This window comes from Podarcis liolepis, assembly GCF_965112155.1.
Source record: "Podarcis liolepis genome assembly, chromosome: 4".
Lineage (NCBI taxonomy): Eukaryota > Metazoa > Chordata > Lepidosauria > Squamata > Lacertidae > Podarcis > Podarcis liolepis.
Window position 1 is genome coordinate 11,765,016 of NC_139558.1, and position 132,250 is coordinate 11,897,265.

Below are 132,250 nucleotides of genomic sequence, written 5' to 3' on the forward strand. Positions count from 1 at the left end.
TTGCGATGTGGGTTTGTCATCATCTTATGGCTAAGGGAAGGGGGGCGGAATCTCTTAATTCCTCCTATCATGTTCTGCATATAGGCTGACTATTTTAGAGGGGAATACAGAAATTCCAGAGACCTGCAGCAAAAGAGTTGGCTGATTAGTTTAAATTAATGTATGAAAGCCAACCCACCTTCACTGCTGCTTCTCACTTCTTGACCTCTTAAGCGTTGCCAGGTAACAGAGCTGCAGTGACTGGAAGCCAGAGTTAGCAGGCAAGTGCAGCAGCCATGCCAGGGTCTGGACAAATTCTGTATCGAGCCATCCTAGTTTCATGGTTCATACTGTGCCCCTCCTGATGCTTCATTTATAGCACCATAGTTCTGTATGTTCCAGGGTGGTCACACTTTTTCTGTCTACACCAGTGACGGGATGCATTCAGCTTGCATTGTTTCCTTCCACCAACCAGTAAATGATCATGTTATGAGCATGCACACAGGTCACCAATCACCCTTTTGTGTGTGTTTGGTATGTAACTCCTGGTATTCCAAAATTAGGTGGCAGGAACTACTTGAGTTCACGGCGTCGGTGAGCTGTCCACACAGACTGCAGTGACAGTCTTCTGTCAAGAGACACATAGAAATGCCATGAAACCGAAGTCACTTAACATTCCCCACCCCCACCACACACAAAAGTGGGAAAGTGTGCAAAACTTTGCACACCATGAAAATATTGCAGAACCATATTTCAGAAATGTTGGGATTTGTGTGATAGATGAAAAAGAGATTTGAAGGCAATATTGCAGAATAGCAATGGAATTATAATAGCTTGTATTGCTAGAAGATGCAGATGATCAACATTGGATTCTCCTACAATAGTACAGGTATATTTCATGTGAGGCAACTAGATATTACAGGTAATACAGGTCACTTGCCTCATACAGAACAATAGTGCAATGTTCTTAAAACTAAATAAAAGACAAAGAGATTTAGCAACTCAACCCATTTCACAGTGTTTTTCTGACACCACAGTAATTTTTAAATAAGTAGCCCTCACCGTAATTAAAATGCCTCTTGCTACAGCTTTCATGGTTGGCACAAGTTTAGATTTAGTCAAATGGATGATTAGAGCTGGGACATTTGATTCATTTTAATGAATTTTTCTACATGAGCTGTTAGTTCTGGAGGGCGAAATATTTATTCATTGAGTACCATCCACAGGCGCGCGCGCGCACACACACACACACACACACGAGACAGGGAAGTGTGCAGTACTTTCCATTGCTTATACTTAAACTTACACCATCGTATCAAAAGTTATCCCCACAGAGTTAAATGGGGCTTACTATTCAATAAGTGGCAGCCTTAGACTAGGGCACTGGGGCTGGGATTGTGCAAGCAGAATATGGGAAAATAAATTTTGAGGAGATATCTGAAATGAGGGATACTTAATACTTAAAGGTATTCTGCAAGACAGCTCCAGCAGTATATGACATAAGGAAAGGATGGAATTGTTTGGATGGCTGTGTGGAACTGGAAGGTCACAGGCAAGCATGTGCTAGGATAGAAGATCAGGGGCCCACCTGGTCCAGTATAACCTGCTGTCAGTGCCCAATTAAGATTCCTACTGGAAGCACACAAGAAGGACATGAGCACTATAGCGCTGCTTCTGTTAATGGAGGAAATATTACTGGTGCACTCCCCCCCCCATCTGTTATGGAACTCCCATAAAACATGTGGTTCTCCACTTTGTCCACATTTAAGCATAAAAAGTAGAAACCTTCCTATCTGCCCAGGCCTTTGGGATGCAAGCACCTTTTTTTATGCTATAATTTTTGCTCTCTGCTACTGTTGCCTTGTACATTTTACTGTGCGGTGCTGCTTACCTGCAATATTGTATTGTTAGCAGCTCCACACTTCCATTCCGAGGAAGAATGGGGTAAAACTGCAAGGAAAGAAATATTTCCTGGAAGACCACACAGGTTTACCACCTTTAGGCTGAAGTTGTTAGGAATGGCTGTAGATCTGCAGCCTAGTAACGCAGCAGAGACCTTGTACAGTGGACACTTGGGTTGTGAACGTGATCTGTGCGGGAGGCACGTTCGCAAGCCACAGTGCCACATCTGCACACACGCGGGTCATGATTTGGCACTTCCGCGCATGTTCCAAAACCCGGAAGTAACCCATTCTGGTACTTCCGGGTTCGACGCTGTGCGCAACCTGAAGCGTCTGTAACCCAAGGTATGACCGTAGGTGTTTGTTTTTAAGGTGCGAGAGAGGGCCTCAAGATGGTCTAATATCAAATTAAAAGCACCCTAAATTCCAGCATTTCTTCATATATTTATTGCCTATAGCTTTTCTAAACGCAAGGCTCATTGATCCACTTTCCTTTGTTGCAATCATTTTCTCAGTATGTCACAACAATGAAATAACACTGAAGTACCAGAATCATTTTAAAATGCTTCTTTTTATTTCCATGGTTGCACATTGGGTAATTAAATAATATTTCAACCAACTCATAAATGAGTATTTAAATCAGGCTCCTAAATAATTACAGTACATGGCATAAGAGAAGGGGTTTATTTAACTGTTAGCAAAGGATGCAGTGTAAATCTCACCATTGATCATTTTGTATGGGCAAATTAAGGTATTTTGGTGAAGTGCTCTTATAGAAAATACAGAGACGTCCCAAGACACTTGAAATTATGTCTCGGCTTCAGTACTTGCTGACTATATTGGCCCATTTCATGGTTGCTTCAAAGGAGTATTAAAAACAACAACAACAACAAACCAATGTAAGGTCGATTTACCATCGTTAGACATTCTTTTCCAAAATATAAATGAAGTTTTGGCAAATAATATTTATACAGAAAAATAGGTTTAGATCTTTCCAGATTCAATGTATTCTACAAAACTACTCTAAAATAAATAAAAAATTATGTTCTTGTATACTTTTTTTTTTTAACGCTAGTTCTTTCTTTACTATGAGTACAGATTAAAAGCAGGAGGCACTGAGACTAAACAAAGTGCAGTTGAGAATGGGCAGAAGGAAACCAGGCTTGGGTATCACGTCACATTAAATCTCAGCTTAAAACAAGCTGTGGTTTAATGTGAGATAGTGGGAGCTCCTCTTCCACTCCTACCCCGTTGTGGATCAAACAATGAGTCGGCCTTGTTGTGTTGTCTGAACCTGGGCTCATTGTCATTGCTCTCCAAACCAGCCAAAATCTGTTTTTAGCTTACCACTAGTGGTTTGTTGGGGGAGAAATGAACCACAAACCTGGGTTTGAATGACGAGACAAGGCAGATTTTGGCCTACTTTGTCCACAGGGTGGCAGCAGTGGAAAAGCAGCACTGAAAACCTTAGCAGCATGTGCTAGCAAACACCCCATAATTTGCTTTAAACTATGGTTTAATGCATGGGTAGGCAAACTAAGGCCCGGGGCTGGATCTGGCCCAATCGCCTTCTAAATCTGGCTCGCAGACGGTACGGGAATCAGCGTGTTTTTACATGAGTAGAATGTGTCCTTTTATTTAAAATGCATCTCTGGGTTATTTGTGGGGCATAGGAATTCGTTCACCCCCCCATATAGTCTGGCCCCCCACAAGGTCTGAGGGACAGTGGACCGGCCCCCTGCTGAAAAAGTTTGCTGACTCCTGGTTTAATGTGATGTACACACTGGGCCAGTGATTTTGCTGTCCTAGAGACAGGCATCTCTGAATGCATTTGCGTGACTTCTGCTCTCCTAGGTAGCCCTTGCTGAAAAGGACAGGGTTAAACTTCCTTTGCGGGTGAAAATGAGAAGTTCTTGTTGCTAGTTCTGCTGATGGGACGCGTTCTGGTAGAAATGGAAAACAGGATTAGGCTTGTGTTGCGGGCTGAAGATGGAAGCCAAAACAGTAAAATGAGGCAAGCAACAAACAGTGGGACAAAGTCCTGTGTTTAGATGCCAAATGGCTGAAAGCAAGCATTAAAATGCGTATCGCTTTAAGGGTTAGAACATCAGGTTGAGGCTGGAATGAACACTATATGAAGACCAGCTGGGTGGCTGGAGCAGAGATAAAGGAGGAATCGGTTCTGGAGTGCAGGGCTGACATGAGGGCCGGCCCAAGACGTTTTGGCAGCTGAGGCCAGCCAGAAAATGGCGCCCTGCCCGCCCATCAGGGAAGAAGGGGTGCGTGAAGTTCTACATTGGGAGCAAGGAGAGGAATAGCTCAGGAGAGCATGAGACTCTTAATCACGGTTGTGTGTTCAAGCCCCACGTTGGGCAAAAGATTCCTCAATTGCTCTGAGTTGGACCAGATGACCCACATGATCCCTTCCAACTCTACAATTCTACATTGGGAGTAAGGGGTGAGGGAGTGAATATCTATATTGGGAATGGGGGCGGGGGGCGGGGAAGGGGCATGCTGGGAATCACACGGGGTTGGTTCAGAGCCCAAACACCCCAGAAGGCAGCCCCTGCCATTTCATCCTTAGGGATGGGAGACTAGCAGAGCCTTCAACTCGATGAGATGACTTCTACAGTAGCACTGGAGGCGGGAGCAGCTCAGGAGGGGTAGATCCTGCCCCCAAAGCATATGTAGCAGCAGAGGTTGGCGACAAATTCCGTGGAGGCTGGATCTTGCCTTGCCTCGCCTCAGGGTTGGGCCAGCCCTGGCTGGCACAGTAGTAGGGAGCAGGATTTTTAAAAGTTGCAAGTGAGAACGTGCCAGGGGCGAGTGGATTATGTTCTTACTATAATAAAATTATAAATTACTTCAGAGCCAGAGGCTGTTGAAGCTGTGTAGACCAAAGCAAAATGGGGTGATGCAACAGACTCGGAAAACGATGCAGGTAAGATGAAAGCTTAGTCAGGGCTCCTGGAGGACATTTGGGGAGTGGTTTGTGTGGGCCTCATTCTAGCTGCCGCTGGTTTCTCTGCCTGTGCAACCTCTGTGACTCATGCTCTTAAAGCTGTGATTCTCAAACCACTTAGTCCAGCCTAGCCCCATTGAGACAACACAGCTATTTTGGAGCCAGTGGATCGTGGTTTGACATAAATATTTTTAGAAATGTAGAAACAGAACAAACTTATATGTCAATACAGTGGAACTCTCTTTTTTAAAAAATAGGATCTCTCTTTTTCTCTTGGTTCAGGAGGAAATAAAGATAATGACGTTTGATCATTAATGAATAGAACAGAACATTGCAGTGATTCTAAGAAAATAATTGTTTAAACATAATGTCCGATAAAACGTTCTTTCTACAGTTTAAATATTTAAACAACATACATAAATTGCCATTTAGTATTGTCCAATAAACTATCAAATGTTTAAATGCTTTTTTTTTTAAAAAAGAACCCAAACTACAGATGTAGGTAAACGGCCATATTCTCAACCTAGGTTAAACATCTGAGAAAATTTACAAGTAAAGATAAAAGAAATACATATTCCTCACAAATTAAAACTAATGCAAGATTACAAACACTATGTTTACCATCAGATTTTGGGTTCTTTGTCCCCTCCCCCCTTCTTTTAGGTGATCGAAACTATCGTTTGAATATAAACAGATATTAGACATTTGAAAAGCAAGATTAACACTGAAAAATAATTTCATTAACAAAAAAATCAATTAGTGCTTCTGGTCTTTCTGAGTAGGCAGTGCCGCCAGAGCTAAGTAGCTTAGAATCAATCTGAAAAGTCTAAGTTAAAATACTGCAATCATTTATAATGTTCACATGGAAAAAAACCAGATGTTTCAAACAATTATACATATTTCCATAGAACAGCTGCTTTTTTGTTTTATAAACAATAATTTAAAAACTATGTACTTGTCTGATATATGTGCAACATATAAAATGTGAAATGTGACATATTTGGTACAACAGTATAGGAAACAAATCTTAAAAACAAACCTCCTACATTAATCAAATGTATATAATTACCTTGTAAATCAACACAGTTTTTAAAAAAGTAAACATTAAAATCTGTTTTGTCCATATATATGTATGTGTATATATAATATGTATATAGCTGTATTAAAGATATCTTCATAGTTCTGTGACATAAAATAAGCTTTTAAAGAAAAAAAGGTTAAAAGAACTAGTTTCTTTCTCTGTGCTGTAATCCGGTTACAACTTCTTAAACCTGATTTTAAAAATACGGCAACAGTAACAATGGATTAAACTGAAGCTCTCTCTACATTTTGTTCAGTATTCTCCTAGTCATCTAGATTAAAGTCACTTATTAGTTTTTTCAATGACTCAGTTTCAATGATTCCGTTTTGAGTTAAATTAGAATATCTTGCTATCTTTTCACCTATAGACTCATTTCTTTAATTGGGAAGAAGTTATTTCATAACAAGTTCTTATTTTTGGTAACCTGATTGCAAATCTGAAAGCTTAATCACTTTGTGTAAATTCAATTATAGACATCAGTGTCACATAGTTTCAAGTCTGATGTGGCAAAATTTAGGCACTTTTGCAAAGGCTTTATTTTAAAAAATATCCTCTCTCTTTGTAAAATAACATAGTCAAGACTTTGTTTGGGGTATGGAAACCATACTGTGCAAAGGTTTAATTTAGTTCTAGAATGCCACGATTCCAGTACAGCTTCTCCGCACCTGCCCAAAATCAGCTCGTGTGCATCTCCGCAATTTGTGCTTTGCTTTGGAGCTTTTGACGGGTGATGTTCAGGGATACAGGGTTCGGCTTTCACATCACCTCCTTTGCCTTGGCATCAACTGCCTAGTAGAGAAGTGAGCTTTTTAAGAGAGTACAAAGTGGTCAAAGGGTTAAAAGTTAAGTCTGCAGTTGGTGAAGATTGGCCAAGATCCAAAGGGTGACTGGGGTGGGCACCCGAGGGCTTGCACGTGCTTTGATCCCCCCCCCGCTTCCTCTGAGCAGGAGAACCCCCTTTGCCGTCTCACCTACAGCTTTGGGAACTCTCCACAAATTCCGAAGCAGTTTGCCCTGCGAAGTGGCCGGGGCCCTCGCCCACGTGGAGCTAGTTAGGTGGTTCTCTGGACCTTGGGCTTAGTGGCCAATGTAAATCATTTATTGCTAACATTGAAAGATTCATAAAGTTGTGAACCCTACAATAATATATGAATAGGACTACTTACATTAGCTATAATCATGGCGGTAAGACGATATTTCTAAGAAGTAAACGGTGCTGTATAAAACCTTTAAAAGTAAAATGTTACCCTTTTTTTAAGTCTTGAACCATCACAGCTGGCATCAGATAGTTAACTAGATTAGTTTGGAATATACTAAGCATACCATATTTAATATTCATTTTATGATATAGCAGCACTAGCTCTTTAGTGTTTTTGTGATTTGTCCAGACGAACAAACTCTTTACTCAGCATGCAGTTTGTGGCAATTCTATTGAAGAGACAGGGTAGTATGTACAGTAACAATGCTTTGCTGTCCTCATCGAGGCCTCTTGACATTCCATCCCATTCCTGTTGACTATTTCAGGATTATCTGTTAGAAGAAAAGAAAAAACAGCAACAACATGGTTGGGTGTGCTATTCAATTCTGATGAAGCGACTATTCCCCCCCCCCCTTTTGCTTTTATGTTTCCTCAGAATGAAGCACACAGGTGATGCGCCTAATGTTCTTATGGACTAAACTTGCATAGTATGCGAGCCTTTTAAGAATAACGGTGCTCATTCGTTACAATGGTGTGTGTTCCCAATAATTTCCTGGACATGCAATACAGTCGTACCTCGGATCCCAAACGCCTTGCGAGTCAAACATTTTGGCTCCTGAACGCTGCAAAAATGAGTGTTCCGGTTTGTGAACCTTCTTTGGAACCTGAACATCGAACACAACTTTCCGTTGGCAACAGGAGCTTCCTGAAGCGAATTGGAAGCCGCGCTTTTGTTTCCGAACATTTTGGAAGTCGAACAGACTTCCAGAACGGATTCCGTTCGACTTCCGAGGTAGCACTGTATTCGGAAACTCACCACTGTGCCCCCAGCTGTGCCCTGTGCCTTTGCCCTCTGTCTTGACAGATGTTGCTGAGAGCTGGGAATACTCTGGCTGCCATCTCTGAATGGCGCCACCCCAGCACCATGCTCAGCTGGGTTTCTCCTGTGCCACATCATTATTTCTTCCACAGGCACCTTCCCCTATGCCGGGGAAAAGTAGTCTCCAATTAGGGAATGTACTTCAAGCTTGCCTTTAGAACCAGAGACTAACCTGGAAAGGGAGATGTATCCATGAATATTTGCCCAATATGTCACCTAGGACGCAGCTATACAGCTGCAAATAAAACATTGTAAGAGTGTTTTAAGTGCAATATACAATGTGACACTAGATGGTGATGGTGAGCCTTATGGAAAATTCAATGTACAGTGGAACCTCGGTTGTCCAACGTAATCCGTTCCGGAAGACCGTTCGGCTTTGAAAACGTTCGACAACCGAGGCGCACTGGGCGATCATCAAAGTGAATGGAGAAAGTTGAGAAACGCACCTCGGAAGCCGTTCGACTTACGAGGCGTGTTCAAAAATGGAAGCATTCACTTCTGGGTTTACGGCGTTCAGGTTCTGAAATGTTCGGCTTCTGAGATGCTCAAAAACCGAGGTTCCACTGTATTTTTTTTAAAAGCTAAAAAAGACCCCATTTTTAAAAAATGTGTGTGCAGATTCCACCCTAACCTGCTTAGTAGTAGTAAGAAACCAGAAATCCACAAATACTGAAAAGTAGTCTCCAATTGGGAAATGTACTTCAACCTTGCAAACAGACACTCTCAGACTGAATAAAAGGGAAAACGCCTCCAGGTAACTGGGCAAGGAAGAATTGGCGGCTTTTTTCTTTCAGGGTCGCAAATTATTAATTTAAGCACCGTAAGACTAATGAAATGGGCTAGTAATTTTTGTGGACTTATTTACAAGGCTGATTTATTATTAAACTCAACTGCTTGAAGCAGGTGCTGCTTGCCTGGTGGGGTGGAGCTGCAGCAATAGCCTTCAGGCAACAGTGTTGATGCCATTCAGCAACCGCTGAACGGGCATCTCAGCAGGAACGCTGCATTGGCTCTGCCAGGGCACCCACGCAGCCGCAACCATGCAGCTGCCCTTCTTGGAAAGAAGCAAAGATGCTGCTGCCAGGAGGCTCTTGCCGCAGCTCTGACCCACCAGGTGAGCTGCTTGAAAGTAAATTTCTCTTGGTAGATCTTTGAGGCCTCAACTCCCAAATTCTAGCACAGGCTCCCTCTTATGCAGAAGTTACATTCTGGGCCTCCGCACGTGTCTGTGAAATGCACATTAAGTGGGGAACACCCTGAAGAGTCCTAGCGGCTTGCAAGGAGACACTACCTGGAACCTGAAGAGGATATCCTCTTTGAGCTCCGGGGAGGGCCTTCTTGCAAGCCGGAGGGGGAGCGGGGCTTTGTTGAGGCTGCTCAGCCTCCCTGCCTAGCAGCTGACATGTGGGGTAGCGCAGCAGCCGCTTCCCCGCACATCAGATGAGCATCTCAACAAAGCCCCACTGTCCCTCCAACTTATGAGGAGAGCCTCCCAGGGGACCAAAGAGGACGTCTTCTCTCTGGGGAGGGTTTTCATGTGAACCAAGAGGATTCTCCAGGGTGCTCCCCACGTCCCGGCACCAGATGTGTGCACAGTCGCGTGCAAGTGGGGAGCTGCCTGTACACAGTTTTCCAGTTAAAGTAGAAGGTGTAAAATTTATATGCATGTGCACACCACAATTTAGCATGAGATGAACAAGTTGCAGCAAGCTTCAGGTTTGTGCACTGATTTCCCGGCATGGCCAGATATTCAAAAGATTCCGCTTTTGATTAACCACAGCTTGCCATGTAGTTTGGACCCACAATTATAGTAAGCATTAACTATGGTTTGTTTGAACAAGCCAGCGTCGGTTAACTATGGTTTGAAGTTATAGTTAATATTAAACCAGTTTGTCAGTCAGAATGCCACAATTAGAATTCAGAAAAAGTGACAACTGCCAAATTACTTCTCCCTGATTCAACAGCATCTGGGGACCCAATGTTGAAGAAAACTGCTATGGGAAATGCAGCCACTATGAAGATCTAATTGGGGACACTTTAGGATGTTCCTGGTTGATTTTTAAAGTTCAATGTACAGTCATACCTTGGAAGTCGAACGGAATCCATTCCGGATGTCCATTCGACTTCCAAAACGTCCAAAAACCAAAGTGCGGCTTCTGATTGGCTGCAGGAAGCTCCTGCAGCCAATCGGAAGCCCCGTTGGACGTTCGGCTTCCAAAAGAACGTTCAAAAACTGGAACACTCGCTTCCAGGGTTCGATCGTTCAAGAGCCAAAACGTTCGAGAACTAGGCTGTTCAAAAACCAAGGTACGACTGTATAAGGTTTGAGTCCTATATCATCACCTGAGCACCACGAGACACTACACCAGCATGGAGCCTACAGTTCCAAAATATGCAGCTGCTACATTTTTCTACATAACTTTCAGAACATATTTCTGATAAAAGGTGGCAGTCTTCATCAGAATGGTGGGTGTATTTCATGTTCTCAGGGCAAATGGATATATTCTGTATGATATACATGAACTATTAACTACAGTGAAATATTACCTCTGCCCTACAGTCTAAAACTAAAATGCTATAATACATTACTAAAAAGTAATACAAAAAGCTAAAATACATTAGCCATTAGGAGGCTTATTTCAGCCACATAAAGAATCAACACCTTTATCAATAAATAGTTGCTGGAGCCAGATATGAGAATATAAAAGACTAGTGAGAGACCAAGCTTAAACCACAGGATGGACGATTCATAAAATAAGCAAATAATAATTTCAAGTTATTTTATCCAGCTTCCTGCAGATAGCTCTACAGAGTTTCATTTATTTATGGGAAACATATTTTTCAATCACAACACTATTCTAATAATATTAGAGTGAGAGTACAAGAATCTGAGGCCTTACACTAATCCACAGATGTTCCCTGCCATAGCTTCCTCCTTGCTGTAGCTGCTTCTATCATTTATTTATTCAAATATTATTTATTTTTAATTCTGTTTTTAAGACCAAGAAAAAGGCTCCCAGAGCAGCTCACAAATCACTAAAAATGGACAGTCCCTGTCAGCAGCCTTACAATCTAAGCAGACATGATGCAAAAGGGAAATGGATTGGGGAGAGGAATAAATGAACTTAGGTTAAAGTTCATGGTTAAAAGTTGCTCTAATGACTAGCTGGGAATGGAGCAGGGCAACTCCCCACAACTCTTCCTTTCCTCTGCTGCAACTAGGGGGGCAATTTAATCACAGGAAGCTGGTATGAAGCCAGATCCAAACCCCATTCAGCAGTGGGGCTGCTGCTGGAAGAGGGAAAACAGGCCTTAAAAATAATGTTCTCTGCTGAGTTGCCCAGTCCTGTGGCCAAGAGGAACAGGCATAGGATCTGGCCTAAGTGCCGCCGCCATGCCCCTGGAACACCCATTTTGGGGAATTTGTAGCAGCCTCGGCTCAGCCCTAAAAGAGCCAGGATGACCATATTACACCGGCTGAGCTGGGGTTGGGGACTTAGCTCTGACTGTGTGGGGCGTCAACCAGCCAAGCCAGAGATCCACTGCATCCTAAGCTGCTCACCCCAGCAGATCCTGCCATGGGATTGCATCCTTCCACTGCTGTTATGTTATGCCCCATACCTTTATTTAGAACAAATACCTTTGGGATTTGGCCGTGGTAGAGCAAGGGTGAGGTGACGCTGTACTCTTCTGTATACTGCAGCACAAGCTAATGTTCACAACCGAATGCAAGAAACATGATGACCTGCTTATCTCATTTAAATCAAAGGGCCAAAATAAAAAATAAAAATGGTGCATTCGGGGTCATTCCAGGACAGAGATGCCCTTTACAAAGCTATATCTGGCCCAGTGAGATCTTTTTTGGGACTGCAAGCCATATTCTATAATTCTTGGTCTAGCTGAATGAACGGGACTCTCCAAATACATATGTTTACATATTTTAAAAATATTATCAATGAAAAACTGGCACATCCTTAGGGAATGACAATCTAGGCACCTCTTTCACAATCAACACTTCACCTTTACCTGAGGTTACCTGCCCAAGGATCAAAGTGCATTACCTTAAGGCTTCTTTTGCAAGAGATCTTGAAATTTCAAACAAACAGCGTCACAAACTACTGTATTTTTCGCTCTATAACACGCACCTCACCTTAACACGCACATCGTTTTTAGAGGAGGAAAACAAGGGCGGGGGGGGGGGATTCTGAATGAAACGGTGGTTGTATCATTTTTGTGCTTCATGCTGTGGCCACAGACATGTGATCTGATGGTGAATTTGGGGTGACCCAATGCAAAAATCCTGAGAATCCCTGTGGATTCATGCTTTGTAACCACATTTTTGCACCATTGCAGCCCCAGGCAACAGTGGGTGCGTGATTTTTTTGGTGCAGGCTGTAGCCATGGACATGCTATGTGATCTGATGGTGAATTTGGGGTGACCCAATACAGAGATCCTAAGGATCCATGTGGATCCATGCTTTGTAACTACATTTTAAGTGGGGAGGGAAGGAAAAACACAGAAGGGACAAGGAGCATGAGAGGGGTGTGCAGAGAAGCACCTGGCTAAGAATGCAGGAGAGGGATTTAACGGGAGGGAGGAAAGGCAGGCAAAAGTTCCCCCTCCACCCAAGCCAGCCCTCTCTCTCCCTCTCTCTCTCCCTCTCTCCCACCTGCATGTTTTCTGGCTGCCTGCGAGGAGCAGGGAGAGGAATTAGAAGGAAGGACGCTCTGCTTTCCCCTCTGCTTGCCTGGAGGGGAGGGGATTTGCCTGCTCTTTGTTCCGTTTGAGCAAACACAGCAACGAAACACAAGCGGGTGGGCAGTAAGACCCTGAGGCAGAATGCAGGAAAGAAGCAACTTCCTCTTTTCAGGTTTCCCTTCTCCGACACGCGATTTGATTTTTGCCTGATTTTTGTTCCTGCGCTCGCCCTAGTCGGCTCCAGGGACCACACATTCACTCAATAACACGCACAGACATTTCCCCTTCCTTTTTAGGAGAAAAAAAATCTGCGTGTTATAGAGAGAAAAATACGGTACTTTTCAGTGCCAGAGAATTTTTGCCTCTGGGAGAAGTACCTGAATGCTATACCACTGTACAAGCATGCAAAACCCTTTTGGCTGCACAGGTCAGATCCTTAACAAGCCAAATTTGAAAGGGTTTAAATCCTGCTCGGGAAGGGGTTTGCATTGGAACTGCAGCTAAAAGGAAGGGGGAAACCCAAAGTTATAGCAAGGGGTTTCGTCCAGCTTAGCACTGGGTTTGGCCTCACAGCTTGCAAACGCAGGCAAGCATCAAAACAAGTTGGTCGGATCACTCAGACTCTGCTTCTATTTTACTAGAACCCCAAGTCCCACCAGTCAGAATTTGGTGCAACACAGCGACTTGTCCATGCGCATGTGAAATACATAGGGTGGCAATCAATGCTAGTCCTGCTCACAGCTGAATTTAGTGGGCATGGCTAGCATAGGTTTATTAATTGCAGTGGGTTTACTCTCAGCTGGACTTCGTTGAATACAACCCATACACGTTCTCTTGAGGCAAAGAGTTCCCCTGAGCATGTGTTTAGCCAAGAAATTTGTTTTCAGGACTGGAACTGAGCTCATAGTCATAGTTAACTCCTGGTTTCCCCAACATTTTATTCATTTTAGCAGTGTACTTAAGGAAAGAAATAAAGGGCACTTCTGTTGCTATTGTTAAACAATCAGAACACTTTATTGATCTACTGCAAATCTTGCAAAGATCCACCACTAGAGATCCTGATCTGTAACAAATGTGTCTGTTCCTCCTGCTCATTGTGTGGGTTTCCATGATTAAAAACACACACAACTGAAATATGGTGGCTGGCCGTGACTGGCGCAGTGGCCGCCTCAATCAGCTGAATACAATGAACAAGGCAGCTGCTCTACTAATTTAAATCGACTGGAGGAACAAGATGGTATAACTTAAATCAACTTAAGAAAAGGTATAGTTTGAAATGGTAGCAAATTCTGGTTTGGAAGCATATGCTGACTTATTCATCTGGCTATTATTTTTGATTGAACTGATAGAAAATAGAAGTGACATCTCCCCATTATCATACCGCATAGCCAACTTCAATTTGTGTTTGCAAATGTCGATCTCATGATAAGGAAGCTGGCACTGTTTTTTATTTTTTATTTTGCTAGGTTGCAGAGTAGAGGAAGAGCAGGAGGTCCATTGCTCTGGCTCTCCCAATCCACTTTAGATTCCACCTCTCGTCCAACTGTTTCCATCCCAAAAAGGTCTTATAAGAACTCTGAGACTTTAAGAGGAGGTTCCTGAGTCTGCTTGGGTCCCCTTTTCCCCTCAGTTTCTTCTTCCATTGGTGCCATGCCTCTTAGATTAAGGCACAGACTGTCCTCCTTTTATTATTGATCTGTAAGCTGCTCTGGGAACATTTTTGGCAGAATAGCAGGGCAAAATACATTGCATTAAAAAGTAATAAATATGTATTTATGCATTTACTGCAGTTCTCAAGCCCGGCAACCAAATTTCCTTCTCCCTTTCATAATTAGTACAAAAGGAGTGGGAATAGAGAACATTTTCGGGAGGAGCCATAACTCATAACAGTACTCTCATTCCTTATCCCAAGCAACTGATGTTCAGTGCCAATACTGAAGGTAGGGCGTAGTCATAATGACTAGAAGCCATTGATAGCCTTATCTTCTATGAATCTGTCCAGTTGGTGTCCCTCACTGCCTCTTGTTAGAACAAATCCCATAGTTCCAGCTATGCGTTGTATGAAGAAGTACTGCCTAAACTGAAAAGCCCCAAATGCTATAAGCTTTCCTTACAGGGGAGCTGCTCCAGCCCACTGACCCCATTGCTTGCCCCTTTCTGAACATTCCCCAGCTGAACAGAGTCTTCCAAGTACAAAATATATCTGTATACTGGCAGTTTTACATGCCAAAGGTCCCAGGTTCCATCCTTAGCAGAGTCTTTGCCCATGGAGGATGCTGTGTTGGCAAAGGAGAGCTGCTGGTGGTCACAACGGACAGACCTGAGCTAAATGAGTCAGTGGCCTGAAAAAGGCAGGTTCATCTGCTGATATTTCTCTTGCCACCAATGTAGGTGTTTTTAAGAAGTCTTGTGATGACAGTCCTGGTACAGCTCAGAAATCCCTCCATAAATTAGTTTCATTTCCACCATTAGTTTCATTTCCAACATTAACCAGGAGAAAACGTCCAGATTTTGAAAGCAACAAATTGCTCCTCAAACGTTTTCTGGAATGTAAAATATGGTTTTTATTAAAGGTACTAAAACAGCTTTCTGTTGAATTGAGAGGATACTGTATTCCAAAAAGTTAATGGTTTGAGGATAGAATTATTTTGACTTCCTGATATACCCATCCGTCCCCATGTCCAACCAGAGTAATTCCTTCCCACCCTACATTTTGGAGCCATCAACTTTTGGCTTCCTTCTGGCGTAGTGCAATAAATGAACAAATATCACCTGCGCAGAAGTGGTGTGAATGGAAGGAAAGGAGTAGCGCAAGGTACAGCGGTTGGCAAGAAGCTGCTCAGCTCATTGTTGCTACAGGTGGAATTGCCAAGTGGGACTGAGCAGCTGACATGCTCAGATTTCAGGACACTGACTTGAAGACTGCATAGGATACAAATAGCACGATTGTGTGTGTGGCTAGCTCTTCTACCTTCTGCTTCAGATAATTCATGGCACTGACTACTAGCCTTACATTGCATCAAGGCTATTGGTCCATTGGGTCAGTAGGGTCATTGGCAGCAGCTCTCCACTCGAGGGTTTTGGGCGAGAGTCTTCCAGGAGAAGCTGGAGATGCCAGGGACTGAACTTGGGACCTTCTGCTAAACATGTGCTACATTGCGGAGTTATTGCTGTTTCCCTAATATTTAACATTTGGCATAGCAACCAAAGAGTTCAGAGTCTTCACCTGCATTACCACACTATAATCCTTATCACAACCCTGTAAAGTAGGTCAGCAGTATTATCCCCCCAACTGCTGATTGGGGATTGATGGTCCTGATGAAAGTGCATGGTATTTATTGAGAGGTACCAATCATTGCATGATCTTGCATCAACAAATAACAGAAATAAGAACAAATTTTGGCCACTTGTGAAAGGTTTTTGATTAGTCCTGAGATTTACAACTCACTACAGTGGTGCCTCGCAAGACGAAAAGAATCCGTTCTGTGATTCTCTTCGTCTAGCGTTTTTTTTTTCGTCTTGCAAAGCAAGCCCATTGACGGATTAGCGGATTAGCACTATTAGCGGCTTTTAGCTGCTTTTAGTGTCTTATCTGCTGATCGGATCGGCTGATAAGCGGCTTAGAAAAAGGGAGGGGGGAAGGGGGGGAAAAACCAGCAGGAACTCGCAAGACATTGTCATCTTGCGAAGCAAGCCCATAGGAGATTCGTTTTGCGAAGCACCTCCAAAACGGAAAACTATTTTGTCTAGCGAGTTTTCCGTCTTGCGAGGCATTCGTCTTGCGGGGCACCACTGTATTTACTGATTTTCTAGACATTTATTGTAAGTGTGTGTGTGTGTTTTACTGTTATGGACTGTTGAGGGGACAGCCTTTGGGTAACAAGGTGTTTTATGGAGGATTTATAGTCTTTAGTTTTAATGTACAGCAATTCACATACTTGCCCGAGTGGCATACACTGTGAGCATATACAGACAACAATTCTGCCACACATATTACCACATTGGCTGCTGATGTGTGGCAGTGTTGAGACAGATTGAAAGATACCATGGGCTGCTCTCCATAGACTCAGTGATGTTTAGATGCGCGCATCCTGCTTTGCAGAGGGTGGCACTAGATTACCCTCAGGATCCCTTCTAACTCTACAATTCTATATATAATTGTGATCTATTAAGTCTCTCTTGAGTTTTGGAATTTATTTATTTTTTTACTTTTTTTCTTAAGAGACTATGAAGATGCCTTTTCAGAGTTCATATATTAAATGCTGAATAGGTCGCAGTCTACAAGTTGCAGAAAACTGAAATGGAAATTACGTTTAGTGGCTGAAAGTGCTGTGAAGAGGATGCTAAACACTGGTATTTGCAGGAAACAGAGCTTTCTTTTAATGAAATGGCTTTTTAAAGCAACCCTTTGCACGTGAGTGGCATAGCAGGTAAATATGATGATAAAGTACATTCTAGAATCTAGATATCTTACAGAAACTCACAAGATTGCACTTACTGGAAACAATGTTATTTTCCCCCTACAAGTTACATAAAAAATTGAACTGAACAATTATTACGTGTATGTGTTGCATTCTGGACAGTTTGCTCATCAAAGCCATCACTGTGTTCTTCAGAAGGCATTTCCATGCTCTAAGTTATCATCTTAACCCTTAACTCTCCACTACTGCTTGCTGAATTTATTTTTACATTTGCAAACTAAAAAAAGGATCCAAAGCAAACTCTGGAGTGAGACATTCCATCCCAAATTAGTGGAATTAAAAATCAGCCATGCTAGCACTCCCTTATTAGGATAGTTACACAAATTTTCCTATAACTTAAAACATGACCTGTACCTGAGAAAACTTTAATCAAAATACTGCTTCACTAACTTATTCCCAAACCTGAAACTGAAGAATACAAATGAAGTCTCTGGCATTTCACGAAAGTTCACTTTCAGATAGGCAATGGTATTTCGCACTTCTTAAAGTAGTGCTATCACGTATTGGAAGGCAAATGTTAACTTTGAATTTGTGGCTGTAGCTGATGCAAAGCACCTTTACCGAAAAACAACCTTCTTTGCAAAGTTCTGTTTGGAGACAAGTTTTAAGTGCTGGAAAGCAATGTGGCATGTGGAAAATTAAGAATAAAAAGGGCATGTGAAATATGTATTAATGAGTTTACTGACTGTGTGCTGCAAAACTATTGGACAGCCATGTAAAATGGCATCTTTAATAAGAAGGAAACAAAGAAGTCCTAAATCATTCTAGTAATGATGTATGGAAGTGAGAGCTGGACCACAAAGAAGGCTGATGGCTGAAGAATTGATGCTTTTGAATTATGGTGCTGGAAGAGACTCTTGAGAGTCCCATGGACTGCAAGAAGATCAAACCTATCCATTCTGAAGGAAATCAGCCCTGAGTGCTCACTGGAAGGACAGATCCTGAAGCTCCAATACTTTGGCCACCTCATGAGAAGAGAAGACTCCCTGGAAAAGACCCTGATGCTGGGAAAGATGGAGTTCACAAGGAGAAGGGGATGACAGAGGACGAGGTGGTTGGACAGTGTTCTCGAAGCTACCAGCATGAGTTTGACCAAACTGTGGGAGGCAGTGGAGGACAGGAGTGCCTGGCGTGCTCTGGTCCATGGGGTCACGAAGAGTCGGACATGACTAAATGACTAAACAACAACAACAACAACAATTGTTCTAGGCAGCCAAGTAGGTGGATGCTTTTTCTATTGCTGACAAAATCAACATCCTACAGAGAACAAAGCTTTTTACCTTTGGCAGTAGGCTATGTATTGTGGACAATCTGTAGGGTGGGTTCTTCAAACACAGGTTTATGTTGCATCTGATCAGGAGGAGGTGGGGGATACAGAGCTAGGACATGGTGTCTGGTTTAGTCTGGCCTGCCTGTTGTGCTGCCTGCTTCCTGGCTCTGAATGCTAGAGTCCTCACCCCCGCCTCCAAAAACACTTCACAGCAGAGCGCATTAGAGTGGCACAGTCTTCTGTAGCTTGGACTTGACTTGCGGCGCGCTGACCACAGTGCATGGCTACTGTTGCTCTGTACGAGATTGTTTTGATTTTAATAATGGTCTGCCAGCTTTTGCGACATGCTCCGGTCGGCTGCCGTAGTGCTAAGTGCTTTCCCATTAAGACATTTGTGGCTATGCATGTACTATTTATTTTAAACTGTGTTTAATGCTGCATTTTAAATGGTTGAATCCTGGCCTGAGTCCTTATAGTGAAGGGCTTGCAATAATAATAATAATAATAATAATAATAATAATAATAATAATAGCACGTTTCCAAGCAGTGTGCTCATAATGTGCCATACTATAACCTCGATGCCATTATGTTCCCAAGTATAGTCTAGGTCATCAAGGCTTGTGGCAGATATATGAACCAACCCCAGGCCCAGGTATGCAGAAGCAAGCATAAGCTGTGCTCAAGATAGGAAAGTGTGTCAGAGGCAGCTTAGATATCAGGGCTAGGGCTTAAAGAAAGAGATAAATAGCTGTGCCTTTGAGATTGGTGCTAGTGGACTGGAGTAGTCTCTGAGTAAAAGGGCTAGTAAATAATACTAAATAATACTGTGTGTATGTGTATTATCTACCAGCATTTTAGATTGCTTTTACTCGTTTTTATATTTGGTTTACTGTTCGTTTTGTAAGTCACTTCGAGTTACTTTGTAAAAACAAAGCAACTAATGCAATCCAAATCAGGGTGTTCACTGCAGAAACGTGCCTTAAAAAACAAAGAGCTCCAGGTGATATGAACAAATAAACTAAGCTCCAAGGAAAAGATGAGAGAGATCCCTTTGAGAGTACCACTATCTGGTGGTATATTTCTTAATTCTCTCAAATATGGTGATCAGTCAGATTCTGAGTGTAAGCAAAAAAAGGCTGATTCATAATCCATATCCATGCATTAATGCATGTGTGAAATGGCTATCACAAATCAAACACTGCAACATAACTTTCCTGTCAATGCACACGGATTTCAGGGGCGAAAATATGCTTTTAAAAGAGAAGCACTGTTCATAGTCAGTTGGTCAAATCAGCTGTGCATGTCTTTGCTTTGCTAAACAAACAAGCAAGCAAACAAACAAACAAACAAACAAACAAACAAACCATGATTGCTCGTTTTGCTATAGGGGGTGGTGAAGTCTACTTTTTCCACTAAATGAAGTGTCTCCAAACACAAAAGAGAGAGAAGCACTAAATACAAAAGAGCAAAAAGAGAGGCAAGCTCTGGATAGTACAGAAAAATAGTGGGACGTTTAATAAAAGAGTAAGTTGCCCAAGATAGATTGGGAGTTTCTTATGTGTCTAAGGAATTTTTGTTCCTGTTTTGAAAACATTTAGGGAAGTGAATATACCTTATACACATAGGTGAGCTCCACACCTCTGTGCTGTATGGAGTCAGTCTTAAACTGTTGCTTTCATCTATTCTCCTACTGCTTCCGCTTTCCCCCTCTGCTCTATACACTACGCAGATTTGAAGGACCGTGTACGAAGATAGCAATAATATGCGGCACACAGTACAGAACTTTCCAAACTCTGTCGCGACACATAGGTGTGTCGCTCCTTCTGGGGGCTGGAAAACTGGTTTGCTAGTAAAACTGTATTACTGTATTGCAAAAGGATACATGTCTAAAAAGTGTGCCAACAACATGAGAAGTTTGGAAAGCTCTGGCATAGTGCCCAAAGGCTTGAGCAGACTTGCTCATTTAAGATCTTGGTTGAAATCTGGCCATTTTACCAAAAGCAAAAAAATAAAATAAAAATATTATGAGGCTTCCTAACATCTGCCACATCTGTTTTGGCTTAGACAAATTGTGCTTACACAGTTCTGAAGTTCACTATTAGCACTTAACTGATGCACACATTTTGCCCGTGCATGTGAATATACAAGCATGCATACAGATAAATTAGAGAAGCACGATTAGAACAGTAGAATGGTACCTCGGTTTAAGAACAGCCCCGTTTACGAGCGATTCGGTTTACAAACTCTGCAAAACCGGAAGTAGTGTCCCAGTTTGCGAACTTTACCTTGGTCTAAGAACAGAATCTGAACGGTGGAAGGGCACCGGCGGTGGGAGGCCTCATTAGGGGAAGTATGCCTCGGTTTAAGAACCGTTTCGGTTTAAGAACGGACTTCCGGAACGGACTTAAGTTCGTAAACCGAGATACCACTGTAGATGTAAAATTCCTGGGGGGAAAGCGAGGCAGCACTCCCTGAGTAAGGTGGCAAGCCAGTTGCAGGTGTGCATGCAGGAAGCAGAGTATATCGTCCTATTTTGGCCAGCCTTCACGCCTGGTCTTAGCACTGAAACAACCTTAGTTGCCCTGACCGATGAGAGAGACTGCAGTGTGACCCTGTTGGCTCTCTTAGCGTCTTTCGACACCACTAACCATGCTGTCCTTCTGGAATAACTCAAGAGTGGAAGTGGAGAGCACTGCCTTCTACTTGCAAGGCTGCAACCAGAAAGCAGCACTACGTGACTGTGGCTTCTGAGCCGGGGGGGGGGGGGTCCTGCAAAGGTCTATTCTGTCTCCTTTGCTATCTGACACGCAGCTGTTGAAAGTTGTCATCAGGATTCGGAGCACAGTGTCACCAATATCCTGATGACACAAAGCACTCTCTCTCCCCATTCCATCCAAATCAGAAAGTTCTATGTTGAACCATTGCCCAGAAGCAGTGATGTGCTAGATTAAGGGCCAATAACCTGAGGCAGAAACCCGATAAGATGGAAGTGCAGTGCGTGGCTAGGTGCTTTTTCTAGGAACCTGCTCTAGAAGGAGCTTCTCGACCCTTGAAGGAGCAGGTTCATAGCCTGGGGGTACTCCTGGATTCCTGTCAATGGAGCCCCCGATTGATAGGAGAGCTTATGCCCAGCTTGGGCTTGTTTGGCAGCAGTGGCTGTTCTTGGACTTGGGATAGCCTGGCCTCAGTAGCCATCTCCAGCTTGGGCCACTGCAATGTACTTTACAGCAGGTTGCCCTTGAAGGAGGCATGGGAGCTTCAACTAGTGCAGAAAGTGGCTTTCAGGTTGGTGGAAGTACTGCACCGACTCTCTGTGAATTACAGGGGCCAATTCAAGGTGATGTACTGATGCGCACAGCTCTAAATGGCTTGGGATCCAAGGGTCTACACGATATCCCCCACAACACACACAAATCAACCATCTTGGGCTTTATGGTGGACAAAGGAGGCCCTGTTACTGGTGCTGCTACTGTTGTCTGGCTGCTGCTGACTTGACACACGGCCTTCTTGGTAGTTGTTCTCCGATGATGGAATACCCTTTCAGACATATGTCCCCTCCCTTATTAACATTTAGGCAGAACTTAAAAACATTTCTCTATACCCAGCAATTGATGGATACTTGATTCTATTTTTTAAAAATGAATTCCTTTTTCTGTTTTGTTGTTTGGTACCCAGGTGACTTTAGGAGGAAGGGCAGGAAAATAAATATAAATAGATAGATGATATATAAATCCTCCAGCTGTTATTGCAGCTGACTTTGTCCTTTTGGAGTTTGTTTCAGCCTTAAAAAGAAGACTAGTTATTTATACTTACTGTGTGGAGAAAAGGTAGTTAGCATTTGAAAAATGATTTAACACATTACCCCACCCCACCCCCGCAATTCCAAAAGTTAATTGGATCATTCCAATAGATCACCGCTAAAATGAATGTATATGAGTTGGGTTAATTACACAGTGTTAGAAACAAAAAACGAACAGTGCAACATTAGACATAGCTATACCATTATTTGCAATAAATGTTAACTCTAAATAAGTGCAACCTGTCCACAAATACTTGCTAAAGGACTACTTCAAAATAAAGTTTGATGGGTAAAAACATGAAGAAAAAAATTCTCCAGGAGAATTTTTTTTTTAATAAGTACCAGCACTCATTTAGAGTTTGGGATTTGTGAAAGAAAGCTTTAAAAGGAGCAAACCTGATTGGCTGTGGCTGTTGCGGCGAAGGGGACACTTGTTGCAGGAGTTGTTGCTGCAGAGACAGTGGCGGACGTAGCGCTGTGCATCATGGGTACTTTCAGGAGGGGAGCCATGGAAGCAATGAACAGGAGTGTGTAGCATTATGGCAATGGCAGTGGAATTTTGGCATGGTGAATATCAGAGCAGCAGCAGCAGCAAGCCATCATGGGTTAAACCAGCAGATGGCATGCAATCACAATGCAAAGCAAGAAAGCGTGGCAGAGAAATAAAACAAAAGGGAAAATAGCTTATTACAGGTACAATTTAAAGGAAGAATGTCACAGTTATCAACGATTCCCAGAAAAGAATTATTAATTTGTGGTTTTGGTATTTTTTATTTAATAATGCTTTCATGAAAATGGCCAGTTTGTTTATGGAAAAGCTGGCGTGGTTTCCCCCTAAAATAACAAAGGTGTCCTAGTAGGGGGTTCTCTGTCAAAGTTTAAAAGCCAAGGATGATATCCAGTGACGTCAGCCCCCAGACTTCCCCCTCCTACCCTCTTCTCTTCAGTGCCTGCCCCCCCCCCCAGTGCTCCCCAAATCTGCTCTGGAAGGTTATGGACCCTCAAGAGCAGATAGAGGGCACAGGGGGGTGGCAGGGAGTGGGGTCCCATCACATTCATTAGGCATCACCCCAAACCAGAACTACTGGTATTTGGAATTCATTTATTTTTTACAAAAACAAACAAACCTAGTTTTCTAAAAAGCCCAATTGCCTGGCTCTGAAGGTGCTCCTGAACAGGCAGCAGACACCTCTATCTGCAGAATGAAGGTTATTCCCCAGTTCCTGCCTAAGGCTGTTTCAGAAAAGTCCCTAACCCTCCAGAAGGTGTTTTCTGGAGGAATACAGGAGGGATGTATCAAGAACGAGAGTGCGGAAAAGCTCCATTCCCTCGCATTTCTCAAACCCTCTGCCTAGCAAACTTTCCCGTCACTGTCCTAGAAATTACGATCCTAGAAACTGAATTTTGGGCCGATCTGCTCTCACCTTCTGCCTGCCTGCCCGCATGTGACAATGTTCTGACACCTGCTTCTTGTCATCTTTACCAAAACCTGCTCTTATATATGAGCAGCTGGTACTGAAATCCTTAGGCAAGCCTGTGATCATATTACTCTTAAACTACTGGATTCACCTCTGTGTCCATTTCTGTCACCTCTTCCCACTTTGGAAAGAGAGAAGTCTTCCAAAATAAGTGCTCCTCCCAGATGTTATGACTACATCATTACTCTGTTTTAGGCTAAAAAAACCATGCACACTTGCAAGGAAGCCCCACAGAATATAATGGAACATATTACCCCTAACTGCATATAGGATGGTGGTTCCTGAAGTAACCCTCCGTCATTTTCTATTGCCACCTCTGACCCCCAATATCTGGTTCAGGAGCAATACATGTCATGTGGGTCTTGCTCAACTTCTGTTCCCATCAGTTTTGTCCTGCAGCCTTTTCTGCTTTATTGGCCGAGGGAGCCGGCGTACAGCTTCCGGGTCATGTGGCCAGCATGACTAAGCCGCTTCTGGTGAACCAGAGCAGTGCATGGAAACACCGTTTACCTTCCCGCCGGAGTAGTACCTATTTATCTACTTGCACTCTGATGTGCTTTCGAACTGCTAGGTTGGCAGGAGCAGGGACCGAGCAACGGGCGCTCACCCCGTCACGGGGATTCAAACCGCTGACCTTCTGATCGGCAAGTCCTAGGCTCAGTGGTTTAACCCACAGCGCCACCCGTGTCCCAATATTTCTTTAGGGTACTGCAAAAATGCACGCACAATGTGCAAAGTCTTACTTTCCGGGGCTTCCTAACACACTCCCTCGCCTATTTCTACTTCAGGTCCTGGTAGGGTCCTCTAGCCATAGCTGTCAATGTTTTCCTTTTTTAAAGGGAAATTCCCTTATTCCGAATAGGATTCCTCGCAAGAAAAGGGGAAAGTTGACAGCTATGCCTCTAGCTGCCTTATTCTCTCACTCCTCAAACATTCTTCACCTCCTCTCTTTTAAGTCCTTCAAAACACCGTACTTGCACTTAACTACATCCTTCCATCCATCTACCGTATTTTTCGTTCCATAGGGCACTCCGTCCCATAGGACGCACCTAGTTTTTTTGGGGGGAAATAAAGGGAAAAATTTTCCCCTTTATTTCCCCCCCAAAAGCTGGTCGGTGAAACAGAACCAGGTCGAGGAACAGCGGGATGGTGGCGCTGCGCCTCCCTGCTGTCCCCCGAGCTTGTGGGGCTGGCCGATGTCTGCCCCGCGCGAGGGGCGCTCTGCATCAGGGCGCCCTGCCCGCCGGGCGCCAGGCTGCTATCCGCAGCGTGGGGAGCCCTGCGGGGAACTCCTGTAAGGCTCCCCACGCTGTGGATGTCTGCCTGGCGCGGGGGGCGCTCTGCTTCAGGGCGCCCCTTGCGTTGGGCAGCAGGCTGCTATCCGCAGTGTGGGGAGCCTTGCGGGGAACTCCTGCAAGGCTCCCCATGCTGCAGATGTCTGCCCGGCGCGGGGGGCGCTCTGCTTCAGGGCGTCCCTCGCGCTGGGCAGCAGGCTGCTATCCGCAGCCTAGACATCCCTGCGGGACCTCCCGCAGGGCTGCCTAGGCTGTGGATGTCTTCCTGAAGCCTGGAGAGCGAGAGGGGTCGGTGCGCACCGAGAGGGGTCGGTGCGCACCGACCCCTCTCCCTCTCCAAGCTTCAGCAAAAGCCTGTATTCGCCCCATAGGACGCACCCAGATTTCCCCTTCATTTTTGGAGGGGGAAAAGTGCGTCCTATAGGGCGAAAAATACGGTATATAAAGTCAGGGTTTGGATGATTTAATCTTATTATAGAGACACGCATTTTAGCTACATGAAAGATGCAGCCCTGCAACCCACTAGCGCCATATGCATGGACAGCTGCTTATGCAGAAAACTGGCAATCACTGGCCATAGATTGATATAAAACTTGAGGTTTAGCGAACGGAATCAGTTTATGCTATCACACCGAAATAGGAGCACAACCTGCTTTATTTCCTTCTGAAATGGGAAAGGTACAATTATGAAAATGAAATAAACTTAATTCTGGTTTCTTATGTTCTTATATCAAGCTTACATGTTTTGTCTTTTGAAAAGACAAGCGATACTCATTCAATCCTTTAAATGTATCCTTTTGCTTTTTATGACTCTCGGACGAAATCTGATTTATTTCACTGTCTGTAACCATTTTCTGAGGGAGCTATTCTACACGAGGAGCTGGCATAAAGAAAGCTGGTGCGAGTTAAGCTGTTCAGCAGCTAAGCCAGCCTTACCTGGGCAAAGGGAAAACAGGCCTTTAGAATGGGGTTTCAGATACACCACATTTTTTGTTAGCTTAATTTATGCTGGGTTGTCCAGTCCCATGACTGAGCTGAACAGGGCTTAGGATTCAGTGTAATTGCCACCTCCCTGTTCCTGCCCCCAAAACCCCTCTTGTTCAAAGCTTTCACCAGCTTCAGATCCAGCTGTGACCTGGATGAGTCAAGGATGAGGGAATTAGGCTGACACAGTTCAGCTGGAGATCCACTGGATCCCAACCCACTCATCCTGGCAGATCTTGCTATAAGATTTAGCTAGTATATTATTTGATCCTGAGGAGGAAAGCAGTTTATTATGGTAATTTATTTTGGTTCAGTTTTATAGATAAATTGATCTCTTATCATAGCACATAGCAGAAGTTTGATTGCAAATGAGTAGTTCAAAGGCAACAGACATAATGAATATTCAGTATTAATTTGGGGAAAGTCTGCTGGGCAAACTCTAATTTTATTTTTTTTAAACCAGAAAGTGAAAACTTTTCAAATGTTTCAACTCTTAAGTCAGATATATTTTCAATCAAAGGAAAATATTCTTTAGGTCTAAATACTTTTCTCTACTTTTTATTGCAAGTATTAAAATTAGGATTTCTGGGAAACGCCAATAAAACTTTCTCACAACACAGCAAAAAGAAGAAACAGGCACACCACTATGAAACTTTAGAACACTAATGAAATTAGACTGCTTTTTCAATATCTTATGGTTTAATAATGCTAGCAATATAAAATATAGAAAAAGTTTTTTTTTCTTTTGAAAACAGAAAAGCAGCTTGGAATTCATGGTGTTTGTGCTTTTTGCAGTGGGATTGTCATAGCAAGTGATGTTGCATCTAAGCAGCAGGGTTTTTTGTTTCATTTTTTTTTTAACAATTAAGTTGAAAAATTTAACTGTTCAAGCAGAAGTCCAAATGGATCATCAGATTGAGTCAATTGTCTAAGTTATGTTTCAGTTCCTCAAAACAAAGGAAACTACAGAATACGATAAAAAAAGAGATCAATAAAGAAGTTTGAAACCTACCAATACTGGTAGCGGGTGTCATGCACAAAACTGACCCTGGGTGTCATGCAATGATAGGTGGAAAAAGTGAATAAAGGGAAGAAACAGGTTAGCTGTTTAGAGTTAACATTCAAAGTGAGATCCAAGCATCCCCAAGATAAGCCAAAGTTAGTTAAATACAATTTCAAAGAGATCATTCATAGCTTCTTTGCTGTTTTAAAACAGTTCTTCTTATAGTCACTCAACACATTGTGCACATTAATCAAAATCCATATGGCAGAGCCTTTCTTTAGCATTTCCTTTCAGCAACGGGAACTAACTCTTTAAAAAGCAATCACTTTGAATAGTCTAGGTTATCCAACAATGGTCTGTATCACGATCTACAACTCGCAGCTCTGTTTTAAGCCCCCAAAATGTACTACTGAGATAAACAAGATTACTTCAGGGCCAATATAGTTAATACTGCAGCCATGACAGACAGGAAATCTGTGCAGACAACACTTGGCAGTAAGTCCCATTGGACTCAGTGGGACTTCCTTCCAAATATGTATAGCATTGAGCTACCCTCCATCATTTAAACAATTTGCTTTACGTACAGGTAAGATAAATCAGGGTGTTTTATTTCTGCGTTTCACGTTCAAAGATAGTTTTTAGCTTGCAATGCCTATTCAGAAGGAAGCCCTATTGAATTTAATGGGACTTACTCCCAGGTAAGTGGGGTAAGGACTGCAGCCTAACAATGCAATTGCATAAATGTCTTCTCAAAACGAGATTGCACTGAGTTAAGCGGGACTTACTCCGAGCTATAGGATTGCAACCTAAAAGTATTAATACTCTACATTAACAAAGCTATTAAGTCTGCTTCACATTATACTCCTAAATACACTTACTAGAGAGTAAGTCCCACTGAACACAACGGAATACACTTCTAAGTAAACATGCATAGGACTGTGCTGTTAGTATGGGTGGGTTTCATTTTCGACCTGACGCAGTGCCTGGCGTACCATTATATTTTTTGTATTTTCTTTTGCATCTTTGCAATAACTCAGTGTTCCCTAGGGCCCTCGTAGTTAGGAGAAAATAGGCAGATGGGGGGGGGGGAAGGATCTGTATATGTAAAATGTTTTGAAATCCCAGCACGTCCTGCACTTCCATATACATTACCTACAGCTAGCTAGCTATGAAAGACCTTGCCTTGAAGGAACAACCTCCAGTGAATAATTCAATATTTCTATTATCATGCTCAATTAAAAAACCCCCAAGAAACGAGTATTTGACAAAAAATACTGCTGTTCCTTTGCAGATCATAAAGCAAACCAGGCACCAAATTACCAAATGACTATGCTAAAGGCATAGTAACTTTGCCTATAGCCCACAATCCATTTACTTTAATTCTTCTTACTGTGGAAGAATCAATGAGATGATTCTAGCATTTGTGGGCAGTGAATGGTAGCAGTAGTGGATCGTGCAGTATTGAAAAATGGAGACGGGAGCTACTCCGTATTTTTCACATGGCTTGGTTTAAAAAACAACCACAACCTCTTATGTATTTTCCCACATTCCCCCAAATAGAGGTTTTAGGAGTAAAAAATCCCATTTTCACATGGGACAGATATACAAATGTTAACTGGTGTTGTGTTCCTCTAGGTGTCCCTCTAGGCAAGCTCCTTCACATCATTATTTAGATCAGGGCAGTCCATTGTGCAGCCTAGGGGCTGCATGCAGCCCTTGAGGCCTTTTTTGGTGGCCCTCAGCAATATTTCATGCCCGCCTGCTGTCTTCCCAAAGGCAGATAAGTGGGGCACAGGGCTCCAGGAAGGAGGCATGAGGTGGGGTCTCTAGGTGGGGTCCTAGAGTCCTCCCGTCTCCTTCCCAAATCCTAGTTAGTGTTTTCCCAGCTTTGGGAAGGAGCTGGAAGGCTCTAGGGCCTGACCAGAGCCTCACATCTCCTTCCCAAAGCCTGAAGAAAGCTGGGGACTGTCAAATTTGGGCCTCACTCCCACCTCCCCTGCAACAAGGCAGTGAGCAGCCCGCAGGTTCATTGTTGAAGTACCCCACTTGGTATGAAACGTTGGACCACCCTGACTTAGATCACTGTAAAGGAGGCATACTCTGCTCAATAAATGAGAGGTATGGAAAAGTAAGCCATAGCATTTAAGGAAGCCCCTGTCAGATTCAACAGAAAAGGGGCTGCCTATTGGGGGGTGGGGATATTGTTGAGGTGTGTGAGCCCCAATCACAAGCTGAAGCTGTTCATTGCCTCTTCAGAGAAGAAAACCTCAGGCATTGCTCCTCCCCCCTCTCGGCATCAGGGCTCACCTGCTGCCTACAACCCACTCCTTGCAGGAGCAGCAATGTTCTCCTGATCGCAGTCTTACTGCTTTCCCCAGGGATGAACAACACATGCACAGATAATGTCAGGATTGCATAAAGCTAAAATCCACTTAGTGGGAAGATGTGAATGAGCACCGAAGAAAGCTGACCATTGTTTCTGTGTCTTCTTAAATTTTGTTTGCAAATGCAGAAAGCCACTTCTCTGTACTCCCCTCACTGAGAGGCTGCTCAAATGGGTCTGTGCAAGGGACGCATCTCTTTTAATACACTCCTGTTTTCCTTGTGTTAGCAGCAGCAGACTTGCAGCCTTCTCACACCATGTGAGTATCAACTCTCTCATGGCATCTAACCCCAAGTGGAGGATTTTGGAGAGGAGAAGTGTCTGTACTGCCTCTTTTCCCTCTCTTTGGCACATCACAAGATTGGCTCCAGGTTGTACCAGACACAAGCACTTCTCTCAATTGACACTTACACTGACAGGCAATGACTGGTGATTCCCCTTAGCTGGGAACAAAGTATAGGCCACATCTATATCTGAATTTTCAAGTCACTACATATTGGAGTTAAGTTGTGCCAAAAGGGGTAGAGTTCTGCAGAGACATATTAAAAGATCTTCCAGTCCAATTGTCTTTATGGACGTCTTCACTAGTGTTTCAGGTTGTTTTTTTCTGTTAGGGGTCACTACATTTTCCTACCTCTTTTCATAACGGAAACAAATGGCAAAATCATTTGTTATTGATCTTTTGTGGAAAGCTGCAGAAAATGGGTGCTTTCAAAGTTAATATAGTTTACTGGGTAAGATACCTCTGCGCTGCAAAAAACTCAAATACAAAAATTTGCTGTAATGCAGGTGGATGCTATTCATGCAACTACTCTTTAGATCTGTGCCATTTTGTAAATACAGCTGCTGGAAATACCAGACAAAGGAGAACATCTTTAGCTCCTTCACAGATGTAATTCTTATTCCTGACTGCCATCTAAGTAAAATAACATAAGGCAACAAAATATTTTCAAAATGTAGAAAGAAACCTTTTCCAACAAAGAAGAATGAATAATCCTGAGAATCCTGTTTTAGCAATAAATTGATACTGGGCACTATGAAATTTTCCTTTTCAGGTGTAACACTGAACCAGTTTAGTGCTAGATTCACCACCACCACTAGCAACAAGCCTCGGGCTCTACACTCTCACCTTCTCTAGTGAACCGTGAGGAGAAGACTGAAAGCTTTGCCTTCTCTTTGCAGTCAAAACTGGGAGGGAACGCTGATCGGTTTAACCTGTAGTTTGTTCCAACAAGCCAGGATCAAACTGTGGTTTGTGCTCCTATCTTGCTTGAACAAACCACAGTTTGATCTAACCAAAGTCCCCAAAGTCCAGATGCAATCAAAAGCTCTGGTTTAAAACAGAAAGCAAAAGCTTCCAATCCACTCTCCTCTTTGGGCTTGCAAGAAGAACAAAGGGAAGGCAGGACTCCTCTAACCCAAGCTGCTCACCCACACAGTCATACTGTTTGGGGCTCTGACCGGCCACAGGTTCCTCATGCCTAGTTTAGCCATTATGTCTGAACTAGGCCAAAGTTGGAGATCCCATAAGCATTGTTTTCTTTATAACAGCTTCTTCTAATGTTAAAAAGTATGTTTCGGAGGCATGCACATGCAAATCATAGCAATAACAAAATTCATGATATTCAAAAGACTGATAAGCATACCCACCTGTAATTCAGGCACAGGTAAGTTAAGCTGCAGCTGGGATGCTCAGCCTAATTTACAGTTTTTGTTATGAGAGTGAAATGCAACAATAATGTTGCTTTAAGCACCATAAAAATTAACAGAGCTTGTATGTGCATGACAGCATCACACCCAAGCTGACATAGATTTTTCACTCTTTGTTTTTAATTATAGTTTGTAAAATATCGGCCCGTTTCAGACTTAACACTAAACCATGTTTAGCATGATGTGAGCCTCACACTCACAAGCTCCTCCTCCCTTCCTTTGTGAGGAAATGATTGGAAGCTTGTGAGTCCCATTTTAAACTAACTGGAGTTTATCATTACATCTGAACTGGGGTTGTCCAAATTCTATATCATTAATAAGGCAGGACCATAAACCTTACTTTTCTATAGTCAAAGCTTGAATTTCTTTACTCTTTAATGTATGTGCATATATTTAACTGCACAGTGAAAACCTTCCAAAATTATACTAGGGGTTACATGTGGGTGGTCATTTTAAATTACTTCAAAACAATCACTCATCCATGTCTATCAATTAAATAGGGATACTGATGTTTGCCCAGGCACTGTAAACACTACAAACTTCAGAATCAAGCATTGATTCTGTCCCTGAGAAACTATCATATCTAGTTGTGCAGTGATCTTTCTTTCTGAAAAAGAAAATATATCCCTGTACTATATTATCTGAAATTATAGATAGTGCTTGCCAGTGCTAATATGACATGCTGAAAGATCTTCCATCTCATTTTCCGTGAGTAAGTTACCATTTATAGCTAAGGACACTGAAGATCTCAGCAGCTATTCTGGTGACTAGGGGTTTTTCTAGTCGCGGAGGTAGCCGCTGCAATCTTTTACACATCTCTGCATCCGGTGTCATACTGCTCATGCGAGTAGACCACTCATGTGAGCAGTTAATTACAGTAATCTACCAGCTGCAATAACATGTGCATTGGCTTCAGTGTTCAAAGGGGCAAGGAAACTCTTATCTTATTAGGATTCCATTACCAATTAGAATAGCCCTGTTCAAGATTTCACACCGTACCACTAACTATTGTTTAAGGGGGTAGAGCAGAGCGGCACTCATGGGTCCTGCCTTCCCAGGAGCCCCCGTTGTCCATGTACTGAGGAGGGAACACCTTGGGAGGGTAGTCTGGTTGCAGAGGGAGCCCAGGAACATACAGCAGGTTGCCCTCTCCAGCAGATGTCCACCAAAGCATGGACAGCAGGGAAAGTAGAAAATTCTCAGGAAGCCCTGTTCTCTGCCACTGCCTGATCCCACCTGTTGCCTCTGGGTAACTGTACAGAACACATGCTCTCCTTGCCCATGCGAATTAGCTGCAGAAAGGTACCGTCACCTTGGTTTTTTATAGCAATAGCGGAAAGAGTCTGAATATTAGCAAGCAGGTGGATGTTAAGTAGGAATTTCATTCTGCTTGAGAAATGTACAGGTAAGCCATGCAAGATATACTTGAAGGACAGAGGAAGTTAATTGCAAGTACTTAACATACTCCTCGTGAAACTGAATGCCTACTTTGTCCTTCAAGGCTCTTCTCATCAGTTCCCAAAACACCTGTGCAAAGAGGTGTATTGCAGAACATGCTTCAAGCTGACAGAAAACAATGGAGACGAGAACAGACTGTGTTCTGTCCCAATGGGTTGTTGTGACACATATGAAGACAGACCAAAAATAAGCAGTCCTGTAGATTGTTCACATTCAGTGTATTGGGTCCAGGCCTAGTCACCCTTAGATCAGACCCACCAAAATCTCCATGGGACTCGCAGATTTCAATGGGTCTGTTCTAAGAATGAGTGGGTCTGGATCCAACCCAAAGCCTTTTGACCACACTGACATGTTTCTGAAATCCTAATGCTCTTCAGAAGTAAAATATAATCCCACATAATATTTTTTTGGTCACAAAAGAGGTTGGAAAATGACGGATTTGTCCAAGTGAAAGCACAATGAATGTGATCACAAAGAGAGTGATCTCTGCTGCGGAGATTTAAAGAAACAAAACTAAACTCTCAAAATGACCTACCTGTTGGAATAAACGCTGCATGTTGCTGCAACTGTGCACTAGCAAGAGCCTGTTGGTAGTGCAAGAAACTGGGATTAAAAACAGCACTGGCCCCATTGCTTTTCTCAAGTGCTTGCCTCTTTGGTAAAGTGTGAAGAACACCAGGAGGAAAGGCCTGCAAATGGAATAATAAGAGTAGCAGTAGTAAGGTTGACAGAAGCTGTAATAGGTTGTTCTGCTCTTAAAATATTACATTTGGTCGAAGATGCCTTGCCATGCACATTAGTTCAAAACAGGAACAATGTCAAATGGATGGCATTTTTTTGTTATTGATAGTAAATGCATGGCACAATTAAACTAAAATTATAGCACCACAACAATTAAACTGAAACGAAAACAAAAACAAAAAAAAAGCTTTTCAAGACTGAAGGGGTTTTTAAAGAAATCCAAAGTTCTTTCTTTAAATATGGCTAAAAATAGAAGAAGAAAAACAGCACTTGTCTTTCATAACATTTTAAAAAAGTTAAATATCTTTGCACCGTTAACTATATTAATTAGCATAGAAGAAGCATCTTCAATTACAAAAGCAGGATGTTTAAAAAGCTTTTAAGGGAATATATTTGAAGATGAAACTGTGTTAGGAAAGGCGGAAAGTTGCTTTGCAATCACTACATGTGGAAATGAAATGGCTAAAATACGGAAATTATTTTTTGTAAAATTAATAATACAAGAAAATTCAGTTAACATTAAAAATTATTTTGCATCTCGGAAAAGCTACATGCAAAGCAAAAGGTGAAAGGTCAAAGTACCAGGTCTACAGTTGCTTCGAGAGGTCGCTTCATTGCTTTGGCAGTCGACTGAGTCTTTTAATAACAGGCAGCGAGCACATGATGGCAGTGGGCCAATGGGATTCAAGCGAATTAACATACAGGTAAACAGCAAGCAGAGGTGCATCATGGGAACGGCATTGCATTGTGGATAGGTGAGAAGGAAAAAAATATTCTGAATGCAATATACAACATACAAAACACTAGGCATGCACAACAACAAAAATGTTTTGTTTTCTAAAGAAATGAATATTACATCTTGAATTAGTACCGAAGCAAAAAATGCATCTACTGTACCTTAGTTAAAAGCATATAAGAGAGTAAAATATAGATGTTTGAAATTTAGGAAAGTTGATTAAAACAGCAGCTTGCAGACACCCTTAAGCATTTATAAGCACCAGTAAGCTTGAATGCTACATAGGAAAGCATTATTTTAGGGGGGGGAGGTGTTCCTAAAAGAATTTTTGATAAGTTAGTTATGCCATGTTAAAAAGCACAAGTTAATCTCCAAATGCTAACATTCAAATCTAAACAACTGAAAACGTTTTTTTAAAACGATTTAATGGAATGAGCACATAAGAGGTTTACCATGTTATTAGGAACAGATCTTCTATTAGCAAAGTGTAAAAATTTAAATCTGTTTTAATTTTAAAATCTATTTCTTTTTTTGGGGTGTATTTAGTAAATGTTATTTAGGATAATTAACTTATCAGCAAATTCAGCACGGGCCTTTTTCTTTTTCTATGCTGGGAACAACAGCTTAAAGGTTTTTTCCAGTGAACTTACCGCACAAAGCAGAGAAAAACTGCACATTACTTTGAATTAGTACTTTCTATGTTGTGGTTTTTTCACCTTTAGTCAAATAATCTATATACCAAGTTTTAATAAAACATAGTAATGGAAAACACTGCTCATTACGAGTCAGAAGTTTTATGATCAAAGCAGAAATGGCAACACTGCATTGTATAATATTTTAAAGACATTACGTCCCGTGTAAGAACAAAAAGCATATGAAACTGCCTTCCACAAAGCCGTATCATTTATCCATCTACACTGCTATTTTTTACCCTGTGTAGCAGTGGCTTTCCAGAGTCTCCTTTACCAGCCTTACTAATGCGGAACTGGAGGTTCTTGGGACCTCTTTCATACAAGTTTGGACCGTCAATATTTCAAAGTAACAAAGAGGGGTGGGCTTGACTACACCTCCAATAAATGTCTCTGAAGTTTTTCGTCTAAGCTAAAATTTTGAACTCTCATTTAGACTCTCAGCACAATAGGTTTCTCCTCTGGAGACAACGGTACAGTGGTGCCTCGCAAGATGAAAAGAATCCGTTCTGTGATTCTCTTCGTCTAGCGGTTTTTTCGTCTTGCGAAGCAAGCCCATTGACGGATTAGCGCTATTAGCGGCTTATCTGTTGATCGGATCAGCTGATAAGCGGCTTAGCGGCTTAGAAAAAGGGGGGGAGGGGAAAAAACCCGCAGGAACTCGCAAGGCATTGTCGTCTTGCGAAGCAAGCCCATAGGAAATTCGTTTTGCGAAGCACCTCCAAAATGGAAAACTCTTTCGTCTAGCGAGTTTTCCGTCTTGCGAGGCACCACTGTATTTGGGGGTCATATTTTCTTGTCGTGGCGCCACACTTGGAACAAGAAGAAAGCCTGATCTTTGCAGCATTGCCAGCACATAACTCTCCAAAGAGAATGGAGTCACTCAAAGTTCGTACTTATATACAAACAAAAAAAGGGAAGAGGCTCTGTAGGTACCAAGTTTGAGTCTGTGGATGCTTGGAAAGGGTTGTTGCTGCATTTGTACGACTGCATATGTTTATTCTTAGTACTTAAGAACGCTTTGAATGACATTTTAAGCAGCAATCAAAAAAAGTTGTGTGTGCATGTTTTGGAAACCCTCCGGCCTTGCTTCTTAAGACAGCTGTCCCAGCAAGGGAGAGCTATGAGCAGAAACAGGCTAAGATGTAATTAGTCAATGCACATGTTTGATGCACATTTGAACTTGTGTTCTCATGCTCATCTGAGTCCACTGAAATGAATGTGTCTCTTCACAGAGGTGGAAATGCATAGCCATACCACTAGCTGTTGCGTACGACTGGTTGCACATGGCAAGGTGTGGATCAAGGGCAATGATGGCCACAGAAGCTAAGAAACAAGTAAGGTAGCTTCTAGGCTTCTAATCCAAGATAAAATTATGTTCTTGACCCTAAGAAGGATATAACTGCTAGGCCAATGATTCTGCATTCCTATAGTCATCAATGGAACACACCTTCCTTTTCAAATGTTCAGTTTGAACACTGGCTTATGTAAATTTAAAAGGAGGTGCAGTTCCTATGTGCTTCAGAGGCATTTTCGCTCTGAGCCGCATTCACACCCAAACCCTAAACTGCTTTTTAAGTTAAACAAACATTAGAATAACTGTGATGCTTTAAGATTATTCTGGTGTGCTGCGAACATACACTGAAGTGGGAGACATCCTCCTTTCTCCCTCTAAAACATGTGTATTCTTTGACCTTGAAATATTTCTGTTCCCTTCTTTGCAGAAGGTTGGCTTTCATTAAGTAAATTCTGTAGTGTGCTGCATTTCTCATACTGCATACAGTAGAAGTCTGAAATATTTGCCCAGTGCCAGGAATGAGGACAATGCCTCTTTGACCTGTCTGTGGAGTCAGCTTATCTTCCAGATAGGAAAATTCTGCTTCTACTGATACTAATTTGCTACCAATATAAAAGTTTTCAGGATGATAAGTACCCACATTCCAGAAGTAGTGAGAAAAATGTGAGGCAAAACCAGCTCTTTCAGCACTTCTTTTGAACTAAAAGAAGCCACTTCTGGAAAGATACTTTCTCTAGCCATCAGTATGACATTCCTGGCAATCTTAAAAACAGCAGCAGAATGTGTCATGTGGTTAGCTCTATATGCACCTGAGCACTTTCAGTGTACAGCGGGTACTTTCAGCATTCCTTTTTAAAAACTCAGTACAGTGCAATGAGCTTTTTCAGAAGCCTGGGTGTACCTGCACTTAGGAGTTCTTGGAACTGTGCAAAAATGCTGTGGCAAGTCAGTGTATTAAGCTATCCTTCAACCTTCTGAGATAACAGCGTGCTCTTTTAATTTTTTACTTTAAAGAAAAATGAGGCGTCCGTTCAAACAATCATGGTGGTAACTGATGGCATGCCAAGGGCACTGAAGTCTGCCACGTCCAAGTTCAATCCCCATTTGGAAATTTTCTTTAGCAGATCTCAATTCACAAGATGCCACACTGGTTTGTGCATGTTCACCATGTTACCTCCACATCAAACTAGTCAGGTGAACAGACCCTAAATCAGGGGTAGGCAACCTAAGGCCCATGGGCCGGATGCGGCCCAATCGCCTTCTCAATCTGGCCCACGGGCAGTCCGGGAATCAGTAGAATGTGTCCTTTTATTTAAAATGCATCTCTGGGTTATTTGTGGGGCCTGCCTGGTGTTTTTACATGAGTAGAAAGTGTGCTTTTATTTAAATTGCATCTCTGGGTTATTTGTGGGGCATAGGAATTCATTCATATATTTTTTTCAAAATATAGTCCAGCCCACCACATGGTCTAAGGGACGGTGGATCGGCCCACGGCTGAAAAGGGTTGCTGGCCCCTGCCCTAAATGTACATAAATTTAGGATTCTATTCTCTTCAGTCCTCAATACCTGCATATATAAAGCATTTTTTCCTCTTCTCCCTTGCTAGCTTTCATTTAACAAGTTTTATATACTGCTTAATCAAAAAGCAACACTTCCAGTCACTAAGAAAACAGCAATCAACTTATCAGAGACTCCTATACAGCTACATCAAAACTATGGGTCCCAGAAACCACTATGCAAATGTTAACTGCATGTTGCTGTTAGACGAGCCTATCCAAATTTCTGAACATCCAAATAGACTCCTCACCCAGCCATTCCTAAAAAACCCCGTCCTAAACGATGGCAAATAGGGCATTAAGTACGCTGTTCTCCAAAAGGATGCCTATTGTGCTAAAGGTACAAAGTGAAAAAGGACCTTGGATCACTGGATTATTTCGTTAGATCAGCATTCGTAAATTAATAGAAGACCATATTCTGGTAAAGGCTTTAAGCTAAATTGCACTCTTAAAAGCAATGCTGGCTTCACAAAAGCAGTAATTACGGATCCTGCGTTCTTGCACTTACCATCACTGTAGCAGCTGCAGCAGCTGCCTGGGCAGCCACTGCAGCCTGGTTGGCTTGGTGCTGAGCAGCTTTGATTTTGGCCTGCAAGTGAGCAGGAGGGTGAAAATATTTGCATTTCTCCCTCATGCAGCGCCCCTTTATGTAATCCATACAAACAGTTACGGTGTTGTCATTTGTATCAATCATTGTGCTGTCTGCAGGATGTGCAAAGCGGCAGTCAGTTTCGCCCCGTGCACAGTTTCCTCGCTGGAACTCCCTGCAAACCTGGTGCGCAAAACAATACTCATTATGCATACTAGATCAGGAGCGGTGGGGTGGGGTAGTTGCATATACTGAACAAGAGAAGACATTCAAAAATGTAACTCCCGAAGGCTCGAAACCAAATGGCCTCCAGTGCTTTTCAAACCAAACTTCCAACTTCAACCTACAACCGCTCTGCAACTTATATATCTTCAGGCACACAGGTCTGGATCATAAGATAACGTAAGGCAAGGAAGTTCACTGAAGGAATGCTTCCTGTCTCCTTCTTCCCCCTTCAGCCACCTGCTTCCCCTGAAAAGCCTAGAAGCCGGTTTAAATAATGTGGCCTGGTGGCTCCTGGAGAAGAGGGGAATTGGCTAAAACGGGACTTGAATGCTAGGGTAAGTTATCAGAAGGAATTTCACAGAAGGAAAATGTCTCATTCCTTGTTTTCACCCCCTCCCCAGCCCCCTGCCGCCCCTATGCCCCATTGTTCAGGAAGAGCACCTGACCTTTCAGAGTAGAAGCCTAGGGGGCTGCAAGAGGGACAGGTGACTTTCCTTCCCTGAACTTTTAAGTTAATTTATCTCAGGATCCACGCCATGCCCTCTCGCTTCAAATTAGCCCTTTCCCCATTTCCATCTCTGTTACACTGCCCTTTCCTCCTTTGCTGCAGGATAGTTTTCCTGCCATTGGCTCACCCCAACTTAGCGAAACTCACAACCCACAAGATGAAGACCAGCAGCCTAGATTTTCCTTGTACCTGCCTGCAATCACCTTTGAGGCATTAGGAGAATTAGGTATTTTAACCCTTAATGCTTCCTCACAAATCTATAAAGTCGCCTAAGTGTGGTTCAAGATGTACAAGCACCTTCAAAAACACAAGCAAATTTTGCTCTTCTGCCCCTTGTTTATAGTGGTAGGGGTCACACAGCAGCCGTATTGTCTGCCATCAGGAAGAGAGCAAAATGATGGAACCCTCGCTTCCGACTTAGCATAGAGCCCTCCTGCTATCCCTCTGGCCCATTCTGTGCTAGTTGTCCTGTGTTACAAGGTTGGGAAAGTAGCTCCGCTTTACCAAAATACATTGTTTTCTTTTCATTCAAACTGGTAGGTAACTTAGGACAAGCAAACAATTGTGCATGTTTAGTTGGTAACAGACCTATAAATAGCTGGTGCGCAGAGTCTCTGCCTGGGTTTATGTTCCGGATTTATTAGGTCCTTTCCGTGTAAAACTGCTAACAGCCTCAAACCCACGCCATATAAAAACACAACAGCAGTAATATAATGATGTAATTACTTCTGTACTCCTGTTACTCTGAGCTGATCTCTGCTGTAGTATCTGCAATGCCTCTGCTCAGCGGTAACTAAGGTTAGGGAACTGCTTCACTGCACTAACCCCTCCCCCCCCCCATTTTTCCAGAATCCTAACATACGAAATATGCATCAGCATAATGGTGCTCACCATACCTCTAGCTTATCGGTCCTGAGGAGTTTCTGGGTCGTGGTTGAACCAGGGACTGAGACAGGGGGGCTTCCAGGAACAATGACAGGCTGCGTGGGGACAATTTCAGTAGGAACTAATCCAACCCCAGGAGTGACGGGTGTTAAATAGGGTGCAAAGCTAAGTGCTGTGTTGGATCCTATTGTTGGCCCTACAGGAAATGAGTGCTGAGGAAAGGGGGAGGGGAGAGAGAGAGAGAGAGAGAGAGAGAGAGAGAGAGAGAGAGAGATGAAAAACAAACATGTAAATCCTATAGGCAAACGTGGTTCTGTATTAAAAACAATAAGGGTCAAAATTGGCTTCAATGTCCATCCAGATGCACCACTTTTTAGGAGAACCACAACTACACTGGCTAGCCTCCAGAACGCTGCTCCAGACTTTGCAGGGAACTTTGAAAAACAGAATTTCTCTTGTTAAGATATAAACCGAGTTGACGTTCATGTGTCCAGAGCCTACAGTGATGGATAACTCACATTCCAGACAAACACTGCCGCAATAAACAGGTTCATATCAAGGAAGCAGCTTGCCTGCAGAGAGTTATGACAAAAGTCAATATAGTTCTACCCTGCATGGACAGTTTACAGCCTCTGAGTCTGGAGTTAGGCAATTTGCCAGGGGTGTGTGAGTGCAGGTGGGTGGGTTTTAGTTACCGTATTTTTCGCCCCATAGGGCGCACTGGCCCATAGGGCACACCTAGTTTTTTGGGGGGGAAATAAAGGGGGGAATTATTATCCCCCCCCCCGGCGCGGGGCTGGGGAAGCCCGAGCTTCCCCCGACCCCAGCCCCCAGAATAGGCTGCTCTCCGCAAGCCATGGGAGCCCTCCCGCGGCTTGCGGAGAACTACCCGAAGCCCGGGCGCGACTGCTTAGCACGCCCAGGCTTCGGGATAGAGGCAGCTCTGCGCAAGCCGTGGGAGCCCGGCAGGAACTCCCGTGGGCTCCCAAGGCTTGCGGATAGCTTCCTGAAGCCTGGAGAGTGAGAGGGGTCGGTGCGCACTGACCCCTATCGCTCTCCAGGCTTCAGCGAAAGCCTACATTTGCCCCATAGGACGCACACACATTTCCCCTTCATTTTTGGAGGGGAAAAAGTGCGTCCTATAGGGTGAAAAATACGGTATTTCATTAAAAAGAAATAGTAAAATACAACCAAGCAGGTCCTTAAAAAAGTCAGGGTTCACTACTGAGTCAAACAATTGCCAGGTTGGAAAGAATATGCTGCTGAATTTGGTCAAAAACAGGGTGGGAGAACAGGGAAGCTTCCAGACATCTGAGCAGTTTTTTGAAGTGGGGGAATGATTTAACCATGTGAGACTGAAATATGTGGTTGTAGTTTGAAATTATGGACCTGAGGCTACTCAAAGAAAACATGGGATAGTATGTGTAATGTATGAGGGCTCACAATGCAAATAGATGGATGTTTCCAAACACATATCATTTCATTGTTTTTAAGTGACTCACCAGTCTGAAAAGCATTTGTGATTGTGTCTAGAATATATTACGTGCTGCTGAGGTAGCTTCCACTACAGGCCTCAGCCTCAGAGGAAAAACATGCCTTAGCCTCCATAAATTGGACCAAAAGGAATAACCAAAACAGACATTAAGAAGCAGAAAAATTGAAGTTCACATTTTATAAGTGGCTCAATATGAGTTCTCAAGTCATTTTTGTGTGGGAGGATATATGAATACTGCACATAAAGGCATAAAATAAAGATGGAAAAAGGCAGCACAACCAACCAGTAAATGGCTGGGTGATTTTACATCGGTAAAATTAACTAAACTATAAACCCGCAAATCCAGTTGAAGGCGCATATTTGGAATGATCCTTCTGGAAAACTGTGAGGGGTACTCAATACTGTTTCAGGAAAAGGAAACCTGTGGTTATCCAGATAATGTTAACTCAAAATCCAAAACATTTCATCCAGCATGACTTGCTCCCAAGTGTGACTGCAGAGTACAACCATCTGCATAACCCTTCTGAAGTCCAAAAAACAAATCTGAACCACGGTTTGTTATACATTATGGTATGGCCTACTTCTAGTTGGACTAAAGAAGGGTAAGTAGAAAATGTCAGTTACAGATTAGGAAATTCATAGGTATTATCTGAACCTATAAAGGAATAGCATGCACCTGAAACTGTGATGACTAAAATGCTAAAGGGCAATCAACAAGAATGCTAAACAAAAAGCTGCAAGTTCATAATATGATTTCCACATTATAGGTTAAACTTTCAGAACAAAGCCATTCTAGAATAAGAACACCCCCAATAGCCCTGCCTTTAATGAAGAATGCATACAAATTATGGTATATAAAAATATTTTTATAAACTATCCAAATATAGCTCTACACTTTCACTTATTGGCCTAATAATCAATAAGCTGCCTAGTCCTGAAACTGAAACGTTTCAAAACAGCTGCACAAATCTATTTATGTATATATTGATATAGATATATATGAATTTAATTTACAAAACCTAGATATATATCTATACACGTATAGATATATATGAATTTAATTTACAAAACTGATCTAGGCATTTTATTTCAGAACTTCACAACAGCAATATTGTAATAACTACGTAAGTTAAGGTGGAAATGTTAAAGTGCTTGAAAAGCATTTGTCAGTTTATCTGGAAATGACTTGTAAAGGTAATACAGACAGCTCTTTTGTTAAAGGTACTTACCATTGGCTGAAGAGGCGTTCCTGGAAACATAAATTGCATCTGCTGTGCAAGCATTGCTGCTGCAGTTTTCTGTTGGATCAGGTTGTTCCTTCCATTAATTTCTAGCTGCGTTTTCAAATGTGTTGGTGGATGAAGATATTTGCAGTTCTCCCTTGTGCAACGGCTCTGAAAAATGTGAAAATATTACTCAGTTCGGGAAATTTAACTATAGTCTGGTGTTATCACAAAAGCATCTGCAATGGTTGGCCTTTCTCCAAGGCATTACATCCCTATCCTAATAATATTGAGCATTCCATTGAAATCAATGGGAAGTATTTGTATGTAGCATATTTAGTATTCTGGTCTGATCATTAACGGCCTTGCAAAATAATACTTCGGCAGTTAGGTGGAGCCTTGGTGCTGCTCTCTATGGATGGAATGAAGGAAGAAGTTGAAGGTTTAGGAGCATCATATCCAATGCAGAAAGGCACAGAGGCATGCCCTGCTCTAATTCCAAACACACCCCATGACATATGCCACGAGACTGGACGTAGTGCTCACAGAACTGCATTTCTCAGCAGACTCTAGAGCAGCAGTTCTCAACCTGTGGGTCCCCAGATGTTGTTGGACTACAACTCCCATCATCCCTGAGCTCTGGCCTTGCTAGCTAGGGGGTGATGGGCGTTGTTGTCCAACAACATCTGGGGACCCACAGGTTGAGAAAGGCTGCGCTAGAGTCTAGCTCCAGGCTCAATCCCACCCCAGGACACATCTCAGGGTGGGCTAATTACATTGCCAAGAAAGAGAGAAAGGCCAATATAGAAAATAGGGACCACTTTTTATATGAGGCAGTAACTTGGCCATACAGAAGTGAGAAGGATGGGTTGTTAAGGCCTCTTAAAGACCCTCAAGTGCCCTGCAATGGAGAAGGGTCAAGAGGCATACTCCCAGGACCAACCTTTGCTTGACACCATTCTCCTCCTTCCAGCAGATGTGATGAGAACTACCATGATTACAGTCTTCCATTCACCCACCCGCTTGGATATTCAATAAAGCTGCCGCCTACTTCATGAGATAAACCATAAATGTCCATACTATCTTAACTGACAGATATTCACAGTTCAAAAAGTAACAACGTACACATGACATAATGGGTTGGATCCAAAGGTCCAAAGCAGAACTCTCCACTCTTCCAGAAGCCAGTGTGATGTCGTGGTTAGAGAAACGGAGGTTCAAATTCCCACTTAACCCAGAAGCTCCTTAGGTGATCTCAGACAAGTCACTCTCTCTGTGTGTCTATATTATTTTATAGGGTTGTTGTGAGGACTAAATGAAGGGGGTGAGGAGAACCAGATATACTGCCCTGAGCTCATTGGAAGAAAGGTAGGATAGCAATGTAGTAAATAAAGAAGTAGTAAAAATCTGCAGAGACCGCTGCTAAATTACAGCCCCCTCTGAAAACTTTAGAGCTGCTTCAGTTTACAGAAAGGCCACCTGGGATGTAACTCATTATGCCACATTTGAAATGTCTGATCTCAAAAGGAGAATGTTTTTGACAGCCCTTTGTTTTGATTTGTTCAACAATAAGAAACAGGCTTCATTTTAATGGCTGTGTGTAGAGAATCCTATCTCAGCTTAATAAGCTTTATATAAATGAGATATAAATGAGCTTTTTGTCTGTGCCTGCAGACCCTTCACAGCTTGGGGACTCAAACCAGGAAGTCTTTAATGAACCATGTTTTCTGTTTTGTGCAAACAGGGAAGCTATGGTTACCAGAACTGGGCCAAGACAGGATATTAAACCAAATTCAAACAGTGGATTAACATCCTGGCTGGTTCTGAAGTCAGGTTTCCCAGTTTGGGCAAAATGAGAAACAATGGTTAATTAGAGACTTAATGGTTTGAATGTCTGCACTGCAAAGAGAAGAGTGAAGGGACTGCGTGCACAACTAAAAAGGCCAAGATACAGTTGTTCAAACTGAGTCTTTCTATTTGATAAGAGTAAGGGATTCAATTTTTTTGTATGTAGACTTCCATTTGTTTTGTTACATTAGTCTCAGATTTCAATTTAACACAATTTTACATTTGATCAAGTTAAATAATAAAAAATAGCATCCCTTCTTACACCCAGACAGAAAACCTGTTTGTTTTTTGTTTCGAAAATAGGGAGATTTTAACAGGGTGACATTTCCCCTAGAGATCACATACAGAGTGTCTCACGTATCCTTCCTCTGATTCCCCCCGCTCCTCTCTAGAACTACCCAGTGCAGTTCTAACCTTACAAAATATCTGCTATTTTTACTTAAATCCATGTATAATTGTTTATTACCTCCTACAAGCCTAAGCATAACACATTATTGACACTAAATAAATGTTTAGAAGCTGGAGCCCAATTTATCCTGTTACATACAGTAACGGAGGCATTTGGAAACCGAGGTTTGACTGTTTTGTGTAACTTAGCGTGTTTTTCTGTATTGTAATGTCTGCTGCATGGTTTTGTTTTTTTTAAAAAATAAATATTAAAGATTTTCTTGGTTTACAAAAGCACGTGCATCGTCTCTTTTTCAGGTTGTGTTTTCTACAGATCAGTTACATTTGTTGTGAGACTTTAGTGTTGAATAACATGGGAAGAAAGGAGGGGGGAAGAGACCCATACACTAAAGTAGAAGAATATAAGCTTTACCACCCCACCCAACCCTTGTATAATGTTTGTGATGGAAGAAGTCTTCTATCTGGTCAGGTGAAAGTCGGTTTATAACAGTCACTGGGGAACCCTAACTGGCAGCTGGGAAGGGGCTGGAGAAGGAACTCTCAGTATGAAAAAGAAGGAGAGAAGGTCTGCAAATTCTGGTTGGTGGTAGAATTCTTAGTTGGACAGTGTGATTGGCTGGAGCTGGATGTGGGGTGGAGTCAGAAGAAATGCATATATGGCTAGGGGCTAGTCAGGATAAATCAATATAGGTTGGTGCTTGGTCCTTGTGGTGGACAGCCAGAAGAAGATGAAAAACAGATCCTATGCTTGAATATGTGACCGAACAAGGGCTTTTGCCAAAGTCCTCAGTTACATTGTTAGTAAGGCTTAACTGGAGTGGAGTCAAATACCAAGGCAGAAGATTTTTAATACGGTAACAGATTACATCCTCCAAGTTGTCTTGGTTGGTATTTCAGGTTCCAGTAACAAGTTAGAAAAGCGTATAAGAATTTAAGGAGATAGAACTATATTAAAGTAACCACATAAGCCTGTGTACTACATAATCTTGTAAGAAATAAACATTAATATCATAGTTAAGTATAGCAACTGTACCAGATTGGCTTTGAAGCACGTCTATATCCCACTGGGCTATTAAGGACGGAGGTGGAATTAAATGGTGGCAGAAGTATGGGTTTAAGAAAACCATTGGAATAGAAGTTGGGTTTTGTTAATAAAGTAAGGAAACCCCCCCCCTTTCCTCCACACAACACTATAATAAAGCCATCTGCATACTATAGTGAACATAAATTATAATTAATAAATTATCTGCTTCTGTTACATATGTTAATCCCATCCTTTTGCACTAATTACATAAATGGAAACTCAATTACCAAAGGGGCAAGTACAGCAGAGGAAATTAAAAGGCCCTAAATTCTATTATTCTGACCATCTAACCATCCATAAGACCTGCCTGACCGAGACCATGGCTTCTCCTTTGCTGGAGAACAGGTTGAATTCTTCAGATCTGGGAACTAACTAGATGACACTGCTAATTGGAGAAATGGAAATAGGAGGATATTAAGCAACTGGCCTGCAGAACAAGATGTGTTAAGAACGTATCAAGAAGGTCACCCAGGGCAGGATCCAGCCAAAGTTAAGTATTATTTTAAGCACTGGTGATTTCAGATCATCAGCTTCTTATAGCAAAATTCAAGCTTAAACTGAAGAAAGTAGGAAAAACCATTGGACAGGTAAGATACAATCTAAACCAAATCCCTTATGAATACACAGTGGAAGTGAGGAACAGGTTTAAGGATTTAGATTTGCTGGACAGAGTGCCTGAAGAACTATGGATGGAGGCTCGCAACATTATACAGGAGGCAGCAACTAAAACCATCCCAATGAAAAAGAAATGCAAGAAAGCAAAGTGGCTGTCCAACGAGGCCTTACAAATAGCGGGGGAGAGAAGGCAAGCAAAATGCGAGGGAGATAGTGAAAGATACAGGAAACTGAATGCAGATTTCCAAAGAACAGCAAGGAGAGACAAGAAGGCCTTCTTAAATGAGCAATGCAAAGAAATAGAGGAAAGCAACAGAATGGGAAGAACCAGAGATCTGTTCAAGAAAATCGGAAATATGAAAGGAACATTTCGTACAAAGATTACCATAATAAAGGACAAAAGTGGTAAAGATCTAACTGAAGCAGAAGACATCAAGAAGAGGTGGCAAGAATACACAGAGGAATTATACCAGGAAGATATGGATGTCTCGTACACCCCAGGTAGTGTGGTTGCTGACCTTGAGCCAGACATCCTGGAGAGTGAAGTCAAATGGGCCTTAGAAAGCACTGCAAATAACAAGGCCAGTGGAAGTGATGGTATTCCAGCTGAACTGTTTAAAATTTTAAAAGATGATGCTGTTAAGGTGCTACACTCAATATGCCAGCAAGTTTGGAAAACTCAGCAGTGGCCAGAGGATTGGAGAAGATCAGTCTACATCCCAATCCCAAAGAAAGGCAGTGCCAAAGAATGCTCCAACTACCGCACAATTTCACTCATTTCACATGCTAGCAAGGTTATGCTTAAAATTCTACCAGGAAGGCTCAAGCAGTATGTGGACCGAGAACTCCCAGAAGTGCAAGCTGGATTTAGAAGAGGCAGAGGAACCAGAGACCAAATTGCAAACATGCGCTGGATTATGGAGAAAGCTAGAGAGTTCCAGAAAGACATCTACTTCTGCTTCATTGACTATGCAAAAGCCTTTGACTGTGTTGACCACAGCAAACTATGGCAAGTTCTTAAAGAAATGGGAGTGCCTGATCACCTCATCTGTCTCCTGCGAAATCTCTATGTGGGACAAGAAGCTACAGTTAGAACTGGATATGGAACAACTGATTGGTTCCAAATTGGGAAAGGAGTACGGCAAGGCTGTATATTGTCTCCCTGCTTATTTAACTTATATGCAGAATTCATCATGCGAAAGGCTGGGCTGGATGAATCCCAAGCCGGAATTAAGATTGCCGGAAGAAATATCAACAACCTCAGATATGCAGATGACACAACCTTGATGGCAGATAGTGAAGAGGAATTAAAGAACCTTTTAATGAGGGTGAAAGAGGAGAGCGCAAAATATGGTCTGAAGCTCAACATCAAAAAAACGAAGATCATGGCCACTGGGCCCATCACCTCCTGGCAAATAGATGGGGAAGAAATGGAGGCAGTGAGAGATTTTACTTTCTTGGGCTCCATGATCAGTGCAGATGGTGACAGCAGTCACGAAATTAAAAGACGCCTGCTCCTTGGGAGAAAGGCGATGGCAAACCTAGACAACATCTTAAAAAGCAGAGACATCACCTTGCCAACAAAGGTCCGTATAGTAAAAGCCATGGTTTTCCCAGTAGTGATGTATGGAAGTGAGAGCTGGACCATAAAGAAGGCTGATCGCCGAAGAATTGATGCTTTTGAATTATGGTGCTGGAGGAGACTCTTGAGAGTCCCATGGACTGCAAGAAGATCAAACCTCTCCATTCTGAAGGAAATCAGCCCTGAGTGCTCACTAGAAGGACAGATCGTGAAGCTGAGGCTCCAATACTTTGGCCACCTCATGAGAAGAGAAGACTCCCTGGAAAAGACCCTGATGTTGGGAAAGATGGAGGGCACAAGGAGAAGGGGACGACAGAGAATGAGATGGTTGGATGGTGTTCTTGAAGCTACTAGCATGAGCTTGATCAAACTGCGGGAGGCAGTGGAGGACAGAAGTGCCTGGCGTGCTCTGGTCCATGGGGTCACGAAGAGTCGGACACGACTAAACAACAACAACAACAAATATGCTAAACTCTGGCTGGAAAATCAATACCAATGGTTTACATATTACTGTCTCTCTGAGGCAAGGTCTACATTTTTACTACATATGCCCCAAGTGCCTGGCACAATGCGAGTCTGATGTCACCAACCGTCTCTAAGCTTTACTGTATTATGAACAATATACAGAGGCTTTATTTTATTAGTAGGCTTCATCCTTCATTGTCCAACCAGAAAAGTGGTTTTCCTAGAAAAGGGCAAAACGCAACAATCTTGCAAAGCATTCAAGTAGATGGATGAAAATTCCACCACTATACAAAGGCACATTCTCTTATCTCTGTGTGAGGCTGGCTGGCCTGGGTTTCATTGCTTAATGATACTGCCAGAGCTGCAACTGTGCCATTAACAATGCATGTGTTTGGGGGGGCAGGATTTCCCGAGAGGGCAGCATGATAAAACATTTCCAGTTCCTTGGGAAGGTGACAAAAAATTATGGGGAGCAGATTAAAAATAAACGAAGAACTTCATTGGCCAAGTCATTCATTAATCTTGATAAAGCAGAGCTTGAGGGGATTAAAGAAAATAAAGGACAGTCCAGGTTCCATTCACATTTATAGCTGAAATGAATACCTCACATGCCAAGACAGAGTTTGCACGCATCCTGTATTATTCCTGCAAAAAATACATTAAAGCAGGGTCTGCCGGTGTAAACATTGCTTATTGGGAATGACCTTAGAGGCTGTGGGGAGGGGAAATTTGTCTCCTTCTGCCAGGATGCTCCTTTTCCTCCTTTGAGACTGAAAGTGCTCACCCTGCCATGGGGTAAAACAAGCACAATACTTTCATTATCCACCCCTCTCACCTTTACAAGATCTAACCTGCAGTCTAGCATAACAGATCCGTCTGTTGGGTGGACCGGGTGTTGCTGCTCCTCCCAGCCTCAGTCAGCCTTCCCTGCCTGCCTTCCAACCTCTCCAGGTGATGGTGCTGCCTGTCAGCTTTGCCCTTCTCAGTCTCATTGCTGCTGTTATACAAATCATTGCTGAAAAGGGTGGGGTGGGGGGAACTGGAATGAGCTGGCTCAGACTCTCATCAAGCCATCTTTTGGTTACTTGAGTTCTACAACTTTTGTGGGTCCTCCCATTAGGCGAGCCTGAACAAACTTAGCCTCATGAGACCAGGGCCCTGCAGGATCTGATTACTTCCCGCAGAGTTGTTCCGGCTGGCCTTTGGCTTGGAATCAACTTGATCCCCTCCCCTATTTGGGGACTTCCCTGGCTTTTTTCTGGCCCACGTAGGACCATTCTGGATAGTTGGCCTTGGTGAAGATTTGACGTTTTCATCCCCAAAAAGTTTTTGATTTGAGTTTCTACTGAAATGAGGCTGCATTTTAAATGCTGTATTTTAATCTTGTTTTTAAGTTGTATTTTAATCAATTGTTTTTATACCTGGTGTTAGCCGCCCTGAGCCCGGTCTTGGCTGGGGAGGGCGGGGTATAGAAAAAAAAAATTATTGTTGTTGTTGTTGTTATCAGATGAGCGGCCCAGAGTGGATGGGAAAACCCAGCCAGATGAGCAGGGTATAAATAAAATTATTATGATTATTATGATTATTATTAGGTGCTATGCAAATAAAACACACCAAGAGTAGTAAGGGAATCAGGGAAGCTAGTCAAAATATGATTAACAAAATTAATCTGTCTCTGGCAACATCTGCAAAGCTGCCTAGCAGAAAAGTCAGAGAACGATGAAGGACATAGGTGGCAATTATTCAGAACAGGCAACCCAAAGCAAATACTAGCTTAGTTCAGAAATCTGATTTCACTTGATCAAATTCTGGCATTCAAGATGGATATTTTTACATTCAGGATGACCACAGCATTGTAATACACAGCAAATGCATGTTTCTAATTATCTCCACGCCACAGTCCCAACCACTTATAACAAAGATGACTGAGTTACTTGTTTCAAGCTTTTCTTTCTGACATGTACCTCATGCCATGATTAAAATCACCATGGCACTTCAGATCTGAAAGATATTTAGGTTAAAAATATAACAGAGCTTAAACTGTGCTCTATCATTAGTCCTTTTCAAGTTTAAGATTTTCCCGTAATGCTTTTCAAACGACATGTATTCTAAAAATAACTGATTTACTTGAGTGAAGTCTTTTTCTTTTTCTGTCTTCTATCAGTGTGTGACAGTAAAATTATGATGGATAAGTAGCATTTTGTCTGAAGAAAATTCACACAGCCAGATCACTAGGCAACATCTGAGCTGCAGGGCAGAAACAACCCTACTTTGGTAAGGATTTCAAGTTTACTTTATTAAAAGAAATTAAGAATTGTATGTGGCTGTTCCTTGAGGAAAGGGGATGAACAGCTCTCATCAACATGTCACTGCAAATGATTGCTACAGATTATTCCTATCAACAGAGATGTCTGAAATTAATTTTATACATACAGAGATCTACAAATTAGAACTGGACTTGCAAATCTGGTAGCTAGCTGTGATGTCCAATCCTGTCAGAATTTTAGTGATCCTCACTTCTAAGCCAGGATGTTAAGGATCACATCTTAAATAGCAGCTAGTTTATTTAGGACTTTATTAAGTAATTGCTGCCTTCAAAATTTAGGTTGCAATCCTACCTCCCTATGTTGACAACAAGAAGGTAGTAACAATGCAGCAGTCATCTCTCCACCGGCAGATGTGAGAACTGATATGAAGGTCTCTCCTGCCAACAGTAGTCAGTGGAAGCCACAAAATGGGATGTTTGGGCGCAAGGTCATGGAGACTTTGGACCAGCGACAGCAATAAAAAGGAGGGAAAGCCTCTCATCATTTACCAGGGCTTCAGTTGGGGCGGTATATCCATCATTCTGCACTGCCCCAGCCCTTCAGTATTGATTTGCCCTGGTGCAATCCTATACATGAGGGGCTGCCGTCCCAAAACCCATGAAAGCTTTCAGGGTGCTCCTAAAAAGACACCCCAGTTTCATGTTTTAAAAAAGTATTTTTCAAAGTGTGTGTGTGTGTGTTGCACCTCAGAAGCTAATTCCAGACCCAGCTCTAGCCCTCTTGTCCCTAGAAAGTGACTCGCACCATGTGAGACTAGTAACAACAGCCCACTGGAAATCTCAAGAGATGTGGTATAAAAATATATGGATTATATAGTTCTCAGAACATCTAACTTACCACCATTATTTAAGGGGGGACTGAACTTATAATCTTCATAGAACTCCAGCCCAATGGTTGCCATTAATTTGATTCTGAACTGATTTTAGAATGTGTTTCAATTAACTGACTGTGATTTTATGTAAACTGTGCTATTTTTACTGTTGCTAGCCGCTCTGAGCCCGGCTTTGGCTGGGGAGGGCGGGATATAAATAAAATATTATTATTATTATTATTATTATTAATGAATGGTATCCCTTTTTAAGTGTCTTAATGAAGAGGGCAGGTTTAGACAGCCTCCAGCAATTCTTGACAGGAGAATTTGAAAATTCAGCAATGTTGCTTGGGATCTTAGGTGTATTTGTACAGCAGACTTAACATCTTATGTAATTGTGTTCTACTCCATTACACCAAAGTTGTTCTTGATTTTTGTGTTTTGTTACTGTTAAAGAGATTTATAATAATAATCTAAAATAATAATAATAAAGGTTTTCGCCCACTTGGAAAGCAAGCTATAGGGCAAAATGTGCATATAACGTCTGATTTCTGCAAAATGAGAGTGGTGTGGCTACCTCGTATATTTTTCCTGGTACTGATGAATGCTCTCTGTTGTTAATAGACAGCACCAGCATTAATGTTTGTATGTATGATCTCCATTATCAGGACCAGCAGGACACAGTGGACTTCCCTCAAGAAGCATAAAGAAGGGGACGGTTGCCCCTCTCTAATTTTGTATTATGCCCCCCACCACCACAACACAACAGCCATTTTGTGACTGGCACCCCATCACTTGCTCAACATTTGAAATTTCCACACTAGTTCTCGAAAGTTGGCAACTCCTACTATAAAGGTTTACTCAAAATACACACTTTCAATGGAGTTTACTGTAAAGGAGGATACATGGGGTGGTTTTTAAATATTTAACTTACAATGATATGCACTGTCAGTCAAAAACCTTAAAATTTTACTCCTGGGTGTCTTCCCTTTGTAATCATGAATAGATCAGTATGGTGATACCTCTGGATACGAACAGGATCCGTTCCGGAGCCCCGTTCACATCCTGAAGTAAATGCAACTTGTATCTGGGCATGCAAGGGGTTGCAATTTGCCGCTTCTGCGCATGCGTGTGACGTCATTTTGACCGTCTGCGCATGCGCGAGCGGCGAAACCCAGAAGTAACGTGTTCCGTTACTTCTGGGTCGCTGCGGAGCACAACCTGAAAGCACTCAACCTGAAGCAACTTCAACCCGAGGTATGACTGCAGTTCTAAATTAGAAATTCCTGGCTCATAATATTTCTAGCATTCCCAGATAAATCAACAAGTCTCATATCTAATTGTTTAAATAAATAATAATAATAATAATAATAATAATAATAATAATAATAATAATAATAATTTATTTATACCCTGCCCTCCCCAGCTAAGACCGGGCTCAGGGCGGCTAACAACCAATAAAAAACAAGTTGATTGAAATGCAACTTAAAAAACAAGATTAAAATACAACATTAAAACATTAAAATGCAGCCTCATCACAGGAGGAGAAAGGAAAAAGAAAGAGGGGGAGGGAATCAACTTGACTCCAAGCCAAAGGCCAGGCGGAACAACTCTGTCTTACAGGCCCTGTGGAAAGAAATCAGATCCTGCAGGGCCCTGGTCTCATGAGACAGAGCATTCCACCAGGCCGGAGCCAGTGTTGAGAAGGCCCTGGCTCTGGTTGAGGCTAATCTAACTTCCTTAGGGCCCGGGACCTCTAGGGTGTTGCTATATATGGACTTTAAGGTCCTCCGTGGGGCATACCGGGAGAGGACATCACACATTTTCCATGGCATTTTTATTCTCCATTTCTACTCTCTCTGTTTCCCACTAGTTCAAGGTGGGGAGCACAAAATCTTGATTCTTTAAAGCTATAATCCTTAACACACTTACTAGAGGGGGCAATCCCCAATAAACACAGTGGTGCTTACTTCCAAGTAAGCATGAGCAGGATTGTACTGTAAATCAATTACCATCTAATAATTAGGAAACTGCGCTGAATGGATTATATAATTTCTCTTAATGAACATTCAGCTTTTTAAAATGTACAATCCCAAACTTGAAAAGGAGAAGCAAACAAACATATTGTATTTTGTGGTTCTCTTTAAACAACCAAATATATTACAAGTTGTACACTTAATTGCTCATTTCAATGTAAGATGACAGACTCTTCGGTTAGCAGAAGGCTACAATTTGAAACAAATCTATAATTACTAAGACAAGCTATTACAAGCCTGTGAATGTGTCTTTATATCTTGATGTTTCTACTTCAAGGGATGCTACAGCTGCAAAAACAAAAAATCCCCGAAAACCTGAAAAACAAAACCCAGTCCTACTAAATATGTTGGTAAATATCATTGGTTGACCTATTCTTCCAATTATAAGGCTGAGTGGGTTATTTTTTTTTGGGGGGGGGCTGATTTAAAAGGAGGTCTGAATACAATACAAACATGCTAAATTCAAACATCTTAAAGCAAAGTCATTTACAACTGGCTCCATGACCCTCTTTCAAACATAATGAGGAGATCTCTCTATCTATATACAGAAGCAGTGCATTATTATGGTAACCAGAGAAAGAACAGGGACTACAAAATCATCACAAGTATTGTGATCCAGCCCCTAGGTCCAAGAAGCCACTCTCTTTTCATTCAGAATAATCCATGAACAGAATCCAGTTCTATACCCTCCAGCTACCTCAGCAGTCAGCTCAGCTCTAAAAAAATTATTTTAAAAAATACATTATTCTCTGTAAAGAATGTGAACTCTTCTTCTGGGATTGACATGTGTCTAATGAACAACAAGCAGAAGCCCGTGCTTTCAAATCAAATCACAGTGCAATCCTACAGAGGCATACTCAAAAGTAGTGTCATTAAGTTCAGTAAGGCTTACTCTCAGAGCATGCAAGTATAGAGAACTGTGTGAGTTTGTGGAGGCATTTAGAGGATGGATAACAGATTGAGATTGAATCTCGACAAGACAGAAGTACTGGGGACAGCAAGTGGGCAGGTGTGGAGGACTCCCTGGAACTATGCTCCTAGGACCAGGTACGCAGCCTGGGGTCATTTTGGATTCCATGGAGGCACAGGCCAATTATGTGTCCAGGAGCTCCATCCAGTACGCCAGCTGAGACCCTACTTGTCTGCGTCCTGTCTCACCAGAGTGGTATATGCTTTGGTTATCTCCCGCTTGGACTACTGCAATGTGCTCTACGTGGGGTTACCTTTGAAGGTGACCCGGAAACTACAATTAATCCAGAATGCAGCAGCTAGACTGGTGACCGGGAGTGGCCGCCGAGACCATATAACACTGGTCCTGAAAGACCTGCATTGGCTCCCAGTACGTTTCCGAGCACAATTCAAAGTGTTGGTGAGGACCTTTAAAGCCCTAAACGGCATTGGCCCTGCATACCTGAAGGAGCATCTCTATCGCCCCCCCATCGTTCAACCCAGCTGGAAAGAGAGGTCCAGTTTTCAGGGCCTTCTGGTGGTTTCTTCATTGTAAGAAGTGAAATTACAGGGAACCGGGCAGAGGGCCTTCTTGGTAGTGGCGCCTGCTCTGCGGAATGCCCTCCCCTCAGATGTCAAAGAGAGACACAATTATGCAACTTTCCATAGTCATCAGGATGTTTTTAATGCCTGATGTTTCATTATGTTCTATTAGATTTTGTTGGAAACTGCCTAGAGTGGCTTGGGCAACTCAGACAGATGGGTGTGGTACAACTAATAAATTATTATTATGTTGTTGTTGTTGTTGTTGTTGTACTGATGTACAACCAACTTTAGAAAATATCTGACTAGTAAAAATGAAGTTTGATTTAAATCATTTTAAAGCAGGATTTTTCTTATTTATTTAGTATGAAAGCCTTAAAAAGAGGGGGTTATTAGATTATAATACATTAGTAGGGTCTGAACTGGTGATGACTGGCCAGGAAAGAGATACTGGGGTTGTTGTCACTGTGTGTCAGCTCCATCTTAGGGAGTATTAGGAAAGGAGTTGGGAAAAAAATGCTAATATGGTAATGCCATTATACAAATGTATGGTGCAATTGCAGTTGGAGTGCTGGTTCAAATCTCACCCCTGCCATGAATCTACTATGTGTCCTTAGGCATGACATTCTCTTTCAGCAACAGTCCATTCATCTGAAATATGGGGATAATAATGTTTGCACACCTTGCAGAGTCAGAAGGATTACAACCACAGAAAGCACGTGAAGCACTGTGAACAAGTGAAAACGCTTTACAACCATTAAGTATTGTTATACTACAGCCTGATTTAAACAGTACCTTTTAAAATTACAACCAAGGTTTTTGCCATCTCCCTTAGTAAAAATGAATATGGGGGGTGGGGGGGTTGTTTGATGCTACTGTTCATCATTTACTTAAAGGTATGTGGATAGCCTGCATTAAATCTGTTTCAGCAGCAAAGATATAATATCAGATCCAGTATCAACTTTAAACATTAATAGGCCATGCACATCAGATATGCTCTATTATAGGGCTGGCAACATGGTGGTGTTCCCTATTGGAACTGAGATATGTATTTGCTAAGTTTAGTATTAGTACCTTGTTCTCAGGCAGAAAACACTCCGGCACAGGACTAGCTATTGGTGTGACTTGTGCTTCTAGGTAACAATTCTTAAGGAACATGATGCATTGAAGTTCCAAACAATTTAAGTCTCAAACATTTGGGGCCAATTTTATGTGTATGGAATGGAAAAATTAGCATGCATGTTTTCTTCAAATATTTATCTCATTATAATCCATGTGATTACTCCAGTATTGATCTGGATTAAATGGCTGAAGAGTGGAGGGCCACAATTTTAGATCTGGGATTAGTTACTGTTGAACTCCTGCCACCCCTAGGTAAGATATAAACATTATGTATGTGTTCATATTTTGGTACAGAAAACAGATGTCTTTAAAACAGACAAGGTGCTTATTTCAGGGATCGGATGCATTCAGATCCTCACAGTTCCCATGACCCAGGAGCATCAGTCTATAAAATAGGTTGATGACATCCAGCCCTTTCTGCATCTCAGACAAGTGAGGTGTTCAGACTGTTGAATCACTGCCTGGGATAGACAATGGGATGGGTGAAGGCTATTAAACAGAAACTCAATCCTGACAAGATGGAAGTTCTATTATTTTATTTAAGGCATTCATGCCCCACTTTTCACCATATGTCCAAAAGTGGCTATGGGTAAGGGGTACATCTGGTCAGGCAGATGGTGTTCAGCCTGTTCTTAATTGATTTGCACTCCCCCTAAAATGATCAGGTTCCTAGGTATGGCCCAAGTGACCTCTGTTCATGAAGCACCTTTCCATCAGCTTCAGCTGATGAAGAGATAACCCAGCCACTGTTATCCAATGAAGCTGTCTTTCAAAACTGCACAGAAACTGTAGTTCAAAATACAGCCTCTGGGCTTATAAAGGCCAGTTATTGGGCAGAAATATTTCAAAATATTGCATTTTTAAAATTATTATGCAACACCCCCTACAAACATGATTGATTATAATGTTAAAGGAAAACAAAAACACCTGGTATCTTGCCAGTCAATAGAGCTAACAAATATTAATGTGAAATATGGATAGTAATGTTAAGCTGTCTTTTGCTTTGGCCCTGGTTATCCAATAATTTGGATCACCTCATGGTGAATTTTCCCTTCCCATTCTCCCTTCGTGAAGCTTTCTTGTTGATGGGTCTTCATGCATTCATACTTTTAATGAACTGCACCCAAACAAACACTAGCCCTTAGACAACGGCTATATATATATATATATATATATATATATATTGATGCATATTTGCAATAATACTTCCCCACTGGAAAATTACAGAGAAGATGATATACTATGTCTTTGGCTTCACTGCAAGCCTTCCTTCTAAGAAGACTTTTGGATTAGTGTTTAATTCTGCTGAAAACTGTCTAAGGCTATTGCCCGAATGTATGTGTTAATTCTCTTCTGAAAGTTTGCAAATATAATATTATATCAGAAATGTTAACTTGGTATACCTGGAATATAACTTCTAGGCAGGAGAAAGACGTAAAGGAGGAGTAAGGTGGCAGAAAAGTTGGCATGATGAAAACACACCACTGGCTCCGCTGGTGCTTCTACACTGTGCCAACTTCCTGTAAGCAATAGTGACCCACCTAACAGGACGTCAGCGTGGTATCTCTGCTACACCCAGCGGGTCACTTCTGCTAGTAACCACTGAGAATCTGAAGCAAATTTGGCCAAGTGATTGGTATCACAGTTAAGGATTTCATGAAGATGGAATAAAAGTTGTAAAAATATATGGCCGTCAAAATGCTTTCAATTAGGAATTTCCTTTTCTCTAGAACCCTGATACTTTCATACACTTGCTCTGCTGCAGCCCCTCTGGGGTTATGTCTCTTGTAAATATGAACTAGAAGGAGAGCAGATTCTGAGCAGCAGGCAAGAAGTTTTCATCCCCGAATCATTTTACAGTTCTCCACCTTGTTCATTCATTCAGCTTGGAGGGAGGTGCCTAATCTTTTACTGAGATTGAGAACAGAGACTGAGATATTGTGACTTGCCCCAAATCACCAAGTGAGTTAATGACAGAGTGGTTTGGGGCAGCTGTGCTTGCTGTTCCCATATCTGTCCAATCAGACAAAAAGCAACGGATAGGTGGGTCAAATTTTTAAGAAAAAAAGAAGGGTGCTGGCGGGGGCTGAACTTTCCACACCATCATTGTGAGAAGTGACAGGTGCCCCCCTTTCTTTCTTTCTAGACCTTCACCGCTCACACTACCTGTGAATAAGGGCATATCCACGAAGAAACAAATGTCTTTGCTTCCATCATGCTGTTTGTCCCTCTGCTGTGACTTGCGAACAAGCCTCCCAGCCCCCAGGGTCATCATGCAAACTTGCTAACATAAAAATTTAAGCAAAGATAACTCTGCTTGTATGAAAAGCATGGCAATGGTGACCCTCACGCACATTCAATCACTTGGTCTCCTGTTCCTGCTGCTAAATATTTAATTGCACATAGCGCCAAGTCTTCCTTGGTATTATACAAATTCACAAAAGTGGCAAACAGTTGACAACGGACACGCAATACAGCGATGGAGGAGAGGTCAGGGACTGACAGTGACTAATGGGGATGAGCAAGTCTGATGTTAGGAGTTAACCCAGGAGTGGGTTACGGTAGCAAGGCAAGTTGCGTTGGACATAAAATGGTTTATATGTGGCGCATATAGACTAAGAGAGCAAAGGATGTGCATGTAACAATAAAACATGCATGCTTCCACTGTCCTAAATGAGCTAGAACATCTCTTAAGAAGCTATTAAAACACAATATGATAATCCATGGATTAAGGTCATTAATAGTGCACAAAGACAATTGTTTGTGTGAAGGACTTGCATGATATAAAGCCAACAGATTTTCCTGAAGGGGCCTTTCTTTTTTCTACAGTTACTTCTCTCCCCGCCCCCCCTTAACATACATCTCTCTCCAGACCAGACACACACCAGAAATATCCTAAAGGAAGGTTATCGTGTGAACCTGTTTACTGCTAAGATGTACATTTGCAGACTAACTTGCATCTTAGTGGTGATGCAAACACTTCCTCTTCTTAAAGGGTATGCATACATCCAAACGTCTTAGATTTAAGACGTACAAAGTTGAAAAACATTTTATGGAAGGGGGCTCTAAGCCAAAGAGAGAATGGGCATGATAGACAAGTACTTACCATTCCGAGAAATAGAGCATAAAAGTCTACACACTAGCCAAGTACCACCACTAGCCAAAAATAGCCTTAATCATTTAACCACATCAACGTTTTAAAACTAAACAGGTCTTTTGATTCTCAGAACTAAGCATTTGACTCTTAATATACCTGTATAAACAACCAAACCAATTACAATAAAAAATGCACGATAAAACTTTTGTTACTCTTATGCTTTATACAAACAAAAAGTTTCAAGAAGCCAGACAGACTTTCTCAGGCTGATCCCACAATTTGACGGTGAGGAGCAGGGCTGAAAAGCCAATGGGCTCCCAGAAACCCTGCTGCCCTTAGCGTAGGAAGGTAGTGGCTGAAGAAAGAAGACATGTGCACCTTGTAGAATCAACTTACTATCAAACAGCTTCGGTGAAGCTCTACAGCTTCTGGGATGCTGAGTATGCTAATTGGAAATGTTGGGGTTTATAGGAGAGTGGGTTTAGGGACGCAGGCAAGAGATACTGGGCTCTGACTCTCACACACCAGGCCAGTTGACTTGGGAAGGATAGAAGAAGCAAGGGAAGAAGAAGTACCCCATCTAAAGGTGTCATTTACAGGAATCTGTGGCTAAAGGAGCTTGGGATGCTTTCAGACATATGACAATATTAAAAACTTTTGAATCTCTTGATTTTTCTAAATCGCATCATCAGTTTTAATTCTAGAGGGGATTGAGTAAAGTTGAGTGTGCATCCAGCGCATCTAGTTTGAACATTCACATTAGAAGTTTTCAAAACATAACCATTTAAGAGTCAGTTACAGATAGGTAGCCGTGTTGGTCTGCCATAGTCAAAATAAAAAAAAATCCTTCCAGTAGCACCTTAAAGACCAACTAAGTTAGTTCTTGGTATGAGCTTTTGTGTGCATGCACACTTCTTCAGATACATTTAAGAGTCATTTGAGAAAGTGGCCTTATGGATAAGTTGTTCACAATGTATTAGCCTGTGTGTAAGAATTACCGGTACCTCCACACTGTGGAGGCTGACAGAGGGAGGTAAGGCCAGAGCAATTAAAGCTGCAGGAACAGTGGGCAGCCTCCTTTGGTCGTACTTTGGGAACATAGGAGCTTATAATTATGCAAATCAATTTATTACTCATGGCATACTAGGTGACACCACAGACTTTGAGATTCACAGCTACAAGGAAAATATGCAGTCTCCCCCTCCCCTTTCCCCCCCTTCTTCTTCAAATAAGATACAACACAGGCTGAATTCAGACAATACCTCAAATAAAAGGAGTGGTGATCTAGTTTGGATGCAATGGAAAACCCATGTTTGGCTTTCGTTAATAGTTTCAGGCTCATGCGTTCCCTTCACCCGCCTCCATTCTCCTATTCCCTCCTTGACTTCCTAGTCCAGGCATAGGCAAACTCGGCCCTCCAGATGTCTTGGGACTACAACTTCCATCATCCCTAGCTAGCAGGACCAGTGGTCAGGGATGATGGGATGGGAAAACATCTGGAGGGCCGAGTTTGCCTATGCCTGTCTTAGTCTGTGGAACACCATAGTCTGCTGTTCTATCCAGACCAGACCTTTGAAACACAGACAGCAGTGAATTTAATTAAGCTGGGTATAGAGAGGGGTTGGGAAACAAAAAGAGGCAAGTTCCAGTCCATGGTTTGCCTGCTGTACGTTTGGAAGCTCACATCGTAGTCTGGATTCTAAGCTGCTGTTAATACAAACCATAATTTGTATTTAATTTACACTGCAACTATTAACAGCAGCAGTATCTTTAAAATTACTTAATAAACCATTATTTCTTGCCATAAACAAGCCACATAATGTTTAGTTCTTACCTTTAGGGAATCGAAGCAGGCAATAACTCTTCCATTTTCAACCTGGCAGCTTTTGGGTGGATGTGCAAATTTACATTCCTCATCAGATCGTGAACAAGTTCCTCTCTGAAACTGCCTGCACACTTCTAATGTCAGCCATTTTGTATCTCTTACAGGAGCAACATTCAAAGCCATGATGTACAATTGATTTAGATTTTGAGAGTTGCTGTTAATGAAATCACCTCGAGTTATGAATTCCAACAACTCAGGGAAACCCTTTCAATGTAAATAGCTCCTTGCAGCAATGATGTAATAAATGCTTCAGAGAGTCCAATGTGCACAAAGCTGAATGAGACAACTATTTATCAGCAAGCATGTCAATCATCAATCAATATGTGCCACTTGTAGACTTTTGGCTGCACAATATTCATGCTCGGTAGCATTTCTGGATGTAGAAAATGTGAGTCCCTCGATGGTTTTGTTGACACCGTTTTGTTAAGCAAGTTTTATTTTCATGCAATGACATTCCTCAACAACATTTTAGGCCACTGTGTCCTCTTTGTTGGCCTTGATTACACGGAAAGAGCTACACATTCAGCAGTTTTCATGCCCAAACTAATATTTTCCTCAGGCTCTGTAAATGCAGGAGTCAGTTTTGCATCAAGTGTCTGGCAAACTGCTGCAGATGACACATAAGGTAAGAGCTGGCAGAGAAATCGTTCTGGAAAAAAGCAGACGGATTGTTTCTTGTACGAGTGACTTCAGAAAGGCACTTGCAATGCATGGACCTGTGAAAATAAAGCAGAAATCTTATTCAAACAACTTTCAAATTACCTGTGGTTTTTCGCCCTATCTAAGTAGCTTTATGGCATTAGCTGCTTCTTACAATGTGCCACAGATTTTTAAAGCCAAGGATACGTAAAGGAAATATAGCACAAACTGCACAATGAGCTAATCTCTTCATCCTTAAATGACAAACACAAGTTTTGCAGGAAACACTCCTTCTTTTTTTATTATTATTAACTAGTCACTTTCACTATCAGTATCAGTTGTAAGGTTTTTTCCACCTCAGACCTGCTAACACAAATGAGCATTTTCCACTGTTACTTGATATTTGTCTGTCTGGGCTGACTTTGGGAGGGAAGGATTAAGCTGGGAGAAGACCAAGTTCTTAATGTTTTAACGCATTTGACACTCAGTCTTGGGGCTAGCTACATATTTTAAAATTAAAAATATAAAACAAATTACTGATCATTCTAGTCCTAGCATAATGCAGATGAACATGCTTACTATTCAGAAAGCTCTATAACAGTTTCCAGTTCATCATTTTACTACTCACAAGGCAATCCTATGCATGCTCAGTGTTTAGGGCTGCAGTCCTAGTTTGCATTATTTAGCAGCTATCTCCAAGCAGTCTGCCCTCATTTCCTCAGGAGGTAAAGGCCTTCTCTGAATGTGCCTTCTTCCAGGAAAAAAATAGCGTTCCTCATCTCTTAGCAGAGACAAAGTCTGTAACCCTAAATAGATTTCACTGCAAAACATCGTGACTGGCACCACAGAATTAAACTTAAAATGTAGCAAAACGTGTACTAGGAATCAAATGGATGGGATTATTTTGCAAGGCAGATCAAGCTTTGTTTATTTGTTTTCTTATTTATAATGTTCACCTACAAGTAACAATTTCATTAAAATGAACCACATCTTCCTTGCCAGGATTACTTAATCTGATCCACTGATCCACTAGCCACTATAAGGTAGGTTGGGTTTTTTTTAATGTGCTATTTACAGGATAGCAATGAGCTTATTAAGAAAATCTATTGGGTTTACTTCAAAGCTGGCTTTATATTATAATAGCACGGGTGGCGTTTAGGCCATGTGGGAAAGCGGGACGAAAAATCTACCACCAGCTGCAAAGGAAGCAGAGCCCATGTTGCTACAACGGCAAAAACTCTCCAGAAAAGAATTCCTTTATGCAAGGCTGGATAATTGTGTATTGGGTCAGCTTAGTTAATGTATTTTGAAATCTGTTGTGACAAGAGAAGGCACCCCTTGTGCCCCGATAATGGCAGTGAGGATTCATCACAGGTTGTTGTACTGCCAACATCATCTCCCTTCCCATCATGGTTAAATCCTTGAACTGGTCCTTAAGCAACAGGACAGGGCGGCTGTACCTCTCCCTACAATGCTGGGACCTTCCTGGGTGTGGTGGGTTATCGTGCTCCTCTGTATGGTCCTGCAGACCAGGGTCTGAAGGATTCAGGACTCCACGGACCCTCACATCAGCTACAATGTTCTACCAGGTGAGGGTCTTTGGACTTTGGGGAGTGGCCATGGCTTAGCAACAGAGCACATCCAAAGGGCCCCAGGTAAGGCTGGAAAAGAGAACGATCTGAAAACCTAGAAAGTTACTTCCAGGCAGAAAAAACAATACTGAGCTAGATGGACCATTAGTCTGACCAGCTTCCTAAAGTCACTTCCGTGGCAACTCCACCCTCTCAGGGGCAGGCAGTACAGCACCAAAGTGGTTCTTCTCCCTACTTGGGACAGTCATTTGCAAAACGGTTGTGCTGGGAGACGGATGCTCTCCTCTGCGGCAATTATGCCACGGGGATCCTAAAGGCTCCATTTTATCCCCCATGCTTTTCAATATCCACACAAAACTGCTTGCAGATCCCTGTGGGAGTTCAGCAGCACCTTTTTCTTCTTACACAATTCTTAGATCATTACTCTCTTCCTTTTTGTTATGATTTTCTCTGCTTCATTCAGAAATGAGCTAAAACTGGTCAACCCCATCAAATGCACATACAGTGGTGCCTCGCAAGACGAAATTAATTCGTTCCGCAAGTTTTTTCTTCTTGCGAGTTTTTCGTCTTGCGAAGCACGGTTTCCCATAGGAATGCATTGAAAATCAATCAATGCGTTCCTATGGAGACCGTCCGGGGACAGAGGGGAAGCGCCGCGCGCCTTCCCCTCTGTCCCCGGACCTGTTTTAAAGCAAGGGAAGGGGCAGCGGGGAGAATCGCTTCTCCCCGTTGCCGCCCCTTGGTTCAAAAGGGGTCCGGGGAGAGAGGAAGGTGCGCGCGCCTTCCCCTCTGTCCCCTCTGTTGAAGCAAGGGGCGGAGGGGAGAAGATCGCTTCTCCCCGTTGCCGCCCCTTGGTTCAAAAGGGGTCCGGGGAGAGAGGGGAAGGTGCGCTGCGCTTCCCCGCTATCCCCGGAGCTTGCGGGGCAAGCTTCGTTTTGCGAAGCAAGCCCATAGGGAAATGCGTCTTGTGAAGCGGCTAAGAAAACGAAAAACTCATTCGTCTAGCGAGTTTTTCGCCTTCCGAGGCGTTCGTCTTGCGGGGTACCACTGTAAAATAAGCTTCTGTACGCAGCACTTGTTGGGGATATACTAGCACTACACCAGTGTCTTGACTAACACACATTAAGTATGAAGGGCAGATGCACACCAACAGCTGTCTGCACATGCTAACAGCTCTAGCTGGCTGAAGGTCCCCTTCTGGTGTGCATTCAGCATTACAAGTCCACAAATTATACCTGCTTGAGAAACTGGGCAGCAAACGCAGGTATGGCATGACGTGTGAGGTTGTCCTAAACAACTCATCAGAAACAAATCTCAAAGAATCTGCAGTGTATCTAATGTTAAGAACAGAAGACACGATCATAGAATGAAAGAGTTGGGAGGGACCGTGAGGATCATGTAGTCCAACCCTCTGCAATGAAGGAATCTTTTGCCCAATGTAGGGCTTGACCCCACAACCCTGAGATGAACAGTCTCATGCTCTACCAACTGAGGTATCCCTAGCTGAGATTCCTGTATTGCAGGGGGTTGGACGAGATGACCTTTGCATTCCCCTTCAATTCTATGATTCTTCCCCTCCAATTCTATGATTCTAAGATAACTCACCTAAGAATAGGCCGAAATAAGAATACACACATATTAAGGTAAAAGTTAAAGAACTTCAATGTCACTACAAAGTGTATAGGGGCTTGCTTGTACAGTGGTGCCTCGCAAGACGAAAAGAATCCGTTCTGTGATTCTCTTCGTCTAGCGGTTTTTTCGTCTTGCGAAGCAAGCCCATTGACAGATTAGCGGATTAGCGCTATTAGCAGCTTTTAGCGGCTTATCTCATGATCGGATCAGCTGATAAGCGGCTTAGCGGCTTAGAAAAAGGGGGGGAAGGGGAAAAAAACAGCAGGAACTCGCAAGACATTGTCGTCTTGCGAAGCAAGCCCATAGGAGATTTGTTTTGCGAAGCACCTCCAAAACGGAAAACTCTTTTGTCTAGCGAGTTTTCCATCTTGCGAGGCATTCGTCTTGCGGGGCACCACTGTACACTGAATTCACTGCAGAGAGACACCCATTCTTTGTCGGGATGAGCTTTGAAAAGCCAACAGGCCAATTACGTTTAGCTTACCATACTGGTTCACATGTCATGCCCACCTAATCGACAAATGATTGGGAATGTTCCACAAGTTTGAGCAGTCCTTGTTCTGCCCCATCCCCCTCACGCGCAGCAGCTTCACCCCTCCCTTCTGTGGTTTGCAATAACCAAAGCTTGCCAATGCCATGCAACTTAAGGCCAGCCCTAACCAGGACCGCTTCCAAACCTACGTCACACTAGGATTTCAATTTCAAACAAGGATTTGGAAGCAGTTTGTGAAATCTTTAATAAAATCTGCTGCCTTAGGTCTACTCTGCCTGTGGGTTTGTCGGTCAAGCCCAGGCAAGATGTAATGGATAACAACTCTTGCAAGTGGAAAGTGATCAGGCCAGTCAGGTTAGTTTCAAAGCCATTAGTAACTCGCTGCAAAAAGGCACATTGCTTAAATGAGGGTGTCTTTCCTGATGCCACAAAAGCAAGTTAAAAGTGTAAGTAGGCGTATGCTATGTTACCAATGCAAACTTGCAACAGCTCTGAAAGTGGAAAGTTCTATAGGACACCTTTATGCTGAGGTCTGATTTAAAGGTTACCTTTGCTGGGCGGGAGCTGCCTCTCTGGCTGTGTACACACCACATGTTTAATGCACATTGAAAGCACATGACTTTCCCCGAAGTAGTCTAGGAACTAAATGCTGGAAACTGTAGCTCTGCAATGGTTAAACTACCGTTTCCAGGATTCTTTGAGGTAAGTCATGTGCTTTAAATATACAGTGTGTGTGTGTGTGTGCTGTCTCCAGATCTCAACTCCTTTGAGCCCTGTTTCTTCATCCCAATCACGTGGGAGAGTTCAAGCTGCTTAGCTACTATCTAGTAAGTCCCCACAGACAGTGGCGTAGCGTGGGGGGTGCAGGGGGGGGCGGCCGCACCGGGCGCAACATCTGGGGGTTAGGGGGCGCAAATCCACGGGTTAGGGGGCGCAAATCCGCGGGTTAGGGGGGCAAATTACTTGCCTTGCCCCGGGTGCTGACAACCCACGCTACGCCACTGCCCACAGAATCTGGTTTCTGCTGTTAATGTCAGCAGTACTTCATAATTCTCATAGGATTTGGACATACAGAGGTTTTTTGGTAGTGTGAAATCCCATTGTGATGAATTGGCTCAACTATCAAGAAGGTAATATTTCAACTGAGTCGGGAGATAAACAAAAACCAAAGACTTCAGTATAAACACACTTCCTAGGAAGCAAGACCTGCCAAAATTATTGGAATTTATTTTCCATGTAATCACAGTTAGGATTAGGATCAGTGTAAAGTATCCACAAATTCTCCAAGCCAATAAACCCAATTGAAATCAGTGGGATTTGATATATTGGGGTTTTAATATGTATGGTTATTAAATTACAAAATGTATATAATGGTCCGCATCCCTTGTCAACTATTGAAACATGTTTTGAATGGGTCCATATGTAATGTTAATTCGTGCTTCACTCCAGGTAGTAGGAAGGAGTGAGGGGAACACAGGAAAGAATTTACCATCAGAAGCTAAAATTAAATTAGCAAAAGAATGGCAATTAAGATCAATACACTCAAGGGAGCAACAGCAGAGCACAGTATATCAAAGAGATGATATGCGGATATTAATTAATTCATGCAGGAACTCAAATTGTAGATATGCTGTTATTTAAAATTTACAAGATGGATGTTTGCGGAATTCGAGGACATAAGGCAAATTTCAAATCTTATTTCTGCACGAGACTGTCCTCTCTGCTTAATAGTAGTTTTATTATATCAATGTCATTCTTAAGTATCCATATATTGTATTCTAAATTCAAATACCACATCAGCAAATATCACCTAACAACAACAACTACTACTACTACAACAACTCCAACTAGTATCTTTATATTAAATGTATTTTTGTGTTTTTATACTGTAAACCGCCCAATGATCCTTGGGCTGAAGGGCTGTTAATTAATTAACTGATTGGATTGATTGATTGATTGATTGATTGATTGAATGTAGGTGCACATAAGCCCCATTAAATTCAACAGGGAATATGCACAAGTTATGTTTATTAAGCATTACCTCTTCTTTGTTTTCCAAAAAGCTAGTGCACTAATGAGATATAAATCAAAAGGCCAAAGTCTTGCCAGACCAAAGATTTTAAGCATCTATTGATTTCAGTGCAAGTTATTTAAACACATGGTTAATATTCCCATTAAAATCAGTGGAACCGGATCATGCCCCAAGAGTCAACACAGTAACATGCAATAGCAACCATACCAATTTCCACCATCACGCCCTCTAATATCAGTGCATAAATGAAACCTTCATGGTTGCTAACGAATTCTTCTTATACCTGCAGGTGAATACGGCACCTGGCATTTGGAGTACTCTTCCTCCCTATTCTAAACATAATGTATTCTGCTAGCAGCCTCAGGCAACATCCATCACGAGTAAAAGCAAAGAGTGTTAAATACTTCTGGAACAGTTTTTTCAGGCTAGCATGCCTTACCTCAGTGTCCACATGTATATTTAGAGATGTATATACTTCACATTTTCCTCACACTACTTGAAGTTAAAAATATACTGCCAAGTTCTCTTGAGCTGTGTTTTCTGCAATGAGAGCATTCAGTGCCCACCCAATGAAGGGCACACACCTTGGTAATCACAGACTTTTTGCCACAAGTGTTCTAGCACAATTTCCTGCCTAACAGCAGGACTATCCATTCACAAGTCTTGGCAGTCCAGAGCACAATGTGCCACAAGCAGAGAGAGCTGACGCACTGCACAAAACAACTTAGAAAGCAAATAGTTGTTGATGTCTCAAGCAAAAGGACGGAGGCGCATGCGACTCCTGCTCAGTGGTGTCCGGCCTATATGTACAGACAATTCTTTCCCAAACTAGTCAGATCCCCAGAGGATCGTGCAAAAAGGAAATTATGCATGACGCAACTCCATCGCATCCCAAGTACTGTGGCATAGGGCCAATTCACAGAGTACCATCATCCTAATAAAGGTTGTCTCGACCCAAAACTGTCACTAGAAGAATGAAAACAGCTTGGGTTTTAGGTAGCTAGTAGTGCAAACGTATGATTCAGGTGCACTATATCTTGCCTTGTCCAGTGTCCTTCAAAAGGGGAGTGCCCCAGCTACTATTGTTACAGCGCATTCCCACACTTCATGCTCAATTTCCTTCCCATTTGCTATCGCAGTGGCTGCTTTCCTCCAAGTCTGCTTTCCATTATTACTGCTGCTGTTGTTGTTGCTGCTGCTGTTATTGGCATCTGTCTCAAGAGACAATGGAGTGCACCTCCACGGGTGAACATTAGCAGCACCAGTGACCTACCTGGGATGCAAACCTGCGCATTGTGTATGGAGGTCCTGGGCTGCCCAGACAACAAGATCTCTCTGATGTGGGCCAAAGGAAAGCAGAGCAACACGTTTGACAACAGCTTGGCTGCAGCATTTTCCAGAAGGAGGCATGTAAGTCCCCATCCAACTGTCTTACGGACACCACTCTGAATTTGTGTAGGGTTTACTCCTTGGCCTTTTCTTCTCCCGAAGATATCATGTAAGGCTGTGGAGGTTTAGGACCAGAATTCTCCTTCTCTTGTATGGGTTGCCTTCTCAGGTTGATGAGCCCAATCTGCCCCTCACTTCCCTCTATGGCATGTGCCAAAACTGCCTTCTTGACCATTGGACCCGCTATTGCTTTTTTCCACTCCATCTGCTGGAGCCTATCTTTGCATGTAGGGGAAATCCCTAACTCACTGAGGGTTTGAGACCCATCAGCTACCCACACCTGGTTTAGCCAGCCAGTTGAAGCCTTTCCTGGTGTGTGGCTGCTGTCACATACTGACAGCTTCTAGGAGCCACAGGTGAGAGCTGAGTGCATAGTGGGGATCAGAGGTGCTACTCCTCCCCTAACACCCCAAAAAGGTAAAGGTAAAGGGACCCCTGACCATTAGGTCCAGTCGTGTCCGACTCTGGGGTTGTGGAGCTCATCTATCTTTATTGGCCGAGGGAGCCAGCATACAGCTTCCGGGTCATTTGGCCAGCATGACAAAGCTGCTTCTGGCGAACCAGAACAGCACACGAAAACACCGTTTACCTTCATGCTGGAGCGGTACCTATTTATCTACTTGCACTCTGATGTGCTTTCGAACTGCTATGTTGGCAGGAGCAGGTACCGAGCAATGGGAGCTTACCCCGTTGCGGGGATTTGAACTGCCGACCTTCTGATAGGCAAGTCCTAGGCTCTGTGGTTTAACCCACAGTGCCACCCGTGTCCCTTAACACCCCATACGTTATTATTAATTATCATTATTATCATCGTCATCATCATCATCCTATCCTTCCCCCAAGGTCCCTGAGCAGGTTACAACATTTTAAAAAAACAGTATTAAAAACATTTTAAAACAACTTACAACACCCAAAACAAGGTGGGTCCTAAAAATATACACCCTGAGTGTCAAAAGCCAGTTAATGCAGGACGTCTTCAGAATTGGCCGCAAGCTGTATAATGAGCATTCCAGACCTACCTCTGTAAGTAAGGAGTTCCACAACACAGTGACTGTCACAGAGAATGCCCTCTCTTCCAGTCACTACTACACCAAACTTCCGCAGGCAGAGGAACTACCCTCTGTTGATCTTAGTCCCCAAGAGGGTCTGTAGAGAAGGAAGTGTTCTTTCATATATTTAGGGCCTAAGTTGTTTATGGTTTAAAACATTAACATGAGAACCATGAATTGGGTCTGAAAACGAGCTGGCAATCTAGCCCCAAAGTACTAGCACTACATGCTTGCTCTTATATCTGCTGAAAGCGGTATTTGCCACGATGCCGTTTAAGATGCTGAAACACTCCGAACTAGTCTTCCACAACCTTTAGATGTTTTGAACTGCAGTTTCCATCATCTGTGATTACTGACCACACTGGCAGAGGTTGGTGGAGGCTGTAGAATCCAAAACATCTCGAGGTCACCAGGTTGTGGCTAAGGAAAGCTATTTAAATTATATATTAGATGTATGTGACAGATATCTTACTTATAGATAATACTAACAGAATACAAATAAAAACTTGGGTCTTGTTTATTGTTAGGGTGGAACCTTATCTTCATCTTGGACTCGTAGATTTGGCGTTTCAATTTATCTATCAGAGCTTACATATAACATCAGCCAGTGAGTTGCATAGTAGTGTCCTCCCTTTACATTCTTTACAAGCAATCTGAAGTTGGGAGAATTAAAAAACAATGCCATACAAGGAGCTACAATTAATGATAAAATGATCCACTGGGATGCGTGGGTTAGGATCCAGCAGATCTCTGGCTGAGCAGGGAGATTCTTGGCACAGCTGGGCTACGCTGTCTTAACTCCCTCAACCTCGGCTCAGCCAGAGATATGCCAGTGTATCTCCTCCATCCCAGCTTACCTGAGATCCAGTGAATCTTAAACTGGAGAAAGCCCTGAAAATGGGGTGTTCTGGGGTGTGGTGGGACTTTGTCTGGATTCTAAGCCCTTTCAGCTCAGTCATATGAACTGGCAACCCAGAATTAATCAAACCAGGAAAAAGGGAAATGTAACTAAAACACTATTTAAAGGCTTGTTTTTCCTCTACCAGGCTTAGGCCTGGTAGCAACAACCCCACTGCTTAACAGAGTTTGGATCTGGTGTAACTTTAAAACTGGCTTACTTTATGGCAAGCTTGCTTTATGCTGCTGTAGAATTACTCCTTAAGTATTCCTAAAGGCAATTCTCCCCCCTTTTTTTTTTAGTAATTTCAAAAAGGCACCGTTCTAAAATAGAAAAGCAGCCTATATCAATATCAACCTTCCAGCAGCTCTCTGAACAAATGAAGGCAATCACAGAACAATCCTACACATATCTACCCAAAAGTCTCATTGGGTTCAATAAAGTTTAATCCCAGAAAACTGGATATATAATTGCAGCTATATTGCACCAGCTATATTCCAATCAACACTCTGCCATATCAGGAAGTAAATGATAGGACAAATGAGAAGTTAAGCGACTCCTCACTTAACAGATACTGTACAAGCAAAATCCCCTGCGCATTTGGATTAACTAAAAATTATGTGCAACTTTGTAAAGACAGGTACAACATTTTTCAGTGAAACAAAATTGGAACATTTCTTAAAATTAGAGATGTTGCACTGCATAGAAGCAACTTGACAAATCTTTAAGTACATGCCCTAAAAACCAGACAGTTACTATTCTGCTTTTGCAATACCAGTTTGTTTGGTAGCAGCTAAATACGATATTATAGTTCAACTCTGAAAGCATGCTCAGTCTGAACTCCTTTAATTGAGAAATGTTTTGAGAAATGAACTGTATGCTTAAATATCCATGACAGATCATGAATTAGTATTTTTCATGCTTCAGTTTTAAAAACCTTCATCATAAAATCATGTGTGTGTAAAAAACAATAGTCAAGAATAAAAAAATGAGAGAAATGAACAACTAACAACCAATTTCTGCAAATTAATTTCTTCTTGAACACAGTGGGTATAGAAGACAGTGAAATTAACAGTAAACTCTGCCTTTCCAAACCCAACTTTCTATTCAGAAGAATCAGAGTCTTCCATCCCAACTGCAGCTTTCCCCAATCTCGTAAGTGAGAGTATTCAACATAAATCTTCTCTGTTGCTGCTTGTAGCTAGTTCTTATCAAGTAAACTGACATGTCTCAGCTTTAAAAGCCAGACCTCCTCATTAAATTATTCTGCTGGCTGTGTGTTCTCATTAAAAATGTATATAGATAAGATATCTGCAGTAACTATTACTAGCCTGGCCATTTCTGTTTTATATAAGGGTTCTACAGTACTGACAACTTTGGAAATAACATGACAAGTTTGAAAATAACACTCCAAATCAATCACTGCTATCAAATCATGGAGACGTACATTGCAATGGGCTACGATTTCCACTGTTCTTTTGTGCAGAAACAGATTCCTTTTAGAAATTATGGCCATTGCCAAATTTTGGCAGGTAGTTTAACTAAAACAATCACAGGCTTACCTGGGAGTAAGCCCCATTGAACACAGCGGGGCTTATTTCTGACGAAACTGGCACAGGGTTGTGCTGTTAGTTTAAGCTGACATCCGCCCCCCCCCCCCCAAGACAGAATGTTTTATTCCATGAACTCCTTTCGAATCTGTCTGTTGCAAAGTTCATTAATCCCCTTCCCAGATTCAAGGTTCTTGGGATTCATTTAGACATGCAATACTTTTTGGAAACATTGACTGCTTGTTTCCCCACAAAAAAATGTGTTATTTTTCAACAGATCTGTCCCATCACCCTATAGAGAGACAGGATCACTTGAATTGCTTTACACTGAATTCTCTTAATAAAACGCAAACATCCTACAGAGACTCTTTGTACATGGGGGGGGGGTGTCTCTTTTTCTGCCCCTCTAAGCAACGCATATGGTATGCAGCATACTGCAGTAAACTCTTTAAACATTCAGTAAAAGAAAGCCAGCCTCCTACGTACCTTGTGTTGCTCTGTCTATCTGACACTTAAATCACACAAACAAAACACTCTAATGCAACAGCGGTCCTATCTTTTCGATTGCATCATGACGATGGATAAGTCTCCGGTGAAATAATTACCGCTGCTTATTTTCTCCCGCCTCTCTGGAAGCCGTACGCTTTATCTGGGGATTTTCCTTTCGATGATGAAGCAAAGGCAGCCTGAACTCTGTTGGTGAACAACCGCAGCCCTGCCTTCCAGCAAAATCCCTCCCAGTCCACTGTAGCCAATCACACCGAAGTTCAGCAGCCCTGTTGGGCTTAAACTGGTTGGAATGCATTGACTGACAAGGCAGCGCAGCTTGCCTAATGTGCAAAAACAATGCGTCCACGCCAATGAGAAAGGAATCTCCCTGGAAAATGGTGTTTCTTGAGGAGGTAAAATGACACCTCTACAAGAAAACAGAAATGCAAGAAGCGGGTAGGCGAGAAACACCGCCAGATGCTCAGGTACCGATTCAATTGCAGGCTGATTTGAGAATGCTTTGAAAGAAAACACATGAGAACATGCACACAAATACTGAAGGAAATAATTTACATTTTAAAATCAGACGAAAGAGTCAGCACCACCAGCTTTTTCCCCCTTCAGAAGCAGTAGTGCTGGCATGTACAGGGTTATGGGTAACAGGCTGCCATCTGTTGGAACTGAGATTTGTTCGTGCATATTAATCCAAGTAATGTAACCTTCACTTTAAAAAAAAAAAAGGTTGCCAAAATAAAAGCTGATGAATTTAGACAAGCGGTTTATAATCTCCACATTCAATGTGGAAATTGCATTTTTTCTTAGAAAGAGGTTTGCCACAAACAACGCACTATAGCATTACCTCATTTATTTAGCTTCTAAATTTGAAAAGGAGTCCGATGTTATATTTTTAAAGTTACATTTGGCACACATGAGGTAGGAAAAGACCTGAGAGACTGTCTTCATCCCTACAGAATTATTATTTTTTGGGGAGAGGGGGTGTTAAGATCAGCAGAGGGTTCCCTCTTGGTGGTTTTGCCACCTTCAGAAGTTCAGGATGTGGCAGCCCAGCCATAGAGAGGGCACACCTGTGGAACTAGCTCCCCACAGAAGCACAGCTGGCATTTTTGTTGCATAGTTTCCTTTGCACGCTGAGGACGCATCACCTGATGTTTGATAGTTGAGATTCAGAGCCGTAGTCAACTAAATTTTACTCAGAGTAGGCCCACTGATCTAAGTTAGTCATGCTCATTAATTTCTATTGATGCACTCTGAATTAAAACTAACATTGGATACAACCCGTATAATTTAGGAATCGCTCAGTTTTTCTGTTGTAAATTGTTTTAACTTATTTTATATTGTTGCAGCTTGCCCTGGGACCTACTGTCAAAGTAAGAAATCCTATAAATAAATGGGTTATATATAAAACACGTATCTTCCAATAATTTGGATGCTGAGGTACAGATTGAGATATAATTCCTGGGGCACAATAGAGATGCGTTTTTTAATTAGCTCCCGCGATTTCTTGGCATGGCTTGGTTGGTTGTAAGTCACTTCAGGTTGCCTTGGACAAGATAAAGAGACTAACAAATTTAATAAATAAGTATTATTATTATTTCCTGAGAGTTTCGCTTCATGGAAAAACTAACACTTGAAGAATAAACCGTTCCTTTAGGTTCCTTCCTACACTACAATGCTCTATAATGGCTAAAACATACATTCAACAAGATAATGGTCTAGAGCCATGGTTCCCAAACATTCCCCACCCCCATGGACCACTTGAAAAATGCTGAGTGTCTTAGAAGACAACTTGTCTGCCTGTTGCAGCAACTGTAACACTACAGTTCTGTACTAGAAGCTGTACAATTTTACTTCTCATACACTGTATTTTACTGCATGCTGTAGATTTCGAATTGCAATACATTAAATCATAAGAAATAAAAGAAACAATAAAATGCAATTAAAAATCACTAGGAATACTTATTGCAATGGATATGCCATCACTCATCTTCAACCACAAATACATAGACATCATCATTATTATTAATTAAATTTGTATACCGCCTTACAACCGCAGGTCTCAGGGAGGTTCATAGGATACACTGCTGACCACCTGAATGATGCCTGTGGACACTTTTGTTCCATGGACCAGCTTGTTAACACATGGTCTAGACTAGAGCAGTGTTTCCCAACCACTGTTCCGCGGCACACTAGTGTGCCGCGAGATGTTGCCTGGTGTGCCGCGGGAAAAATTAAAAAATTCGAAAGATTTTTTTTTAAGTCAAATTTTCAATTGGAGCGCCGTCACTAGATGACCCCTGGGGTTCTCTCCCTCCCTCCTGCTCTGCGCCTCCCTCCTCCTCCTCTTCCTCCGGGGAGGCCCTTCCTGGCTCTCAGCCAAGGCTTGGCGGCTGCCACTCACTCACTCGCTCGCCCACCCGTCCCTCCATCCCTGCACCCGGCCTCTCCCCCTCCGTCCCCAGCGCGGGGGCTGCCGGGATCCGTAGTCCCCTCGCCCTTGGGCTCCGCGCCCGCGCGGGGTGCGCGAACTACGTTTCCCAGCGTGGCCTGGCGGGCCGGGCGTTTTGTTTGAAGCGCTCTTCTCCCGGCCATGGAATGAGCGCGGCGGCGGCGGCCGGGCAGGCAGGGGCTCTTCCGCGCAGACCCCGCGCAGCCTGCCTGCGCCCCCGCGGAGATCGGGCAGCAGGATGGAGCCCGGGGATCCCCGCGGAGGCGGAGCGGCGGAGGCGGAGGCTGCCCCCCAGGTAGGGCTGTGTCGGGGTTTTTTTATTTTTGCAATGCTGCATCCGCGCCGGAGGGGATGCATCGGACCGCGGGGAGACCCCTTGGCGGGCGTGCAAGGCAATGCATGCGTGCAGGCGTTGCATGGAGTGCAGTGCAATGCAATGGCAACGCGGCGCCCTGCATGCATGCATGCAACTTCCACCGGCGCTCCGGACTTGGCAGGTGAGGGGGGTCCCAAGTGGACGGCAGAGAGAACCGGGAGGGTGAAGGGGAGCCGGGGGGGAGCAGCGCTGCTCCCCGAGCCGAGCCCGGGGGGAAACTTCGGCGTCGTTGCGCCGGGTGTTGGAAGCGGAGGCTGGCGGGGGCCCCTCACCTGCAAAACCTGGTCGCCTCTCATATATTTCGTGCATTGCATTCATCGCCCGCTTTCTCCTCCAAGGAGCTCCCGGGGGCGCACGTGGTTCTCCCCGTGTTATCCTCGCAACAACAGCCCTGCGAGGTGGGTCTGGCGAGTGGCCCAAGGGAGCACCCAGGGATTGTCCTGGCCAGGTGGGGTGATTTGAACCCTGCTCTCTGCCCGGTCTTCATCCTCATTTAGCCCCCACATGTGCATGACTGTGCATGACTGAGGTTTTCCCCCCTCGTCTTGGCTATGGTGTGAGTCTGTGCTGTTAATTAATGGGGTTCTGCCTTCGGAGAAGATGAGCCAGCCCTCAAGGAGGTGATTATGTAATTTGCTAGCAATTCATGTCCCTCCCGGCGTGACGCTGCGCGCTGACGTCACGGGGCTGTAATGGTGGTGTGCCTCGAGATTTTTTTCATGAAACAAGTGTGCCTTTGCCCAAAAAAGGTTGGGAAACACTGGACTAGAGCATCCCTATATTCAGTCACCGAAGTGTAAGCATTGGACATTTAATAGCACTCTGAAGAACAAATGTGATTTATTCTAACGGGAACGAAAGGGAAGCCTAACTGAACACATGCAAAGGAGCCATAACTGATGAGGCAAGATTATCTCCTTACTGGGTTCTGTCAAGTGGGACTCCACAGGAGTTGATACTATTACACATTGCTCAGCACACACACACAAAGCCATGGGGCAAGATAGTCTGGAGCTGTGCAGTTGGGTATCATCATCGTGTTGATGAAACCCAGTTCTATACTTCATTAACTAAAGAGCTAGGTGCTAAAGCAAGTGTTTGGAACTGATGAAGTGGATGAGGTTGATTAGGCTGAGACTGAATGCAGACATCATCTGTCTGATGCTGATGCTCAAGGGGCATTTTGCTCTATTCCATCAAAGTAGACTTACAGGCCAATGTTGCTCCTGGACTCAATACTGCACCTCGCAGGAGTGCCTTCTGTCACTTACACCCGCAGCATAGGCCACACACCTTCTTGCAAAAAAGGTTTGCTGTCCTCCTACAAGATTCTGCCAACCTACTGAGAACTTAGAGGGAAGCTCTGCTCCACATCCTGTTCAGCTGGTGAATACATGGAAGATGGCCTTCATGGATGAAGTATCCAAACTCTGAAACTCTCTCCTTCAAGAAGCATATCTAGTGCCTTCTCTCTTAACGTTTAGGAAGATTGTGAAAAGCATCCCATTTCTACGTGTTTTTAATACCACCAGATGATGCATTTCCCGAAAGCTAAGTATGATTTGTTCTGATTATGACTTGTGTGTTTTGTTTTTAAATTTCAAGTGCAACGCTTTGAGGGTGTTTTGACAAAGAAGAGCAGCTTATATATTTTAAAAATAAATAAAAAGAGGCTCAGCACCCAATCCATCCTTATAATTTATGGTGGGTAGGACAGTATGAAAGCCACTCAGTCCAAAAAAGGCTTTTAAAGGTTAAAACCAGCACTTTGAATTCAGAACGGAAGCGAACCAACAGCAAGTGAAACGGTTGCAGAATGGACTGGATATGCTCCCAGCCCCAGTATTTTGCTCTAGGTTGGGGGTTCCCAAACTGTGGCCTGGAAACTTATTTTGGTCCATGGCATATATGTGGCTGCATGGTGGAAGATGGAAGGCAACAATCCATCAGTTTAAATACAATGGTACCTCGGGTTAAGAACTTAATTCGTTCTGGAGGTCCGTTCTTAACCTGAAACTGTTCTTAACCTGAAGCACCACTTTAGCTAATGGGGCCTCCCGCTACCGCCACACTGCCGCCACGCAATTTCTGTTCTCGTCCTGAAGCAAAGTTCTTAATCCGAGGTACTATTTCTGGGTTAGCGGAGTCTGTAACCTGAAGCATCTGTAACCTAAAGCGTCTGTAACCCAAGGTACCACTGTATTAATATTGCATTTTTATTCATTTGGTCCATGGCATATCTGTGGATGCATGGTGGAATACGGAAGGCAACAATCCATCAGTTTAAATATTAATATTGCATTTTATTTCTTTCCTTTCTTATATTGGTTTGCATTACAATCTGAAACCTATAGAATGCAATATATAACTAACAAAATAATAAGTAAAAAGACAACAAAATCATACAGCATCTAGCCCAGCGCATTACAACTCCTGTGCTCTTGCCAGTGTGTTTGCACTGCGCCAACCTCACAGCTGCCTTACCCATACCACTCTCTTTCCCATTATGCAGCAGCAACTCAGCCAGAGGCAGCCCTGCCATGTTGTCTGCTACAGTCAATATGAATTCCCCAAACACTTATGACTTATAGGTCAAGGCCAAGACATAGAATTGGGGAGTCCATTCAGATTACGAAGCACAAACATGCAGGGCAACATCAGGTTTAAATCAGTCTTTTCATGCTACTAATGGGCCCCAGCTGGTTCTACCACCCGAGTTCCCATACGGCACATCTCCTTTGTACACTCACTTCGGTCTCCTTATCTCCACAGACATGCCACCTGGCAGAAGGCAGTTATTGCTTAGTGTGTGATCTGAGCCAAAAGGAGACAACCACCAGGTTACATTCCCCAAGAACGTCAGGCATTGCCTCTGCCATGATGGCCACCTGCTGCATAACAGAGCCAAGTATCAGCTAAGCTCCCGTAATAAGTACTGCTTCTGGATAAGCATCACGAAAAGAAAGAGGGCACAAAGGCAAGGGAAGTGACTGAAGAATGTAACAGCGTGGTGGCAGCAGTGTCGTGCCACAGCTCTGGTGGTGGAAGGGATTCCAATGGCAATGGAACTGGCAATGACCCCATCTAAGCTCCCGGTGCTTACGGTAGGTAGGTGCCCAACAATGCTGACAGTTGACCCACGTCATGTGCTGTGCCAGTGATGACATAATCCAGCAAGCAGATTGACTCCTGCTGTACTCTGCGCCAGCTGAAGCCTCGAAACCAACTTCAAGAGCAATCTTGCATTGTGTGCATTAGTGATACAGTGGTACCTCCGGTTAAGAACTTAATTAGTTCTGGAGGTCCGTTCTTAACCTGAAACTGTTCTTAACCTGAGGTACCACTTTAGCTAATGGGGCCTCCTGCTGCTGCTGCGCCGCCACCGCACGATTTCTGTTCTCATCCTGAAGCAAAGTTCTTAACCAGAGGTAATATTTCTGGGTTAGTGGAGTCTGTAACCTGAAGCGTATGTAACCTGAAGTGTATGTAACCCGAGGTACCACTGTACAGCCTTACGAATCTGACACAAAAGCAGTCCAGCCTATCCTGAAATGCCAAGTATAAGAGTAGTTTATGCAAGTCCCCAAGGTTTTAGACCTGAGTGACAAGAGGAGACTGATCCCTATCTGTTATGGGTGTCCCTATCATTCCCACTGAGGACACAATACCTGTCAATCTTCATTAATTCAATTTAATCTGGACACGGCTTTGGTAAATAGACATGCATGGAGTCCTTCACTGTGGTCAGCTACACAGTAAGCACTTCACACCACAAGATCTGAAGACTGTTTTACCCTTTACTGGTTTCAAGGTAAGCCGAAAATGTTTTCTGTGTACAGCCAATAACATCTAGAGGGCTACAGCTTCTCCAACCCTGGCTGTAATTTGCTTCTATAATTTTACCTGGTAGATGCCTATGTTGGAGAAGGTGGATGCAGCTCTTGCAAGGACAACTCCCAGGGCATAATGAGCAGCCATACGGCATCACCGTTTGGCAGGTACTGACAAATGCCCTGGCCAGAACACCAGGAAGGAAAACAGATCCTCCCCCCTACAAAAAAGAGAGCTCCCAAACAGATCCATTTTTTAAATAACTCTTAAAAGAATGGGAGGATAAGGAGACAGCTGCCTCCCCTAACACGATGCACATTCTCACCATTTAATAGGCAAAATGCACACAAACAGCAAACTCTATGAAAAGAATGTGGTAAACAGGTATATTTGTATGAGAATTAACTACTCTGGAGAGGGTTTTTTCCTGAGGCTAGGCTGATAAGAGAACATCAAGAGGATTCCTTTCAGGCATGCTTAACTATAAATTGCTTTTATTTTACTGTTATTTTACTTTTGCTTTTTCTTCATTGCCCCATCATCTGCTTTGCGCAATAGTTGCCCGATGAAGAGAAAGTCTGACACTATTTTGTGACATTTTGGTTGGTCCTAATTAGAGGGGGTTTGTCATTATAAGCCACAGAAATTCCATGGCTTATAATGATTGCACCTTGACATGGGGTTTGGGGGCCACAAGGGAGTCTAAATTTGGGCTCTTCCAAAAATAAGATGATCCACTTATTTTTAAGTACCCTAACTTATTTTTTACTCAACCCAATGTGAGCTGGGGTGGGGTGGGCAGTCAACAATATCTAAGTTTATCTTGCCATTGATAAAATTTCAAAAATGGACAAGCATTTTCCGTCAGAGACTGTGCTCAACCCACACCCCAAAATTAAAAAAGTGATCTCTCTCCTTAATGCAGGGCTATTTTTGCAGAAGAGCTAGCCTCAGTTCATTTACACTCATGCATGTAGTGCTAGACCATGGTTCAGCAATATGTACAAGTGCAGCCATTGTAAACAGGCAGTAGCCCATTTTCTTTGAACATCTGGCATTCCATGTGATTCACTGATAGCCTATTGAGATACCAGCTTTAAGGATCAGGTTTAGACATGTGTAAAGAAGTAATAGATGCTGCCTGGCAATGGTTGCATCTTCCTTTGGGTAGGGTGTGTTTGCAGAGTTAAACATTAAATGAGAAAACTATGAGTGTGCAACAAGTTGCAGCTTGGATGAGAATAGGAGAACAAAAGAAAGGAGTTGATGACACATCAGTTCTTCCACAACTTGAAGAATCGTTCTCTCATTTTTCTACATGCCCCTATTAAGATATTTAATTAAACACTGTATTCATTATATCTGAGTTGGGCCCTTTCCCCCATGACATACAGCAGCTACAAACCCACTACTTTTATGACATAACCAGGCAGTATACTGTATTTTTTGCACCATAACACTCACTTTTTTCCTCCTAGAAAGTAAGGGGAAATGTCTGTGTGTGTTATGGAGCGAATGCCTGCGGGTGGCGGGAGGGATCTGCTGCAGTCCTTCCCTCCTCCGTGGTTACAAAGCATGGATCCACATGGATCCTCAGGATTTTTGCATTGGGCTACTCCAAACTGTCAGATCACATGTCTGTGGCCACAGCATGAGCCACAAAAATCATATATCCACTATTTCGTTTAGAGTATTTTTTTTTCTTGTTTTCCTTCTCTAAAAACTACATGCGTGTTATGGTCTGGTGCGTGTTATAGAGCGAAAAATACGGTAATTATCAGGTGCTACAGTGATACAAAATTCACTTATCTGGAGCAAAGTTAAATTACGGTCCACATACAGTATGGTTTTCTCCCAATGAATTCAATGGGACTTAACCCAAGAATATCCAAAGCAAGTCATTTTGGTATGACTGTTCGGTATTCTCACTAGTCAGGAAAAAAACAACAACCCCACATTTCTAAAAGAAATGAACAAACGTGCAACAGAATCCTTTTCCATGTTTACTTTGAAGCAAGCTCTATTGTGTCCACTTCCTAGTTACTAACTCCCTATGCAGGGCCAATATAGCCTTATGTTTATAGATTTAAGCAACCACTGCAATTCAGAGTTCATTTACTGGATGTATGGTCTACCCAAGTCGATGGAACAATGTTAGGTGCCCACCAACATTTCACTACCATATGTTGGTTTCATACATCCTAAAAGTGGCTCCAAGGCACCCATATAGTGCTAATTTTATCCTTTAATATAACATTGCATTTAAGTGTTTATAAAATTATTATAATTAGTTCAGAACTACAAAGGCAAACTGCGAGTCTAAATGCCACAGCTCAGCAGCTTGAAACACATGACAATATTTTTGATGGGAATCACAGTTCAGTTCAGGTTTTTTAATATAAAGTTCAAAAGTTTTCATATATTTAAAATGTTCTCAAGCTGCCTGTTAAGACAAACGAAATACATTGAGACAACTGAATCAAATAAATAATGCTAAGGCAGCAACTTAAAAGCAACAAGACAGCGCTAGCCAGGTACAAAACAAACAAATGTCAGCTATGCTGCCAGCTTTTCCCACATGTTGACAATTGTGCAGAACCTTTAATGCCATTTTTAAAGCATGTTATGATCATTTTAATTTGCAAACTCTCCCTAGGCAACAATCTCCCCTCACTAAATGGGAAGTTTTAATATGAGTTCAGTACGGGTAAGGCTACACCTTTTTGTTCCAACCCACCAAGATAGATACATGCAGGAAGCAGAGTCCACCATCACCAATGGTGGACTGGGAGACTGGATATGGGTGCGCAAATTAACAAATGTATATGACCCCTTTCTACCATGCATGGTTTGAATGGAGTGTGCCACCTTCCCATCTATCTTATAATGCGCATGAGAATGTAAGATGGCACCCACTGTTTCACACCACTGGTATGTAGCCTTTGGTGCACGATTGTGTCAGGAGTGGGAGCTGTTCCACTAAAACCAAGGTGGTTCTCTTCACCGAGTCCAGTGGAGGAGGAGGAGACTGCACTCACAGCACAAATCTAAGCACATATACTCAGAAGTAAATCTCAAGTGATTTCAGTGGGATGTAGTCTGAAATTCCATGCAAGTTTAACTGGGAGGAAGACTGAAATCCTAAACATAGTTGCTTAGGGAGCAAGCACCACTAGTGAACTTACTTCTGAGTAAAAACACACAAGATTGCACTTTAAGTATCAGTGAGCACATGGGACTTCCTTCTGAGTAGGCATAGGATTGCAGCATTTTTACAAATGTAATGTTTTCTTGCATTCAGGCAATATCATACAGCATAAAATGGGATTTTATGAATTGCAAGCCTGCAGAAAAAATATACCATCCCAATGCAGCCTCAGTGTCTGAAGCCTTGTTTTTATGTAAAATTCCTCTGTCTCTAGTGTTGCATTTTCTTTCATCTTTCCCTCTTACAGCCAAGAGAACAACATATTTTACTGTCTCTGAACTCTGTTTCTGGCGCCAGATCACTTCTGTAAATGCAATGTCCCTACGAATGTTACTTCTTGCACCAATCTCGCCAACAGCTGCAACTACAGAACCAGGAAACAAAACATTTAGAAAACACCACCATACAAAGCACCTTGCAGTCAGGCTCTCTTCCTTGCCTGAAACAACTCAGCCAAATGCAAACATGAGCTGCTCGCTGCTGCTACCACCAAAAGCACCGGGGGTTGCCAAATGCTGAGTTAACAAAACTGTGAATCTGCACTGAACCAAAAGTAATAGGGAGTGCGTGGCTTTCTTTCCACACGTTCTCAGTAGCCTGACACTGTTGTACCCTGGACAGACAGGCACGTAACTTTATTCTTCTTTCCGCAAGGGCAGACGCAGATGCGTCAGATCTTTTAAAAAAACTGTTGGAAACCAACGCATTTGTGCCTCATTCAAGCGGATCCCAAGTTACATATGCTACTCATTACTCGGGGAGAGGAGAGGAGGGGAGGGGAAAGATTTGAAAAAGGCCTGAGTCAGCTGCAGGAGACCTTGGCGTTGGTGTCATTACGATTATGATTATTACTACTACTATTACTATTATTATTAGGGGGGAGGGGATTGAAGGAGTAGTAGACCAAGTTGGCATACCCTAAGGGAAAGGGATCTGCTCCCATCATGGCTTTTAATCTTATCTAAATCAGAACTACTCCTCCCTCCTCCCTGAGCAAAGAGAGGGAGAGGCGTTCTGCTCCTTTCACACGCGCGTCCCTTGCAAATAACGCCTCTCCCGACGCTCCACCAGCCACGGTGCCGCCTCGGCGCGGGGGGAGCCGGACAGCCAGGGGTTAAACCCGGCAGCCCCTCGGGCGCGAGCTGCTCGTGTGAATGCACGAGCGTCGGGTCCCCGGGAACAGAGCACGCCAAACGCGTAAACCCGGGTCTAGAGGGTAAACAGGGCGCCTGGCAACGCCGCGGCTCTTCTTGCGCAGCGAACCTGCGCTCATCTCCATAGCACCCGCTGCGCGCGGGCGGGCGGCCAGGCGGAGAGGTGACGCCGCCGCCGCCGCCTCGCCGCGACCCCCCGCCCAGCCCGCGTTCCCTACGTGCGTCCCCGCCGCCCCCGGGAGAGAGGCCGGCGTCCTCCCCTCAGCCCGCCGCCCGCCCCTGGCCACCCGCCGCGCGCTCTCGGGAGGAGCCGGCGCGCCTCGCCAAGGTTGCCCTCGCCCTCGCCGCCCCCGCTTCGTCCCCTCACCTGCCGCGGAGAGACCGAGCCGCGTCCGCGCGTCTGGGGCTGGGCGCGAAAGGCAGGAACTTGCCAGCTCTGCCGGCGCGGCGGCGGGGGCGGCCGCTGGGGACGGGCTGGCCCGGGCCCACCCCGAAGGGCCGGGCCAAAGCCGCCGCGGCGCCGCCTCTTCTCCTCCTCCTCACAGAGCCGCCGCAGCCCCCGCCGGCAGGCAGCGCGCGAGGAGACGCCGGGCGGCGGGAGACGCGGGCGGCTTCCCTCAGCCCGCTGCTCCCCCGGCGCCTCTGCGGCCCATGCCCGGGGGTTGCCGCGAGTCCCTCGGAGGCGCACCCGCCTCGGAGCTTTATGCACCTCGGCTTTCAGCTCGCCGGCCCTCCCCTTCGTGCAGCCAGGCGCTCCGAGTCAGGGAGGCAGGCGCGGGCGATGCGTGACGTGGGGCGGAAACCGACAGTCCCTCTCGCGGCGCTTCAGGCCTCGCCGCCGCCGCCTCAGTCCTGCGGCTCCACCAAGGTGAACGCGGAGGGGCTGGGCTGGCTGCCGGGGAAGCCGAGGCCCCTCTTCGCCTTGCCTTGGGGGGGCCTCGGCCCTCACGAGTTGTGAAAAACTGACAAATCATAATCATCATATTTCTTAGTTATTTTTTCCCCTTCCCCACCCTATTGATAAAGCACGAAAAACGGGCATTATTTGCCCTTGAAATGGGCTTGCTTTCAAAACATGCGCACCGTGATAGGAACCAGGCGTCACAGAACATGAGAATCAACAGCCGTATAAGCCTGGCTTTTTCCAGCTTGCACCGTTTTGTGAAAGGCACAAAACAAATCTCTGAATTGAGCTCTTAGCTCGGCTGTCACTAGTCTTTTTTTTAAAGTAATGTTTATTAAGAGTTTAAAAATTACAAAAAGAAGAAAAAGAGTTAAACAAAGCAAAACAATACAATACATAAAAAAACAAAAAACACTGCTTATCTTAACAAAACAAAAACAGAAACAATTAAAAACACATCCAATATTTCCATATCTTGTCTTTCATTTACTTGTTTCGACAACCTCCTCACACCTCCCTTTTTTGTATTCTAGTTCAGTTAGCTATTTCAGCAAATCCTTTCCATCTTTCTCAGTTTTTGTCCCATTGTAGCACCCTGCTTGTGGTTAACGCTTAGCTGGAATGAAATATTCAACGCAGCAATAGAGAATTTAAAATAATTATTTATTTGTCAGACAAATAAATGAGAGGCACAGTGGTATATGGTTACCAAGCTCTGGCCTGGCCTCCTGCCATTATGGCCAGCACTTATATTCCCTTAATCCAGCCCCCTTTGCTCCTCCTTGGGCTGCCTCTGTCCAATCAGCCTGGTTGGATTTCCTATTGGCTGATTGCTATAACCAATCACAAAAAGATACACCCATATCCTTCTGTCCTTATAAGGAACACAAACAGCTATATATTGTTACATCTATAAATGACAAATAAGTAGTAATATATCTTACATGTGTCTCAACAAGGAATCTTAATTACCAGCTCACCTCTTGCCCTCCCTGCCCTATTGCCTTCTAAAACAAATGGTTAATCTTAAATTTTTATCTTAAACATATGTCAAGGATCTTGAGTTTCACATCAACATTGAAAGATATCCTTCATTTGAAGGTTTCTAAACAAATGTCTGGCAGCTAATATATCAGGACAGCATTTGATGGCGTCTTCTTGTCTGGCAAGAGGCTGGACTGGTGGCTGACTTAATTTCAAGATAAATACAACTCTTCTAGCATTTGTTAAATCCTTTGCATAATTACATTTAAGCCAACATATTTAATACACAACACAGATAGCCTCTTAAAAGGAATAAGGCCTTTTTAAAGTAGAGAGAGAAAGAAAGAAAAGGACTCAGTTTAAAACAGTTTCAAAAGAAGGCTCTTCAGTTCACATCCCCCCCCTTTAGCAAGCTGCTTTTCCCATTATCTGTTTAAGGAAGAAACAGCTTTAAAAAGACTTCCCAGCTAGATGTTTTAAAAAGACTTCCCAGCTAGATGTTTTTTCTCCCATTTACCTCTGGCCTTAGAAAATACAGCTCAAGGTTTTAAGAGAGGCCCATGGTATCATTTTACTATTTGCCCATTCCTAATTATATTTATCTCTGCCTTTGTTATCTTCTGTAACATGTAGGGTCAATGTCCTGCTTTTAGTCTGTAATTTCAGCTTTTATGACTTTGAGAATTGCTTTCTGCTATCAATCAAAAGGGGCCCCTTGTCTTAGGAGAATGGCCAAGGTTTTCTCTGCCTGGCATTGAAACATTTGAAAATCTTTTAGGCTCTCTCTAATATACAAGTCCTGATCAAACATTAATAAAATGCAGGCTTATGCCTGATGCCTCATTCCCCCCTTTCAAGCTCAAGGACCTTCGTCCCAAGTGTCCTTGATAGCTTGACCTTCATCATATTCCTGAGGTAAAGCTCTGTATAGGGCCATGATATGAGGTAGAGTTTCATTTGAAACCATCTTGCTAATTGTACTTCTAAAACATGAAATGATACATGGCATCATACATAAAACCATTACCACTACTGTCAAGAAAAACAAGCAAGACAATAGTATCCCTTTGAGTCCTGTGACATTAGGTAACCAATTGGTGAGCCATCCCATATCCCATCCTTCCCATGTTTGTACTGGGACATGTGCTATATTCTCCATTTTTGTGGCCAACACACGGATTGCCTCACCATTATCTGAAATGTTAAAGCAACAGGCATTCCCTGTCAAGTTCAAGACTCCACATAGGCCTCCCTGCTTGGCAAGTACATAATCCATTCCCATTTTCAGCTGCAAAATGGCGGCTCTACTTTCATCCAATTGTTGTGCAATAAGTCTCAAACTCCGGGCCGTTGCATTGGTTACAAGTTCCACTACTGCTTGCAATCGAATTATTCTGTTTAGATTATAAATAGGATCCCGTGCCCCTTGTATGAGCTCACCAGGATTCCAGGAGGCAGGATCATAATAGGCTATAATGCGCTCTGGTGGCCAATCATCAGTACCGCTCCAACTTTGGGTACTTCCTCCTGCTATATGAGAAATATCAGCGTTTCTTCGTGTACGCTTGGGCAAATTAGTAGGCATAATCCACATTGGTGGTAATACCCATCCCAGGAAACAAGTCCCACTCCATTTGGAGGGGAGTTTCTTGTATGCCCATTCTCCACATATCCACCACAACCATCGTGTCTGAGGTCTTTGGTACGTGGAGTACAGAAGGCGAAATAGCAAAAGAGGTAGAGAGTTCACAGTGCAGTATGTTAGATTGCCTTTTTCTGTCACAGTTATGTTCCATACCACTTTCCATGCATGAATAAAAGGAGGTGCACAGGGCAAGGCATCCCGAGTTCGATAGGTAGTATCGTGTGCCCAGGTATTCTTAATATTATCCCAAGTATAGTGACAATGAGAAGAGCCTATCATGGTAGAATCAGCTGCATCTGATGATTTATGTACACAGAATTCCCCTTGTACAGGTATAACTCGTAATGGTTTAGTTGAGTTCCATCCGGGGAAATTCTGTACTTCTGTTTGGTGTGGTATTTCGCTTACCATACCAATGGCATCTAATGGTATCGGTAATAAGGGCATACCTCCCTCTGAATCATCTGGCCCAAGAGAGCAAACAAGGCAATTGGTCCTATTTGCAACATTGGCTACCATTTCAGCTAAACCTACCCACATATTGTGGTCATGGTGGAATCCATATTTAGTCAATTTGGCCAGATTCAAGGACCCTTCCCCTTCCCAAGGGATCAGGATTAATAATAGAATCATGTTGATGTCTAGCATATGCATTCCTTCCACAAAAGATTACCTTATAGTGATAGCAAATAAATATTAGTCCCAATATAATTCCCCCAGTGACAGAAATGGGGAACCACCAAGACCAAAACATATATCCCGAGGATCCCCAATGAGTAATATCTCTGATAATTGTTCCACAAGGGGGTGGGCAGTCAATTAATTGTATAAGAGAATCTTTCCTTTCACAATCGCTGGTTCAGATGCTCCTCAAGCTTCAGGCGTGCGCAGGTCAGCCAGCTTCCAGGTTGTGGCTGCAGCAGGCCGGTCGTCTAATGTTGCCCGTGACCTAGCCCGTTCCCGGTAGGGCTAGATACAGGGGTTTTTGGAGAGAGTCAGTTTAAGAGGATTAGAGGGGTCACCTTTGCACGTCCAACTGCCTTCGGACTTCTTCAAACGGGAGTGATGAATCCAGGGGGTCACCTCAGCTACCTTCACCGCTGTTGGAGTAGAGAGCAAGACGGTGTAAGGTCCACGCCACTTAGGTGCAAGTGGATCACGTTTCCACTCTTTCACCCATACGCTATCGCCAGCCTGGAACTGATGAATCGGCTCGGCAATGCTGCACGGCGTGCGCTCGAGGACCCACCTGTTAAGAGAAACAAAAACACGGGAGAGAGATTGCACTTGTCCCTGTGTCACATGGTCTCCTATTTGTTTAAGATCAGCTGGAATATCCTGAACAAAGGAGGGCGGTCTCCCATACAGGAGCTCAAAAGGTGACAACTTAAGTCTTTTTGTGGGTGCACACCGAACACGAAACAGTGTTATGGGTAACACATCTACCCATCCCAATCCCGTTTCCTGGGTTAATTTTGCCAATTGGGTTTTCAGAGTCCGATTCATTCTTTCAGTTTTCCCTGAACTCTGAGGCCTATAGGCTGCATGCAGTCTCCATTTCACTTGTAGGACTCGACATACTTCTTGTACTACTTGATCAATGAACGCTGGCCCATTGTCACTTCCAATGCATCTAGGTAATCCAAACCTCGGGATCAATTCAGTGAGGAGTCTCTTAGTTACCTCTCGTGCCTTTTCAGTTCGGGTGGGAAAAGCTTCAACCCATCCGGTAAGAGTATCTACAAACACAAGGAGATACTTGAATCCCTTAGAAGGGACCAGCTCTGTGAAGTCCACAATTAGGCTTTCCATGGGGACATATCCCACATGTTGGATTCCAGGAGGTTGTACCGGTCCCTGCCTGGGATTGTTTTTAGCACAAAGAACACATTTCTGTGAAATGCAAGTTGCTAATTGTGATAGGTTAATAATATACAACTTCCGACTGAGACTTTCTCTGGTTGCAGTACCGCCAAGGTGAGTAGATTCATGATAATTTCTTACAATTGTGCCTGCTAGATGATGAGGTACATAAATCCTATTGTCTGGCAGGATCATCCAACCGTCCTTCACAACTGCTCCTTCCTGTTCAGCCCACTTCCTCTCTTCTGGGGTATAGTGAGGTTTAACTTCTTCTGGAGCTACCTCTGGTATGAGGGCTGCTATAAATCCTCCCACAGGCTTTTGGGCTGCCTCTCGGGCTGCTTTGTCAGCAGCATGATTTCCTCTGGTTATTGGATCCCTTCCTCGTCCATGACCTTTGCAGTGCATTACAGCAATCTGTTCTGGAGCCCATACTGCTTCTAACAGGATTTCTACTTCAGGTCCATATTTCAAGGCCTTCCCGTGGGCTCCTATTAGACCTCTTTCTTTCCATAGAGCACCATGTGCATGCAGGGTTAAGAAGGCATATTTAGAATCAGTATAGATGTTTGCCTTACATCCGGCTGCCAATTGCAGAGCTCTAGTTAAACCTATAAGTTCAGCTTTTTGTGCTGAGGTGCCAGCAGGCAAAGCTTCAGCTTCCACAACTTCCTCATTGGTGACCACAGCATATCCTGCTCGTCTGGCACCTTCATGCAGGTAACTGCTACCATCAGTATAATATACAACATCTGGATTTTTCAATGGTTCATCTTTCAGATCGGGTCTACTGGAATAAACTTCATCCATTATTTGGAGACAATCATGTGATTCTTCATCATCTACCTCTGGTAGGGGCAGCAAAGTCGCTGGATTGAGCATATTCACTACTCGTAGATGAATCCTGGGATTTTCACACAATAGGCCTTGGTACCTAGCCATCCTTGGGTTCGTTAGCCAATAACTACCCTTATATTCCATGAGTGTCAGAACAGCATGAGGTACATTCACATACATCGTCTGGCCGAAGGTAAATTTATCAGCTTCTTTGACAAGGCTTGCAGTGGCCGCTACTGCCCTTAGGCATGGAGGCCATCCTTTTGCTACTGAGTCCAATTGTTTTGACAAATAAGCTACTGGACGGTTCCAACTTCCTAATCTCTGGGTCAGGACTGCCGCTGCAATCCCATTCTGTTCATGTACATACAGCTGAAAGGGTTTTTCCGAATTTGGCAGTCCAAGGGCTGGGGCCTCCATAAGTCGTTGTTTGATAACTAAAAAGGCTTGTTGCTGCTCAGGTCCCCATACAAATGGGTCCTTTTCTGCACCTCGAGTGCTTTCATGTAAGGGTTTGGCCAGACTGCTGAAATCAGGTATCCATAGTCTACAAAACCCTGCTGTTCCCAGGAATCCTCTAAGTTGTTTCCTTGTGGTAGGTTCCTTGATAAGGCAAATAGCTTCTTTCCTCTCTGGCCTCAATGCTCGTTGTTGGTGTGAGATGTCAAAGCCCAAATATTTGACCTTTTCTAAACATAACTGTGCCTTTTTCTGGGAAACTCGGTAGCCAGCTTGCCAGAGCAAGTGGAGCAGTTCCTCTGTACCTTCTTTACAGGTATCAAAATCCTTTGCTGCTAGTATAAGGTCATCTACATATTGCAGAACCACCTTTTCTCCAGGTATTGAGGGGTAACTTGTTAGATCCTTCGCCAAGGCAGTGCCAAATAAAGTTGGGGAATTTTTGAATCCCTGGGGCAATCTCGTCCAAGTTAGCTGGCCTTTTGTTCCTGTTAAAGGGTCTTCCCACTGGAAGGCAAATATAGGTTGGCTCTGTGGTGCCAGCCGGCAACAGAAGAATGCATCTTTCAAGTCCAATACAGTAAAAAATGTTGCTTCTGGTGGGATCAAACTCAGCAGGGTGTATGGGTTTGGTACATTTGGGTGCAAGGTCTCGATAGCCTGGTTTACGAGCCTCAAGTCCTGCACTGGCCTGTATTCATCTGTCCCAGGTTTTCGAACAGGCAAAAGGGGTGTGTTCCATTCTGATTGGCAGGGCTTAAGCAGACCATATTTTAATAGGCGGTCCAAATGTTTCTGGATGCCCTCTGCTGCTCGCCGGGGTAAAGGATATTGCTTTACAGATACAGGGGTAGCCATAGGTTTTAAGGTTACTACAATTGGAGCTATATTCTTGGCCATTCCTGGTGGGCTATTTTCGGCCCATACTCCTGGTGGCACCTGTAGAGTTCGGAGGAGCTTGTTTAACTCTGTATCCAATGTAGGTTGGACTTGCAGGGCTGACATTAGGCGCCATGATTGTTCCTTAGGTACTGAGAGGGAAATTATTCCTGCTGCCTTTGATGGCAGTTTCATTTCTGGACCTCGAGGAGTGAAGGTGATTTGGGCCTGCAATTTGGACAGCATATCTCTACCTAAGAGAGGTATTGGACACTCAGGTATATACAAAAACTGATGGGTTAAACGATGTCCCCCAATCTGGCATTCCAAAGGTTGGAGGAAAGACCTCTTAGCTGACTGACCAGTGGCACTTTTAATGACTACACTTTTGGATGCCTTTTTCTGCAATAGTTCTGGGAGTACTGAGTATTCAGCCCCAGTATCAATCATAAAGTCTATTAAATGGCTTCCTAATTGGATCGTGACCGTGGGCTCCTGGAAGCCTAACTTTATGGAGTCCGGTCTTTCCTAGTCTTGGGTAAAATCCTCCTCTGCCAGTCCAATGACATTGTCCCTACTCCGTCCTTGTCCAGGTCTCTGATATCTTCCATCTCGAATCATTCCCCGTCCCCGTCCCTGGTTTCTTGGGCCGGAGCCTGGGCCTGGGCCTGGGCCTGGGCCTGGGCGTACTTCTTCCAACCTCAGGGGTTCAGGACACTCCCGCTTCCAATGACCCTCCTTCTTGCAATTTGCACATTGATTCCTTCCCAGTGGTGGATTCCTTCCCCGCCCTCTTCCTCCATTTAAGGGGCGGTAGTCTTGCTTTACTGCTGTGGCTAGCATTACCATCTTTTCCTTCTGCCACTTCTTCTTCTCTTGTTTCTCAGCCTCATCCCTATTCCGATAAACTCGGCGTGCAATGGCCATAATTTGGCTCATCAGCATCCCTTCCCATCCTTCTGATTTCTGAATTTTCTTACGAATGTCAGAAGCGCACTGGGCCACAAATGTAGCAGTAATCATTCTGCTGTTTTCAGGGGCTTCAGGGTCAAAAGGAGTCCATATACGATAGGCTTCTTGCAGCCTCTCTAAAAAGTCTCCTGGACTCTCATTTGGTTTCTGTTCTACTTCTGAGACTTTAGACATATTAGTGGGCTTCTGGCATGCCCTGCGGATACCTTGCACAAGCGTCTGGCGGTAGGTGGTAAGTCTGGCCAGGTGAATTACATTGTTTGGATCCCAATTAGGATCTTCCAAGGGAAAGTTGTCTTGGAGATGACGGTCAATATTAAAAATATTTCCCACTCTGGCCTGCTCACGCAAATATATCTGTGCCTTTTCAATTATGTCTCTCCTTTCCTCAGTGGTGAACAGAGTATTCAGGAGCTGGCGGCAATCTGTCCAAGTAGGACTATGAGTATTTATTATTGAAGTCACCAAGTCCATCATAGCCTGAGGTTTTTCTGCGAAAGATGGGGTGTGTGTTTTCCAATTCATCAGATCTGTAGTCGTGAATGGAATATATTGCAGGGTCGAAGTTCGAGGTGGCCTTGGTCCAGGTAGCCCGTTAACCAGCACAGGCTCCTCAAGTGCATCAAATACTCTTCTGAGAGGGGCTACTACGTGATCTTTCTCTTCGCTTTGCTCTAGGGGCCTCAAATCATAGGGGATGGTATTTGTCCCAAGGCGTTCTTTTAGCAGCTTTATACGCCTGGCTGTATTGCTTGCTGACCGATTAAGGTCTCCCTGTAACTTCTGTAATAATTCTCTAGGACTTGGATGTACAGGAGTTTGGGGTAGGCAATCAGTTGTTTCACTAAAAGAGACTGTAGATGGAGTTCTACTGGGACTCACAGATGGAATAACCACTTCTGCTTGGGCTTTATTATAGGCCTCCAATGCCTCCTGAAGATATTTATCATAATCTATGAAGGAATCAAGTTCTGTGACTCCAGCCCCATTATTCATTCCACTTTCTTGCCTTGGGGTTACAACTGGTGGAGTGTTTGGATTAGGCTCCCTTCGATGTGGAGCATAGGGTGGAGGTGGAAGCAGCTCTTCCTCTGGTCCCTCAAAAATGGGTTTGAGTTTATTTGGCAAGATTCCTTTCCTGGCTTCGGCTTTTACAGCCAATAATTTGCATCGTTGGACTTTGCATTCCCTTATCCATGGAGGATTTTTATTTAATGTGCTCAGCCAGGAATCTATATATGAAAATTGTTCTGGGCACCCTCCAATTTCTTTGGCGATGTTAGACCAAAGTTTGCTTACTAAATTTATATCAAAAGTTCCCTGAGATGGCCATCCAGTATTTTGCTTTGGCCACTCTAATTCACATAACGTTCTCAGGCGCTCTGGCGTCATTTTGACTCCATACGCCCCTGAGAAGGCTTTCTTAAAATTATTTAACATACATTCAAGAGGTGTATTTTCCCCTTTTGAACCCCCAACTCCCATTGTATGGCCCTGTGAAGTATCCACTCAGTCACTCACACACACGCTTCGTGGGGTTTCTTGCCCAGATGGAGTCGCCTCACTGGGAACCGAAGTACTACCCACTCCACACTCAGGTCAGCTACAGATTGCTCTGTACTTTCTCACACATACAATGCGCTGGATACTTCACCACACACTACCTCCCAACTTCCCCTTTTCCCCCACCAGACCACCATCTGATATACCCAACCACCTAGCGTACTCAGTTCCCACTTACTGAGACGCAGAAGTTTGATCAAGACTTCTCTTCCTCCCAATTAATTGGAGGGCCAAAAATCCCTTTGTGCACTTACCCCTGGTTGGTTCCGTTTCCCCCCGGTCCGTCGCCGCCAGTGAGCAGGGTATCAGACAGACGAGACTTCTGCGTTCCCCCTGGAAAAATTTACCAGTGCGCGCTTGGGTAAGCAGTTTAGAGATCCTCTCTCTTGTACCCTGCTCAGTAGAGCGAAGGGGCTGCGTTCCAGCAGACCACTTATCCGAGTCACAGGGCACCATAAAATGTAGCACCCTGCTTGTGGTTAACGCTTAGCTGGAATGAAATATTCAACGCAGCAATAGAGAATTTAAAATAATTATTTATTTGTCAGACAAATAAATGAGAGGCACAGTGGTATATGGTTACCAAGCTCTGGCCTGGCCTCCTGCCATTATGGCCAGCACTTATATTCCCTTAATCCAGCCCCCTTTGCTCCTCCTTGGGCTGCCTCTGTCCAATCAGCCTGGTTGGATTTCCTATTGGCTGATTGCTATAACCAATCACAAAAAGATACACCCATATCCTTCTGTCCTTATAAGGAACACAAACAGCTATATATTGTTACATCTATAAATGACAAATAAGTAGTAATATATCTTACATGTGTCTCAACAAGGAATCTTAATTACCAGCTCACCTCTTGCCCTCCCTGCCCTATTGCCTTCTAAAACAAATGGTTAATCTTAAATTTTTATCTTAAACATATGTCAAGGATCTTGAGTTTCACATCAACATTGAAAGATATCCTTCATTTGAAGGTTTCTAAACAAATGTCTGGCAGCTAATATATCAGGACAGCATTTGATGGCGTCTTCTTGTCTGGCAAGAGGCTGGACTGGTGGCTGACTTAATTTCAAGATAAATACAACTCTTCTAGCATTTGTTAAATCCTTTGCATAATTACATTTAAGCCAACATATTTAATACACAACACAGATAGCCTCTTAAAAGGAATAAGGCCTTTTTAAAGTAGAGAGAGAAAGAAAGAAAAGGACTCAGTTTAAAACAGTTTCAAAAGAAGGCTCTTCAGTTCACATCCCCCCCCTTTAGCAAGCTGCTTTTCCCATTATCTGTTTAAGGAAGAAACAGCTTTAAAAAGACTTCCCAGCTAGATGTTTTAAAAAGACTTCCCAGCTAGATGTTTTTTCTCCCATTTACCTCTGGCCTTAGAAAATACAGCTCAAGGTTTTAAGAGAGGCCCATGGTATCATTTTACTATTTGCCCATTCCTAATTATATTTATCTCTGCCTTTGTTATCTTCTGTAACATGTAGGGTCAATGTCCTGCTTTTAGTCTGTAATTTCAGCTTTTATGACTTTGAGAATTGCTTTCTGCTATCAATCAAAAGGGGCCCCTTGTCTTAGGAGAATGGCCAAGGTTTTCTCTGCCTGGCATTGAAACATTTGAAAATCTTTTAGGCTCTCTCTAATATACAAGTCCTGATCAAACATTAATAAAATGCAGGCTTATGCCTGATGCCTCACCATAATTTATCTTAACACATTCTAACCTTATTTTTTCCCCTTTAGCCCATTAACAGTCTATTTTTACTTAATTCTTTATAACATTTCTGCTAAAGCCATATAACTTCATTCCAGCATCCTTCTAACATTCATTAATTTTACAGTGTTTCTGTAAATAGTCTTTCAAATTTTTTCCAATCTTCTTCCACCGACTCTTCTCCCTGGTCTCGGATTCTGCCAGTCATTTCTGCCAGTTCCATGTAGTCCATCAGCTTCATCTGCCATTCTTCCCGGGTGGGCAAATCTTGTGTCTTCCAATACTTTGCGATAAGTATTCTTGCTGCTGTTGTAGCGTACATAAAAAAAGTTCTATCCTTCTTTGTCAGGCTGTCACTAGTCTTGCTTCTCTCCCCAGTCCATTAGGTGGGATATCATTTGAGGGGTTGGAATTAAAAGTCCTCTGGCAGGGCCTGCCGTACAAGCTGATTATGGGTGTTGTGAAAGGACAGTGAATTGTTGGTCATTTAATTCATCATCATCATCATCATCATTACTGTATTTTTACTACCAGAGAAGTTGAAAGGCACCTGTGGGGTTTTCTACCTCAGGTGAACTTTAAAGGCCTTGGCTAGGATGCATTTTTAACTGAGTGGTAGAGTCATCATTTGCTGTCCCACTTCAGGCAGTAGAGTATCTTGGGCTGGCATTTGCAGATTGCATATTACGCCGACTTTTAAAACTACCAACATGCGTAAGTAATGTGGCTATTCGCTTAGAAATGAAGATCCCCTCAGTGGAGTTAGTTTTATGGAGGAGAGTTTTGATTTATTGGATATCCCTATGGCATAAACTCCCGAACCACTATCTCATTCAATGCATGTGGCAGGATGACTTCACAAATTTGTGGTCAGGAAAAATCCATGCCAAATTGCTATCCTATGAGATCTCGCCCACTGAATTGCTCAAACTGGATCTAAACGTGGCAAAAAGGTGTATAAATCAAAGGCTGGATGATGTGGAGCTATACCAAAATTTCTTAGCTGGTGGTGGAGCCTGCTCGCCGTTAAATCTCGGCATAACCCCTATCTACCGTGCTCCGTCCTACTTAACATCGCTTATGGCCGCATCTCACCGATATGCCTTCATTAGAGCTAGGTTCAATGTTTTTCCAACAAACGTGCTGAGACATAGATTCACTAAGGGCCAAGTCCCTTCAATGTGTGCTTGTGAAACGAAAACATCTGAATCTCTACATCATGTTATGTTTATCTGCCCTATGTACAGTTCAGCTCGTGCTAGTATACTAAACTCCATAATCCAGCCTATGGCTGACAAACCAGTAGACCTACAGCTTGCCTGGGTTCTTCAAGATGTGGATCCTTATATTACCCTACAGGTTGCTAAATTCCTAACAGCCGTCCTCTCGTACAAGAGATGGAATGGAATGTTAGCTGATTATTGATAGTTATAAGAATTTTCGATAATGACATCAGATATTGATTTTAGCGTAGTGCCTAAATTTTTAATCTTAATCTTAAATTTTTCTTTTGAATTGCCAATATTTGTCCTTGTGAGCTGTGAATTGTGTTATATTACTTGTGGCTTGTACGAGACCGCTGTTTTATTTGATTTGTTTTGTGTGTTGTGCTTTATGATGGGCGTAAAGCCGAATAAACATTTTGTTGTCATATTTCTCCATTACATTTATCACTTTATACTGTACATAGTTTTCAAAGGAGAAAACTGTTCCTGAAATGTGGGGATGGTGAGCGGAGGAGCATCTTGGTGATATGAACACCAGTCCCTCAGCATCACCCAGAGCTAGTTTCTGCTGCAAACAGGGCCCCATCTGCACTTTTGATTTAAACTTTTAAAGCAATGTAATACTACTTAAAGCACCCATGTCTCTCCCCAGAGAATCCTGGGAACTGTAGTTTGTTAAGTGTGCTAAGGGTACCCCTGCTCCCCTCACAGAGTGATATTTTCTCAAATGCATTAACAGTGGCTCTTCCTAGGGAACTCTGGGAATTGTAGCTCTGCTAGGAGAAATCTGACAACCCTCAGCACCCTTAACAAACTACATTTCCCAAGATTCTTGGTGTGGTGTGGGGAGAGCTGTGATTGTTCAAAGTGGTATGATACAGCTTTCAGTGTATTGCGCAGAAGGGACATGCATGATAGCCTTAGGTTATCACACCTGGTTGATGTCTCATTCACCATTGTCACGAGAAGCTCCCCGTCCCCCTACTCTTTGCATAGGGGCAGGATTGTGACACACCTGTTACGAATTGGAAATAGTAACAAGCAAAATGGGAGCAGAGGCGGGGAGAAGAGACAAACAATTCTTCTTAGTAACCTCTTAAATCTGGGTTCCACTTTCTCACTAACCAAAAGTGAAAAACCGACTAGCATAATTAGACCCAAGACAATATTCCCTATTATTTTGTAATCATTACTTGCACAGCAGAAATCTTTATTGATAACCACTGCTTTGATCAATGCTGTGTATCTCTCTGAAGATATTATTTGCTTTATATACATGTAGTTACAACGGAGTATATTGTTCCAGCTTGTCAATGATGAATTAATGGGTATATTTCATTAATGAAATACTATCATTGTACAAAGTGTGTGTGTTCTGCCTTTTGTTATGAAGTACTATCATAGAGTGAGGATCATAGCTCAGTCACAGAGTGCATGTTGTGCATAACAAATGCCTCCCTATCTCCAGGTAAAGGTAAAGGGACCCCTGACCATTAGGTCCAGTCGCGGACGACTCTGGGGTTGCGGCGCTCATCTCGCTTTACTGGCCAAAGGAGCCGATGTTTGTCCGCAGACAGCTTCCAGATCATGTGGCCAGCGTGACTAAGCCGCTTCTGGCAAACCAGAGCACTGCACGGAAACGCCGTTTACCTTCCCGCGGGAGTGGTACCTATTTATCTACTTGCACTTCGTGCTTTCAAACTGCTAGGTTGACAGGATCAGGGACCGAGCAACAGGAGCTCACCCTCTCGCAGGGATTCAAACCACCGACCTTCTGATTGGCAAGCCCTAAGCTCCGTGGTTTAACCTACGGTGCCACCCGCGTCCCTTACCTCCAGGTAGGACTAGGGAAATTCCCTGCCTGAAACCCGGGAGACTTGATGACAGTTCATCATGGCATTAAAGGTCTGACCTGGTATAGATTCCTGTGTATCTGAGGTGATTGCTCCCTGGCTGCTCGTAAGGCCTGGGACCCGGCGTCCATCCACTATGACTCCTTTCTCTTCCTTCTTGGGAATATTGCTGCCTTTCAGGCCGGGTTCTGCATGCAGAATTTAAGGAGATATTGCTAAGTTGCTCCTGATCACCAGCTGATATTCAAACAAATGGCCGGAAAGATGTTCCTTTCACAAGCCTCTGCTTACCTACTCTTAGTCCCAAGAAATTTTTGCTGGAAATGGCCATTTGTCAAGTGGGCAGGAACTGAAGGAGCACCCCCGGAGCATGGGAAAATGTGTGCCTTAGGCATCCCGGGAGGTGGAAGACGAGTTCCGCAGAGTGGTGGAAATAAAATGCCACATCAGTCTTCTAATGTGAATTCCCATCATGTGCCAAATGATCACGCACCTAGTGGGTGGGTATTGAAAGAGCAATCTCGGGAACTTTACAAACTGCACCTCATTTATTGCCCTTTGCGCTGTTACATCAGCTCACTTCTTTCTTTGAAAGAGATGCATATTTTAAGTTGTTCACTTGTTTCAGGTGGCCAAAGAGGCCAGTACTGTTAAAAATGGATAACTTCCATGAAGCAGCAGTCTTCCTTTCATAGCTGCATTACACTTGGGGTTGCCTTTGAAGACTGCTCAGAAACTGCAGCTGGTAGAGAATTTGGCAGCCAGGTTGGGGCAAGTCGCTGGGGCAAGATGGTCTGAGCACATAACGCCAATCCTGGACCGATTGCACTGGCTGCCAGTCATTTGCTGGGCCCAATTCAAAGTGATATTTTTGACCTATCCAGTATTATGTGGCTCAGGACCCCAATACATCAAGGACTGTTTTTCCCTATATGAATTAACCAAGATGCTGCAGTCGTCATCTGAGACACTTCATCATATTCCCCTTCCATGATGGGAGGTCTGCTTGTGGCATGCTCTCCCCATGGAGAATCGCCTGGTGCCATCATTACATGTATTTAAGTGCCAGGCAAAAACACTTCTTTTTCATCAAGCCTTTGGCTTTTAATTAATTGTAGCCTTTTCTGCGGGTAGGATGTTTTAATCCAGTTTTCTAAAAAACAGAATTTTCTTTTAGATTTTTTTAAACACTGGTTTTAATACGTTTTTAATTTTTTGTGTGTGTGCACACAAACACAGTTTGTGCTTGTAAAGGAGCATATATACTTTTGGTCCCTCAGATTTGCACAAAACCAGAAAATGCAAAGTATGTGCTCAGAATTTACAGTTGTGTGACTGTGTGCTTTTGCACACTTCCTGGATGGGGAAATTTAAAAAACAACAACTAGGTGCACACACAGCTATCTGCACATGTTCCCTGTTGGTAGTTAATCTGTCTAGTTGATCAATCTGTATAACAGAATTTTTAAAAATTGAAGGTGGGGATAAATACAAAAGGGACAAATGTAAAATGGGAAAAACCAAAGGTGCTTCTCATACAAATTCAATATGTGTGGGTGTGGACTACTTTGGTTTAATCCGAATGTGGTGGGGAGTGGTTTAACAGCTAAATAAAGCTCAAATGTGGACAAACCCAGAACTTCTTTCTGTGACTCTGAAGGCTCAGGAAAGTCCGGAACTATGTGGCATTATTATGATTCTTGTAGCTTTTTTAAGATACAATGTTTAAAGCCTTACTTTATGCCCCTTGTCTCACTTTAGCAGGGCAAAAAATACAGAAATATTCTCTTGCGGGGGGAGAGTCATTTATGCAGTGTTTGGAATAAATGCACAGAACAATGCAAATAAGAAGAAATACAGTACCAATGAAAATGGAAGTCACTGAAGACTTATTAAGCAACTCTACAGCTACTCTAAACAAATAATAGCACATATTAAGCAAATTGGCATAAGAAGCAGGACCAAGGATGATATATAGGTTTGTTAATGTAACAGAAATATTATTTATATTAAAATATACCGGGCTTGAGTTTCCCAAGTGACGTGTGAGTGCGTATGATCACAAGGAGGATGAATTTGCCTGGAAAATTGCATGCCTTCCTCTTAAGGCCTGTTGAGGGAATTCCCTGCATTGCATTGTCAGGAGTTCTCAGATGTTATTAAACCATTGATTTTTCAACTGTAGTTGTGAAGTTTTCTCATTTGACCCTGACTTCAGTTAGCTCAAATGTACCTATATTGAGCCTCTGATGCTACTATCGTAGGCCCATAGCTGCAGAGAACCTCCTTCCCTGCACAGTAAAGGAGTCACAAATATTAGAATGACTCCACTCATCCAGACATGCCTCAACAGGACAGGCTGTTCAAAATCAGCATTTGCCTGGGTAATGCCAGTCATCCAAGCCTGTTGGTTTATTCCGACATTTCAGCTTGCTGCCTGGCTCTGACCTGATGGCTTAACAGCTATTGCTCTGCCCTGACAGCTGCCTGAAGCTCAACTTTGACAATACATCTTAACCCTGGTGTTTGCTGCTCAAAAAATTAGGGGAGTTAGAAATGAATAACTTTGCGAGGGGCGGGCAAGCGTTGCAAAGCTGCAGTTGCGCTGGATTTTCTCCTGTACATTCCTTGCGTTCTCTTTGCTTCCCAGCTAAGTCACCACCTTCAAGACTTCAGATAGCAATGCAGTTCTAAAGTAGGAACCGTCAGCCTCACAGGCTGAATGTGCCCCTCCAGGCTTTTCCGTCTGACCCACATAATTCTCACTGGGCGCACAACTCACTCGCCCTGCTTCTCACCTGAGTTCCCTTGCATCCCTGGATGGAAGATAAAAGAGACTGTGCATGTCTATCTGTTGCTCCACCCACTCTTGTTTCGGCTCTATTCTCCCCCGACATGTGGTCCTTGGATGGTTGCCCAGAAGGAAATGCACCTCTTGGCACTGAGAAAGTTTCTCCACCTTTGACGTAAGATGAACAGGTATGGATTCGGTCCGAGGGGAAGATGGATGAATGATGGCTGGTCTCCGCTACTCTGTAAGATGTTGAAGTAAGCCAGCCAGAGAGTAACTTTACAACGTCCCCCTTATTCCTTGTAAACACTCAGCAGCATTTTTTATTGTGACCGCACACCCCAGTCATTTCGGGCGCAGACTCGGTTTCTCCTGGTGGAACCCACAAATAATTAATAAACCTCTTATCTGCTTGCTTGTTCCCCCCTAGTCATGTGTTTTAAGTGCATTTAAGTGCTCAAACAATGGCCATGTGGATAGGTTGTCAAGAATAGAATGTTCCTGTTCTCAATTCCATCTCTTTCATTCAGCAAAGGAAAGAGGCAGAAGGCGCCAAAGAAAAGGCCGGGGTGGGGGGGGGGGAGGTGTTTGTGTGTTTCACTTGGTGGAAAAGCATCAACATGTCTGCCACATCCAGCAACCTTGGTTTAAAACAAAACACAAAAAAGCCAGCGCTCTGGCGGTTTTCAAATGTTTCATTTGTGCTTCTGTTTCAGCAATAGCATAATTTGCATCTGCGCGCCTCATGCTACATTCTAAATAACCCATTGCAGGCAGAAAAACCACCCTGCCCTCGTTTCATCGTGAAAGCTGCCTTCAACAGGCTCTTAGCAAGGGAGGGAAAATACATTGCCTATGACTAAAATGAATTCTGTTGGATCTTGCTGCCCTAGAATATTTAGAAAACAGGCTAATGAATTGGTAATTTATTTGCTTGCACGTGACTAATATGCACATAACTTTGGCTGGGTCATGCTCTGTGCTTCCACCTTGCTAGTCTATTACTATTACAGAGGGTTTTTTGGGTTAACAGGCATGGCCAAACTTGGCCCTCCAGCTGTTTTGGGTTTACAACTCCCAGCACCTGGGTCAGAGCTTTTTTTTGCCCCTCCCACCCTTGCCTTCCTATGCTACTGATAACATACCTATACTGTGAAATAAACAACATACATTATCAAAAGCAAAATTCATATTCATTCGTTCAAGGTTTGTTCTCTCTCTCTGTTCTATTATTTCCTAAGGGTAGCTGCGTTAGTCTGTTGCAGAAAAAAGAACTAAAATCTTCTTAAAGACTCACAAAGTGGATTCTAGTCTATGCGAGCTATACCCATGGCTGCTCTGTTTTATTCTACAGTGGTACCTCGGGTTAAGTACTTAATTCGTTCCGGAGGTCTGTTCTTAACCTGAAACTGCTTAACCTGAAGCACCACTTTAGCTAATGGGACCTTGTGCTGCCGCCGTGCTGCCAGAGCACGATTTCTGTTCTCATCCTGAAGCAAAGTTCTTAACCTGAGGTACTATTTCTGGGTTAGTGGAGTCCGTAACCTGAAGCGTATGTAACCCGAGGTACCACTGTATTTGCCTTTCTGTTCAGCAGAACTGTGCTTGGCGGTGGAGGGTTGATTATGAGTAGCAAATTTCATGAAACATTCCTGATCACCATGAGACAAGACAGAAATTCTGTATCTTCTAACATCTACATATAGTTACCACATGTAAATGACTGCTTTATACTCCTGCATGATGGATGTAATATCCCTGTATGACGGTTTGGAGAAAAGCTTGATACTATAATACTGAATCCAGATTACCTGCCAAAATGACCCAGCTTCTCCATTTCAGAGTAGCTGTTTGGTCAAGTTTCAAGCATCTTCTCCAGGTAGAAAGGCTGGAATTTCATTCCTGTTCTGTCCCCTCCCATTCCACCCCCACTTCTTCATAATATTGTTCATCAGATGTATGTAGGAGATTTCTCCCCCTCCACACCTTTCTTTTCTCTTTCCCTGGGTTGGAGAAGCATTCATGGCCCATCTCCTGAAATGTCCCTTGCTTATATCCTTCCTTCCTTGACTACTGTAATTCGCTCTATGCAGGGCTGCCCTTGAAGCTGTCCCAGAAACTCCAGCGGGTGCAGAATGCTGTGGCGAGGCTCCTTATGGGGTCCTTGCCGCGGGATCACATTCATCCAGTGCTTTACCAACTGCACTGGCTCCCGGTGGAGTCCAGGGTCAGGTTTAAGGTGCTGGTTTTGACCTTTAAAGCCCTATATGGCCTAGGACCCTCGTACCTACGGGGCCACCTCTCCTGATATGCCCCGTGGAGGACCTTAAGTTCCATAAATAACAATACTTTGGAGGTCCCAAGCCTCAAGGAGGTTAGATTGGTCTCAACTAAGGGCGAGGGCCTTTTCAGTACTGGCCCCGACTTGGTTGAACGCTCTGTCACAAGAGACTAGGGCCCTGCGGGACTTGACGTCTTTCCGCAGGGCCTGCAAGACAGAGTTGTTTCACCTGGCCTTTGGCTTAGAATCAGTTTGATTCCCTCCCCCTCTTTCTTTTTCCTTTCTCCTCCTGTGAAGAGGCTGCATCCTAATGTTTTAATGTTGTATTTTAATCTTTTTAAATTGTATGTTAATCAACTTGTTTTTATTATTGGTTGTTAGCTGCCCTGAGCCCGGTCTTGGCTGGGGAGGGTGGGGTATAAATAAATTATTATTATTATTATTATTATTATTATTATTATTATTAATTGCATGCATCAAACCAGCCTTCTTGCCCCAAGCAATCAGACTCCATGATAAACAGCCAGGCTGTAGGTGATGTTTCCTCTCTAGCGTGGACACAAACTGCAAGGGACCTGCTCTTTTTCCCTCTGTCATGCAACAAACCAAAGACAGAGGAGACTTGCCAGAATGACTGATCTGCAGTTCCAGAGACCGGTATCTGCCCTTCAGGAAGCACCCCAATAAAACACGGTTATCTTGCCATATGGGATAGAGTGTTAGGCCTGCACCAGATTCCCAGTGGAAAGGGTTGTTGATTTTTCAAATCAGCAGAACTATGGCTAATGCCAACTGCAGTTCTTCAACTCATTTTTACCAGACTCCCCCCCCCCTCTAGACTATTCTATTTTCAAATAGTTCTTAGTAACAGTTTCTGAATTTTGATAATGGCCTTTAATAATGGGGCTGTGGGAATAAGAGGTGTGTCAAGAAAGATAAAACTCATTTTATCGGTGCATTCTGCTGTAGCTCTTTATGTTGTTTCAGCTGCACATATCTATAGGGATCAAGGTGATAAGCTCCTTTGAGGGGGGGGGAGAACATTCAGGTTTATATTTAGAAACTGGAACAGGATGTCTACATTTCATCTTCACTCCCCCCCCCCCTTGGCCATGAACTTTGATTGCACAATATGAGGAGCACAATCCCGTTTACTTAAATCTGCCCCACTGAACTTGAGGTGTAAAATATTTAATTTTATCCAGACCGAGCCCCTGGCTTGGTAACTCCCTCTTCTACCTGACTGTATCCTAGTGCTGCCTCTTGGTAAATGGAAGGACAGGGAAATGAAAATAAAAAAATCCGTGACTGAGAACAGTAAATGTATGAGGGGGAAAGTCTTATTTTGCATTATCACAGCTCTTGACTCACTAAAAATCTTTTTAAATGCATGAGCTATTTCCCAATGGGTGGAACAGATGTTGCTGATAACATTTTAATGGCTATTTATTATGACAAGTCACTCAAACTGCACTTCTACTCCCCTTAGCAGAGCAACTAAGGAGGCCTTTTACCAAAAGGCAAAACGGCGGCATTGCCAGGCCAGCCTATAATTCTGAAATTGGGATGAGAATGTCCTCCATCAAAAACCCTGATGAGCTACTGCCAGTCAGTGTAGACAAAACTGATCTAGGTGACCCAATGATCTGACTCAGTATCAGGCACCTTCGTATGTTCAAAGGATGTAACCCTAAAGGGAGTTTCAGCACATTATACAAATCCGCATTCTACTGAGGCCAATGGAAAACCTTCCCCATTTAGCGTATTTTTCGCTCCATAAGACACACTTTTTTCTTCCTAAAAAGTAAGGGGAAATGACTGTGCATCTTATAGAGCGAATGCGTGGTCCCTGGAGCCGAATTGCCCAGGGGCGAAAAGCAGATCCTGCTTTTTTTTTGAAAGAGGGAAGTGGGTGTTGAAACAAAGCCGCTGATCGGAAGCGATCGGAAGCAAGATAAGAGACGCTAGCAATAAAGGAGGCTGTCTGGGAGGGGAGAGGTAAAGACAGCAAACTTGCAAGGAAAGGAGACAGGAAGACTTAATCAATGAGGAGAGAAATTAGAAGAAAAGGAGGAGCAAAAAACTGCTCCAGCTAAGGAAAAGACACTAAGGCAAACAAGAGGGGAGGGAGTGCTGAAAGGAAGCAGCTGTTTGGTGAGGTTGGGAGAGAGATAAGGGATGCTAGCGATAAAGGAGGCTGCCTGGGAGTGGGGAGGTAAAAGCCCATGGATCCTCAGGATTTTTGCATTGGGTCACCCCAAATTCACCATCAGATCACATAGCATGTCCATGGCTACAGCCTGCACCAAAAAAATCACGCACCCACTGTTGCCTGGGGCCGCAATGGTGCAAAAACATGGTTACAAAGCACGGATCCACATGGATCCTCAGGATTTTTGCATTGGGCTACCCCAAACTCACTGTCAAATCACATGTCTGTGGCCACAGCATGAACCACAAAAATCATACATCCACTGTTTCGTTCAGAATATTTTTTTTCTTGTTTTCCTCCTCTAAAAAACTAGGTGTGTCTTATGGCCAGGTGCATATTATGGAGCGAAAAATACGGTATTTTAATGAATCTGGATTACATACCACCCAACATTTCTCCAATGAAAATACGGACATCCTATTCAATCATCATCATCATCATAATACCCCACCCATCTGACGAGGTTGCCCCAGCCACTCTGGTTGGCTTCCTATATAAAAACATAGTAAAACATTTAACATTTTTTTTAAAAAAAACTTGCCTATTCAGGGCTGCCTTCAAATATATTCTAAAGGTTGTATTGTTACTTATCTCCTTGGCTTTGGGGTGTGTGTGTTGCAGAACTCTATGTTTTCCAACATTTCTCCAATGAAAATAGGGACAGCCTAAGGAAAACCAGGACATTCCAGGATCAAATCAGAAATTGTCCCTGTCCCTGGAAAACAGGGACACTTGGAGGGTCTGGGATTACATTGGGATGGGGCCTGAAATTCCTCCTCAGAGGACAAAAGACGGCCATCCTTGGTACCCAGTCCCAACAATGGGAGCAAGGGGCTCCAGACTTAGTAAGCTGCCCTGCAATTTTATGCTTCCACAACCCAGGTGTTTGTTTTTGGTCCCTAGGCCTCACATACCCTGAAACATTTCTCCACTGAAAATGTCCCATTCCATAATGATTATTTTACTATTTATACACCACACATCTTACTGGGTTGCCCCAGCCACTCTGGGCAGCTTCCAACATATATAAAAACATGATAAAACATTAAACAGTTAAAAAAACTTATCTATACAGGATTGCCTTCAGACAGCTTTGGGGGTCGGATAACTCCATACCCTCCAACATTTCTCTGATTAAAATAGGGACATTCTAAGGAAAAGTGGGACATTCCGGGATCAAATCAGAAACCGGGATGGCTTTTCTAAATCAGGGAAGTCCCTGGAAACTAGGGACACTGGGAGGGTCTGGACCTAAGTGAAGCACGGTGCATAAATCAGTGTTTCCCATTCTCTGGATAACTTTCTTTCTGCTGAAAAATCGTAGGCCCACGTGGTTCATTGCTGCAGGTGCGAGAGGAAGAACTGCTCCCGGCAGAGATGTTTCTGTGCACAAGTTGTTGGAAGGAGGGCAGAGCCCCGGGCAAGCGCTCACACAGAGATGCAACAGGCAGCCTCCTTCCGAGGGCAAGTAATCTTGCTGCGTCTCTGCCTACCAGAAGTGATTGAATCTTCCAGTCACATCTGATGCACAAATCACAGCAGCGTGCCACAGAGGCCGCAAAGAAAGGAACAAGGCCGGAGCGCTAGGCCTCCTTTGTGAACAGCCTTCTTTGTGGGTGGGCACTGGGGCTCACAAAACCCTGTAGCTATTAATGAGTTTCTCGCAGCACATTAGCAGTTCTCCTGCGGCACAGCAGCGTGCCTGAGCACAAGGCTTGGGAATTGCCTGCATGATGCGGAAACCCCCTCAGCATTGCAAGAGCCACTGCCAACTCCCAGCAAATCCTGGTCCTACTGTTGTTGCTCCTCCTGCTTGCAGTCGCTGCCTGTTCAGCAGTCCTCTCTAAGCATGCAAGCAGAGACCCTCCAACTGTCCCTATTTTCAGGGACAGTCCCAGATTTACAGAAGCCGGTTTCTGATTTGATCCCGGAATTTCCCACTTTCCCTTATTTTCATCGGAGAAATATTGGAGGGTATGGAGTTAGCTGACCCCCAAGCCATCTGAAGGCAGCCCTGTATAGGGAAGGGTTTTTTTAAATGTTCAATGCAATGCTTTTTTTTTAAAGCAAAAATGGTGCTGGTACTGCTACCTTAAGTAACCTCAGAAAAAAGCACCGGTTTAATGTTTTATTATGTTTTCATATATATATTGCAAGCCGTCCAGAGTAGCTGGGGCAACCCGGTCAGATGGGCAAGGTATAAATAGTAAAATCATCATCATCTTGGAATAGGATGTCTCTATTTTCATCAGATAAATGTTGGAGGGTATGCAAGCAGTGACCACTGTGAGGAGCCAGAGCAGCATCCTGCCTTTGGAAAGAGGGAAATTGAACGGGCAACAGTGCGAGAAACAAGGAAGGTGGGGGGACATAAGGCATCTTGGCCAAGGATAGCTCCCAATATACCGGTATATCCCCAAACCTGGAATCAGCACTGCTTGGTCCAGTCACTCCCTGTTTTCCGGGTCTCTGTGTTGCGAGCATCTTATCTAGTTACTTCTCACTTGCCTTTCATCATGATGTCCTAGGGTGGGTGCCATAACCATATAATCATACAATTAAAATCAAGTAAAACAAGTATACATTTTAAAAACAAGCAAAGCCTTTCCCAGACAGAAGGAGTGGAGGTTAAACGAAGCAGGAAAGGTGCGTCCCACAATGATATCTGTCAAAGGCCGGGGTAAAGAGGCGCACCTTTGGCAGAAGGAAGAGGCTATCTCATGTTTTATTGTGTTTTTAATATTCCAGCAAACCCAGCTAGATGAGCAGGGTATAAATAAATCATCATCATCATCATCATAGTTGAGATGGTTAGAGCATGGTGCTGATAACACCAAGGTTGCAGGTTCGATCCCCATATGAGACAGCTGCATATTCCCTGATGATCCGCAGGGTCCCTTTCAACTCTATGATTCTATGAAGACACCAGGCATAGGAGATGTCCCACAATTTATGGGTTGCCTCAGAGGAAGTCCCCGCCGCCACCACACTTCCCTGCACTTCTGAGATGCTGGAACTAAAAGCATAAGAACAGCCCGCCGGATCTATTCCAGCATTCTGGTCTCACAGTAGCCATGTGGATGCCCAGGGAAGCCCACAAAAAGGACCTGAATGCAACAGCATTTTTGCCGCCAGCGATTCTCAGCAGCTGGTATTCAGAAGCATACGGCTCTGAGAGCAGAGGCAGAACACGGCCATCATAGCTGGTAGTCCTGGATAGCCTGATCATCCACGAATTTCATGCATCGTCTTTTAAAACTGTCTAAGTTTGTAGCCATCACCGCTCACTAGCAAATGGGCCTCTCTCTGCCAATTTTAACACCTGAAAGGGTTGGAAGTGGTCTTTTAGATATTTGCTACCTACGTCGCTTAGGGCTTTAAACACCAGCGTGAGCCAGTTTTGTCACCCTTTATCTTGGCAAGAACAACAACAACAACAAAGCAAGCAGGAATAAAGATATAAAGATGATTGCCTATAATTTTCCACGGCACAAATTCATGTCGGTGATGACGAAGCTTTCGGAAATGAGTCATTCCGAGCTCCTAGAAAGTTTGCCCTCTTCTTCAGCTTAATCGTGTCTCTCTGACATAAAGATTTAAATGAGCCCAGCAAGAAGTGTTCTGGGGGAAAAATAATGTTCTCCCCGATGTTATAAAGAGCAAACTGTATTGTGGCACACGGTGCTCTGAACAAAAACGTTTGTCAAGCTGCTGCCTTTGTAGGTAGGAAGGAGGAAAAAGCAATTGCACCTTTCCAACTCATGTGGTAAACATGTGTGTCTCTTTCTGTCTCTGTGTGTATGGCACATAGCTAGAGAATGAATGAAATGCAGGATCTGAGCTCTGAATAAACACACTCCGCCCTGGATTATAGTGAACTTGGATCTGTGGTTCTTCACAATCAAACATTTGTGTGTTCCAAATACAACTGCAGCTCAGTCCTTAAATTGCTCTGCCCACATCTACTTCTTATTAAATGTCTCCGGAGAAAGTCTGGAGGGCTTGCCAACTTCCTCTCCTTTAAGCTCCCACTCTTGACTCTCAACTCTGCCCCTTTCTTTTCTAATCAGCTTACTGGCTATCTCCTGTCAACTTCCCCTACATTCAGTTTCTTCCTTAAGCTCCTCTCCCCAGTCTTCCTCTTTGTCCTTTCTCGAGGAGATTATCCAAAAAGAAAAAGAAAAGTAACATCATCTCCTAAACAGCCATCTTTTCCTTCATCTCTACAAGAAAACCGTCTTGTGGGCTTCCTTTCTCATGCAGCAGCTCAGTCCCATTTGAATTGTTCATTTGGAAGAAAATCCTACTGAGTCCAGTGGAGTTTACCCCAAAGGAAGTGCCTACAGGGCTGCCGACTTAGGATGTGTACGCACTGCCTGATAACACACATTCACTGCTGGATGCAGGCATCTTTATGGGGGGGGGGAGCGCTGTACACATGACATCATCCATGCGTACAGTGGGTGCGAGCAGGTGGCGCTGTGGTTCTAAACCAGTGTTCCCCAACCTTGGGCCTCCAGCTGTTTTTGAACTACAACTCCCATCATCCCTCACTAGCAAGACCAGTGGTCAAGGATGATGGGAATTGTAGTCCAAAAACAGCTGGAGGCCCAAGGTTGGGGAACACTGGTCTAAACCACTGAGCCTCTTGGGCTTGCCAATCTGAAAGCCAGCGGTTCAAATTCATGCAATGGGGTGAGCTCCCATTGCTCTGTCCCAGCTCCTGCCAACCTGCAGTTCGATAGCATGCCAGTGCAAGTAGATAAATAGGTACCACTACAGCGGGAAGGTAAACACCATTTCTTTGTGCTCTGGCACTTATCATGGTGTTCTGTTGCACCAGAAGCGGTTTAGAAGCTGGCCTGGAAAGCTGTCTGCGGACAAACGCCAGCTCACCTTGACCAGAAGTGAGATGACTATCCAGGGCTCCTTTACCTTTTAGCATCCCCATGCCCTCCCTGCCCTACACTATTTGTCAATCTAAAGTGCATTTTGCTGGAACAGTTATAATCCACTTTGTGCTGGGAATGCATTCCTCAAGCACAGTCCTGTGATTTCCGGATGAAGCAGGGGTATATAAATTTAATTAAGAATACTAATAATAAATAACAAAGCAGAGACGGCAACCACTACGGAGACATGTGAACAGTAGCATGAAATGCCAAATAAGACCAAGTCTGAGCTACCAAGGCTTACACATGTGTTCTGAAGTAAGATCTAGGCATGCAACACAATCAAACAGCCGAACTATGACGGGGAAACTGCAACGAAATACAGTGAAACTGCAAAAATGTCACCCCTTCGGTACAGACCTTGCAGGAGACCTTAGCTGGGATTCCTGCATTGCAGGGTGTTGGAATACAATGCCCTCTGGGTCCTTTCCAACTCTACGGTTCTGTGATTCTAACATTATAAAGAATCCATAGGACTGAGAGCTCTTTTAATTTTCATCTTCTCCTGTGGCCTTTTCAAAATGAGGGATATGCTGTAACTTTTAAAGTAGCAGATTTAAGCACAAAGCACTGTAGCACAACCGGGAAATGTCCCTGGGGCGAGGCAGGTATCATTTGTCCTTGGGAGTCTGCCACGTTAATAGTGGGGTGCCTCCTCCTATGCCAATTCTATAGCCTGGCATGTATAGATTAAAACCTCACATACAGGTCAGATGCTCTACCGCTGCGTGTTCAATCCGTGTGCAGATGTAGCCCTAAGGGCAAGCTGCCCAGTCAGTGTGTGACTCAAGGATCCCACTTAATTATTTTCATTTCATAAAATTTATACACCGCTTGGTTATTAAAAACAACAACCTCAAAGCAATTTACAAAAAGATAAAACAAGGAAAAAAATCACAACACATGCAAGAAGTTAAAATACTGAACTTTTACCTGTGAAAAAGAAGACATGCCCTTGAAAAAGAGGATAAATGGCAGCCCTACGCCTACACCAATAGTAGGCAACAGAAGGAAAGAACAATATCTCCATCTCCACCCCCACCCCCCGTTTTCTTTCCACCAACTGCAAGATGTCTATGATGAAAGTGTCTCTCACCAGACATAAACAAACTGTGAAAAAGACCATGAATTTAAAGTGGAGACAATAGATGTACCTTTTCCTGCTTATCTGTTTGCTTTGTAGCACAAAAAACCTTAATAAAAACTTTTTTTAAAAAAAGAAGTTAAAATACTGAAACAGACTAAAATTCGCATCAGCATTTCTCAGCATCTGGGTAGGCTGATCCAACCAAGAATGTTGTTAGCAGGTGCCAAAAGGAATACAGCGAAGGCACCTGCTAGATCTCAATAGGCAAAGGTGTCTCTGAAGTTCCACTTTTAACAGGAAGTGAGAGAAGACCATGAACAGTGAGAACTGTCCATACCCTTCCTTCACTTTGAGGCCAGCATTTAAGCAATCAGAACGTAAATTCATTTAAAAAAGAAAGAAAGGTGACATGGCTGTAATTTGAATTTTGCATACATGGACATTATTCATTTATTTAAAGAGTAAAGGTAAAGGGACCCCTGACCGTTAAGTCCAGTCGCGGACGACTCTGGGGTTGCGATACTCATCTCACTTCAGTGGCCGAGGGAGCCGGTGTTTGTCCGCAGATAGCTTCTGAGTCATGTGGCCGGCAGGACTAAGCCGCTTCTGGCGAACCAGAGCAGCGCACGGAAACGCCGTTTACCTTCCCACCGGAGCGTAACCTATTTATCTACTTGCACTTGACGTGCTTTTAAACTGCTAGATTGGCAGGAGTTGGGACCAAGCAACGGGAGCTCAGCCCATCGCGGGGATTCGAATCACTGACCTTCTGATCGGCAAGCCCTAGGTTCTGTGGTTTAGACCACAGCATCATCCACATCCCTTATTAAAGAGTAAGGTAAAGGTAAAGGGACCCCTGACCATTAGGTCCAGTCACGGTCAACTGTGAGGTTGCGGCGCTGATCTCACTTTACTGGCCGAGGGAGCTGGCGTACAGCTTCCGGGCAGTGGCGTAGCGTGGGTTGTCAGCACCCGGGGCAAGGCAAGTAATTTGGCCCCCTAACTCGTGGATTTGCGCCCCCTAACCCTAACCCCCAGATGTTGCGCCCGGTGCGGCCAGCCCCCCCTGCACCCCCCACGCTACGCCACTGCTTCTGGGTCATGTGGCCAGCATGACTAAGCCACCAGGGCTTTAAAAAAAGTGGGGGAGGCACAGGTGCAATCTGGAAACCAACAAAAACAGTGGTGAACTTGGGATCTCAAATTTCAGCAGCGTCCTGTGCGATGCTAAAATTCGCCCCCACGTACACCTCAACAGCATGGTTGGGGTGCCCCCTGTGACATGGTACCTTGTGCGGCCGAACCGGTTCTGCTATCCTAAAACCATCTCTGACAAAAATCTGGAGCCAGACTATTACCCTCCAAAGTGTTGTGACCTGCAAGTCTAGTAAATCTAAAATTATTTAACTGTAACACTAACACAGGGATTCAAAGTATTAAACAAGTGCAATTAAACCAAGGGGAAGCCAACATGATGCCTCTGGGATTTTGCCTGACTCCCATTGGCCTCTGCCAGCATGGGATTATGGGAGTTGTAGTCCACAGCTTCTGGAGGGCACCATGTTGGGACCCCCTGAGTTAAACTCTCTGATCTGAGCTTGTTTTTCTCAGCAAGTCTCTTGTATGTGTGAGTCTGGAACCGAGCCATACATTTACCCAAGCACCGCCCTGCTCTTAGATCTTAGACACCAAAATGTCCACATCACTGATAGCAATTGTCGGCATTCTTGAATGATCCAGCCTTTGTTGACAGAAATGAAATGTTTCCTATTGACCTCAGTGCCCACTGGACTAAGCCCTCAGTTTGGAAACAAAAATGCTGGATCATCCTGCATTCTGCACAACTACAGTTTGTGCGCTAGCTAAGCCTCAGCACTTCCTGTACACAAAGCAAGTCATAAAAACTGCACAGGCAGAGAAAATATAAATTAACTCATAATTAAGCTCAGTTTGAATTACAGAAATGCGAAAGGATGTTGGAACGAAGCCAGGGCCCGGTATACATTCAGGGATGGTGAACCTAAGAGATTTGATATATGAATCGAGATATTCTAAGGTGAGGTAGCAGCATGAAATGAGACAGAATGGTCGGGTGCCTTGGATTGGGTGTGGGGGGCAATTTGCTATGGCAGCTTGGAAAATGAGTCTAAAATAGGTTGCTCTTACACAATCCTTGGACTGCAGGGGGGAAGAATTTCCAGTAGCAACCAGGATGGATAATATGGGTTTGGAACATTTGTGGATCAAGTCCACAATGTCCTCTGGGAACCCACATGGAGTTTTAGGTACATATCTGTTGTTGTTGTTGTTGCTGTTGTTGTTTAGTCATTTAGTCGTGTCCGACTCTTTGTGACCCCATGGACCAGAGCACGCCAGGCACTCCTGTCTTCACTGTCTCCCACAGTTTGGTCAAACTCATGTTGGTAGCTTCAAGAACACTATCCAACCATCTCGTCCTCTGCCGTCCCCTTCTCCTTGTGCCCTCCATCTTTCCCAACATCAGGGTCTTTTCCAGGGAGTCTTCTCTTCTCATGAGGTGGCCAAAGTATTGGAGCCTCAGCTTCACGATCTGTCCTTCCAGTGAGCACTCAGGGCTGATTTCCTTAAGAATGGATAGGTTTGTTCTTCTTGCAGTCCATGGGACTCTCAAGAGTCTCCTCCAGCACCATAATTCAAAAGCATCAATTCTTTGGCGATCAGCCTTCTTTATGGTCCAGCTCTCACTTCCATACATCACTACTGGGAAAACCATAGCTTTAACTATCTATTTTTACATATTTTACATATTTTTACATATTTACATATTTTTACATATTTTACATATTTTTACATACATATTTTTACATATCTAGGAACATACATATAATGGTGGAATTGCAAGTCGTTTTCTGTGGTCAGCAGGAGCTTTTTTTCCTAGTGGATATTCTGTTCTACCCAAGAATTCCCCAAAGGTCTAGAAGATCCATGCTAATTCCATTAAATGGATTAATGGCAATTTCAGGCAATTCACTCTCAGCCTTTGGCACTAAAACACAGAATGCAAATATACAAGCTGAGAGGGACTTAAACAAAGAAGAAAACAATCTGAGATGAAATAAAGGGACGTATCACTTAAACATCAACACTTTTTCTTTTCTTTTCTGTACCTTATTTTTCTGTTTTGATCTGCACTGCTGAGGACAAAGGTAGATATCTCAGTAATCTTAAAAGCATCAACGAGAGGAATCTGGATGCTGAATGTTATTGACTGAGGCAAACAGAATGTAGAAGCCTTGCCCTCTGTGCCCTTATCTTCTGGCATGCTTCAAGCCAAGTGAAAAATCAGACTCACAGTCAACTTGGGGGAATACATCTTTGGAGTTCGTGTCAAGAATTTAGGGCAGCATTTCCCGAAATTAAAATTAGAGTCACACTCCGCTCTTAGGTTTTAAAAAAGGAAAGATACCCGGGTGTCAACTTGTTTTTAAACATTGGATTTTACTGATATTTTAATGGAATATGTTATGTACTGAGTGAATAGGATCCAAAATGCAGCAGTCTGATTGGTCCTAGAACAATAGGATTCAGAATGCAGCAGTCTGATTGGTCCTAGAACAATGCAGCAGTATTATTGGTCTGCAGGAGTCACCCAATCCGGCTCCAGATGGAAGTGAATCCACAACCTGATTGGCCTACAGGAGAATTCTGGAATTAGCCAATCACGTGCAGCCCATTGTGTAAATAATGTATATAAAGCAGATACTCTGAGGGGACATTCACTCCTCCTCACCACTATGAGCTGAATAAAGAGCATGAAATCCACTCTCGACTCAGAGTATATTTCAGAATATATAAACCGCTTAGAGGTTTGGGTTTTTTTGTGATTAAGTGGTTTATGCCGTCAACTGCCCTGTGATCCTTGGATGAGGGACGGTATATACTTTTACTTATGTATTTAATTATCCAGTTAAATTAAAGGAAGGATGAAAGCTGGCAACTCTTAAAGAAAAGGATGGCTCAGTTACCCAGTTATTATTAGTTGTTTTCTTTATTTCATAAACTTTAAAACAACAACACAAAACCTCATTGTGGGGTGGCTGGGTGTACATGTAAATTCCACCTTTCCTCCAGGGAGCTCACCTGTTGTATATTATTCTCCCCTTTCGCTCATTTTATCTTCACAACAAACCTGTGAGGTAGAATAAGGTAGGAGACAGTGACTGGCTCAAGGTCACCCTGTGAACTTCGTGGCCCAGTGGGAATTTGAACCCTTACTTTCCAGGCTGTAGTCCAAAACTCCCCTTTGCTCAGGACTGAGGAATGGAAATGAACTTCCTCAGAGATAGTAATAATACTTCTAGGACCATCACTTTTCCTCTAGATGATCTCCCTGTCTTTATACCAGTAGAGGAGGAGCCTTACATGGGTTTCCTGGGCATAGAGTGATGATGTCATTCAACCTCATGGCTTAATTTTTCGAGGTACACTTCAGCCCTTCTTATTACCAGAGAAGCACTGACATAGAATGTAATGCCATCTTCGCAGGCTGGCCGAAGACATTTTGCTGACTGAGATGAAGGAAAAACAGGCTCCCTTCCCACATTTCATGTAAAGAAGCTGACTGGATGAGCCGTCAAATATTACTTTAACACTGGCAAAGGAGAGGTATCCTCCACTGTACCTGAGGACAGCAGTCTACTTCAGGTGACAGCACAATGACCGCTCCACGCTTAAAACGGGGGGCGCCCTTTGCGTGGACGCGCGCAGCCCCTAGATCTGGAGCGGCTCCAACAGCATAGGCTTGGTTTGCCTTCCCTCAGGTGGGATACCTGGAGGTCCCCGCCTACCTCTGTCAGTTGTCCAATCCCACCTGGGGGAAGCGTTGCCAAGGAGACCAGGCCAGGTAGGGGAGGGATTACCTGCCCACACAATAGTGGGAGGATCTTACCTGGGAATCCTCACTTGGCTCCAGAGCTTTAGTCCAGCTTCCTCTTTGCGGCGGCGATACCAGGGTTCCCCGTTAAAGGGGTTTCTGAAGGGAGGCTTTGACCATACGCCGAAAGGTCGTCATTGCTCTCCCCTGCGCCTGCGGCGTAACGGGGGCGGCTGTCTCTGCTTGAACATATGTTCTCCAGAGCCAGCCCATCCCCCCCCACACACTGGATAACCCTGATGCTCCCTAGGTCCCCGGCTGGGGACTGGGGAGGGAGAACGCCCAATGCCTGAGCCAAGGTCTACCCACATTTGAAATTTAATAAAGTTGTGGCCAATTTAATCCCATAGCACGTTGTCATGAGTCGTTATTTCACATGACGGGAGGGACCGCGCGGGATCTGGGGACTCCGCCTGTCCACACAATGGGCTGTCCTCCAGCACCTTGTTGTTGCTCCCTGCTCTCCAGCATTTGCTGCCTGAGAAAGCCTCCTCACTCTGTCTAACAGTAGGACTGGCCCTGAAAGTGTTCTTCTCTGTATGAGGACGTAAAAAGAAGGAAAAAAAGAAAGCTGAGATTTTCAGAATTTTTGAATGATCTCCCTTTTTCAGTCATTCACCACCAATTTCAGTATTTCTGCATTATAACTATTACAGTCACAGCTAGCATGTTTTTTGTAGCTACGTGAAAGCATCTATTACCACATTAGTTGCTATATATATGCTCCAATTATCCCCATTTGTTCTTGTGGTTTTGAGAATGCTATTATTTCTCTCCCCAGGAAATGCATCACAAAAGAAAGTAATAAAAGCAAGTTTTCTTCCATGCAGATTTAACACTATATACACACACATACACACACATGCTGTCTTGAAACTATATTAACATAAAGACACTTATTTAGATGGGTGGATCACAGGGACATAGATCAGTGCAGTTTCATTTCTCGAGACGGCACAATCAACTGTAAAGCAGGAAAATGCAGATAAACAAAAGAAGCCTTGATCTCTGTGGGACAGATGGATCAACAATTGATATCAAATAGCATCTCCATAGGGCAACGGAAACTGCTTATGAATGGAGTGAAGGGAGTGTGATGCAATGAGTTCAAAATGCACTTGTAATGCGCAGCTAGGAAAGGCTCATGCTTTGCCAACTGCAGGGGTTCAAAATGCTGACGCTTGTCTCTACATATTCCTGTCTAAACACTAAGGCAAGAGTTCTCAAACTTTCTATTAGGGAAAAGCCCCTAGCCACTGCTTTATCAGTTCAAGTATTGCTGCTTTTAGGCCACAACGTATTTATTGATCATTCATCCTGATTGGCTTGCGGTTAGATTGTACCCAGTCTTTACTGAGCATTCGTTCTGGTTTGTTTACAGGGTGGCTATATAGCAATGAGCATTCATCCTGAATGTTTATGTGTCTCCTTTAGTCATTCGTTCATGCCACACTTTTAATTGCATTTCCATGTCACTTTCCAAACCACAATACGTTCTATTCTTTTTAACAAGTGGATTGATAGCAAGGGGATGGTATCCACAATATACAAAATACTGCTCAAAAATCCCACAAACCCCCTCTACGTAATAATAAAAAAATGTGAGTACAATACAGTGGTACCTCGGGTTACAAACATCTCGGATTACAAACACTTTGGGTTACAGACTCAGGTTAGTACCTCGGGATAAGAACTTTGCCCCAGGATGAGAATAGAAATTGTGCACTGGTGGTGCAGCGGCAGTGGGAGGCCCCATTAGCTAAAGTGGTACCTCAGGTTAAGAACGGTTTCAGGTTAAGAACGGACCTCCGGAATGAATTAAGTTCATAGCCAGAGGTACCACTGTATAGGCTACGAAATAAACCCTACCCAATGGACTAGAATGTGGTCTAAACCTCCCTTTAAATCCATCTCAGCCTAAAGAAAATAACTCACTCTGAAACTCACTTACAGATGGTACCTAACACCACAGAAACTGGCGCTGATACACCCAGAAACCTCACCAAAATGCTGGAGAGGCTGCAACTCTGCAGGTACATATCTCCATATGAGGTGGAAATGCCTCAAAATCCAACCCTTTTGGACAGCAGTCCTAATATGCAAAATAACTACCGTACTTTTCCATGTATAAGACTAGGGTTTTTTTACTTTAAAATAAGTTAAAAATCTGGGGGCATCTTATACACGGATAGTGCATATACCCGTTTTCTAAATTCGGGGGGTGTCTTATACCTGGGGGCATCTTATACACGCATAAATATGGTAAACAGGTATTAGAAATCACCCCAGAACTGGCCCTACTGAACATTTCCCAAGATAATAATGCCCACTGACACTATAAAGAGCTCATCACCGACCTACTCTCAGCAGCCAGAAGCACCATAGCCAGACACCGGAGAGACCTGTCAGCTGTAAGGTAAAAAGGTAAAAGGGAAAGGACCCCTGGATGGTTAAGTCCAGTCAAAGGCAACTATGGGGTGCGGTGCTCATCTCACTTTCAAGCTGAGGGAGCCGGTGTTTGTCCTCAGATAGCTTTCCGGGTCATGTGGCCAGCATGACTAAACCGCTTCTGGTGCAATGGAACACTGTAACAGAAACCAGAGCACACAGAAACGCCATTTATGTTTCCGCTGCAGCGGTACCTATTTATCTACTTGCACGGGTGTGCTTTCGAACTGCTAGGTTGGCAGGAGATGGGACAGAGCAACGGGAGCTCACGCCGTCACAGGGATTCGAACCGCTGACCTTCTGATCAGCAAGCCCAAGAGGCTCAGTGGTTTAGGCCGCCTTGTCAGGAGTGAACATGGACCACTGGTACCAAATCGTATGGGGAACAGCCTTACTAGAAAAGCTGACCAACAGACTGAAACTGACATGGGGACAAATATAATAGGACACCTTCACCCCACTATAGCTCCCCTTTATCAAATCACAGCCCAACAAGACGGCAAGAACCCACTGACAGCACGAAAAATCAATATGGCTTCGTTGACCCAACAATCCCCCCCCCCCCGCTCTCTCACACACACATGCAAACAAACCTCACTGCAGCCAGTTACAGACAACCAAGCATACCCTGGAGCTCTCCAGTCCCTCTCACTACTAAGGAAATGTAATAAGCGAATAAAAAGAGAACTGACCCAGTTGACACTGACACAAAACCCCACATGTACACTATATAAAAGAATATGCTTCACCACCCCACCCCTCCTCTCCCCCTCTCTTCTTCCCCAACCTTATACAGAATACAACACTAACGTCTCATATCAAATGTAACTGATCTGCAGAAAAGACTTCACAACCTGAAAAAAGAGACAACGCACATACGTTTGGGCCTCTGTTAGGATCAAACTAGACTTGGGCTGTGTACGCATTTAAAGCACCCACCCCACCCCAAGAATTCTGTGAACCTTAGTTTGACCCTCACAGAATATTGTCAGCACTCATAACAAACTACAGTTCCAGGATTCTTCCAGGGAAGTGAATATTGTGCTGGTGTAAAGTTACACCAGATCCAGTCTTCATTCCGGAGTGGGGACTACGCTTGTTGAAACACCCTAAGCCTGAACAGAGAGAAAACATGCCTTTAAAATAGCATTTGAGTCATACAACCCTTCCTGCTGGCTAAAGTTACACCCGGTTATCAGGTCATGTGATCGAGTTGAATGAGTTTAGTATCTGGCCTAAGCTTCCCCCTCTCTGGACCTGCCCCTACCTTGCTCCCATAATACCCCTCAATCAATGCTTATGCTGGTTTAAGATCCACCAAGCTCTGCCCAGCTAGCTGGGACATGGCTGAGCCAGAATAGGGGAGATATGCTGGCTCAGCCAGAGACCCACTGGATCCTACCCCACTCATCCCTCCTCCCCTTGCTATAGGATTGTTCCCTAAAGCTGGGAAACGTTGCCTCTTAAATAGTGTCATCTGCATAGCCGAAGCTGGTCAAAAAAATATTGCCCGCTAAGGAAGGGTTCCAGATAGATTTGATCCCAAGGAAACAGACTATATCTTGGGCATATGGGACTCATGGACTCTAGACATGCCTATTCTTACACTGGGAAGGCAAAGGCAGCACTTATCAAGGACAAAGGGGAAAGAAAGCAGAGGCTAGCCAAGAGACGCAAGACTCAGGGTAATGCTTAGTAAATTGGCCAGCAGCCCAGACCTTAGGTACTCCTTCAAATAGGCTGATGTGCAGAGATTGATTAAAGGGTAAATGAGGACACTGGGCAGAAATCCACCAAGCACTGCAGCCGGTCAACCTTCATTCACTTAGGAAAACTGATATCCAATTGTGTAACAGAGCCTGATGAAACATAAACCTAGAAAACAGGGTGGTAGTCTGTGTTGGTCCCTCCTCTCTCGAGCGTCAATGAAATCTATGCTGGACAATAAGCAGCCATGCTTGGTGAATTATTACTGCACCTAAAAGCATCAGACCGTATATTTTAAAATGGCGGCTCCCCCCCCCCCCCCCCGACAATGCCTCGCTTCTAGAATTTTTGAAGTGCCTCCAGCAATCCCGCTGAGGTCCCAGGAGGCAGCCTCCAGAATGGACAGATGCTTTCTTTAGCTCACGGGAAAATTCCACCGCAAGTCTTGTTTCGCAAATGGTCGAGAGTTAAAGGTGAGCAATGAGGTGGCCCAATTTGCTGGCGCTATTGAGCTGTTCAGGGTCACTGAAACAAAACAATCACCTCAGGGCAGTTGTGGCTGGTGCTCTGTGGGACTGGTAGGGAGGAAGCAGGGCTGGCGCACCCACGAGGCAAGGTGAGGCAACTGCCTCAGGTGGCAAGATCTCTTGCTGCTGCTGTGGTGCATTCCTTGGAGGTCAGATCTGCCTCCTCCTCAGCACTTATCCCACTTCTACAGCAGCCTCTTAGAGACTAGGAGGCGCTGCTGGTCTCCTCTCACCCTTGTTCCCAGTGTAGATAATTATTTCTCCCTTGTTCCCGATGTAGATCTTCACTCGCCCCTGCTTCCCTGTGAAGGAGGAGCACCCATTTGTGGTTCTCCTCATGGGCCAAAATGTTTTGGGCCACCACCAACAGTAGGTGGTGTCAAAGTCAGGAAGAGCCAACTGATTCTAGTTTTGTCCTCCACCTCCAGGACAACTGTTATGTACTGAGTTGAATAGGATCCAACATGCAGCAGTCTGATTGGTCCTAGAAAAATAGGTTTCAGAATGCAGCAGTCTGATTGGTCCTAGAACAATGAAGCAGTATGATTGGTTTGCAGGAGCCACCCAATCCGACTCCAGATGGAAGTGAATCCACAACCTGATTGGCCTACAGGAGAATTCTGGAATTAGCCAATCACATGCAGCCCATTGTGTAAATAATGTATATAAAGCAGATACTTTGAGGGGACTTCCATTCCCTCCTCACCACTATGAGCTGAATAAAGAGCATGAAATCCACTCTCGACTCTGGGTATATTTCAACAACATTGGAGGAGGGGGAATTAGGAAGGTTGTGGTTGGCGGGTATCTGGCTGGCTGAGACTAGACTGAGGATGGTGAAGCAGTGACCCACTCATTTTAATGGACCAGTCTCTCAGCTACTTCTTCCTCATCCCCCCACCCTTACCTCAGCTTCCTCTCAATCCACTGTCTCTTTGCAGCTGCCTAGCTGCTGGGTTCTCTTCTTTCCCAGCCTCGCAAAGTCCTGATACCTCTTTCTATTCCTGTCCTGTCTCTCAAAACTTCTCCCTAGGACTCTGTTGGGTTTTAATCGCAGCCAGAGTGATAGCTTTCCCTGCAGAGACTCTTGATAGCTCTATTTCCCAAGTTTATCCTATCATACCAGCTTATCAACATCAAACGCTTCGTCATATCAAGCACGATACATACAGATTGGATGGGAGCGGACTTATTCTAACAAACAAACAAACAAAACTTGAGATGTGCTTTAGCTTGTTACAGGCTTCTAGGAAGCAAAGTAGAGGTTTTTGATATTGGTTTGCTGATTTGTTTGTTTGTTTGTGAAATGGATATCCCAGCTTTCCGCCAAAAGATGCCCACAGCAGCTAAAAATGGTAAAAACTGGGCACAGAATAAAATAATAATAATAAAGTATAAAAAGCAGCTAACACATTTTTTAAAATCAATAAAATAATAATAAACATTCCTATTATGATAACTGTTAACAAACATTTTTTAGGTGATAGCTATTTATATTTATGATTATCTCTCCAAATTAACAGCACAATCCTATACATGTCTACAGGGAAATAAGCTCCTGGAGAGGACGCTGTGGTTTGCAAGGAGTCGGTAGTGCTAATAGTTCAAACCCTTAGGCTGCATCACACTTTGAGTGGCTAGAATATCACTTGCACATTTTCCTTCTCACTAAGCCAATTGGCAAGAGCTTCCTTGTCTTTATACTTCTTTTATTTTTATTTAAACAAGCCCACCGGAGGATGTGTAGACCTAATGTTTCTCTGCACAGGCTCATTGTATCGTCTTGGGTACTCTGGAACCCTTTCAATCCAAGGGGTAGCCAGCTTAGTCATGACTTACAACTGAAACGAAGCAATAGACAAGTTGCACTTCAAACATGGGCAAATGCCTTATTGAACAAGCATGAACAAGCAAGAACGATGCATCTGATGGACTTTAGCCAAAAAAGAGGGGGGGGGGAGCTTAAGCATAATAAATTTGTTTGTCCTTAAGGTGCTGGTAGTGTTCCTTTTGTTGTTGTGCTCACATTGCATTGTGGTCCATTTTACAGGGTGTTGAGAGGGTGAAAAGACCATAAAACACTTTGGCAAATTCAAAATACTATTACAAAAAGCAGGGTGGTGCAGAGGAAGGTTCAGATGACAACTCGGAGAGCAGCACCTATGGGAGCACGGATTGCACTCAGCCTGCACATCCCATCACCACCTCTTGGGCCACGCCTCCATGATCTCTTTGGTTGCCAAGCAACCCCATCAGGTTGAATGTCCATCAGCCAGCAATGTGCAAGTTCAGTGGGACTTACTTCTGGGTAGACGTACACAGGACTGAAGTCTATCAGCTAGGGTGCAGCCTTAGGACTGTAGTGCTGCACACTCTTTCAGGAGAGTATAGGTGCAACCCTACACAGATCTACTCAGAAGTAAGTCCCACTGCCTTGAGTGGTGCTCACTCGCAGGGAATGCAGTCTTGGGGTCACACTAAACTCATCGCAACTTACTTCTGAGAAAACATGCTTAGGATCCAGTTGCAATCTGAACGACCGGGAGAAAAGTCCAGTGAGCTCACTGGGATGTAACATTTAAGTAAACCTGTTTAAGATCAGGCTGAATAAAGGTGTAACATAGTGGGTTAATTTTTTAAAAAGGGGAAAGAAAATTGCTGCGCTATTGAAAGGCAGAATGGAACAGTACACAGCGTAGCTCACATTATTCCAGCTGAAGGCGAAAGGAGGCAAATGAAAATGCTTCGAAATGTTTATTTGCCTCTCTAGCTCTAATTTTTAATGAGTAATGCCCTCTCTTTGTAATTTGATAGTTCTGGCAGACAGCACTATGGCAACCAGGCTGGGGGGGGGGAATGGGTGGAGGAGAGGGGTTGCTTAGCAACGCAGAAGCTTTAGCCAGGCAAATGCTGGCTTAAAGCGCAGCCTCCGCCTTCTCTTCCCCTGGCCCCCCCCCCCGTTTTAATCTGTCACTTTCCAACATCTGAAAACGTTGATGTGTTTTATTTTTTAAAATGACTTTAAAAAAAGATCACTGGTCTTTTGGAAAAGGAAGGAGAAAAGGAAACAGAGAAGAGCGCTAGGTAAATTTGCATGTCTTTTTAGGTGGCTTTTCCTGCATATGCACCTTCAGGATCAAGAGCAATAACTAAAATTATTTTATTTTTTAACAAACTGATAGAAACTGAGATTTCACTGTGCAATACTTCTATCTGTGATGCCTTATATGCACTTTTGGCAGCTCTCCAGATGCTGTTAGATCTATCAATGGCCAGAGATGAGAGAGAGAGTGCTGGTCCGGCAATATCTAGTTGCCCACAGGATTCCTATCCCTGGTCTAAGGTTTGGGCTGCGATGAAAACAGTGCTGTGACCCTGCAGCCAAAGATTATGCAATGTACACAATTAATACGTTTACCAAATGGCCTTTGCCATAAGCGTCTGGTAACACCAGTCCCCTGGGAGGTGCTTGCATTTAATCTCCCCCCACCAACAGATCGTTAGAGCTTTTAAAACAGCTCGTGATGAGTATCTGCTGGAAACATACAGACACAAAGACTCCTGGGTGCTGGATAAGATTACTCTGTCCTACCTTTTTGCACACAGTCATGTGTGCATCACATCTGCAGTGTGATCCCACCCAGGGAAGCCTGTGCAGATCAGGGCCCCAAGGAAGGAGCTTTATCAAGAGAGGGGCAAGGGAAGGACAACCGTGTTGCTTCTGCTCAATCTCTCCATGATGTTTGACCATTGCATCCTCCTGGAGCCCTCTGGGAGCCGGGAAAACTAGGCCAAAGTGCTCCTGCTTAAGGGAGTGTTTCCAGAGAGTAGCATTAGGTGACTGCCTTTCAGCTCCTTGGCTATGGGGTGTCGCAGGACACCGTATTGTCCCCAGTGTTGCTTCGGATCTACACTGAACTGCTGGGAACTGATTGGAGGATTGGAGGCTCAATGTCATCAGTGCATTGGGTACACACAGCTCTGTTTCTCTGTAACAGCTGAGATATCTAGGTGTACAGTATTCAAGTCAATCAGAGAGGCACTTTCTGATTCCTGTTTCAGAGGTCCAATGAGGACGTGCTTATCCCCATTATTGGTTTTGCCCAGTGCTTTTTTTCTAAAAAAAAAAAAATCTTTAGGGGCATTCTTATTTTCCAATTCATATTTAAATACTGCCCCTCAATGAGGCCAAACTTAGATTTACAAAAGGTTTAGGGGTATGCATACCCCAGCATACCCCCAGAAAAAAACCCACTCGTTTTGCTTCTGGCAGGCCCTGTTACATGGAGGTATTTTTAAATTATTTTTAAAATGTGCTTGTTAAGTATTTGCATATTTTGCTCACCACTTGGATATTTTTTTTTGAACAAGTGGCCTGTGGGTTCCCAATAATTGTGTGACTATGTCCGTGTTTCTTGCTAGGTTGTGCGAAATACTGGGCCAGAAAGTGTTTTGCTCATCACAAAAACGAACTGGCCAGACACCACAGAAATTATTTGTAGGATCAGGGAATGTTAGGACTGGAGAAAAGTCCAAACCTTTGTCTTTAGGGCACAACATCTTTCAGAGATGGTGCCATAATGCTTAAATTCCATAAAGCTGGCTATTAAATTCCTCACATCTGCCTCCTAAAACAAGAGATTCCTCCTCACCTTATGATATAGCTGGACTGGACTTGGAAGTTCTTATTAGTATTCATTCTTTCCAGTATCTGTTGGTTTGCCTACACAGAGAAAACATTAAAAAATGTATAAATAAGTACTCTAATTACAGGTAAAACAAATTCAGAACGAAAAATAACAGTATTTTAAAACAATATATAAAATTCATCTTTTTATATGTTTTTCATTAAAAGCAGATTAAAATACGGATGTATTTCAAACTGATAAATATGAGGTCATATGTATTTTCCTTAGAGAGGTCCACAAATATGAAGCCAAAAAGCAAAACTGGTTCTATAGATGTTGATGGATGGCCTGTGAGCAGGGTCTCTAAGACAGATCTTCAGGTCCGAAGCAAGTTCATATAGGTTTCAGTGGTCTGAAACCTGGTCTGAAACTGTTTAGAACACCATCAACACCTCAGACAAGTAGTCAATACAACTGGCACAATACAGGTGTTATATAATCCAGTGTCAGGCCACCCCACCATCCATGGCTGTGTTCTGTACCAGCTGAAGTTTCCAAAACCATCTTTCAAGACAGTCCCACTTACAGCACGTTACAACAGACTGGTCTGGTTGTAGTTAGGGCATGTGTAACTAAGGCAATGCACACTTTCTCTAGATAGGGTCACATCTGGCAAGCAAGTCTAAGCTGGTGAAAGGTGCTCATAACCACTGATAAATCCATGCATAGATAGCATCTGTGAGGACTTCCAAGCAGCAGACTTGGGAGCATGCAACCCCATTCTGAAATGACTGCAAAGTTCTGGCCCAATCAGCAGCTTTGCCAACACTGTCTTATCTGGAATAAAATTCTTGCAAGCCAGGAATCACCAGCAGCCAATGAAAACCTGCAGGCGGATCCAGGAATATTACATGTGTGAGAGAAAACATCACCAAATGTACTGAAGCAGCAGAGAAGCTGCAACGAATGCTGGAGAGGAGTACAGGAAGACCCTTCTTTTGAAATAATGAAAACATGTGGTTCCTAAGTGTATGCCCATTTTGTGGAAGGGTATGTCTTCCAGGACTGTTGTTGCAGGGATAGTGAGACAGCAGCAGCTGGAAGACAACAGGGAAGAGAAGACATCATAAAATCCATGGTAATCACAGAGCCAAACATAGCCTTCCTTGTCACAGCAGGCTCTTATTGCCTCATGCCACAATAACATCCCAGAATAATATTTTTGAAGTGACATAGGAGAAGTGGTGTAGCAGGGGTTGCCCATGCCCAGGCTGCACAGAGGGGTGGCTTGGAGAATGCGGCCGCCGAGACCATATAACACTGGTCCTGAAAGATCTTCATTGGCTCCCAGTACGTTTCCAAGCACAAGTCAAAGTGTTGGTGCTGACCTTTAAAGCCCTAAACGGCCTCAGTCCTGTATACCTGAAGGAGCATCTCCACCTCCATCGTCCAGCGCCGAGGGCCTTCCGGCAGTTCCCTCGCTACGAGAAGTGAGGTTACAGGGAACCAGGCAGAGGGCCTTCTCGGTAGTGGCGCCTGCCCTGTGGAACGCCCTCCCATCATATGTCAAGGAAATAAGCAACTATTTTACTTTTAAAAGACAACTGAAGGTGGCCCTGTTTAGGGAAGTTTTTTATGTCTGATGCTATAGTGTTTTTAATATTTGGTTGGAAGCCACCCAGAGTGGCTGGGGAAACCCAGCCAGATGGGCGGGGTATAAATAATAAATTATTATTATTATTATTATTATTGCAGGGAGATAAACATTCAGTACGCATGTGCATTCAACTGCCTAATGGCATCTGCGTCACCCAGGAGACCATAGCCGCAGAGGTAAGAAATGTAGAGTCGTTCTGTTGTCTGGAGATGTCACTTCCTGGTTCGCATGAAGAAGCTATTTTCAATGAAGTCCAGCAATGGAAGTGTATTGAGGCAGCACCGGGTGTTGAAATTTTGTGCCCCTAACAATTTTGCGCCCGGGGCAACCACCTCTGTGGCCTGCCCACACTATGCCACTGCATAGGAGCTCTGTTCCTCCTACATAGGGAATGAGGATGTGCCTCCTGGTCTCAAGCCTGACCGCCAAGCATTCATCAGATGCATGTCTTGACCCAAACATGGATCAGCTCCCATAGTCACAATCCACAACCTCAGTTTTAATCCAGCATTAATAACTGAACAGGGCCAAGACTCTTTCTGCTGTCAGTGTAAACGGTATGCGTTAGAAAGATGACAAGCAAAATATCTGTGAATTGTTAGTCATCTGGGACAGTAATGACAAGGTTTTCCTTTTCCAGCATTCTGTGATAGCTCCAGCTCAGATTATTTGTCTGCAGTAATGAGGAATGCAGAGAACAGCACCTCTTGCTGCTCTCAAGGCGAGAAGAAACAAGCAGCCATTAGTGAGCGAATGATGCCACCTGCTGATTTTTTCATTTGGCGGCCGGTATAATGAGACCAAGCAACCTTGCTCCTCTACAACCAAGAATTAAATAGTACGAAATGGTCCAGTCCACTTTACAGCTCAGGATTTCAGTAGGTCTGTCCTGAGCATGACTAGCATTGGATAAAACTCACTGAGTTTCATGTTGAAAGAAAGCCAGGACCAATATAGGTAATAAGGAAATAGCCGCAAAGTCATGGGCTCATATAGGGAAGATCTCATCCACACAGGCATTGGTTAGCCTCTGTGAAAACAAGACGCACTTGTGGTTTGACCTGACCGTATGCAAGTGGCAACCATGACACTTGTATCAGAATGAAACATCAGAGTTGTCCCTTATATGCTTCCAGGAAACATTGTTAAGCCCTCTTTTCACTATATTTGCTAAATGTAAATTACAGTAATGAATAGATTGCATTGTGCCAAGTATTGTTAGCTGTCTTCATTTTTAATAAACAACCAAGAAAAGGCAATAAAAATGTGTTATCAATCTGATCTTTTAAAATAATGATTTTTATTAATTTTGCAATTATAATCCAATGATAGCCTTATTATAAAAATGACAATTTAAAATACAATGACTAATACAGTGGTACCTCGGGTTACAAATGCTTTGGGTTACAAACGCTTCAGGTTACAAACTCCGCTAACCCGGAAGTAGTACCTCAGGTTGAGAACGGAAATCTGGCAGCAGCAGGAGGCCCCATTAGCGAAAGCGCGCCTCAGGTTAAAAATGGTTTCGGGTTAAGAATGGACCTCCGGAACGAATTAAGTTCGTAACCCGAGGTAACACTGAATCAATCATTCAAATACCAAATTATATCATTTAGATAAGGTGGCCCCCTCACATGCTAGAATTGATGATTTTCTTTATTTCTGCGTTCCGAAATCTGATTGATTTTAATTACATTCCAGCCATCATCATAATCCCTTATACAAAAGCTGCAATATTTATAACTTCTAATCCTGTTGACACATTAAATGATTTACAAGCCTACAAGAGAAAAACCATATATCAATCTGATTTTTAAAATGCTACCTTTAACTATGTCAGACCCTCCAATTGCCCCTATTTTCCAGGGACAGTCCCAGATTTACAGAAGCTGTCCCAGTTTCTGATTTGAATCTGCTTTTGCTTAAGATGTCCCTATTTTCCTCTGAGAAATGTTGAAGGGTATGGTAGGACGTCCCTATTTTCATCAAAGAAATGTTGAAGGCTATGGAGTTATCTGACCCTGAAGCCATCCGAAGGCAGCCCAGTATAAGGAAGTTTTTTTAAAAAAAAAAAAGTTTAATGTTTTATTGTGGTTTTTTTTATATGTTTGAAGTCGCCCAGAGTGGCTGGGGCAACCCAGTCAGATGGGTAGGATATAAATAGTAAAATTATTACTATGAAATAGGACAGGCATTCCCAAACTCGGCCCTCTAGCTGTTTTGGGACTACAACTCCCATCATCCCTAGCTAACAGGACCAGTGGTCAGGGATGATGAGGACTGTAGTCCCAAAACAGATGGAGGGACGAGTTTGGGGGTGCCTGAAATAGGACATCCCTATTTTCATCAGAGGGACACGGGTGGCGCTGTCGGTTAAACCACAGAGCCTAGGACTCGCCGATCAGAAGGTCGGCGGTTCAAATCCCCGCAACAGGGTGAGCTCCTGTTGCTCGGTCCCTGCTCCTGCCAACCTAGCAGTTCGAAAGCAGCTCAAAGTGCAAGTAGATAAATAGGTACCGCTCTGGCGGGAAGGTAAACAGCGTTTCCATGCGCTGCTCTGGTTTGCCAGAAGCGGCTCAGTCATGCTGGCCACATGACCGGGAAGCTGTACGCCCGCTCCCTCAGTCAATAAAGCAAGATGAGTGCCGCAACCCCAGAGTCGGTCACGACTGGACCTAATGGTCAGGGGTCCCTTTACCTTTATTTTCATCAGAGAAATGTTGGGGGGTATGCTGTGTGCATATTTAAACATCTGTATCCGCATAAAATGGACACACTTGGGAATGTTCCAAGGCACTAGATAAATAACCACATATGTTTCGTAAAGGGAAACAGACCATCAAACTAATACAGGGGGGCTTTTTGTTTGGGGAATTTCTTTGCTTTTTTAATTAGCAGCAAAGTGTAAAGGGGAATGACTATCAACAGCAAGGGGGCACCCTTATCTATGGGACTGAGCAACCTTGAAAGGGTCACTTCCCTCTCCCTTCCGGCTTGAAAAAGGCCTCTCTCTTAATTCATCTCTTTCTGCTGCAAGGGCTCCCATTAAGGAGCCTTTTACTGGCCATTTTGTTATTGCTTCAACTTGGGCTTTATGCAAAGGCAGCCTGCTGGGCACTGTAAGCGTGACAGAAAAGAGGTGCACTGCTGTGCAGGAAGCTCTCCCTGTAAATAATGTTCCAATTAATAAGATAATTATACAGCCAGGGAAGACTTTATTGATGGTCTCCGCAAGTGAAGTGCTATTCTTAACCCGCTTGTGAAGGTTGCATTAACCTTCTCTCCTTGTCTTCAGAAGAGAGGGTTGAGAAATACATTACAGGCTGAAAGGAGGCTTCATGGGGAGCGATGAAACAAACGTTCGCTGCAAATGTGAGGGACAAGGAATGTCTTTCACTGGACCCACTTGCTGCCAGGCACTGGGGGGGAAGACAGCTTTTAAATGCACATACTTTACTGGACTAGATTGGAATGGCTGGCGCAAGCAAGCCATCTTTCAATACAAACAAAAAGGGAGGCAGTGCAGTTTTAGGCTAAACAGCGAGTGGCTTCCTTTGCATCGTAGAATATTGAGTTCTGTCATTTTAAGATCAGCCACACAGGGCTGGTAAATGGTATACTCCCTCGAGCTGAAGGGAAAGTTCCCAGGGAAGAGAGGTGGTAGACAGGACCGGTTTGCCTAGGCCTGTGGTTCCCAATGTGGGGCACACGCCCCACAGGGGGGCAATTTGATTTTTAAGGGGGGGAATTTGAGAAAATTGTATTTTGAATTTGTTAAGTACCTTTATTTTATTGTATAGTAATTAAAATAGCAAAGTATTACAGAAAAGGCTTCTATTAAAATTACCATATTTTTCCATGTATAAGACTAGGTTTCCCCCCAAAAAATAATGTCAAAAATTAGGGGGCGTCTTATACACGGATAGTGCCAAGGGTCAGTGGCGTAGCGTGGGTTGTCAGCACCCGGGGCAAGGCAAGTAATTTGCGCCCCCTAACCCATGGATTTACGC

At 43.5% G+C, this 132,250-nt stretch overlaps 1 protein-coding gene across 25 annotated transcripts; it reads right to left on the reverse strand.

Annotated features, from left to right (window-relative positions):
- Positions 1-2,432: 2,432 nt before the first annotated feature.
- On the reverse strand, positions 2,433-84,911 carry MBNL2 (muscleblind like splicing regulator 2). Of its 25 annotated transcripts, none has more exons than XM_083501281.1 (10): positions 84,503-84,639; positions 61,226-61,992; positions 42,512-42,676; positions 39,799-39,999; positions 38,089-38,352; positions 33,885-33,938; positions 33,097-33,250; positions 27,020-27,055; positions 22,647-22,741; positions 2,433-7,453 (listed from the first exon to the last, which is right to left on the reverse strand). In XM_083501281.1, the coding sequence occupies exons 2-10, from the start codon at positions 61,397-61,399 to the stop codon at positions 7,439-7,441; spliced, it is 1,158 nt and encodes a 385-aa protein (XP_083357407.1). In that variant the 5' UTR covers positions 61,400-61,992; positions 84,503-84,639; the 3' UTR covers positions 2,433-7,438. The 25 variants fall into 25 exon arrangements, with proteins under 25 accessions (XP_083357407.1, XP_083357418.1, XP_083357425.1 ...); XM_083501292.1 differs by lacking the exon at positions 84,503-84,639 and adding an exon at positions 73,097-73,300; XM_083501299.1 differs by lacking the exon at positions 84,503-84,639 and adding an exon at positions 62,544-62,654.
- Positions 84,912-132,250: the final 47,339 nt, after the last annotated feature.

What these genes read in the sequence shown, in the direction of transcription:
- MBNL2 (XM_083501281.1), bottom strand. Translation starts at nt 61,399, where the DNA reads ATGGCTTTGAATGTTGCTCCTGTAAGAGATACAAAATGGCTGACATTA. An exon ending in GAACGCCTCTTCAGCCAATG is followed by an intron (nt 40,000 to 42,511) that starts GTAAGTACCTTT and finishes CCCTTTCCTCAG; the next exon opens with CACTCATTTCCTGTAGGGCC. An exon ending in TCAGGACCGATAAGCTAGAG is followed by an intron (nt 38,353 to 39,798) that starts GTATGGTGAGCA and finishes TTTGCGCACCAG; the next exon opens with GTTTGCAGGGAGTTCCAGCG.